General features: G+C 52.4%; 1 protein-coding gene across 1 annotated transcript; it reads left to right on the top strand.

Moving 5' to 3' along the window:
- The first annotated feature begins 64,514 nt into the window (after window positions 1-64,514).
- LOC142243793 (uncharacterized) lies at window positions 64,515-143,814 on the top strand. Its single transcript, XM_075315992.1, has 3 exons — window positions 64,515-64,614; window positions 141,983-142,096; window positions 142,270-143,814. Exons 1-3 carry the CDS (start codon window positions 64,557-64,559, stop codon window positions 143,373-143,375), a joined length of 1,278 nt encoding a protein of 425 aa, XP_075172107.1. The 5' UTR covers window positions 64,515-64,556; the 3' UTR covers window positions 143,376-143,814.
- Window positions 143,815-144,179: the final 365 nt, after the last annotated feature.

Below are 144,179 nucleotides of genomic sequence, written 5' to 3'. Positions count from 1 at the left end.
TACCTTGACACCGGATCCCCCTTTCGGTGACACCAGATTCCCCATTCGGTGACACCAGATCCCCAGTCCTCTCAGACCCGACAGTGTCCGCTCGGCCCGGTTCACACGCCACGGTTTTTCTAGGCGTTCACAATGCAATGTCTATCCATCTGCAGCCAATCAAAAGCAACTTTTCTCCTGGAATGTGTCTGCTGTTGTGGCGCCCCAGGACCTGGTCGCCACAACAGCATTGCCCTTCCAAAGGGTTAATGCTGAGCCTGGAGGTAATTGGGAGGTCCATTGGCCAGTAAGTTTAACATCCAACGCAGTTCTCCCTCCGGCCAGCAGGGGGAGCTCTGAACCTGGAATTCCAGGGAGCATTCCTTAAGTCTGACCTGAGGGAGGAAGTAGTGTTCAGTCTGTAGAGAGAAGTGATAGCAAGCAGACGCAGAGTGTGCTGTCCTGTGGATCTGGGGCCTAGAGCTGGAGCAGCTTGGCCCAGGGAAGCAGGAGTAGCAGAGAGGCAGAGAAGAGACTCGGACATCGGAGTCTGTGGCCACCAGGGCTTAAAATACTCCCTGGTAGCCGAATCCGAAGGGCAGGAGAACTGCAAGCACCTGGCCCATAGACAGCCCAAAGGTTACAGCTGCAGCATCAGGGCCCGGTGTGGACTCCAGCAGGGAAGCACCAGAGAGGGCCTGCACAGCCTACCACAGACGGAAAGGGACGTACCACCGGTCCCAGCAGCAAGAGGGCCATTGCTAGATCCAGAGAGCAGGGTCCTATAATAGTAAAGAAAAGAACAGGAGTAGGCCTCATACTCAGCTGGCCAGAAAGATCACCCCAAGTACTTCCAGGCCGACCGGATCCCCTTCACCACCTGTGACGGTCTCCCAGGACTGGACTGTTCTTAAAGTAAAAGAGGAGAAGGTAAAGAGACTGTTGTTTGTGCCTGGTTCTTTCATTGCCTGTCGGCCCTGCACCGTGTTATCCACACAACACCATAGACTTTTACGAGCACCAACAGTGTCCCCGGGGCACCGCTCCACCTGTGGGGAGCAGTACCACCATTGCTGCCGTATCATCACCCCGGAGGCCTCACACAGCAGCGGCGGCTTAATAGCCGCAAACCACAGGTGGCGTCACGAAACAAATACTTTAATTGCTCCCAAGTCACCAGCCATATTTAAACTGACACCCACCAGGGCCACAGAGTCGGGCCCCGCCACCACTGACTACCCCCGGACTAGTCCGGCCCGGCACCGGGTGTCCCATAGCCCTGGGGTGGGCGAGTCAATTTTGGCGTCACGAACAGGATTTCGTGCCCGGCGCCCACCGGGTACTGTGCGCCTTTGAAAAGACTGTGTGTTTACTGTTTGAAGACTGCCGCCGCCATTAGCTTCGCTGAGTGCAAAAAGAAGGGGGGCGTGCCCGAAAAAGAGCGCGAAGGGAGCGCGCCATCAGAGCGGAGGGTCGTTAACCCCACGCTACCCGGAAGAGATTGTAAAAAGAAAGCGGAGCCTGGTAAGGTTCACTAAGGGGGAGGAAGATGTCTGACACCGAGGGAGAGCTGGTGGCTGTAGTAGTTCAAGACGCAGCAGCGCCGGCTGATGTAATCCCAGTCGCCGTCGCTCCAGCCTCCGCGGTAGCGCCGGTAATGCCGATCACAATGCCGTACATCCCGGGAGCAGAATGGCTGCCGCAGTACTCCGGGGAGTCACATACCCTGAGCGACTTCAGAGAAAGGCTGCACAGCTTGTTCCGGGTTTATCCGCTGACTGAGAGCCAGAAGGTGGGCATATTAATTGGGCAGCTAGCCGGCGCGGCCCAGCGTGAAGCAAAGTCCTGGCCTGATACAGATAAAGGGACAGCAACCCAGATACTGGCCAAGTTAAAGAAGTATCAAAAAGAGAAACAAATTCTCAAATCCAGCTCACCAGTATGTATGAAGTCCAAAGATGGTGCAAGGAAGATGAATCACGGCCATGACACTAGGATATACAAAAAAGAAAATCCAGCACGACATCCAATGGATAAAAATCTTCTGTTTTGCTTTATTAATCCATGTTAAAAGGTGAAGTTAAAATACAGACAAGGGACGCGTTTCGGAATATACTTCCTTATTCACAATCCTATACAGACTAACATAAAACAGTTCCTTATAAAGGCAAGGTAGAATGGATCAGGAAATGACATCATATGTTAATGAACCACAAACAAAAAAAAAAAAAAGGTGCTGACAATTCAATACAAATATAATAGACTAGAAGGTGGCCCGATTCTACGCATCGGGTATTCTAGAATTTACGTATTGTGTAGTTCATGTATGATTTTTGTTATATATATATATATAGATGTTGTTGTGTGTAGTTACCAAGTGTTTGTGTAGGGCGCTGTACATGTTCTGAGTGTCGCGGGGGGTGAGAGCGGTGTTGTATGTGTGTTGCGTGTGTTGCGTTGTTTGTGGAGCGCTGTGTGTCTGTAGCGTTGTGTGTGTGTGTGTTGTGCGGTTTGTGTGGGTGTGGTGTGTTTTGGGGGGAGGTATGTTTTGAGCAATGTGTGTGTTGTGCAGTATGTGCGTATATTTGTGTGTGCAGCGTTGTCTGTGTGTGTGGGTGTCTGTGTAGGGCGTTGTTTGTGATTCCTAGTGTGTGTGTGTTGTGCAGTGCGCGTGTGTGTGTGTGTTGGGGGGAGGTGTGCACCTCCCATCATGCTCCATCCCCCATGCTGCGCACCCCCCATCGTGCTGCATCCCCCATGCTGCGCACTCCCAAACGTGCTCCATCCGCCATGCTGCGCACTCCCAAACGTGGTCCATCCGCCATGCTGCGCACTCCCAAACGTGCTCCATCCGCCATACTGCGCACTCCCCATCGTGCTGCATCCCCCATGCTGCGCACTCCCAAACGTGCTCCATCCGCCATGCTGCGCACTCCCCATCGTGCTCTATCCGCCATGCTGCACACTCCCAAACGTGCTCCATCCGCCATGCTGCGCACTCCCCATCGTGCACCATCCGGCATGCTGCGCACTCCCAAACGTGCTCCATCCGCCATGCTGCGCACCCCCTATCATGCTCCATCCGCCATGCTGCGCACTCCCAAACGTGCTCCATCCGCCATGCTGCGCACTCTCAAACGTGGTCCATCCGCCATGCTGCGCACTCCCAAATGTGCTCCACCCGCCATGCTGCGCACTCCCAAACGTGCTCCACCCGCCATGCTGCGCACTCCCAAACGTGCTCCATCCGCCATGCTGCGCACTCCCAAACGTGGTCCATCCGCCATGCTGCGCACTCCCAAACGTGCTCCATCCGCCATGCTGCGCACTCCCAAACGTGCTCCATCCGCCATACTGCGCACTCCCCATCGTGCACCATCCGGCATGCTGCGCACTCCCCATCGTGCACCATCCGGCATGCTGCGCACTCCCAAACGTGCTCCATCCGCCATGCTGCGCACTCCCAAACGTGCTCCATCCGCCATGCTGCGCACTCCCAAACGTTCTCCATCCGCCATGCTGCGCACTCCCAAACGTGGTCCATCCGCCATGCTGCGCACTCCCAAACGTGCTCCATCCGCCATGCTGCGCACTCCCAAACGTGCTCCATCCGCCATACTGCGCACTCCCAAACGTGCTCCATCCGCCATACTGCGCACTCCCCATCGTGCACCATCCGGCATGCTGCGCACTCCCAAACGTGCTCCATCCGTCATGCTGCGCACTCCCAAACGTGCTCCATCCGTCATGCTGCGCACTCCCAAACGTGCTCCATCCGCCATGCTGCGCACTCCCAAACGTGCTCCATCCGCCATGCTGCGCACCCCCCATCATGCTCCATCCGCTTGGGAGTGCGCAGCATGCCGGATGGTGCACGATGGGGAGTGCGCAGTATGGCGGATGGAGCACGTTTGGGAGTGCGCAGTATGGCGGATGGAGCACGTTTGGGAGTGCGCAGCATGGCGGATGGACCACGTTTGGGAGTGCGCAGCATGGCGGATGGACCACGTTTGGGAGTGCGCAGCATGGCGGATAAACCACGTTTGGGAGTGCGCAGCATGGGGGATGCAGCACGATGGGGAGTGCGCAGTATGGCGGATGGAGCACGTTTGCTCAGCCTCTCTCCTTCCAGCCTCCCTCAGCATCAGCCTCCCCCTCCCAGCCTTCCCCAAGATCAGCCTCTCTGCTCCCAGCCTCCTCCAGCACGCCGTGCTCCTCTGCCGACACTCACCCACACCCGATCGCATCCACTCACCCACACAACCGATCGCATCCACTCACCCACACAACCGATCGCATCCACTCACCCACACAACCGATCGCATCCACTCACACACACAACCGATCGCATCCACTCACACACACAACCGATCGCATCCACTCACACACACCCGATCGCATCCACTCACACACACCCGATCGCATCCACTCACACACACCCGATCACATACACTCACACACACAGACACTGACGATATTGCACATACGCGCTGATACTCACAACATCCGGGGATATCACATGCTTCTGGCCATGTGATCCTCCGTCAGGTCCTGGAAGCTCACAGCACAATATCGCCGCCGAGAAGCAAGCGATATCCCAGGATGTTGTGAGTATTTGGATGCGATGTGATGTGTGTGTGTGAGTGAGTGTGATCTGATTTGTGTATGTGTGTGTGTGTGTGCTGTTATGTTATGTATTTTCCGCCGCTGCAGGACCTTGATGTGTGGATGCGATGTGATGTGTGTGTGAGGTGTGTGTGAGGTGTGTGTGAGAGTGAGTGTGAGCCGGTGTACACTGGTAACTATGATACACATCGGGTAACTAAGGGACCTTAGTTACCCGATGTGTATAATGGTTACCAGCTTTCACGGCCTCCGTTAAGATCCCAGCATCGCAAGGTTATGTCTGGCGCTGCTGGGATCCTGACGGAGCCGGTGTAGAAGCAAGTGATATCCCAGCATGTTGTGATGTGTGAGGTGTGTGTGAGAGTGAGTGTGATCTGATGTGTGTGTACTCACCTGGGAATCGGGGCTCCGTGTCAGTTGGGCCACAGCGAGCGTGCATTGCGTGAGGGGGGCGGGGCCTGCAGAGAGCCGGGGCGAGAGGCCAATCCGTGTGGGGGGGCGGGGCCATGGCGAGCCCAGCGGCCAATCAGCTTTGTGTCACCGTAAGGACACAATTTCGGAGCATGACAGACAGACAGACAGACAGACAGATAGACAGACAGACAGACAGACAGACAGACAGAATAAGGCAATTATATATATAGATCATTTTTCAAATTCATACCCATTGGATATCTTGTGTGCATATAATAAATCCATTTGGCCTCTCTATAACGTAATCATTTCTTTATATCACCACCCCTTTTGGGAAGATTAACTCTTTCAATAGCATTCACTTTCAAACTACTACAACTCCCATGATGTTCCTTCAAAAAATGTTGAGAGGCCCCTGACAGGCTCCTGGTTGTACTATTTGCGGCATCATATATATGCTCTGATACACGGCGTCTCATAGTTCTTAAAGTGCTTCCAACATATTGTTTTCTACATGTGTCACATGACAAAAGATATATAACATTAGACGTTCCACAATTTATTAATGAATTTATATTGTATTTTTTTCCAGTTGTAAAAGATACAAAACTTTTTGTATTATGTATATATTTGCACAAACCACAATTTTTCTGGCCACATTTGACCGATCCTGTGGTGGGCAACCACATACATTTGTCTGAAATTTTAACACTATGAGATCTGGTGTTGTGATCACTGGGAGCCAAAACATTTCCTAGGGACATGTTGTTTCTAGAAACAAACTTCACTCCTTGTCCCAAAATTCTATTCAAGATTGGATCGACTGACAGTATTGGGAGGAACTTTTTTACAATGTGAACTACATCATAAAAATCTTTGCTAAATCTGGTGGAAAATATTACCTGTGAATCACTAAGATCACTATTTTTAGCAATATGAATTTTATCCTCCAAATATTGACTTCTCGATTTTAAATCAGTTTTATCTTTTGCTTTATCAATAATTTTTTTGGAGTAACCTCTATTTTGTAATCTCCTACTAATAGTTTCACATTCGTTTTGGTACATCTCAGAATTTGTGCAGCATCTCTTCGCACGTATAAATTCTCCTGCTGGTAAATTAGTGGTGATATGTTTGGGGTGGCAGCTCCTGGCGTGTAATAGGGAGTTGCCTGCTGATTTTTTTCGATATAAGCTACACTCCACCTTTTTGTTAAGAGAGTTACCTTCCAAAAAAATATCTAAAAACGCAATGCGGTTTTTGTGTTGTTCAAAAGTGAAAAAAATATTACACGGGTTATTATTGATATAGTTGATGAAGTAAAAAATGTGTTCTTCAGACCCACGCCAAATAATAAGCACATCATCTATAAATCTTAAAAAAAAATATGAATGTTTGTGCTAAATGGATTACAAATGTCAAAAATATATTGCTCCTCCCACCAACTCATGTAAATATTCGCCAGAGACGGGGAAAATTTCGCTCCCATAGAACAACCTTTATTTTGAATGTAAAAATCATTAGAAAACATAAAAAAATTGTTTTTTAACAAAAAGTGTGTAGCAGTCAAAATAAATTCTTGTAGGTCTGGCGAAATAGTTACTATATTTGTTCAGTTGGTGTTTGAGGGCAATCAAAGCAAGATTATGAGGAATGGATGAATACAATGATTGCACATCGCAGGTTATCCAACTAAAATCATCCTGCCAGGAGATATTATTCATTACATTTAGGACAGGTTTTGAATCCTGTAAAAAACTGGGGGAGTTTTGTGACAAAGTTTGCAATCTTGTATCCACCCATTCTGAAAAATGTTCCAGGAGAGAATCAATACCTGAAACTATAGGACGAAAAATCGGAGGAAAAATATCTTTATGAAGTTTTGGTAATGCATAAAATAAGGGGATACGTGAGTCTGAAGGACACAAATAATCAACTTGTTTTTTATTTAAAATTCCCAAATGTAATCCCTCCTGCAATAAACTCAGTAATGATTCCTTAATTTTGCTAGAGGGATCATTGGGAATTTTTTTATATGTATTTTCATCATTCAGCATGTGATTTAATTCTTGTGTATATAAGGATTTGTCTATGATAGCAATGGAACCTCCTTTATCTGAATTTCTGACAATGATGTATGGATTTTCATTTAATGATTTTAGGGCTGTTTTTTGTCTGCTAGATATATTAGAACAGAACTTGTAAGTTCAGATTCCACCATGTGTTGGAAATCCTCCATCGACTGAGTCCGTGTCTGAACAGGGTAGAAGGAAGGATTTGGAACACGGGTGGAGAAACTAGAATCTTGCAGAGACCTTAATTTACCACCATTGTCGGACAAATCTCGCAAAATCTGAATGGACATTTGCTCATTAAAGGAAGAAAAAGTTAGTTTATCAACATTATTTGCACAAATAAAAGACTCTTCTATTGGTTTATCACAGAGTGTCCGATCTAGAACAAGTGTTGTAATGCTCAAAGGTCCACTCGGTTGAGCCCCGTTCACACTAACAGAATCAGTTTCTAGGTCTCTACATTGTTCAGGATAAGATGTCAAGTTCTCAATTGCTTGGATATCAGACGCTGATGAGAGCTCTCCATTTGCAAGATTGGAAGAAGAGGAAACATTTATGTCTGCTTTTTCTATTTGATGAAAGTGTTTTTTCACTGTCAATTTCCTTATGAATTTATTTACATCCAATAAAGTATCAAAAAGGTTGAACCTAGTGTCAGGCACAAAACTTATTCCTTTCTTGAGTAAATCAAGTTGATGTTGCTTGATTGTGCAAGCTGATAAGTTCACCACTGTGAAATCCTCCTCAGTTAATAATTGTATTTCTTTTTGAAAAAACTGCGGGTTTTTCTTTGACTGGTGTTTTCTTCCGCCCCTCCTTGTTTTTTTCCCCGAAAAGTTTCTCCACCCGTGTTCCAAATCCTTCCTTCTACCCTGTTCAGACACGGACTCAGTCGATGGAGGATTTCCAACACATGGTGGAATCTGAACTTACAAGTTCTGTTCTAATATATCTAGCAGACAAAAACCAGCCCTAAAATCATTAAATGAAAATCCATACATCATTGTCAGAAATTCAGATAAAGGAGGTTCCATTGCTATCATAGACAAATCCTTATATACACAAGAATTAAATCACATGCTGAATGATGAAAATACATATAAAAAAATTCCCAATGATCCCTCTAGCAAAATTAAGGAATCATTACTGAGTTTATTGCAGGAGGGATTACATTTGGGAATTTTAAATAAAAAACAAGTTGATTATTTGTGTCCTTCAGACTCACGTATCCCCTTATTTCATGCATTACCAAAACTTCATAAAGAAATGTTTCCTCCGATTTTTCGTCCTATAGTTTCAGGTATTGATTCTCTCCTGGAACATTTTTCAGAATGGGTGGATACAAGATTGCAAACTTTGTCACAAAACTCCCCCAGTTTTTTACAGGATTCAAAACCTGTCCTAAATGTAATGAATAATATCTCCTGGCAGGATGATTTTAGTTGGATAACCTGCGATGTGCAATCATTGTATTCATCCATTCCTCATAATCTTGCTTTGATTGCCCTCAAACACCAACTGAACAAATATAGTAACTATTCGCCAGACCTACAAGAATTTATTTTGACTGCTACACACTTTTTGTTAAAAAACAATTTTTTTATGTTTTCTAATGATTTTTACATTCAAAACAAAGGTTGTTCTATGGGAGCGAAATTTTCCCCGTCTCTGGCGAATATTTACATGAGTTGGTGGGAGGAGCAATATATTTTTTACATTTGTAATCCATTTAGCACAAACATTCATATTTTTTTAAGATTTATAGATGATGTGCTTATTATTTGGCGTGGGTCTGAAGAACACATTTTTTACTTCATCAACTATATCAATAATAACCCGTGTAATATTTTTTTCACTTTTGAACAACACAAAAACCGCATTGCGGTTTTAGATATTTTTTTGGAAGGTAACTCTCTTAACAAAAAGGTGGAGTGTAGCTTATATCGAAAAAAATCAGCAGGCAACTCCCTATTACACGCCAGGAGCTGCCACCCCAAACATATCACCACTAATTTACCAGCAGGAGAATTTATACGTGCGAAGAGATGCTGCACAAATTCTGAGATGTACCAAAACGAATGTGAAACTATTAGTAGGAGATTACAAAATAGAGGTTACTCCAAAAAAATTATTGATAAAGCAAAAGATAAAACTGATTTAAAATCGAGAAGTCAATATTTGGAGGATAAAATTCATATTGCTAAAAATAGTGATCTTAGTGATTCACAGGTAATATTTTCCACCAGATTTAGCAAAGATTTTTATGATGTAGTTCACATTGTAAAAAAGTTCCTCCCAATACTGTCAGTCGATCCAATCTTGAATAGAATTTTGGGACAAGGAGTGAAGTTTGTTTCTAGAAACAACATGTCCCTAGGAAATGTTTTGGCTCCCAGTGATCACAACACCAGATCTCATAGTGTTAAAATTTCAGACAAATGTATGTGGTTGCCCACCACAGGATCAGTCAAATGTGGCCAGAAAAATTGTGGTTTGTGCAAATATATACATAATACAAAAAGTTTTGTATCTTTTACAACTGGAAAAAAATACAATATAAATTCATTAATAAATTGTGGAACGTCTAATGTTATATATCTTTTGTCATGTGACACATGTAGAAAACAATATGTTGGAAGCACTTTAAGAACTATGAGACGCCGTGTATCAGAGCATATATATGATGCCGCAAATAGTACAACCAGGAGCCTGTCAGGGGCCTCTCAACATTTTTTGAAGGAACATCATGGGAGTTGTAGTAGTTTGAAAGTGAATGCTATTGAAAGAGTTAATCTTCCCAAAAGGGGTGGTGATATAAAGAAATGATTACGTTATAGAGAGGCCAAATGGATTTATTATATGCACACAAGATATCCAATGGGTATGAATTTGAAAAATGATCTATTATATTTGTATTGAATTGTCAGCACTTTTTTTTTTTTTTTTTGTTTGTGGTTCATTAACATATGATGTCATTTCCTGATCCATTCTACCTTGCCTTTATAAGGAACTGTTTTATGTTAGTCTGTATAGGATTGTGAATAAGGAAGTATATTCCGAAACGCGTCCCTTGTCTGTATTTTAACTTCACCTTTTAACATGGATTAATAAAGCAAACAGAAGATTTTTATCCATTGGATGTCGTGCTGGATTTTCTTTTTTGTATGGCCAAGTTAAAGAGTACTTTTGACACCCGCACCGCAGCAGAGATAAAGATGAGATTCTTTGGGTGCAAACAACGGGCCACAGACAGCATAAGGGACTATGCCTTAAACTTGCAGGAGGCCCTGAAAGCAGTTAAACAGGTGGACCCAGAGAGTGTACGTGAAGAAGACAAACTCCTAACTGAGCAGTTCATAGAGGGGCTCCTGTCAGACGCCCACAGGACACAGCTGCGTATCATGGTCCTGCAGAACCCTGCTCTGGACTTTGCAAAGTTTAAGGACCAGGCCATCCGGGTACTGAGGGAATCTACACCGAATGACCCAGTACCTCTCCGGCCTCTTGCTATCACGTACCCCGGGGTGGTGCCTGCAACACGAGCCGCTGCAGGGGCTGAGGCGCAGTCCCTGGATAAGGATCCCGCTGCAGAGCTCAGACAGCAGGTCCGGGAGCTGACCAAGACTGTAGCTGCCCTTGCCAAGACCGTGCAGTCTCTACAAGTGACCCCATCACCTGCAAGAATCGAGTTGGCCTCCAGCCCAGATGACGTCCCCTGTATGCGACAGAGGAGGATTCCGCCGACCCGAGGAAAAGACACAGACCGGTATGATTCTTCTGGACAACCGATCTGCCGCCGCTGCAGCCAGGCGGGCCACATTGCAAGACACTGTCCTTTAAATGGGCCGAGCCTGGGGCCAGGAGCCGACCCCCAGGTGTAAGGAAGCCCGGCTCAACCCCCAGTCGCAGCAAGTATGTGGGAGGACGCCCGGTCCTTCCTATTGTGCTGGATGGGATCCCTTTGAATGCCCTCCTGGATACGGGGTCCCAGGTAACAACCATCCCTTATAAACTGTACAAAAGATATTGGGTTGATTCAGACATTGACCATGGCCCTGATGATGATGTAACAATTGTGGCCAGTAATGGTCAGCCCTTACCTCAAATTGGGTATAAAGAAGTAACCATTAAAGTGGGGCGGGTAGAATTGCCATGTCAGGGGATGATAATTGTAGATATTGATCACAAAGAATCTGACCCACTGCTAACCATTGGTACAAATGTGATAGAAAATTGTATTGCCGAAGTGATAATTTTGTTGCAGCAGGCGTCTGAAGGTGTCAGCTCCGGGCAGCAGCGTGCCCTACAGAGGGAGATCAGAGCCCTGATGAGGAGGCAGCAGGTAGAGCTGGCCGGAGGAGAAATTGGCAGTGTGAGGGTAAGTGACCCCCTCCCCATTGCAATACCCCCAAGAAGTGAAATGTTGATATGGTGTCGGGCAGCAATAGGCCTCAAGGGTCAGGATTACCAGGCCTTGGTAGAACCGGTGTATTCAGACAGTAGGCCTGGAGTCCTGATAGCCAGAGGGGTAGCAGACGTCCGCAAGGGAAGAGTGCCCGTCCGTGTCCTGAATTGTGGGGAGGAGGAAGCCAAATTGCCCCGGTACGCCACTGTAGCAAAACTGTACACTGTCAGCAACAATACCATCAAAGCAGTGGAACCCTTGATCCCGTCCGACCAGACGGAAGACAATGGCTCCAAGGGGCAGCTGGAAGACTGGTGCCAAAAATTACATGTGGGCACCGACTCCACCCCCTCACACCAAAAGCATGGGGTTTACCGGGTGGTACAGGAGTACGAGCGGGTCTTCAGCAAACACCCCCTAGATTTTGGGCAGGTAAAAGTGTCGCGGGCGGGGAGGAGGGTGTCAGCACACCGCGCTCACCCCTTCTGCTCGGGTCCGGCAGCTGCTCAGTGGTGGCTCGAGCTGTGGGCCGGATCCCGGGGTTTCTCGAGCGACACTCCTCGCCCGTGAGTGAAAGGGGGTTTGTTGGGTGTGGGGATTGTTATAGTTCGTGACGCCACCCACGGTTGTGGTGATTGCACCACCGCTGCTCAGTGTGGGGGTCCCGGGGATGGTGATGCGGAGCAGCCAGGTGTTGTGTTGCCCCTCCGGGGGTAGGGGTTGGTGATCCCGGGGCCCGGTGATGAGATGTAAAGTGTAGGGCCTGGAGGGCGCAGGGACGCGGGGGCAGCGCTGTGCCTTGCGGCACTATGGTACTCACTCAGCCTGACACACGGACACAGTTTGTACGGTAAACCAACGGCTGGTAGGACGGTCCCACAGACGGCTGCACCTGCACTCCCGGTAGGTGACGGTGATGTCTCTCTTCCTTGCACCTATGTTGACTGATGGTAGCGGTGGATTCCCTCCGGTTACCCGCTCCCCGACTGCAATCTGGGCCGGAGGAGCTCTACACTTTGCCCGCAGGCGCTGGCCCTGAGAAACTGGTGCCGTGGCGGTGTCTCTCCAATACGGGTTGGGCTGTTGCCTTCAATCGGGACTTGGTTGTTGGGGGATCTGCGTCCCCGTCACTGACGGATTTGGCAAATCTGGCGACTCCTAGCCTTGCCGGGGTCCGAGAGGCCCCTGCCCTGGTGCTGACTGTCCTTCGGAACACTGCTCCAGACCACCGGGCACACAGCCAACGGGGTCCTTCCAGGAACTTCCAAACGGTCCCCCTCCAGACAGTCACCGCCGTTGCTGACCTTGCTGTTCTGGCCCTCACAAAGCTGGACCCTTCAGGCTGTCTTTCTCTTCTGTCACTTTACTTTCACTTAGTTGCTTTACTTTCTCTCTTAGCTCCTCACACTTGCCCTGCCTGGGCTTCACTTCACTCCTTCCACTTCCTCCTCCTTGACAGTACTGCCTGGTTTCTTCCTGCCTCCAGTGTTGTGAGCTCCTCGGTGGGCGGAGCCAACCGCCTGGCCCACCCCCTGGTGTGCATCATCAACCTCTGGAGGAAGGCAACAAGGATTTGTGGTTAGCTGTGATGTGCCTACCTGGAGTGTGGGGTGTGGTGGTGTGTGACCTGTGTCCCCTGGCTTGCCCAGGGCGACACATTCCCCCTTAGCAAAATGCAGACCGTCCGCGGGCTGCCGTCCTACACCGGTTTTATTTTTCTGTAAATAGGGGATAACAGGGTTAAGCAAAACATAAATAACATTTTTAATCATAAACTCTTCCCAAGACGGGAGGCACATTTACTTAAACGTTGCAACGGTATACGGTCACGGTTTCCGCTCTCTCCCACCCAAGCAACCTGGCCCTGATGCTGCCCCTAAAACCCAGGCAGCACCCCTTGACCCACAGTCCAGCACAAGTTACCCGAGCGGGATCTGTCCTTGCCCTCCAGAGGGTGGCCACCGGTTCCTTTGGTGGCTGGGCCCTGGCCTGCTCTGCTCAGGGCCCTCCCTCCAACCTGCCTCTCCGGAGGCGGCATGGCGGAAACGGTAACGGTACCCAACATATTTACAAGCCACTTAACGTTTGTGGTGCCCTGCAAGTTCACGGGCTTGTCCATGGATAGTTCCCATGCATTTTAAACGGTCCCCACGGGGACAACGGTGCCGGCTCCTGCAGGTTGCTAATCACACGGTGAATCAGGTGAACTTCGGATCATTTTCACTTATCATTTACAGAACTTTCTAAACTTTTTCAAACAACAATAAACTTCAGTGATGGTCCCAACGGGGACGGTGCAACGGGCATCCGCTGCCCTACTCCGGTCTGTCAAGCGCTGGGGCTGCTGGCAAGGGGTAGAGGACTGCGCTCGCTCGGGCCTCCGGGCCCCTCCTGAGGTTAACGTCCAGCGCAAACCACCCTCGCTCCCCAAAGTGCCGGGTATAGCGCACAATATCCCCCGGCATCAGGTTACGGCCGGGATGTTCCTCGGACAGGTGAGCATGTACATCCCGCCGGGCTACAAACACCTCGGCCTCCAGGCCTGGCTCGTAGATGAACCCGTAGCCCCGGCGGACATCAAACCGCCTCACCTGTCCCTCGTGCAGCGGTCCCCGGTCACAGAATATCGCTTGCCGGAGATTCTCCTTCTCCCGGATCGCTCTGGCCACCAGCTCGGCCTTCTTCCTTTCCCTTTCGGCGATCTCCAGGCCCAGCGGTACCGGCTCCCTATCCCAGTACGGCGCTGCTGCCAGCGCCGGCGCACGGGTTGAGCCCCGCGGGACATCCAGCACGTTACCCACTGTCAGGAAGGTGGGCAGCGTATCCCGCGGTGTCATGGCCTTGGGCGCTGCCTTGCAGCAGCAACCCGGCGCTACCTCAGCCGAGGTGTGGGGGATGGGCATAGGGGCTTTCCGCTGCCGGGCCTTCGGCTCGGAACGGGTCTTCGGCTCCGGCTCGGGAAGTTCCTCAGGGGATGCCTCCGGTTCGGTCTTCGGAGTCTTCCACGGCAACACCGGTGACTGGCTGCGGGCTCCGGCTACAGGTTGACCCGCTTGGGCGGGGACGCTGGGTACTGCTACCGGTTGCGGTGGTAGCAGGCCTAGTGGCGGGGTCACGGCCTCCGGGACGGGTGGCGAGGGAGGCAGCGAAGGGAGAGGGCTTGGACCGGGCCCCACAGCCGCGATGACCGGCCCCTCAAGGGCATCGGGACGTGGGTCACTCACCCTCCCTTTCTCCGCTTCCTCCTCGCGTCTCCGCACGGTGGCTACAACGTCCGCCATGTCGGCCTCCCACTCTTCCATGAGGAGCTGCATCTTCACCTGCAGCCGTTGGTAGAGCTGCGCGGTCCGGATCTCCACCCACGCCGCGGTTCCAGGCGCGGGGGGTACGGTGTCGCGGGACGGCATCCACATGACGGCTGGTTCGTTTGCTTCCAGGAACGGGATGTTTGCAGAGTCCTGGCGTCCCTGCTTTTATAGCCGCAGCTACATGCGGCCGGCCGCCATCGCGTCCCCCTTAGCTCTTTTCGGCCCCTCCTCTCTCGGGGCGGGGTTTTGGCCTTCGCGCCTCTACTGCTCGAGAAGACGCTCGAGCGGGAACTTTTCGCGCCAAAGATGGCGGCTTCTGAAATTTTCCTGCCGGATACCTCCGGCGGTAACAAGGCGCACCTCTACCAGACGGCAGAGTGGTAAGATCCTGTTCGTGACGCCAAGTTGTCGCGGGCGGGGAGGAGGGTGTCAGCACACCGCGCTCACCCCTTCTGCTCGGGTCCGGCAGCTGCTCAGTGGTGGCTCGAGCTGTGGGCCGGATCCCGGGGTTTCTCGAGCGACACTCCTCGCCCGTGAGTGAAAGGGGGTTTGTTGGGTGTGGGGATTGTTATAGTTCGTGACGCCACCCACGGTTGTGGTGATTGCACCACCGCTGCTCAGTGTGGGGGTCCCGGGGATGGTGATGCGGAGCAGCCAGGTGTTGTGTTGCCCCTCCGTGGGTAGGGGTTGGTGATCCCGGGGCCCGGTGATGAGATGTAAAGTGTAGGGCCTGGAGGGCGCAGGGACGCGGGGGCAGCGCTGTGCCTTGCGGCACTATGGTACTCACTCAGCCTGACACACGGACACAGTTTGTACGGTAAACTAACGGCTGGTAGGACGGTCCCACAGACGGCTGCACCTGCACTCCCGGTAGGTGACGGTGATGTCTCTCTTCCTTGCACCTATGTTGACTGATGGTAGCGGTGGATTCCCTCCGGTTACCCGCTCCCCGACTGCAATCTGGGCCGGAGGAGCTCTACACTTTGCCCGCAGGCGCTGGCCCTGAGAAACTGGTGCCGTGGCGGTGGCGGTGTCTCTCCAATACGGGTTGGGCTGTTGCCTTCAATCGGGACTTGGTTGTTGGGGGATCTGCGTCCCCGTCACTGACGGATTTGGCAAATCTGGCGACTCCTAGCCTTGCCGGGGTCCGAGAGGCCCCTGCCCTGGTGCTGACTGTCCTTTGGAACACTGCTCCAGACCACCGGGCACACAGCCAACGGGGTCCTTCCAGGAACTTCCATACGGTCCCCCTCCAGACAGTCACCGCCGTTGCTGACCTTGCTGTTCTGGCCCTCACAAAGCTGGACCCTTCAGGCTGTCTTTCTCTTCTGTCACTTTACTTTCACTTAGTTGCTTTACTTTCTCTCTTAGCTCCTCACACTTGCCCTGCCTGGGCTTCACTTCACTCCTTCCACTTCCTCCTCCCTGACAGTACTGCCTGGTTTCTTCCTGCCTCCAGTGTTGTGAGCTCCTCGGTGGGCGGAGCCAACCGCCTGGCCCACCCCCTGGTGTGCATCATCAACCTCTGGAGGAAGGCAACAAGGATTTGTGGTTAGCTGTGATGTGCCTACCTGGAGTGTGGGGTGTGGTGGTGTGTGACCTGTGTCCCCTGGCTTGCCCAGGGCGACACAAAAGGGGTTAAAGATCAAATCCCCATGGGTGATCATCATCCCATTAAAGAGAGATACCGCCCTGTACCCCCAGCACAGTATCAGAGTGCCAAAGAAATGTTACGGGAAATGAAGGAGGCTGGGGTTATCAGAGATAGTTGTAGCCCCTGGGCAGCTCCACTAGTGCTCGTAAAAAAAAAAGATGGTACAATGAGAATGTGTGTAGATTACAGGCAAATTAACCGCATTACACATAAAGATGCTTATCCACTACCCAGAATAGAGGAGTCACTAACAGCCTTAAAATCAGCTAATTATTTCTCCACCCTGGATCTCACCAGTGGGTATTGGCCGGTTCCCGTGGCAGAGGCGGACAAAGAGAAGACTGCATTCACAACACCAATGGGTCTCTGTGAGTTCAATTGTATGCCGTGCGGGCTCTGCAATGCCCCAGGGACATTCCAAAGGTTGATGGAGTGCTGCTTGGGCCACCACAACTTTGAAACCGTGCTATTGTACCTGGATGACGTCATAGTCTACTCCAAGACTTATGAAGACCACCTGAGGCACTTAGCAGAAGTGTTTGAGTCTTTGTCCGAGTATGGCCTGAAGATAAAGCCGTCCAAATGTCACCTCTTGAAACCAAAGGTACAGTACCTGGGTCATGTGGTCAGCGCAGAAGGTGTGGCACCTGATCCGGAGAAAGTCACCGTAATCAAGGACTGGCCAAGACCCACCACGGTAAAGGAGGTGCGGCAGTTCCTTGGGCTGGTGGGCTACTACCGAAGGTTCATTGATGGTTTCACCAAGATAGCAGCGCCCCTTCAAGATCTCCTGGTGGGCCAGCCAAAGCAGGCTAAGAAGCAGAGCCCTCCATTTGAATGGAACAGCCAAATAGAAACATCCTTTGTCCGGCTGAAAGGGGCTCTCACGGGAGAAGAAATTCTGGCCTACCCTGACTACAGCCAGCCGTTTGTACTGTATACAGACGCCAGCAACGTGGGACTGGGAGCAGTTCTGTCCCAGGTGCAGGGAGGCAGAGAGAAGGTGATAGATTACGCCAGTAGGAAGCTTCGGCCCACAGAAAGGAATCCAGAAAACTACAGTTCCTTCAAGCTAGAGTTCCTCGCTATTGTTTGGGCAGTGACTGAACGCTTCAAGCACTATCTGGCATCGGCCAAGTTCACCATCTTCACGGACAACAATCCGTTGACACATCTGGCAACAGCCAAGTTAGGTGCGTTGGAACAGCGATGGATGGCCCGGCTGTCTAACTTTGACTTTACCATCAAGTACCGGGCTGGCAAGAAGAATAACAATGCTGATGCGCTGTCCAGAATGCCTCACTTACCCGAGTCTGGAGAAGACCTGGATGAACTCGAAGAGATAGTTACCGGCTTTCCATCACCAAGGTGTTTCCCAGTGTGAGCATGCTGTAGGAGTGAAGCGCTCGAGCCAGCACGAGGTCTCGGTCAACCCATTACTCCACCATAATTGGGAAGAGACACAGAACGGTGACCCGGCCGTGCGATTGGTCAAAGAAAAGCTAGCACAAGCTGAGACCCATCTCGGTCCAGACACTCCACAAGAAGCCCAGCAGTTGTAGAAGGAGAGGGGACGACTGTTCACCTACCAAGGCAAGCTCTGCAAGAGATATGTCAACTGGCGAACGAATGAACTCGTCTGGCAGATAGTGGTCCCACAGAGGGATGCTCCAATGGTCCTAGCAGCTTACCATGATAAAGCAGGACACTTCGGGTGGAAGAAGTTGGAGACCCTACTCCGCGATCGGTTCTACTGGGTGCACATGAGAAAGATGATCGAGAAGTGGTGCCGAGACTGTGGTCCGTGTAACCTGAGGCGGAAGGATGATGCCAGCCAGAGGTCTCCCCTACAGCCAATTGTCACGAAGCAGCCCCTGGAGTTGGTGGCCCTGGACCACGTGAAGTTAACACCAAGCCGGTCAGGCTATGTGTACGCCCTCACCATTGTGGACCATTACTCTCGTTTCCTGGTAGTAGTGCCTGTGAAGGACCAGACAGCCAGAACAGCAGCTAGCGGAAAACAGTAGAGAGGGGTTTCACACCGCGCCAATGACCGACAACTCCTGAAATTTCAGATCAATGCTTCTTTATTTCACGCACAGGTCAAGTCAACGCGTTTCAAGAGTCTTAGCTCTCTTCATCAGGACAAGCTGGCAAAGAACATCAAACCCATTTGATGTTCTTTGCCAGCTTGTCCTGATGAAGAGAGCTAAGACTCTTGAAACGCGTTGACTTGACCTGTGCGTGAAATAAAGAAGCATTGATCTGAAATTTCAGGAGTTGTCGGTCATTGGCGCGGTGTGAAACCCCTCTCTACTGTTTTCCGTTATCTGCCAACCGGGGACTGCTGCCGTGACCTGGAGTTACATGCTTGCATAGGAGTTGTGACTTTCACAACCTGATCTGGTGAGTAGGATTACTTATCTTAAGACCCCTTATATACCGGGGTAAGACCCTATTGCGCTTCTTTTTCCACAGAAATTATTTTGAGAACAGCAGCTAGAGCATTCCAGGCATACTTTTGTCGGCCTCACGGTTATCCGGAAAGGGTACTGACTGATCAAGGTCCTACATTCGAGGCCGAAGTGTTCCAAGAGTTCTGTAACATGTACGGCTGTAAGAAAATCCGAACAACACCGTACCACCCCCAAACCAATGGATTGTGCGAGAAGATGAACCATGTGGTTATTGATATGCTGAAGACTCTACCTCTGGAAGAAAGAAACCAATGGCCAGAGAAGTTACCAGATCTGGTAGACCTGTACAACCATATCCCACTAAATTCGACCAACTGCAGCCCTGCTTACCTGATGCGAGCAAGACCTGGCAAGTTACCTGTAGACTTTGAGATGGGGACTGTGTCACCTGAAGCGGTTCAGGAGATAGAAGATTGGGATACAGAGCGACAACAGCAATACCGCAAGGTCCAGGAATGCGTAGAAAGGAGCCTGTCCCAAGCAAGAACGAGACAAGAGCAGAACTACAATCAAACAGCCCCAGCAACTCCCTTAGCACCTGGAGAACATGTCCTCAAGAAAAAGCGGAGGGCGCATAAATTAGATGATCAGTGGGAGAATGAACCCTACACCATTATTCCCTCCAACTTTGACAATAGTAAGGTATGCCTCATAAGCAAAGATGAAGGCAAGACCTATCAAGCAGTTTCTCGAGACCGCTTGAAAGCGTGCCCTGAACGGTGCAGAACCCAAAAAGAAGTAGAAAAAGTACAAGAAAGTCCCCAAAGTCAAGAAAAGGAGGAAGAGATGATCCAAACAATCCTTGGAAAATTCCCCAAAACTTGGACCCGAATAAACAATGCCATAGTGGTACCAGTCTTGACGTTCCCGAAGTTGGTCGAGCCAGAAACAGAAGAGGTTCCAGATCCACCTAAAGAACCGTCCGCTCCAACACAAGATGACACGCCAGCAGTAGAACAGGAGGCTCAACCCCCTGCCAGTGGTGAACCTGCCGTACCCTTGGCGAATCTGAGACCCCGTAGGCAACCAACATGCATCCCTGTCAGGGTTAGGCCTACTAATAACACGGGGGGGGCAGACACTCCAAGTAGTCAGGAACAAACCCCAGAGCTACACTGGTCCCAACGTAGCACTCGGGGACAGCCCCCTCCAAGGTATAGAACATAGAAAGTAAAATACCTAACAGAGTGTAAATAGTTATGTGAAAATGTCTGGTATGTAATGTTTTGTTTTAGGTGATTAAGTAAATGGACAATTGGGCCACTGGACTATGGGTGGCCAACACTCTAATTGTACATAGTTAGCACCAGTGTGCTCCACACCCCTGAAGAAAAACCCGTCCGGCGTGCATAGAGTGGGGTCATCAATGCTCTGACGCACGCCCAGAGCCTACTTTGGGGGTTTGATTGCGGCGGGTCCCCCATGGAGCAGTGTAATGGACACTCGGCAGGGAGCCACACTGGACTCTTATAGTAGTGTTTAAGTTTGTAACGTTTAAGTAATGCGCCTCCCATAATGGGATGCAATGTTCTAACATGTTATGTTTTGTTCTACAGTCCGGGAGTACTGAATTTAACTAAGGGGGAGTGTGGCACCCCAGGACCTGGTCGCCACAACAGCATTGCCCTTCCAAAGGGTTAATGCTGAGCCTGGAGGTAATTGGGAGGTCCATTGACCAGTAAGTTTAACATCCAACGCAGTTCTCCCTCCGGCCAGCAGGGGGAGCTCTGAACCTGGAATTCCAGGGAGCATTCCTTAAGTCTGACCTGAGGGAGGAAGTAGTGTTCAGTCTGTAGAGAGAAGTGATAGCAAGCAGACGCAGAGTGTGCTGTCCTGTGGATCTGGGGCCTAGAGCTGGAGCAGCTTGGCCCAGGGAAGCAGGAGTAGCAGAGACGCAGAGAAGAGACTCGGACATCGGAGTCTGTGGCCACCAGGGCTTAAAATACTCCCTGGTAGCCGAATCCGAAGGGCAGGAGAGCTGCAAGCACCTGGCCCATAGACAGCCCGAAGGTACAGCTGCATCATCAGGGCCCGGTGTGGACTCCAGCAGAGAAGCACCAGAGAGGGCCTGTGCAGCCTACCACAGAGGGAAAGGGACGTACCACCGGTCCCAGCAGCAAGAGGGCCATTGCTAGATCCAGAGAGCAGGGTCCTATAATAGTAAAGAAAAGAACAGGAGTAGGCCTCATACTCAGCTGGCCAAAAAGATCACCCCAAGTACTTCCAGGCCGACCGGATCCCCTTCACCACCTGTGACGGCCTCCCAGGACTGGACTGTTCTTAAAGTAAAAGAGGAAAAGGTAAAGAGACTGTTGTTTGTGCCTGGTTCTTTCATTGCCTGTCGGCCCTGCACCGTGTTAGCCACACAACACCATAGACTTTCACGAGCACTAACAGTGTCCCCGGGGCTCCGCTCCACCTGTGGGGAGCAGTACCACCATTGCTGCCGTATCATCACCCCGGAGGCCTCACACAGCAGCGGCGGCTTAATAGCCGCAAACCACAGGTGGCGTCACGAAACAAATACTTTAATTGCTCCCAAGTCACCAGCCATATTTAAACTGATACCCACCAGGGCCACGGAGTCGGGTCCCGCCACCACTGACTACCCCCGGACTAGTCCGGCCCGGCACCGGGTGTCCCATAGCCCTGGGGTGGACGAGTCACTGTCGTCTTGATGCAGAATTTGTGAAGTGAAAATTACTGGACATGTAATAAAACATGCAATGATATTAATGATATTAATGATATTGGGGCATATTTGGGAAATGTTACCGCTTTCCTGAGTGCAGAATGCTGATGTTTCTTCCCGTCTCAGGTTATGGGGGGGATGATTGGCGCTGTTAATGCCTTCTGCCACATGAAACCTTTTTGGCTTTTGTCCATGAATATGAAGAATCTCTTATGAGTGACATATTGCAGGTTTATTTCGTGTACGCGGTGATTTTCCTTCTCATGTTTTGTTTTCTGCTCTGGTGAAATACGAGTCATGTCAGGATCATTAGAATAATTAGGAATTGATCACAGATGTGTCGGTCTCTTTGTGTATAAGGCTATGTGCGCACTAGGCGTTTTTTTCACGCTGCGTTTTTATGTGCGTTTTTGTCTAAAAAACGCACCCGCGGCTAAAAAAACGCGGCAAAAACGCATGCGTTTTTGCCGCGATTTGGTGCGTTTTTTGCTGCGTTTTTGCTCACTGCGTTTTTAATCAGTGCACAATGCCATTAAAGATTGTTGATGAAAAAAAAAAAAAAAAAAAAGGTCTGATGTCATTTCCTTCTTCAAAATGTTCATTGTATGCAGGAGAGCAGACAGCTGCAGAACTAGTGTATGCAGGAGAGCAGACAGCAGCTGCAGAACTACAAGTCTCAGCATCCTCCATTCACTAGTGTATGCAGGAGAGCAGACAGCAGCTGCAGAACTACAAGTCTCAGCATCCTCCATTCACTAGTGTATGCAGGAGAGCAGACAGCAGCTGCAGAACTACAAGTCTCAGCATCCTCCATTCACTAGTGTATGCAGGAGAGCAGACAGCAGCTGCAGAACTACAAGTCTCAGCATCCTCCATCCAGGACTGTATGCAGTTTTTTGCCCAAAAAGAAAAAAAAAAATGACATGGGCTTCGCCATATTTTTGTATGCTAGCCGGGTACAGCAGGCAGGTACGGGCTGCCCCCAACCCCCAGCTGCCTATTTGTACCCGGCTGGGAACCAAAAATATAGAGAAGCCCTTTTTTTTTTAATTATTTCATGAAATAATTAAAAAAAAAAAATGACGTGGGCTTCGCCTAATTTTTGAGTCCAGCCGGGTACAACTAGGCAGCTGGGGATTGGAATCCACAGTGCAGGGTGCCCATGCTTTCTGGGCACCCCCACTGCGAATTGCAGTCCGCAGCCACCCCAGAAAATGGCGCTTTCATAGAAGCGCCATCTTCTGGCGCTGTATCCAACTCTTCTAGCTGCCCTGGTGACGGGTGGCGAGCTAGGTAATAATGGAGTTAGGGCTAGCTGTATATTATCAGCTAGCCCTAAGCCCGAAATTCATGGTGTCACGCCAATATTAGACATGGCCACCATGAATTTCTAGTAATGATAAAAAAAAAACACAACACAGAGAAAAATATTTTTATTAGAAATAAAACACAACACAATTAGTGACTCCATCTTTATTGAAATAAACCCCCCTCCGCAGTAATCCTGGGTCAGGGTCCCGCGCCGTCCAATCAGGATCCAATATCATCTGATCGGTTTGCTGGAAGGCAAAGCGATCAGATGATGTGTCAGGATCAAGTGCCTGAATCACATCACACATCAGCTGATTGTAGAAAAGCCGGTTATACAATCAGCAGATGCATCGGTGCAAAAAAAAAAAAAAATACATACTCACTTATGTGCTGTGGTGATTACCGGCAGCTCCTGGAGCGATCGATTGGACAGGAGTCTGATCCTATACGATCGCTGCCGGAGCTGCCGGTAATCAGCTGATGAAGTCCCCTGACGGCAGGATCAGCTGATAGCCGGCCGAAAAAGCCGGCGAGACTACGATCAGCTGATGCGTCAGGTGACTGCATCAGGTGATCAGCGCCAGGTCCTGCAAGCAAGGTTCTGCCCCGGGGAGACTGCACACAGCCAGAGCGGCGGGACCGGGAGGAGCTGGGAGCGGGCATGGCACCGGGACCCTGCGGACAGGTGAGTATATGACATTTTTTTTTTCTACTGTTCACTTTGGTTTACGCCGCTGCCTCCACCTCCCGCCCAGACATGGCGCCGCACGGAGCTGACATGCACAGGACGGGAGGTGGACGCAGCGGTGACGGTAACGGGAGGATTCCTGCTTCTGTGTTTACCAACAGAAGGAATCCTCTTCCTGTACACGTCACTTTACTGCCCACCCCTTGCGTTTATAGCTGCGTTTTTAGTCATAGAAACGCGGCTATATGCGTTATTCATTGCGTTTTTAACATCTCATTGAATTCAATGAGTGAAAAACGCAGTGGAAAACGCAGAAATAATTGACATGCTGCGTTTTTGTGGTCACCACAAAAACGCAGCTAAAAAAAAACGCTGTGTGAGGACAGCACTTCTGAAAACCCATTGACATTGCTGGGGAAGCAATGTCACTGCGTTTTCAGCACAAAAACGCGGTAAAAAACGCCGCTAAAAACGCGGCAAAAACGCCTAGTGCGCACATAGCCTAAATGTTACATTTTGTCACAATGCTTGAGGCTATGACTAAGGGCAACTGCCCAAAACGTGTCAGACCTTTGCCTGCAGGCATGGAAGCCTTTTTATCATTAGACGGGTGTGCTAATTTTCCTTCTAGGGCTATGTGGCGCCCCTGACCTGGTCAGGCACCACTGAGTACTGCACCCATGCTGGGGGCAGTGCAACACAGGTAATCCAGAAGGCTGCCCGGGGTGTGACTACACAGGCGCATAGTAATCAGATCTCCCACATAGACCTTTGAAAGGACCCCTGGGAAATCCAGTAGGGGGCGTGGCCTCCATCTCCACTCAAGGGGTGTGGTAGAGAGCCTGGTTGCTAGGTGGCGTAGGCAGGCACAGAGGGGAGGGAGTAGTGAGCCAGTCAGTCAGTGAAGCTCAGGGAGAGCAGTCGCAAGGAGGAAACCTGCAGGCTGTCACTAGTCAGACACTGCAGGTGCAGTGGCTACTGATGGGGGAGAACGGTCACCTGGTAGTGTCGCCCGAAATCCAGGCAAGGCTGGAGTGCAAAGAGGTGACTGGGTACGGGGACTGCCCGGCGAGGGCCAGGCCCGCACGGGGTTGCAGGTCCCCAGAGCAGGGGCCCATTCAGTTGGCCTGCTCAACCTGAGGGTGGGGGTACTTCATACCCTCCACCATAACACCACAGAGTCAGCAGCCACGTAGCAAAGTGAGGGCCCATAGCTCACAAGAGGCAAGCAGCCAGAGTGACCTGGTCCAGGCTACAAGCAGACGGGCCGAAGAAGGGGAGAACAAGCCGCAGCAACTTCCTTGGGTGATCCCAGCAGGACTACAAGTCTGGGTCACCACAAAAACACGAGGGCTAGGAAGGCGAGTCAGCAGCCACCCCCTAAGTCAGCCTGAATAAGCCTGGTTCCCCTCTTGGAGCATCACCCGGGGTTACTCACCCTGCCACCTGACTTGAGTAAAAACCCTGAAAGACATTCCTGCCGTGCGTGTGAGTCATTCTGCGACCTGTGGTACTACACACCTTCACTGGGCCCTGGGGCTAGCTTCACTCTCGGGAGGCCACCACATCAAACTGCACCCACCATCAGCCCCAGGTGTCCCCTAAACTGCAGTGGCGGTCGCCCTGACCGCAGTACCGAGAGTGGCGTCACGAATCGTATAGAAGTCAACCTACCTGTGACCAGAAAGACCCAGGACGCGCCGTCTCCGAAGACCCTGAGACGACCTGAAGGTAATGGGGCCACGGGGTGGCACAGCTCAAGCCCCCGTTACACGTAGCGATGTCGTTAGCGAGATTGCTGAAATGTCACAGGTTTTGTGACCTCGCTAGCGATCTCACTACGTGTGACACATGGCAGTGACCGTTCCCGCTGCGATATCGTCGATCGTACCTGAATGTCCTGGTCCATTTTTTTGATGGTTGGTGTCCCGCTGGGCAGCATCCATCACTGTGTTTGACGCCATAACAAAGATGAGCGACCTCATTGGCGACTCACCTGGGTGGAAACACTACGCCTCTATCGAGGTCTGAGTCATCAGAATAGCTGCTGTGTGACGGGTCCCAACGACCACCGAGGTCGTTATACGGATCGCCGTATCGTTGCTGCTTCGCTAATTAGATCTGCCTGTTAGCCAGCTCACTAGCGACCCTGTAGCGACGTACCAGCGATCCTGAGCAGGTTGTATCAGTGTCAGGATCGCTGGAACGTCGCTACATGTAACGGGACCCTAATCATAATCACAGCCAGAAGGGAAAGAGTCCTTAACCCCTTCAGCATCAAATGATAGTAAATCCACTGCATTACTCTGTGCACTCTACAGAGGACCTGAGATCAGATAAGCGCTGATACGTCCTGATCCCAGATCCCCCGGATGTAACATGCGGCCGTAACATGCGGCCATAACAAGAGAGAACAATGAGACCCATGTTAAGTTAGTTGGATCTCGGCTAGGAAGCACTAGGATCTATAGCTGAGGCTGGATCCTAGGGCCTGTGTATGGACTGTTACAGACTGGAGATCAGTGGCCACTTGGGATTGTGTTTTATTGTTCCCCCTGTTGGACTCAAGGAACTCATATAAGGACCATTGCCATATTTTCCCTGGCATCGGAATACCAGGCGGTGCCCCTGGATCTTTTGTTTTGTTGTGGACTCCTTGCAGACTTTAAGGATTTATATTTGTTTGGTGCTTTATCTTTGTGGTTCCAATAAAGCCCTTTGGATTGTTCCTTGGCCTGGCGTCCCTCACTGCTCTGTCGCATACCACATCACAAACTGGTTGGCAGCGGTGGGATCAGAGCAGAAGAAATGGAGGACAACGGCCCATCAACGTCTGAAACCAGAACCTCAGGATACAGGAACTGGACTATGTCGAACCTCAAAACAAAGGCCCGTGAATTAGGAGTTGGCTACAAAGGACTCTCCAAGGAGCAACTAATTGAGGCATTGGAAAATGCTTGCCTACAAGATGGCACCGAGGAACAATTTCCACAACAAGGGGAGGAAAGATGGGAGCTGGAGGTAATTACCCAAAAAAGTCAATGGGTTGTGTGGTATGAGGAGGAGATGGCACTGCTTGGAGATGAGGCCACCATAGAAGATAAGAGGCAGGCTATTCGCAGAGCTCAAGAGAGGGCAGCATTGCTGGAGAGGAGGTTTACTGTGGAAGCAGCTAGAGGCTCCAGACAGACTGTAACCAACCAGCACCAACTATGAGGGAATTCTCCAGAGCGTCCCGCAAGGACTTTAAGCCATTTAATGAAGCTGCAGGCGACATTGAGGGCTTCTTCCAGGACTTTGAGCATCTGTGCCGATTAATGGAAGTCCCAGAAAGAGAGCGAGTCAGACACCTGGTGGGCCTCTTGGAGGGTGGAGCTACCGACGCCTATAGAACTATGGACCCTCAGTGGAATTGTGAGTATGGGGAGATAAAACAGACCATTATAGAACATTATGCCGTGACCCCAGATACTTATAGGACTCAGTTCCGTATGTTAGCCTGTGATGGGGAAGTGTCTTTCAAAATGTATGCCCATAAACTGAAACAAGTATGCCATCGCTGGCTGGAGGAAGAGGGGGCCTTAACTTGGGAGACGTTCATCCAGGTCATCCTAAAAGAACAGTTTTATGCCAAGTGCCCTACTGAGATCCGGGAATGGGTGCGCGAGAGGACACCAGAGACAGTGGAACAAGCTGCTGCTCTAGCTGATGAGGTGCTCACTATCAAGCCTCAGTGGAAGAAGCTGATAGCAGAGGGAGCAAAAATGACCAGCTCCCCAACACCAGAGGTTCCTTGTCCTTCAGTGCCCAATGTTCCTCGACCTCCTAGATCACCACCTCATGTGGATACCCGTGTGTATGTGCCTCCAGTTGTTTCTACCACATTTTCTGGAATGCGACGAGGAGAGAAAGTAGATGAGCGAAGATGTTATAGCTGTGGGCATCCCGGGCATCTGCGGGCCACATGCCCTTCTATCCCGTGAAGTCATCCTCCAAATCGACAACCACCTCCAGCACCTGCACCTCCCTATCAGTCACCAAGGTCTCCTACCTACTTCTCCAGAAGGCAAACTGGACGGAGTGAGACGCAGTGCAGATGTTATGAATGTGGGCAGCCTGGTCATCTGCAAGCTCACTGTCCAATGTTCAGAGGCAGAACAGCTGCAGACCACCTTTGTCTGTCCATTATCTACAGACACCCTCAGCAGGAGAAGAGCTGGATTCTGGCCCTGATGATTTGCCAAGTGACTCTGATATGTTGACTTCCCTACCAGGAGTCTATGGAGTGCGAGCCACAGCCACCCATTCTTATTATCTTCAGCATAAACATCTACAGGAGGTCGTAATGGATGGTCAAAAAGTTGTTGGCTTTCGTGACACTGGGGCTTTTCTCACTGTAGCAGATCCCCGAGTAATTCAACCAGAAGCAATGCAAAAGGGGCCAGAAATTGCAATTGAATTGGCTGGAGGTACTCAGAGATATATTCCAAGAGCGAGTGTAACCCTGGATTATGGCTTTGGGACAAAACAATGCATGATTGGTGTCATGAGCGGCCTTCCTGCAGACATACTCCTAGGCAATGATGTGGGAGATATACAATGCCGATTTGTGGGTGCAGGAAGCAGAGTTTAAGTGAAGGTGTGCTGTTCCTAATTGTTTTAGTTAAAACTGTTATTTAATGTTTTTCCTGCTCGTCTCTGCTGCCATCTACTGGTCAGACCTTTTTCTCCAGCCCATGGGAGTGTCTGCTCATCCTCTTGCATCACTTCCTGGCATATTCAGTTCCAGCCAGAGTTTTTGTGAGAATCACATCCCTTATTGGAGCTGCTAGAAGCAAAGTCTTCTGACCTTAGTGACTCCAGAAACAAGCATGACAAGAAAACCACAATGCCAGGTACTTTGACTACTGTACTCTGAATGTCCTAACCTTTGGAGAAAATAAACCACCATTGTTTCACCTCAGCATGTGCATGTTTAACTTTGGAGCGCTCTGGTCCTGTCTGCCTCACCTATAGGAAAAACGAAGGTAAGATTCTCACAACATCTCACAACTACGCGCCTTCAATCGCCTTTAAGTGGGGACAGAACAGTCAGAAGACTTAGTTCCCTAAGAGCCCTGTAACTTCCCTTGTAATCTGCCTAGCAACAAGCCTTGTGCACTAGTCTGCCTGCACAGTGCATGCCTGGACAAGCCTAAGGGGAAGCTCTCCCATCTGCCACGTCCTGTGTCACCTCTGCTTGCATTGTAAAGGGACAGTTTATGCACCTGCTGTTTCCCTCTTGCCATACCCCTTCTATAGACTTGCAGTACATTATACCTCAGTACTGCACATCGCTGGACTGCAAACCCCAAGTTTTCCTAAAGACACCTTTGGAATCTCATCAGGGAGTCTTTGCGGAGCTGCACAACAATCTTCGGACCCCTATTCAAAAGTCAAGTTTCTTAAAGAGACCGTACACCTTAAATCAAAATGGCCGAAAAAGACCTCGGACAGTTCCTCACAGCTGAAACAGAGCAAATACAATCTGATACTGTCCATTATGAAGCCCAGGAGGCAGATCCCACGCTTCTAGCAGACCAAGTTGTCTGACCGAAGCAACCACGATAAAGGCCACTGAAAACTATCACACTATGAAAGATGAGCTATGTGAACACCTGGAAGAACAGTGGGAACAAGTCACCTATTACATGTCAAGACTTGAATCCTCATCAGGTGATGCCGCATGCTTACTAGCCGCTATGGAACGGCTGAACACAGCTCATGAAAGATACAAGAGACTGTCAACAAGGTACATTACCTTTTTAAAAGACTCTAAAATTGATGAAGCTTTTTCAGACCTGAGCAAGGCAGAAGAGGTGGACAAGGAAAGAGATGCCAAGGTGCAAGATGCCACAGACTGGGCCGAACACCGTATCTCTCAACAGCAAGAAACTAGATCACACCGATCAACCTCATCTAGACGTTCCTCTCGGTCATCCGGGTTATCATCCTCAAGAAGCTCAGCCCTGCGTGACAGGATACTAGAAGCCCGCATAAGAGCAGAGGAATCCAAGGTGAGACATTCCTTCACAGAAAGAGTAGAGGAAGAAGCCAAAAAGGCAGAAGCAGAAGCCCTTGCAAGAGCAGAAGCTGCTAAAGCAGAAGCCCTTGCAAAAGCAGAAGCCGCTAAAGCAGAAGCCCTTGCAAGAGCAGAAGCCGCTAAAGCAGAAGCCCTTGCAAAAGCAGAAGCCGCTAAAGCAGAAGCCAAAAGGGCAGAAGCGAAGGCTCGGATAAAGATTCTTCGGTCACAGATGGAAGAGGAAGTTGCACTAGCTAAAGTGAGACTACTTGAGCAAGCATTGATCCAAGGTCCTGATCCAGCTTACTCGCCACCACTGGAAGCAGACAATCCAGTTGATCGCACAAGAGACTATGTACTGAATCAGTTACCTGTAGCAACCCCGGTTTGCAGTACTATCCAAGCTGACAACACTGAAACATCCAACTTACCTCTACCAGTGCCAGTGCCACCAAAAGCACCCAAGCAAATTAATAACAGTCACCAAGAGGTGCCCTCTCAAACACAGTCACCACGGCAAGATGGCAACCAAGTGTTTCCTGACCCACTTCCACAGCTCAAGCAGCGGTCATCAGAATCTACAGAGGCTAAACCACAGCTCAACCCTGCAGCAACGTCATTTTACCCGGGAACATCTCATCCATTCATGCTAGGTAGCCCATACGCCCCAGAGGCATCACGAGTCGTCGTGGCAACAAGTGGTGAGAAATCAGATATGTCTGAGTTTGCCAGGTTCATGGTGAGCAGAGAGCTAATCAACACTAGTCTCACGAAATTTGATGATCGTGCAGAGAGCTACAGAGCCTGGAAACCAACTTTCAAGGCAGCCATCGCCAATCTCAACTTCACTGCAGAACAGGAGCTCGACCTCCTGATCAAGTGGTTGGGCCCAGGCTCTACAAACCGTATCAAGAGCCTCAGAACCGTCTATGTGGGACAAGCAGAAGCAGGTCTCGCTACTGCATGGCAGAGACTGGAACGCACCTTTGGCAGCGCAGAAGCAATAGAGAAAGCCCTATTCATGAGACTGCAGGACATCCCAAAGATCAACCTTAAAGAAGTCCACAAGCTTCAAGACCTAAGTGATCTACTCATGGAGCTGGTGCTCGCCAAAAGAGATCCTCGTCTGTCTGGTCTGTGCTACCTGGATACAGCCCATGGAGTGAACCCAATCGTGGTGAAGCTGCCATACAGTCTGCAGGAAAAGTGGACAACGTCAGTCTCAAGGTACAAAAGAGTGCATGACGTCACCTTTCCCCCATTTATTCACTTCTGCAAGTTCATCGATGAGCAGGCCCAGATGAGGAACGACCCCAGCCTCAACTTCCTAGAGTTCAACACTTCGGCAGCTGCAACAACATCATCATCAAGGTATGAAGGTGCCATACACAAACGCAGAGACATTAAGAACACTGTGAGTGTCAGGAAGACTGAGCTACCATCACCTGCAACGTCCACAGATAAACAGTACATCTCATCACGAGATAAGTCTTTCAATCAAGAATGTCCCATCCATAAAAAAAACGCACTCACTGAACAAGTGCAGAGGGTTTAGATCCAAAGCCCTACAGGAGCGCAAGAAAGTCCTCACAGAGCTTGGGATCTGTTTCAAATAGAAACAGATCCCATAGCATCTCTTGAGCACATGGCCAAGGACTGTAAATCCATCGTCAAGTGTGAGAAGTGTCATAGCGAAAAACACGTTTCAGCCATGCACCCAACCCAGCTAGCTAGAGACACACCGGCCGCAGTCACCACCGCTCCCACTCCAAGTCATAGCGGGGAGTCCAAGAATCAGACTGACACCACCACAGCCGTCTCCTGCTCATGCTCAGAGGTATGTGGAGAGGGCAAAATGCAGAAATGTTGTGCCCGAATATGCCTCATCAAGGTTTATCCCGAGGGACATCCAGAAAAGGCAATGAAGGTGTATGCCATCATAGATGACCAAAGCAACTGACTCGCCCACCCCAGGGCTATGGGACACCCGGTGCTGGGCCGGACTAGTCCGGGCGGTCGTCAGTGGTTCCGGGGCCCGACTCCGTGACCCTGGTGGGTGTCAATTAATATGGCTTCAGTGTTGGGGGTGATTAAAGTTTATATTATTCGTGACGCCACCTGTGGTTTGCAGCTATTAAGCCGCCGCTGCTGTATGGGGCCTCCGGGGTGAAGGAACGGCAGCAATGGTGGTACTGCTCCCCACAGGTGGAGCCGGACCCCGGGGCAACAGTTGGTGCTTGTGAGTGTCGATTGTAGTTGCGGTGTAATGCAGGGCCGACAGGGCGGTGAAAGGACCGGACACAAACAACAGTCTCTTTATCTTCTCTTTTACTGTGCAAACGGTTAGTCCTGGGAGACCGTTACAGGTGGTAGAGGGCTCCGGCCGGCCTGGAAGTAACTGAGGTATCTTTTTGGCCAGCTGAGTATGAGGCCTACTCCCTGTTCTTTCTTTGCTTTCATAGGACCCTGCACTCTGAGTTAGCAATGGCCCTCTTGCTGCTGGGACCGGTGGTACGTCCCTCTCCCTGTGTGGTAGTCTGCGCAGGCCCTCTCTGATGCTTCTCTGCTGGAGTCCACACCGGGCCCTGGTGATGCAGCTGTACCTTCAGGTTGCTTTGGGGGGCCAGGAGACCTGCAGTCCTCCTGCCCTTCGGATTCGGCTACCAGGGAAGGGTTTTACACCCTGGCAACCACAGACTCCGATGTCTAAGTCTCTTCTGTGCCTCTCTGCCAATCCTGCTTCACTGGGTCAAGCTATTCCAGCTCCAGGCCCCAGTCCACAGGACAGCACTACTCTGCGTCTTCACTCTCCAACTTCCCTCTCAGACTGAACACTAACTTCTCCCTCAGGTCAGGCTTGAGGAATGCTCCCTGGAACTCCAGGTTCAGAGCTCCCTCTGCTGGCCTGAGGGAGAAACTGCGTTGGATGTTGGTACCTACTGGCCAATGATTTCCCCAATTACCTCCAGGCTCAGCATTAACCCTTTGGAGGGGCAATGCTGTTGTGGGGACCAGGTCCTGGGGCGCCACACAACCGGTCCCTAGCAGGAACCAAATTCTTTGAAACCTTCGGAATTAATGGACCATCAGAACCCTACACCTTGAACACCTGCTCGGGTCGCATAGAGACTAGCGGCAGAAGAGCCCAGGGATTCATTGCTTCTCCTATCAATGGGAAGACTGAAATACGTCTACCAACGCTCGTTAAATGTGACCAAATACCCAGCCACAGGAATGAAATTCCTACCCCAGAAGCTGCATTTCATCAACCACACCTGAGACACCTCGCTAGTGTTATCCCACCTCTGGACAATAACGCAGAGATTCTACTCCTGCTCGGCAGAGACAATCTAAGGGTATACAAGGTGCGACAACAGTGTAATGGGCCTGACTATGCACCATACGCCCAGAGACTGGACTTGGGGTGGGTAGTCATAGGAAATGTGTGCGTTGATCGATCAGAAATTGACTCCTTCAAGACTTACGAGGATGGAGATGGGCGCACAACCTGCCTAAAGCCATGTCCTCATCACTATGAAGTGAAAGAGAAGTCTCCAGACACAATACAGCTACCTGACATCGCTTCTTATCTGCATATAGACAACTTGGGAAGATCAGTCTTTCTCACAACCAAGGACGACGATAAAGTAGCCTTGTCAGTAGAGGACAGAGAATTCATCAAAATAATGGACTGTGAGTTCTCTAAAGACAAAACCAACCACTGGGTCTCTCCATTACTCTTCCGATCTACCAGGGTAAGACTCCCAAACAACTGAGAACAAGCTCAGACCAGATTTAACTCTCTTCAGCGTTCTATGAACAGCAAGCCTGAAATGAGAGAACATATTGTTGCCTTTATGGACAAGGAAGTCTGCAACAACCTAGCAGAACCTGTACCAACCGAACTGAATCCAGCAGATCATGCAACCAGACCTATGTCTATAAGTTCTTTTGCTAACTCTTCTTGGCTTACAGGTCCAAAGTTCCTGCTGAGACAGACAGAAGAAGGTGTCCAGGAAGCCTTCAGCATCCTAGATTCAGACAACGATCCAGATGTCCGAGCTGAAGTCAATACCCAGGCCACCAGTGCAGAAAAAACGTCCAACCTCGGTTACCAACGTTTTGAACGTTTCTCCAGCTGGATGAGGCTCGTCAGGACTGTCGCTAGGTTAGTGCACATCGCCAGATGCTATCATACGGACCTTAAAAACAAAGACTGTCACCGCTGGCATGTCTGCCACAAACCCCTTTCTGCTGAGGACATCTCCCATAGCGAGTCCCTCATAATACGCCAGCTCCAACAGAGTGAATTCGCCATAGAATGGAAGTGTTTACACAACAAACAGCAGATTCCATTAAGAAGTCCTCTCACCAATTTAAACCCAGTCATCGACAGTTTCGGCTTACTGAGAGTTGGCGGTCGTTTGAACCAGGCTCATCTTGGAGTTGCAGAACAAAATCCTCTCATCATTCCCAACAAACACCATGTTACAGTCTTGCTGATCCGACACCCCCATGAAAAGACTGAACACCAAGGCAGGCAAATTACAGAGGGCGCTTTACGGTCTGCAGGCCTCTGGATTATTGGGATGAAGAGACGTGTAGCACAAATACTACACGATTGTTACGGGGGGCTGTCTCATAATAAAACCTAAAGGAATGTCAGACAGTCAGGGTCCACCGTGCAAAGACTCTGCTGCAGACTATGGCAGAGGATAAGGGGTATATAAGTGTGCCACTGTAAAAAATAATAGCACAAGTGCAGAGTGCAATACCTCTGTTAAACTCACAGAGGAATATAATTAGAAAATAAAGCAATTCCTCCCTTACTTGGAGGGTGTGTGGAATGGTCTCTGTTAAAGATCACAGAGACAAAAGCAGTGAGTGTGAAATGGCACCTACCTAGGCCCGTTCCTCTAGTGGTGCCAGGAGACGGACAGCAGCGTAAGCCGCACAAAGCTCCTACCTGCGTTCGCTCCACTAGTGTGCGAGGACACGAACCACTAGATATGGCACCTGCCTAGGTCCACTCTTCTAGTGGTGCAAAAGAGACGGACAGCAGCATAAGCCGCACAAAGCTCCTACCTCTGTTCGCTCCCCTAGTGTGCGAGGATACGAACAACTGCCAGACGCAGTATAAGGAACGTTACCCTAGCGGCAACGTCCACCTACGAGTAGAATCACAAGGCCCAGCCGGACCATGTGCCTCAGGCACCTGCCTATGTCCGCTCCACTAAGAGGTAAGGATACGGACTGCAGCCGAAGCTATAAGGTATAAGAACGCTACCCTGCCGGTAGCGCTTACCTAACATAGACAGAGAGATGCCTAGAGGGATGTGCACAGGGCGTCTACTCTCATGCATGAACCAAGAGGACTGAGCGCCGGGCGGCGTGCGTCAGGGTCTTATATAGACTCTGTGCCTCATCCAAGATGGAGGACACCAGAGCCAATTCGCTGCCAGAATGACAGCAATGACGTCACGCTGGCCTATCACCGAGCAAAGCGTCACAAGCACATGACCAGTGACCAATCGGCATAGAAGGTGTCAGAGACATGTGACCACGTGTCACAAGCACATGACCAGTGGCCAATCAGCTTAGAAGGTGTCGGAGACATGTGACCTCGTGTCAGCGATGATGTCACCCGCACATGTGCAATAGCTCCAAGATAGGACTTAGTCTCCAGCGCTTGCACATGTGCAATGGCTCCAAGATAGGACTTAGTCTCCAGCGCTTGCACATGTGCAGTAGTAAGAAATCCGGACATAGTCTCCAGAGCCACAGCAACCATAACAGTACCTCCCCCTCAAAGGCCCTCCTCCCGGCGACGCAGGTAATCGGCAACTAAGTCGGGAGCATGGACAGCCTCCTCAGGCTCCCAAGAGCGATGTTCCGGGCCATAGCCCTCCCAATCTATCAAGAAGAACCTGCGCCCTCTAACCATCTTAGAACCAACTATGGCTCGTACCTCATAGCTAGAGCGAGAGGAATCAGAGGCAGGAGAGTGCACTTCACGAGCGTGAGGTAAAATAGCCGGCTTTAGCAGTGAAACATGGAATTTGTCATGGATCCTAAGATGGACGGGTAACTTCAATTGATAGACTACAGGATTTACCTGTCGAAGAACCTCATAAGGACCCAGGAAGCGAGGAGCAAATTTGACAGAGCTCACTCTAAGTTTCACGTGTTTTGCAGAGAGCCACACAAAATCCCCTGGAGAAAAGACAGGAGCCGGGCGACGAAACCGATCGGACACCGTCGTCATACGGTCCTTAGCTGCTTGGATCGACTCTTGAGTCTGATCCCAAACCTCTCTGGCATTAGTTGCCCAGTCGGCCACAAGAGGAGAAGGTGCAGCAGTGGGAAACGGTACCGGTACCCTAGGGTGTTGCCCATTATTGAGTACGAATGGTGTCTGCCCAGTGGCCTCAGCCAGCGAATTGTTAAGGGCAAATTTTGCCCAGGGTAGGAGGGAGGACCAGTTATCGTGGTTCTCAGCAACAAAGTGTCGAAGGTATATAATCATAGATTGATTGGTACGCTCAACCAAACCATTGGTCTCCGGATGGTATGCCGAAGAGAGATTCAACTCAATTTGCAGAAGGCTACAAAGATCTCGCCAGAAACGGGAAGCAAATTGCGGGCCTCTATCACAAATGATACGATCTGGCATCCCGTGAAGCCTAAGGACATGCTTGAGGAATAGTTTGGCTAGTACCCTGGAAGACGGGATTCTCGATAACGGTACGTGATGAACCATCCGGGAGAAATGGTCTGTAATGACCCACACAAATCTATATCCCTGTGAATACGGAAGATCACCCACAAAGTCCATGCCTACCACCTCCCATGGTCTATCTGGCACTGGTAAAGGATGCAAGAGCCCAGCCGGTCTCTGCCGTAATGGACGGTTGCGAGCACACGAGTAGCAGGAACCGACATAGCCAGCCACGTCAAGAGATAAGTGTGGCCACCAATACCACCTCTCCACTAACTCTCGTGTCCGCCTAATACCAAAATGCCCACCCACCTTTTGAGGTGTGGGCCCACGACAGTATATCATTCTGTTGATCAGGCGGCACAAAGGTCTTGCCCGGTGGGATTTGGTCTAATGTCACAGGGGAGAGCGTATGAAAAACCCTGGAGGGAAGGATAAGACGAGGTTCATCAATCTCTTCCTGGGTAGAAACCATAGAGCGAGACAGAGCATCTGCCTTGTTATTCTTACTCCCAGACAGATAGTTGATGGAGAAGTGAAAGCGGGAGAAAAACAAGGACCAGCGGGCTTGGCGAGGATTCAGACGCTGAGCGGTTTGTAAGTACGTCAGATTCTTATGGTCTGTATAGACCTGGAAAGGATGTTTCGCTCCTTCCAGCAAGTGACGCCACTCCTCCAAGGCTAATCTCAAGGCGAGCAGTTCCCTATCCCCAATGGTATAGTTTCTCTCTGCCGGTGAAAAGGTTTTAGCAATGAAGGAACACGGTCTTTTTCTACCTGCACCGTTCTTTTGATACAAGACCGCACCAGCACCCACTGAAGAGGCATCAACCTCCAAGAGGAAGGGCTTATTCTCATCGGGTCTTTGAAGAACGGGAGCAGTTGAAAAGTGTCTTTTTACTGCCTCAAAAGCCTGGGATGTCTCAGTAGACCAGGCTTTGGGATTAGCACCTTTCTTAGTCAAGGCCACCAAAGGGGCCACCAAAGTAGAAAAATGGGGTATGAACTGCCTGTAATAATTTATGAATCCTAAGAAGCGTTGCACCGCCTTCAAGGAATGAGGTTCGGACCATTGCAGGACAGCAGAGAGCTTCGCAGGATCCATAGCCAGACCCTCTTGTGAGATAATGTAGCCCAAAAAAGGCAAGGATGACTGCTCGAATACACACTTTTCGAGTTTAGCAAACAATGAGTGCTCCCTTAAACGGGAAAGGACACGAACGACATCCTGACGATGAGTCTCCAGATCAGGAGAAAAAATCAGGATGTCGTCCAGATACACCACTACTGAGGATAACAGTAAATCCCTGAACACATCGTTTACGAAGTCCTGAAATACTGCGGGTGCATTACATAACCCAAAAGGCATGACGAGGTATTCATAGTGACCGTCTCGGGTGTTAAAAGCGGTCTTCCATTCGTCACCCTCTCGAATTCGTACCAAGTTATACGCACCCCGCAGATCCAACTTCGTAAAAACCTGAGCTCCCCTCAGTCTATCAAAAAGCTCCGAAATTAAAGGTAACGGGTATTTGTTCTTTATTGTGATTGCGTTGAGACCCCTGTAATCTATGCAGGGACGCAAATCACCCTCTTTCTTCCGAACAAAGAAAAACCCAGCTCCCGCGGGAGAGACACTTACAAATGAACCCCTTCTCTAAACTCTCTCTTATATAGGTCGACATGGCCTCCGACTCAGGTATCGACAGGGGGTAAACCCTGCCCTTAGGTGGAACCGAACCTGGGATAAGGTCTATGGCACAGTCATACGGCCTATGGGGTGGAAGAACCTCAGCACCCTGTTTGGAGAACACGTTAGCGAAATCCAAATAGGGTGTAGGTATGGGAGAGAGATCAGTAGATGCAACCGCAATGACCTTAGGTGGTAAGGGAAGACATTGGGACTGACATTTCGAACCCCAACTAATAATGCTCTCAGACTCCCAGTCAATGTGAGGAGCATGAGTCCGAAGCCATGGGAGACCCAGAAAGACGTCGTCTATACCCTCAGGCAAAACAAGAAAAGAAATCTCCTCTATGTGACCCTGAGGCAGGAAAAGGCGCAAGGGAACTGTCCTCAATGTAATGGAGTCAGACAACATAGTCCCATTAACAACACGGACAGGAATAGGCGCCTCTAACATGATAGAGGGAATATTGTGTCTCTTTACAAATCCTGAGGACACAAAAGTCCCGTCAGCTCCGGAATCCACAAAAGCCATAATAGGCCATGTATTCTCAGATAACGAGAGCTGACCTGGGATACAACACTTAGAGGGTGCAGAAGACGTCTCTAGTAGAGTTGAGCGCGGTTCGTGGTTCGAGGTTCTCCAGTTCTAGGCTCGAGTGATTTTGGGGGCTGTTCTAGATCGAACTAGAACTCGAGCTTTTTTGCTAAAGCTCGATAGTTCTAGATACGTTCGAGAACGGTTCTAGCAGCAAAAAGACCAGCTAATTCCTAGCTGGCTTTCCGCTGTAATAGTGTAAGTCACTCTGTGACTCACACTATTATGAAATTTCAGTGTATAGTGTGCGGGAACAGCGCATTCAGATCACTGCTGTTTGGATAATGGCGATCGCCATTTTTTTTTTTTCTTTTCCTTGTCTTCCTTCCCTAAGCGCGCGCGTGTAGTGGGGCGGGCCAGCATGTCAGCCAATCCCAGACACACACACAGCTAAGTGGACTTTTAGCCAGAGAAGCAACGGCATGTGTGATAGGATGTCCATGTCACATGTCCCTGCATTATAAAAACGGACATTTTCCTCCAGCACGCCATTATCTCTTCTGCGTCCTTGGAGTCAGTCACCGCTGGCGCAGCTCCTAGCTCCGATACTGCTGTGTACGCTGTGAGACTGTGACCGGGGTTATCTATGACGGCCGGTATGTCTCGCCCCGGTTGTGCTCACTCCATGATAATCCACTATAGGGTTAATGCTGTTTTCCCTACAGGCTGAAGGGAGGGATAAATAGATTCAGGAACAAGGGCAGGTGTGCCGGGTGTGAGAGGGTGATCACATCTCCCTGAGTTCTCTGCCGGAAAGGCACCTATGTACTATTATGAACTTTTTCTTTGGAATAAACCGTGTGCTGTGACCCTTGGTGCCTGGATCCCGTGTCTTCTGCAGCGCAGCCGACGACGCTACCTCACATATGGTGGAGAATCGGCGGGCATGACAGCCGGTGAGGTGTAGCATCCATCCCTGGTGACCCAGCTGCGCATGTCCTGGATTCGAGCGGCTATACTACAGCCCAAACCCGGCGACGCCATGGAGGACATACTAAAGCATTTGGCTCAGGCTAATGCACAGCAGCAACAGGCTAATGCACAGCAGCTACAAACCAATGCACACCTGCTCCAATCCTTGCAAATGCAGGAAAAAAAATTCCAAGAACAGATGGATCAGGCCAATGCACGTCAGCAGCAATCCTTGCAAGTGCACCAAGAACAGATGGAGCAGGCCAATGCACGTCAGCAGCAAGCCTTGCAATTGCAGGAAAAAAGGCACCAAGAACAGATGGTTCTCCTGGCCAAGTCGATCCGTGCCAGACCGGCAGCAACAACCCCGGGACCGGATGACGACAGCAGCGTCCGGAAAGCGGTGAGACAAGCGTTGCAAAAGATGACCCCGGGTGATGATGTGGAAGCGTTCCTGGCGGTGTTTGAGCGGGTGGCCGAGCGGGAAAAGCTGCCGACCCCGCAGTGGGCTGAGGTATTGTCGCCCTATCTGACGGGGGAACCCCAAAAAGCGTACCTGGACCTCTGTACCGAGGACGCCATTGACTATGTGACCCTGAAAGCCGAAATACTGGCTCGGTTGGGGATGAATACCTATGTACGGGCTCAGCGGGTAAATCAGTGGTTCTTTGAGGAAGCCAAACCCGTACGCTCCCAGGCCTATGACTTGTTACATCTTGTAAAAAAGTGGTTGCAGCCTGACACTCTGAGCCCGGCGCAAATGGTGGAAAGAGTAGTAGTGGATCGTTTTGTGCGCACTTTACCCGTCACCATTCAACGGTGGGTCGGACAGGGTGACCCGAGTACCCTGGACCAATTAGTGTCCCTGGTAGAGCGGCATGTGGCTACGCAGGACTTGATACGGGACACTGAGACTTTGCGTGCCGCCCGTCGGTCCGGCCCCTCCAAGCCTAGGGCCAAGGACCCACCGCTGACACCGGTGCGGGAGTCCGCTACCGTCCCGTCTGAAGCCGCACCCTCCGTCCCTGAGGTCCGGAAAACTATGTACCCTAAACGACAACTCGTCAAGGGGGTGTCCTTCCCTATTAGATGTTGGCGGTGCCAGCGGGTGGGACATATGGAAGCCCAGTGTCCACTCACCACGGAGCCCATGGATTGTGGGGTTACCCGGCGGGGTTCAATGTATGCTCAGGTGGTGTGTACCGCTGACCTGGTCTACCCAGAGACTGAGCCCCACTTGTGCCAAATTCAGGTGAATGGATGTCCGGTTACAGGCTTGTTGGATTCCGGAAGCTTAGTGACCCTTGTGCGATCAACCCTAAGGGCTAAAGTAAAGGCCACAGGACGTACCGTGGGGGTGGTTTGCATACATGGGGACCGCCGAGACTATCCCACGGGGATAGTCACCATCACAGCACCTTGCGGTCAGGTGCAACATGAGGTGGGACTTATTAATACTCTTCCCTATGATGTGATCCTAGGAAGGGATCTGCCCTATTTTTGGACTTTATGGAAGGGACCTCCTAAGTCCCCTCAGATATTGGTCAGTCCGGGACCTGAGCCCTACAATCCTGAATCCGGGACGCCTGCCGTAGGGGTCCCCATGATAGGGACAGGATGTGAACCTGATAGGTCGCCCCTAGAGGTATTGGCAGGAGAGGCTGAGACGGTCGAGCCCATCCCGGAGTTGGAGGCGTCCCCGGATACGTTTGGGACAGCCCAACTCCAGGACCCTACATTAATACATGCCCGGAGTCGGGTGACAGTAGTTGACGGGGTGGCACAGCTGCCTGGTGCCCAGGTAAGATACCCCCATTTCGCTCTTAAGCAGGATTTACTCTACCGGGTAGATGAAATACGGGGCGTAGGGGTAGAGCAGTTGGTGGTGCCCCAGCCGTATCGCCGGCGGGTCCTCGACTTGGCTCATAAACACCTGATGAGTGGTCACCTAGGGGTCAAGAAAACGCAGGAGCGAATATTGCAAAGGTTCTATTGGCCCGGGGTCTTTGGGGAGGTAAAACGGTTCTGCGAAACCTGCCCGGAGTGTCAGCTTACCGCACCCCTGACCCACTTTCGCAGTCCGTTGGTACCGTTACCCATTATAGAAGTCCCTTTTGAACGGATAGGGATGGATCTGGTGGGGCCCCTCGTAAAGTCTGCTCGAGGGCACCAGCATATCCTAGTGATCGTTGACTATGCCACCCGGTATCCAGAGGCGATACCTCTCAGACATACTGCAGCCAAGCTTATAGCTCGGGAGTTGTTTGCTGTGTTCTGCCGGGTGGGGTTGCCCAAGGAGATCCTTACGGATCAGGGGACCCCATTCATGTCTAAAGTGACCAAAGAGCTATGCCGGCTACTCCAGATCAAGCAGTTGCGTACGTCTGTGTATCATCCTCAGACGGATGGTTTAGTGGAACGATTCAATAAAACCCTGAAAACCATGCTCAAAAGGGTGATTTCCAAAGACGGGAAAGACTGGGATATGATGCTTCCCTATTTGATGTTTGCCATACGAGAGGTGCCACAGGCATCCACGGGGTTTTCGCCTTTTGAATTGTTATACGGGCGACATCCCCGGGGATTGTTGGACCTGGCAAAAGAAACCTGGGAGCAGGAGCCCACCCCCCATAAAAGTGTGATTGAACATATTTTGGGTATGCAGAACCGCATAAGCGCGGTCATGCCAATTGTGAAGGAGCATTTACAGGAGGCTCAGGCCGCGCAAAGCGGCCGCTACAATAGACAAGCCACCATGCGGACCTTTAAACCCGGGGATCGGGTGTTGGTATTAATCCCCACGGCGGAGAGTAAATTCCTGGCTCAGTGGCAAGGCCCCTACGAGATAAAGGAAAGAGTCGGGGTGGTTAACTATAAAGTATTGCAGCCCGGTAGGCGGAAACCTGAACAAATATACCATGTCAACCTATTAAAACCTTGGCAGGAACGGGAAAGCCTGATGGCTGTTTTTTCCCCACCTCCCTCCTCTTCGGGTCGTTCACATCCGGCTCCAGCGACCTCCGGAGAGGACGAACCGGAAGTAAGGATTGGAGAAGCCCTCACCAAGCAACAGAGGCGAGAGGCCAGACGGTTGGTTCAGCAGAACCCCGATGTCTTCTCCGAGCTGCCCGGTAGGACCAGTCTGATACGACACGATATTGTCACCGAGCCCCACCTGAAGGTACGCCTGAAGTCATACCGGGTACCGGAGGCTCGACGACAAGCCATATCGGAGGAAGTAAAGACAATGTTACGCCTGGGGGTCATCGAAAAATCCCGGAGTGAATGGGCTAGTCCGATTGTCCTAATACCAAAACCCGATGGCTCCTTAAGGTTCTGCAATGACTTTAGGAGATTGAACGAAATATCCAAGTTCGATCTCTACCCCATGCCCCGGGTGGATGAGCTGATTGATAGGCTGGGACAGGCGCGATATTTTACCACGCTCGACCTGACCAAGGGGTACTGGCAGGTGCCACTAACGGAGTCCGCCAAGGAGAAAACCGCTTTTGTTACGCCGGAGGGTCTCTTCCACTATGTTGTCTTGCCTTTTGGGTTACATGGCGCTCCGGCCACGTTCCAGAGGTTGATGGACTTAGTGCTGGAACCCCACCAGGCGTATGCATCAGCGTACCTGGATGACATCATTATTTACAGCTCCGATTGGCAGACCCACTTGGAACAGGTACAAGCGGTGGTGGACGCGCTTCGAACAGCCGGATTGACAGCCAATCCCAAGAAATGTGCGTTGGGACTCACGGAAGCCCGCTACTTGGGCTACGTGATAGGCCAAGGAGTGATTAAGCCCCAAATTAACAAGGTTGAGGCGATCCAGAAGTGGCCTAGACCCCTGACCACGAAGCAGGTTAGGGCCTTCCTGGGTATCGTGGGGTACTACAGGAGGTTTGTAAAGGATTTTGCGGGACTATCAGCCCCCTTGACGGACCTTCTCAAAGGCAAGAAGTCCGTCATGGTGCGCTGGACTCCGCAGGCCGAGGACTCCTTCCGGGCCCTGAAGGGGGTCCTGTGCGGACAGCCCGTTCTGGTCAACCCTGATTTCCGGAAGGAGTTCATTGTACAGACTGACGCCTCGGAGGTCGGCCTAGGGGCAGTGCTGTCTCAGGTGGTTCAGGGGGAGGAACACCCCGTCACCTTCTTGAGTAGGAAGCTCACCCCTCCCGAGCGGAATTATAGCGTAGTGGAGAAGGAGTGCCTGGCGATCAAGTGGGCCTTGGAGTCCCTACGCTATTATCTGCTGGGACGGCAGTTTCGCTTGGTGACGGATCACTCTCCACTGGTCTGGATGAGGTCCGCCAAGGAACGGAATGCCCGGGTTACCCGGTGGTTCCTTTCTCTGCAGAACTTCCGGTTTACGGTTGAACACCGGGCCGGTAGGTTGCAGGGCAACGCCGATGCCTTGTCCCGCGGCCCGTGTTTGATGGCTGGAGTTCAACCCCGCACGCTTGAACTGAGGGGGGGGGTATGTGAGACTGTGACCGGGGTTATCTATGACGGCCGGTATGTCTCGCCCCGGTTGTGCTCACTCCATGATAATCCACTATAGGGTTAATGCTGTTTTCCCTACAGGCTGAAGGGAGGGATAAATAGATTCAGGAACAAGGGCAGGTGTGCCGGGTGTGAGAGGGTGATCACATCTCCCTGAGTTCTCTGCCGGAAAGGCACCTATGTACTATTATGAACTTTTTCTTTGGAATAAACCGTGTGCTGTGACCCTTGGTGCCTGGATCCCGTGTCTTCTGCAGCGCAGCCGACGACGCTACCTCACAACGCTCTATACACAGCGCTGTACAGAATAGGGATAGAAGTTTCTTTCAGCCCTTGTAAGGGGTAATACTGGCAGGGTCAGAGCCATAGGTGACAGTCAGGTCCGTGAAAACAGATTTTAACAGCTACACAAGATGACAGCGTCTGTGTAGCTAAGGTCAGGGATTTCCTCGCTGCATTTTCCCATTAGGAGGGATAGAAAGGCAGGCTTCCTTTCCTCTACACAGACCCACAACCCTGCCACTGTACCCTCCTGCCCTTTGCACACTCCAACTCATTGTTACTAAGCCATTATACTAGCAAACACTGAGTGAACTTAGAGGCATCCTAAACGTGGCTATTGGACTTCTGTATAGTCCCAGTAGTGCAAAGATATTTGCAGCACGTCTGCCTGCATTGCACACTCAAACTCATTGTTACTTACTAAGACATTATAATACCAAAAATTGAGTAAACTTAGTGGCATACAAGAAGTGGCTGTTGTACTCCATTAGTGCCCCACTGGTGCCAAGCTATTTCTAGCACCTCTACATCACACCCTCATGCACATTTTGCTACGCTAATGTTATAGCAAACTCAGGGAATTCCTTGCTGCATTTGATAATTCGGAGGGATAGAAAGTCAGGCTTCCTTTAGCTTTTCCTTCTGTTCATAGACAGCATCTCCAAGTCCACACCCGAAGAGCAATTTCTCCTCCATGTGTAAGTGTGGAGAGGCAGCTAGTGCGCATGCGTGTGCCGATGTACCCCAGCCGCAGCCTAACTACAGTGTTTCGCCTAGTGAGTATGCTCAGCCTGACTGTGTTATTCCTGACGCTAAGTCTTCAGTTCGGCCTACTGAGCATGCTCCCACACTTAGTGTGAAAAGCCTCTTTGCACAGGTACTTGCACTCCGTGCCGGGTCTAAGTCCTGTTTTGTGCCTAGACACCATGCTAAAGCTGATAGTCTTTTTTCGGAGACTGTATTTCATGCTACTGAGCATGCTCAGGCACTTACTGCATCAGAGGCTAGGTCCGGTAATGAACTCTTTGGCCCTGCCCCTGATGTGGGGGTGTGGGGGTCCCATATAGACCACAGGGCTTCAGGTGTCCTGACGATGTGGCCAGGCCACTCCCAAATGGCTTGCAGAGGCCCGCCCCTATGACTTGTCACCGCATTATTGATGGTCAGACGATGACTGGTGAGGTGTTTGTGTCGTGGCAGCCATGAGGTCATTATTGAAGTTGCGGTTCCAAATATGACGCTAGTTATGTCACTCATGACGTATCCATACCTCCCAACCGTCCCGGATACAGCGGGACTGTACCGGATTTCAGCGGGTGTCCCGGTGTCACGATCGTGAGGCTTTTTGTCCCGCCCGTGGCTCCGTCCACCCGCTCTCTCCCCGTCTGACTTTCTCCCCCTCCTAATGCACATGAGCAGAGCAGAGCCGAGCGCTGCTTCACTGCTTGGCTCTGTGCTGCCGCTGTTATGGGTGGGCGGCAGCAGCACTCTGGCTGCCGGCACTTTAAATCTGCAGCCCAGCGTGCACTCACTGCTCACTGCTGGGCTGTTTGTGTACGGAAGTGCATCTGTGGGCGGAGCTACCGAGCAACATGCTGAGCTCTGTCCACAGATAAAGAGACTGCAGGAAGAGCAGCTAACACCAAGGAATGCTGTATGTGACCACCCCCCACCTACCCAGAGCTGTATGCCCCAACCCCCTCCTGACCAGAGCTATATGCCTCCAGTCACCCCCCTCACCATTTCTGTATGGCCCCCTCACCAAATTTGTATACCCCCCCACCAGATCTATATGCCCCCCAGCACACCCCAGCTCTGTATGCCTCCAGCCCCCTCCCACCAGATATGTATGCCCCAGCAGCCCTCTCCTCACCAGAGCTATATGCCACTACAGATATTATATCCCAGCCCCCCCCCCCCCTCACCAGATATGTATGCCCCAGCAGCCCTCTCCTCACCAGAGCTATATGCCTCCAGCCACCCCCCCTCACCAGATCTGTGTGCCCCCCAGCCCCAACACCAGATTTGTATGCCCCCAGCCACCCCATCAGAGCTGTATAAGCCCCAGCACCAGAGCTATATGCCTCCAGTCACCCCCCTCACCACTTCTGTATGGCCCCCTCACCAAATTTGTATGTCTCCCCACCAGATCTATATACCCCCCCCCAGCACCCCCCAGCTCTGTATGCCTCCAGCCCCCTCCCACCAGATCTGTATGCCCCAGCAGCCCTCTCCTCACCAGAGCTATATGCCACTACAGATATTATATCCCAGCCCCCCCCCTCACCAGATCTATATGCCCCCCAGCACACCCCAGCTCTGTATGCCTCCAGCCCCCTCCCACCAGATATGTATGCCCCAGCAGCCCTCTCCTCACCAGAGCTATATGCCTCCAGCCACCCCCCTCACCAGATTTGTATGTCCCCCAGCCCCCACACCAGATTTGTATACCCCCCAGCCACCCCACCAGATCTATATGCCCCCTAGCACCCCCCAGCTCTGTATGCCTCCAGCCCCCTCCCACCAGACATTATATCCCAGCCCCCCCCCTCACCAGATATGTATGCCCCAGCAGCCCTCTCCTCACCAGAGCTATATGCCTCCAGCCACCCCCCCTCACCAGATCTGTGTGCCCCCCAGCCCCAACACCAGATTTGTATGCCCCCAGCCACCCCATCGGAGCTGTATGTGCCCCCAGATCTGTATAAGCCCCAGCACCAGAGCTATATGCCCCTTAGGCTACTTTCACACATCCGGTTTTTGCTCTGCGGCACAATACGGCACTCTGCAGAAAAACCGCAACCGTTTTTTTTGCCGCCGGTTGCGTTTTTTTTTAATAGACTTACATTAGTGCCGTATTGTGCCGCATGGGCTTGCGTTCGGTCCGGTTTTTGCCGCATGCGGCAGATTTAGCCGATGCCGCGGCCGGATGGAACGTTGCCTGCAACGTTTTTTGCTCCGGCAAAAAAAACCGCATTGCGCTGCATCCGGCCACTGCGGCGCATTTTCAATGCATGCCTATGGACGCCGGATGCGGCGCGATGGGGAAAAAAACGCATCCGGCCGCCGCATGCAGTTTCTTCCACTGCGCATGCTCAGTAGCGTGCCGCAACCGGAAAAAACCGGACCGGACGCATGTAAAGGATGCGGTGTTTTCGCCGCATCCGTTGCATAGGTTTCACAGCCGGATTGACCGCAGTGCTCAAACCGGATGTGTGAAAGTAGCCTTAGTAATATCTATGCTACCAGGATTTTGTATGCCCCACAGTAAAGTGTATTTCCCCCAGTAATGTGTGTACCCCTTAGTAACGTGTATGCCCCTCAGTGAAAAACAGACGTTCTTCACTGACGTGTTAAACACGCATATGTCCCTTCATACTCCGTGATTCACGGCACACAGTGGTTGTCCATGTGCAATCCATGATACGTGATCCGTACTCCGTGATTGCACATGGACATATACTCACCTGCCCCCGCTCCTGCTCTCCGTGGTGCTGAAGAGTCCCGCGATTCAGCATCCAGCCACCGCTCTCTCACCTCTGCAGCTACTTCCAGGTCGGCTCTGGCTGCATAAATGAATATGCATGCCATAATGAGCCAGGCAGGAAGAAGCAGAGGGCAGCTGCCGAACTCAGCATCGCTGGAGAAGGTGAGTTGAAAAAGATTTTTATTTTAAATGTCCGTGTTTTTCTGGTACGTGTTTCACGGATCACACCATAGTGTGGTCCGTGGGACATCAGTGATGCCAGAAAAAAAGCAGACATGTTTCTGTGCAGCAATCACGGATACGCATGTACGCCGCACAGAGACACGGTCAGTGAAAAATCACTGATGTGTGTGCAGACCCATTGATTATGATTGGTCTGCATAGGTCAGTGATTCTGGTACGTATAAAAAGTAGCACATACATACCAGAATCACTGACATCTGAAACAGGCCTAATATGTATGCCCCCTCAAGTACTGTCTATTCCCCAAGACCCTCCTGTGCTGTATATACTGTAGCCCCAGCCCCTCCTGTGCTGTATATACTGTAGCCCCCAGCCCCTCCTGTGCTGTATATACTGTAGCCCCCAGCCCCTCCTGTGCTGTATATACTGTAGCCCCCAGCCCCTCCTGTGCTGTATATACTGTAGCCCCCAGCCGCTCTTCTGCTGTATATACTGTAGCCCCCAGCCCCTCCTGTGCTGTATATACTGTAACCCACAGCCCCTCCTGTGCTGTATATACTGTAGCCCCCAGCCCCTCCTGTGCTGTGCTGTATGTACTGTAGCCCCCAGCCCCTCCTGTGCTGTATATACTGTATATATACAGTGTGTGTGTGTGTGTGTGTGTGTGTGTGTGTGTGTATATATATATATATATATATATATATATATATATATATATATATATATATATTATAGTATATAAAACCCCCATCCTCCCTTGTGATACATACACAGCGGTGTCAGTGTGTGCTGTGCGTGGCTAGGTCTGTTAAAGTGTTGCCAAGTGATCACATGCCGAGGAGGAGCTGGATAGAGACAAGCGGGGTAGGTGAGTGCGGCTGCTGCCGGCTTCCCCATATTATTACCTCCAATGTGTGTATATGTATGATGTATATATCTATGTATGTCAGTGCAGATGACTGTGTATAGATTTGTCTGTTTATATTTATTTTAGGGAATTTGTCTTCAAATATGTACCGTATATGTGCGTATGCCTGTGCCCACGATCAGGACTCGCTGTGTCCTGGAGGCAGCGCGTCCTGATCTGCGGGGCTGCACGTCTCCTCCGCAGGAGACCACAGCTGCCTGTGCCCACGATCAGGACTCGCTGTATCCTGGAGGCAGCGCGTCCTGATCTGCGGGACTGCACGTCTCCTCCGCAGGAGACCACAGCTGCCTGTGCCCACGATCAGGACTCGCTGTATCCTGGAGGCAGCGGGTCCTGACCTGCGGGGCTGCATGTCTCCTCCGCAGGAGAACGCAGCTGCCTCTGCCCACGATCAGGGTTCAGTGCGCTGCGGTCTCCTGCTGTGTTCTCCCTACGGAGGACGCATGCAACTGCAGCAAACAATTGATATCCTGCAGTCTGGAAAGACGCTCCGCAGGTCAGTGTTTGCTGCAGAAAAAACAAGCACAGTGGGCACGGGGTTTCTAGAAATCCCTCCACTGTGCTTGTACTGTACAATGCGGACACAGCAAAAACACGCTACATCCAAAATGCTGAAAATACTGATCGTGGGCGCGCAGCCTTATACAATGTGATCAGCAGTGCTGAAAAGGATTGGATGTGGGCGTGACAGATTGCAAAATGGGTGTGGTTAGGGGCGTGGCTTAAATACTTTGTCCCTCTTTCTCATCTTTGAATGTTGGGAGGTATGGACGTATCACTCTGCTTTTGTCTCCAGGAGGTGCATTGTGGTCCACCCTGGTTTGGGGCGGACCCAAGTTATAAAAGGGGCTGGAGCCAACAAGGAGGTGCGCAGTCTTCTATTATGCTCCGAAAGAGCACACCTCCATGTGTTGAACCCATTGCGGCTTTAGGCCAGAGGTAGGCAGGGATAGGGCGTCGATGCAGGCCGCCACCACAGTTGGTAACGCAGAACGGTTAAGACCAGCTCCTGTCCTACCAGTCCTGCTTGTGCAGCCCAGTGGCATTAACAGGCCTGCTGCTGCTGATGCGCCTGCTGTCCACAGGTGTGCCCCTATGCACACGGTCAGCGTACTCAATGGCCCCTGTGTTGTTAACAGGGAGTTCCTGGGCTGGGTGGGCATGTGGACCCTGTGACGCTAACAGGGCTCACAGTCTCCAGATTCGAGTGGCGTCTAACTCCGTTCAGGCTACTATTAGTTTCATAGCCACACAGCTCTGTATCCTCCACCAAACCTTCCAGTTGCCAACCTCTCCTTTTCCATCTGGGAGCACGGTGGACACTGACTGCTGATGGGGATATATACCTTTCTCTTTCTTTTCTTATTAATTTACGTTATATAGTGGTAACATAGTATATACCACTTTATCCAAATCTGCCAGTCCCACCGTAACAGATGGTGTTTCTTCAGCAAATGTTACAGTTGCTTAACCACCAAACCCACGGACCAAAACTTTTTTCCCCTTTCCAACACACCTGTTCCCCTTTCCACCAGCATCTGTCCTTTTTCAACTCATTTTGTATATGACCAAAAGTGCAACTCTGCAGGGACACCGTACTCAACGCCATCTCAGCCCAGCAGCCATCCCTCGGTCCCTCCGATGTGGACAAGTAAAAGCCCATTTCCTCCTATCCATGACAAAGCGTTGAGATTCACTCTGTGCAGCACTGGTGTTTAGTGGAAAAGCAGATGTAAGATTGCGTACCACCTTCTGCAGATACTCCTGTATACGTGCGTCCATTCCTATGGCAGGAATTATTTCGCCAAATTTTGTGTTGTACCGGGGATCTAACAGTGTGGCAACCCAGTAGTCAGGATTACTTCGAATTCGTACAATCCGAGGGTCATGTAGGTAGTGCAGCAAGAAGGCGCTCATATGTCTTGTGCATCCAGGAGGACCAAGTCCTTGGTTTGTTGGTGGCGGAGAGGTGAGAATCGTGCCTCCTTCCTCTGCCCTCTCCCCCGAACCTCGCACAACCGAAATGTGAGCAAGCTCTCACTCATCTGCTGAGACTTCCATGCCCATCGCCAGTTCCTCCTCCATTTCTTCATGGACTCCTGCACCTTCCTCAACAGTTTTGCTGATACTATGCGCCCTTGTTAATCCCTCTCCCCCACCATGACTGTCGCATAGGTGCCGCTGACCATCTGGACCTTGTAGATCTTGTTATCCCTTCCGCATATGACTCCTCCTGTACTTCCTCCCCTTCCTCTTGGACCAACACCTGACTCCGAATAATAATTACAGTGTGCTCCATCATGTAGATGACCAGAATTGTCACGCTGAGAATGACATTGCCAGTGCTAAACATCTTCGTCGACATTTGTGAACTGTGTAGAAGGGTGCATAGGTCCTTGATCTGACACCACTCCAGCAGCGTGATCTGCACCACTTCTGGATCAAGTTATCCCAGGCTATATGTCATAACATATTGCAGCAGGGTTCGGCGGTGCTGCCACAGACGCTGCAACATGTGCAGATTCAAATTCCTGCGTGTCGGAACATCGCATTTCAGACGTTTAACCGCCAGACCGAAAGACTTCCGGAGTGATGAAAGTTGTTGAGCTGCTGGGTGCGAAGGATGAAAGTGAGCACATAGCGAGCGTGCCCGCTGCACAAGGCCATGTAGGCCGGGATGGTGTTTTAAAAATTGCTGGAGAATCAGATTAGACACGTGAGCCATACAAGGCCCGTGTGTCACATTGCCCTGACGATGGCCCGCAGCCAGGTTTGCATCATTGCCGCAAACGGCTGTTAAGTCACCAACGTAGTCCGCTCCGTCAATTTGTACTCCAGTCGCCAGGTGACAACGTGTTCCTTTCTTGCATAGTGCTGATGATGGGAAAGAAGTCGATGCCAGCGGCGCAGGTGGACGCAGGTTATGGTCACCCACTGGGCTGCATTACCTTGACAGATGCAGAATCTCTGGCTGAATGTAGCTGGTGGGTATCTCACAGATGAAGTACCATCATTCAGCTACAACCAATGGGAAGACACCACACCCTTTTTTAGGCCCCTCCTGTCTGCAGACCACTGCCAGACATAGCTATGACCTCTGGTTACTGTTACCCCCAGTTCAGTTTTATGATTTTGTGTGCTTGTTACCTGTGACTACTTTTCCTGCTTGCTGTTTATGTACCTCGTTGGCCGATCCGCATTTCACCTCTGCTTGATTCCTGATTAAGTCCTGGCCGTCCCATTCTGTTCCTCTTCCTCAATTAATGTTTTGACCCTGCCTGACTACTATTCTCTGGAACTGCAGCCTTCCACAGGTATTGATCACCTTGGGCCCTGTGTAATTCCTAATCCCTGTATAGGGGTTAAAGGGTTTCAGGGTTCTGGGTGTCCAGCTTGGTGAGTGGCTTGCCTCTAGCCTATCCTTTACAGCCCATCTGAGTGTGTCGATCCAGGCAGGCGTTACACCGTGCCCTCTGCAGAAGGCCATGTAGGCCGGGATAGTGTTTTAAAAATTGCTGGACAACCAGGTTCAACACGTGAGCCATACAAGGCACGTGTGTCACATTGTCACAGCGAAGGGCCGCACCCATGTTTGCATCATTGTCGCACCCGGCCTTCCCTGGCTGCTGGTTGAGTGGAGACAACCATTGATGAAACTCGGTCTCACTCTCCAGAGCTAACCGTCCACAATTCCTCAGCGGTATCTCACATTTCCCCTACATTTCAAAGTAAACATTTGACCGCCTGATGGCCTTGAGCTCTGCTGCCAGCATAGTAAGGAGGTGTGTGGGATTGGGCGGCACGGTGGCTTAGTGGTTAGCACTGCAGTTTTGCATCGCTGGGGTCCAGGGTTCAAATCCCACCAAGGACACCATCTGCAAGGAGTTTGTATGTTCTCCCCGTGTTTGCGTGGGTTTCCTCCGGGTTCTCCGGTTTCCTCCCACACTCCAAAAGACATACAGATAGGGACTCTAGATTGTGAGCCCCAATGGGGACAGCGTTCCTGATGTATGTAAAGCGCTGCGGAATATGTTAGCGCTATATAAAAATAAAGATTTGATTTTTTTTTTTTTCCTTGGGCGCAGTTACAACGCGGGTGGCCTGACCACACAGGGTTTGGGCCGAGGTGGAGGACCCACACGAGGTTGAGGAGGCAGAAGCAGTGGAGGAACTTGTACATACAGATGAAGGATTGACACACAAGTCGTGGGGACGGCAAGACTTGTACAGCAAACCCTTCTCCATCTCTCACCATAGTTACCCAGTGCCCAGTCAGCAACATGTAACTCTCCTGTCCATGCTTACTGGTCCAAGTATCTGTGGTGAAATGCACCCTGTCACACACAGAGTTTCTCAAGGAATCGGTGAGGTTGTGTGCGACCTGCTGTGGTAGCGCGGGCACGCCTTTCTTGGAGAAGGAGTGACGACTGGCCATCGGCTCTTGGGGCACTGCAATGGGCATAAGGTCTCGAAAATCCTCGATCTCAAAAGGGTGTAAAGGCAGCCTTTCTGTTGCCAACAAGTTGCAGATGATGAAACTCAACCTCTTAGGCATGTCATGCCCTTCGAAAATCATGTAAAACATAGCGAGGGGACTCCATCCACAGTCTCCCTCGTTGCTACTAATTGGGCCACACACACCCCACTTGACTGGCATCAGTTGACCCCCCTTTTGAAAAAGAAAAAGATGCTTTGCATGAAGCACTCTCAAAAATACGCGTGCCTTTCCCGTCCCCTGGCTGACCCAGGGGAAGAAAAGTCCTCTGAGAGCCATGTCCACATTGTCAGTGGACAGACACGTGTGCTTATCTGCCAGCAGACCCCCAGCAGCACTGAAGACAGGTTCCGAGAGAAGGCTGGCTCCAGGACACGACAAGATCCCCAAGGTGTACGTGGCAAGCTCAGGCAATTTATCCAGATTGGAAGCCTAAAATGAGCAGGGCTCAAGTTGCACAATAATGGCATCGACGTTTCCTTGCATATACTCATATATCTGTGTGTCCTCCTCTTTTTCCTTGTCCAGCTCTTTTGTTTTCGCATGAGTATATGTCCTTGTCACTTTCCCATGTGTTTGTGTTGTGTTGTGAGTTGTTTATCACCTTTTGGACACCTTTGAGGGTGTTTTCTAGGTGTTTTTATGTGTTTGTGATTGCCTGCCATTGTTTCCTATGCAGTTCGAGTTCGGTTCGTCGAACGTTCGACGAACTGAACTCGAACGGGAGCTCCGTTCGGCGAACCGACCTCGAGCCGAACCGCGACCGGTTTGCTCATCTCTAGTCTCTAGTAACCCCCCTCTAATGGTTACTAGGCCTGGGAGTTTCCCTGACGACTAGGACACTTGTTGGCATAGTGCCCAGCCTGACGACATACGTAACATATAGGAGGACCAGACTTGCGTAGTCTAGAAGACGTATGACCTAACTCCATAGGAGTGGGAGATGTTTCAAATGCTGAGGAAGATGGTAGTGGACCCTCAACAACTGGAATAGCCCGATGCTTAGGGCGTGAGGAAGAGACCTCGAGTCTACGTTCCCTATGGCGTACGTCGATCCTCGTTGCTACTGTGATCAAGTCCTCCAGAGAAGCAGGGACCTCACCAGTAGCAAGGGCATCCTTGACATAGCCTGCCAACCCTCTCCAGAAGATAGGAATCAACACCTTCTCTGGCCAATCTAGTTCTGCCACCAGAGTTCTAAAAGCAATGGCATAAGAACTAGTGGATAACAAACCCTGAGATAGATCTAACAGTCTCAGGGCCGCATCATGGGTAACCTGCGGACCCATGAATACCGCTTTAAGAGCATCAAGAAAGTCTTGATGTCTCAGAGTAACGACATCAGAGCGCTCCCATAGAGGAGTCGCCCATTCTAATGCTTTGTCCTGAAGTAAGGAGATGATAAAGCCTACTCTGGACCTCTCCGTAGAGAAGCGAGAAGAGTTGACCTCTAGGTGTATCTGACACTGACTAATGAAACCACGACATGATCTGGCATCGCCAGAATATCTATTTGGCAGAGCAAGTCGGGGATCATGTGCAGATATCACCATGGTCTGAGGTTTATCCTCTATACTCTTGAGCCGCGACTCAAGTACTTGTATGTAAAGGTGTAACTGCTGATATTCTGCCATAACTGCCAGACCCTTGACTCAGTCCTAATGTTACGGGGGGCTGTCTGATAATAAAACCTAAAGGAATGTCAGACAGTCAGGGTCCACCGTGCAAAGACTCTGCTGCAGACTATGGCAGAGGATAAGGGGTATATAAGTATGCCACTGTAAAAAATAATAGCACAAGTGCAGAGTGCAATACCTCTGTTAAACTCACAGAGGAATATAATTAGAAAATAAAGCAATTCCTCCCTTGCTTGGAGGGTGTGTGGAATGGTCTCTGTTAAAGATCACAGAGACAAAAGCAGTGAGTGGGAAATGGCACCTACCTAGGCCCGTTCCTCTAGTGGTGCCAGGAGACGGACAGCAGCGTAAGCCGAACAAAGCTCCTACCTGCGTTCGCTCCACTAGTGTGCGAGGACACGAACCACTAGATATGGCACCTGCCTAGGTCCGCTCTTCTAGTGGTGCAAAAGAGACGGACAGCAGCATAAGCCGCACAAAGCTCCTACCTCTGTTCGCTCCCCTAGTGTGCGAGGATATGAACAACTGCCAGACGCAGTATAAGGAACGTTACCCTAGCGGCAACGTCCACCTACGAGTAGAATCACAAGGCTCAGCCGGACCATGTGCCTCAGGCACCTGCCTATGTCCGCTCCACTAAGAGGTAAGGATACGGACTGCAGCCGAAGCTGTAAGGTATAAGAACGCTACCCTGCCGGTAGCGCTCACCTAACATAGACAGAGAGATGCCTAGAGGGACGTGCACAGGGTGTCTACCCTCATGCATGAACCAAGAGGACTGAGCGCCGGGCGGCGTGCGTCAGGGTCTTATATAGACTCTGTGCCTCATCCAAGATGGAGGACACCAGAGCCAATCCGCTGCCAGAATGACAGCAATGACGTCACGCTGGCCTATCACCGAGCAAAGCGTCACAAGCACATGACCAGCGACCAATCGGCATAGAAGGTGTCAGAGACATGTGACCACGTGTCACAAGCACATGACCAGTGGCCAATCAGCTTAGAAGGTGTCAGAGACATGTGACCTCGTGTCAGCGATGATGTCACCCGCACATGTGCAATGGCTCAAAGATAGGACTTAGTCTCCAGCGCTTGCACATGTGCAGTAGCAAGAAATCCGGACATAGTCTCCAGAGCCACAGCAGCCGTAACAACGATTGTGTGCACTGTCATAAAGCGAGAGGAAAACAACTGTACCAACAAATGGCTGACTTGCCTACAAACAGACTTTCTACAGAACCACCTTTCAACTACGTGAGCCTAGACGTTTTCGGACCATGGATGGTGTCCACACGCAGAACTCGCAGCGGCCAAGCAAACAGTAAGCGGTGGGCTGTGTTATTCACCTGCATGAGTGTTCGAGCCGTTCACATTGAGGTGTTAGAGTCCATGGATACCTCCAGCCTAATCAACGCCTTGAGAAGGTTCCTTGCCATCAGAGGACCAGTGAAACAGCTGAGGTCTGACCGTGGAAGCAACTTCGTCGGTGCATGTAGAGAACTGAACATCGACACCAAACCTGTCCAAGATCAGCTGGCAGAGAAAGGTTGCACCTGGATCTTCAATCCCCCTCACAGTTCTCACATGGGAGGCTCCTGGGAGAGGATGATCGGGATTTCACGCAACATCTTGAACTCCATGCTAATGGACGTCAATTCTTCAAGACTCACACATGAGACTCTAGTCACTTTTTTAGCTGAAGTCTCAGCCATTATCAATTCAAGAGACCCCTTGTGGCGGTGACCATGGATCCAGAAACACCAACCATATTGACTCCTACTATTCTTATTACCCAAAAAACTGACAACGCGGTAATGCCCAGCAGAGAGTTCACCCACGCGAACACTTATCAAAAACACTGGAAACGTGTTCAATACTTAGCTGACTACTTCTGGAACCGATGGAGGAAGGAATACCTCACCATTCTTCAAGGAAGAAAGAAGTGGCGACATCCCAAGCCGAACCTCAAAGAAGGAGACCTAGTCCTCATGAAAGACCAGACCACAGAAAGGACTGACTGGCCTATGGGACTGATTACTAGGATACTGCCTAGTCAGGACGGCAATGTTCGGAAGGTGGAGCTAAAGGTCATCAGGAAAGGTGAGACGAAGACCTTTGCAAGGCCAATCCACGAACTTGTTCTGCTGTTGCCCATAGAGAGCGTCCCTACGGGATGAACGCTATCGGACCTGAACTTTGAGCCATCCTTCTTGTTTTGGACTCAATTGAGCTTGTTTTTGCATTTAACATGCCTTTCCTTTCAGGTTGTATTATGGACTCAATCGTGAAATCCCCAAAGTGAATTTCAGACGGGGAGTGTGCTGTTTCTATTTGTTTTAGTTAAAACTGTTATTTAATGTTTTTCATGCTTGTCTCTGCTGCCATCTACTGGTCAGACCTTTCGGCTCCTCTGTTTCTTTTGTCCAGCCCATGGGAGTGTCTGATGACCCTCTTGCATCACATCCTGGTATGTTCATTCCAAACCAGAGTTTGTGAGAACAACATCCCTTATTGGAGCTGCTAGAAGCAAAGTCTTCTGACCGTAGTAGCTTCAGAGACAAACATCACAGGAGAACCACAATGCCAAGTACTTGGACCGCTGTACTTCTGCATGTCCTTAACCTTTGGAGAAAATAAACCACCATTGTTTCATCTCAGCATGTGCATGTTTAACTTTGGAGCGCTCTGGTCCTGTCTGCCTCACCTATAGGAAAAACAAAGGTAAGATTCTCACAACATCTCACAACTACGCACCTTCAATCGCCTTTAAATGGGGACAGAACAGAAGGAGGATACAAACTGGAGCCAAACATTCAACCCTACATCTTCATCATACACTAAAGAACCTGGAGCCATCACCCAAAATGCAGACTGATTGTCCAGACAGGAGGAGCCCTGAGTCAGGTCCACCATGTTTACGTCTACTTGACAAGTGACCTGTTGAAGTCAATAGTCCGTACACAAATTGAAAGGGGAAGGGATTGTAACTGTGTGTCCCTCCCCCGCCTTTGCTCGTGGTTTTATAGTCTGTCTCTCCTTGACTGTATCTACTACAGGTGGGGGATTGTTTGTTCTTCTCAGCATGGGACTTCTCCAACCACAACTTGGTAAACAAGAAAGAGCCAGGAGTCTAAAGTCCATTCATGTATCAGTTGTCTAGGGGGAGGTGTGCCCACCTAAGGGGCTGATCCCAAGAGAGAAGAACAATGAGACCCATGTTAGGTCAGTTAGTTGGATCTTGGCTGGAGAAGAACTAGGATCTATAGCTGAGGCTGGATCCTAGAGCCTGTGTATGGACTGTCACAGACTGGAGATCAGTGGCCACGAGGGATTGTGTTTTATTGTTCACCCTATTGGACTCAAGGAACTCATATAAGGACCATTGCCATATTTTCCCTTGCATTGGAATACCGGGCGGTGCCCCTGGATCTTTTGTTTTGTTGTGGACTCCGTGCAGACTTTAAGGATTTATATTTGTTTGGTGCTTTACCTTTGTGGTTCCAATAAAGACCTTTGGATTGTTCCTTGGCCTGGCGTCCCTCACTGCTCTGTTGCATACCCCGTCACAGCCGTAACCTGCGGCCGTAACCTGCGGCCGTAACATGCGGCCGTAACATGCGGCCGTAACATGAGGCCGTAACATGCGGCCGTAACATGCGGCCGTAACATGCGGATGCAGCGCACTCATGACAGTGGGACAGTAAATCATATCCTTAGAGGTCTAATGTTCGCTTTGGTGATGGATTGAGTTAAATGTTAATACTTGTTTTCTAGTATGTTAGCAAGTCCTATCCCTGGTGGTCTAGTGGTTATTTTGGTGGTGGACTCGTTTTCTAGTAGGTTAGCAAGTCTTATCCCTGGTGGTCTAGTGGTTACTTTGGTGGTGGACTCATCTTCTAGTATGTTAGCAAGTCCTATCCCTGGTGGTCTAGTGGTTACTTTGGTGGTGGACTCGTTTTCTAGTAGGTTAGCAAGTCTTATCCCTGGTGGTCTAGTGGTTACTTTGGTGGTGGACTCGTCTTCTAGTAGGTTAGCAAGTCCTATCCCTGGTGGTCTAGTGGTTACTTTGGTGGTGGACTCGTCTTCTAGTAGGTTAGCAAGTCCTATCCCTGGTGGTCTAGTGGTTACTTTGGTGGTGGACTCGTCTTCTAGTTGGTTAGCAAGTCCTATCCCTGGTGGTCTAGTGGTTACTTTGGTGGTGGACTCGTCTTCTAGTTGGTTAGCAAGTCCTATCCCTGGTGGTCTAGTGGTTACTTTGGTGGTGGACTCGTTTTCTAGTAGGTTAGCAAGTCCTATCCCTGGTGGTCTAGTGGTTACTTTGGTGGTGGACTCGTCTTCTAGTTGGTTAGCAAGTCCTATCCCTGGTGGTCTAGTGGTTACTTTGGTGGTGGACTCATCTTCTAGTATGTTAGCAAGTCCTATCCCTGGTGGTCTAGTGGTTACTTTGGTGGTGGACTCGTTTTCTAGTAGGTTAGCAAGTCTTATCCCTGGTGGTCTAGTGGTTACTTTTGTGGTGGACTCGTCTTCTAGTAGGTTAGCAAGTCCTATCCCTGGTGGTCTAGTGGTTACTTTGGTGGTGGACTCGTCTTCTAGTAGGTTAGCAAGTCCTATCCCTGGTGGTCTAGTGGTTACTTTGGTGGTGGACTCGTCTTCTAGTTGGTTAGCAAGTCCTATCCCTGGTGGTCTAGTGGTTACTTTGGTGGTGGACTCGTTTTCTAGTAGGTTAGCAAGTCCTATCCCTGGTGGTCTAGTGGTTACTTTGGTGGTGGACTCGTCTTCTAGTAGGTTAGCAAGTCCTATCCCTGGTGGTCTAGTGGTTACTTTCTGTTGTGTTTCCAGTCTTTGGTCTGCTGCTAGTTACATTGAGTCTTTACAGGAATGTTTTAGGAAGACAAGTGAAAGTTGATGGCACCTGCTGTTGCTAGACATAGTTACATAGTTACATAGTTACTAAGGTTGAAAAAAGACCTAGGTCCATCTAGTTCAACCTTCCTCCACCAGTTCTACATTTAGTCACTAAGTCATTTATAACCAACAATGTTTTGTGTACTGAGGAAATCATCCAGCCCTTTTTTAAAAGCTGTTATAGTATCTGCCATTACTACCTCTTGTGGTAGTGTATTCCACAGTCTGACTGCTCTAACTGTAAAGAACCCTTTCCTATTTAGCTGCCGGAATCGCTTTTCTTCCCCCGCAGTGAGTGCCCCCTGGTCCTTAGTACTGTCTTTGGAAGCAATAAGTCATGTGCCAGTCCTTTATATTGACCACACATGTATTTATACATATAAATGAGATCTCCTCTGAGACGTCTTTTTTTCTAAGCTAAACATATCTAACTTTTTCAACCTGTCATCATACGGGCGGCCTCCATTACCCATCATACGGGAGGCCTCCATTACTCATCATACGGGCGGCCTCCATTACTCATCATACGGGCGGCCTCCATTACTCATCATACGGGCGGCCTCCATTCCTCATCATACGGGCGGCCTCCATTCCTCATCATACGGGAGGCCTCCATTCCTCATCATACTGGTGGCCTCCATTCCTCATCATATGGGAGGCCTCCATTACTCATCATACGGGCGGCCTCCATTCCTCATCATACGGGCGGCCTCCATTCCTCATCATATGGGAGGCCTTCCATTCCTTGTAATAGTCTAGTTGCCCGCCTTTGAACTGACTCTAACTTCTGAATGTCCTTTTTAAAATGTGGAGCCCAAAACTGGATCCCGTATTCCAGATGTGGCCTTACAAGTGATTTATAGAGGGGTAACAATACGTTGGGATCACGGAATCTAATCTCTCTTTTTATACACCCTAAAATCTTGTTTGCTTTAGCAGCTGCTGCTTGACATTGAGTGCTGCTGCTCAGCTTATTTGTAATGAGAATACCCAAGTCCTTCTCCTGTTCTGTAGTCCCGAGTTTACTTCCATTTAATGTATACGCAGCTATAGGATTACTCCGTCCTAGGTGCATTACTTTACATTTATCAACATTAAATCTCATTTGCCAAGTATCTGCCCATTCTGACATCTTATCCAGATCTTTTTGTAATATTGTACTATCCAGGTCAGTTTTTAATATCCTACATAGTTTGGTGTCATCAGCAAAGACTGACACTGTACTATCAATCCCATCCACAAGGTCATTAATAAAGAGATTAAAAAGAATCGGTCCAAGCACAGATCCCTGCGGCCCCCACTGCTCCCAGTACAGATCCCTGCGGTCCCCACTGCTCCCAGTACAGATCCCTGCGGTCCCCACTGCTCCCAGTACAGATCCCTGCGGTCCCCACTACTCCCAGTACAGATCCCTGCGGCCCCCACTGCTCCCAGTACAGATCCCTGCGGTCCTCACTGCTCCCAGTACAGATCCCTGCGGCCCCCACTGCTCCCAGTACAGATCCCTGCGGTCCCCACTGCTCCCAGTACAGATCCCTGCGGCCCCCACTGCTCCCAGTACAGATCCCTGCGGTCCCCACTGCTCCCAGTACAGATCCCTGCGGCCCCCACTGCTCCCAGTACAGATCCCTGCGGCCCCCACTGCTCCCAGTACAGATCCCTGCGGTCCCCACTGCTCCCAGTACAGATCCCTGCGGTCCTCACTGCTCCCAGTACAGATCCCTGCGGCCCCCACTGCTCCCAGTACAGATCCCTGCGGCCCCCACTGCTCCCAGTACAGATCCCTGCGGTCCCCACTGCTCCCAGTACAGATCCCTGCGGCCCCCACTGCTCCCAGTACAGATCCCCGCGGCCCCCACTGCTTACAGTACAGATCCCTGCGGCCCCCACTGCTCCCAGCACAGATCCCTGCAGCCCCCCACTGCTCCCAGTACAGATCCCTGCGGTCCCCACTGCTGACTATAGCCCATTTAGAGAATGTACCCTTTATGACTACTCTTTGTTTCCTATCTTTTAGCCAATTCCTTACCCAGTTGCATATAGTTTCCCCTAGTCCTTGCTTCTGGAGCTTTAGTATAAGGCTATTATGTGGTACAGGAGCAAATGCCTTTGCAAAGTCCAAATAAATCACATCAGCTGCATTACCAATATCCAGATCTGCACTTACCCCCTCATAGAACCCCAACAGGTTGGTTAGACACGACTTATCTTTCATGAATCCATGCTGTCTGTCAGTTATTATACTATTTTCTGCAATATATTTTTGCATGTCATCCCTTAAAATGCCCTCAAAAACTTTGCATACTACTGATGTCAGGCTTACTGGACGGTAGTTGCCTGGATCTACCCTCTTACCTTTCTTAAATATCGGTAGCACATCAGCAATCCTCCAATCCTGAGGCACCAACCCTGTTACAAGTGAGTCTAAAAAGATGAGATACAGCGGTCTGTCGATTACGGAGCTCAATTCCCTCAATATTCGTGGATGAATGCCATCTGGCCCTGGGGATTTGTCAATGTTTAATTTACTCAGACGTAGGCGTACTTCATCTTGTGTTAAATTAATTATATCGGGTGGTGAACTTTGATTTTTCACTTGTTGAATGATCCCTGGTACAGTCAGTTCCTTGGTGAATACAGATGAGAAATGCCTATTTAATATCTCAGTCTTTTGTTTGTCCTCTATAACTAACTTGTTATTATATTTTAAGGGGCCGATACTATCCTTTGTTTTCCTTTTGGCATTAATGTATTTATAAAAGATTTTGGGATTTATTTTAATGTCATTGGCGATTTTTGTTTCAGTAGCTAATTTTGCTTGTTTGATTTCTTTTTTACATTTCCTATTGATATCTTTATACTCCTGCAATGCTATTTCTGTATTCTCAGCCTTTAAGATTTTAAACGCCCTTTGTTTTTGTTTTATTATACTTTGTACAGTCTTATTTATCCATAGTGGTTTCTTTTTATTCCTGGACATTTTATTACCAGAGGGTATACGTTTTTTACAGGACTCTAGTAGTATATCCTTAAACTTGCCCCATTTATGTTCGGTATCCCCAGTTACCATGACTTTGTCCCAATCTACACATTTAAGCTCTTCCCTTAATTTGTTGAAATCAGCTTTCCTAAAATTCCAGGTTTTAGCATTTTCCCTTTGAAATGTTCTATTGAATATTACGTTGAAGCTTACCATATTATGATCGCTGGTGCCCAAGTGCTCCCGGACCTGTCAAGTGCTCCCGGACCTGTAGATCTGAAATTGTATCCGGTCTATTTGACAGGACCAGATCCGGCAGATTATCTCCCCTGGTCGGTTCATCTACCATCTGAGAGAGGAAATGGTCTTGAATGGTAGATAAGAACTTACAGCTTTTAGCAGAACCAGAAGATTCTATGTCCCACTGTATGTCTGGATAGTTGAAATCCCCCATAATAAGAACCCGATTATTATTATTAGCTGCCTTTTCAATTTGTTCCAGCATTTCACCCTCTATTTGTTCAGGTATGTTAGGAGGCTTATAGCAAACGCCAATTAGCATTTTTCCATTATTCCCCTCCCCATGTACATTTACCCATACTGACTCCACATTGTTGCTGTTCCCCTCAATGTCATCATACAACACAGGTTTTAGGTTAGATTTGATAAATATACACACCCCACCACCTTTTTTGTCTTTCCTGTCCTTCCTAAATGTACTATAACCCTGTACGTTTGTCACCCAGTCATGGCTTTCATCCAGCCAGGTTTCCGTAATGCCCACCACATCATAATCCATGGTTGACATAAGAGTCTCCAATTCATTCATTTTGTTTGTAGACTTCTTGCATTTGTCAGTAGACATTTAATCCTATTAACACCTTTATTACTCCTAGCCTCCCTACGTTCCTTGTATGTCCCATCCCCCCCTAATCCTTCATTGACCCCTACCGTCTCCCTGTCTCTATCTGCTCTATCTCTCCCCTTTTTTGCTCCACTACCCTCCCTCCCCCCAGATCCTAAAAGGACTACAGGACAACTGTAACAACTGTAGGACACCCTACATGTTGTAGTCTTGTCCAGCCAGGGTTCATCTGTGCCTTCTTTCCATGGTTATTTGGGGTGAAGCCCCCCATTATCGCCCCATACGTCCCCCATAGCACCGCCTGTGCTGATGTCAGAGCCGCGGTCACGTGACGTCTGTTCTTCTTCTCGTGTTTTGTGACCGCAGGAGGAAATTGCAGCATAATAAATGAGGTATAAACATAGTATCACATAAATGTGTATAAACATAGTGTATAAAGTATGGTATAAAGGTCCCACCCGCGGCCGCTCGCAGCCAGGGAGGCTCCACGACCAGGACAAAGCCTTCACTGACACCACCACTTATAATAATATTGTGTAGAGACGATAAATCTGAGCAGCGCCCTCTAATTACCGCAAATTACAGCCGTGAACCGCTCCATAAATATCGCTCTAGATACATCTGTGATAATAAAGGTGGAAGCGACGGCTATATATACGGGGACCTCCGCGCCTCCCTGACACATGAAGATGAAGGCTCTGCTGATCTGTCTGGTGGCCGCCGCCGTCTGCGTGGACTCGGGTAAGAGCTTTACATACAATGGTCATTGCCAGACATCTCCACACATGATCCCTGTGATTGTCACATCCGGAGCTGCAATCATAGTTCTGCTTCTTGCCACTTGTGCTCAGCCTGCAGTTTATTTGCATCTGGCTGTGAGGCCGGAGTCACATGTGCGAGTGCCTCGCGTGTAAGCGGCACGAGTCTCTCATTGAATCCCCCCCCCCGGCATGGCCGCACATTCTCCGGACAGGAGCGTCTCAGCTGCATAGAGATACATGCCGGAGAGTGTGCGGCCATGCCGGAGAGTGTGCGGCCGTGCCGGAGAGTGTGCGGCTCCTGCCGGGGAGTGTGCGGCTCCTGCCGGAGAGTGTGCGGCTCCTGCCGGAGAGTGTGCTGCCATGCCGGAGAGTGCGCGGCCCCTGCCGGAGAGTGCGCGGCCGTGCCGGAGAGTGGGCGGCCGTGCCAGAGAGAGCGCGGCCATGCCGGAGAGTGCGCGGCCATGCCGGAGAGTGCGCGGCCATGCCGGAGAGTGCGCGGCCATGCCGGAGAGTGCGCGGCCATGCCGGAGAGAGCGTGGCCATGCCGGAGAGTGCGCGGCCATGCCGGGGAGTGTGCGGCTCCTGCCGGAGAGTGTGCGGCTCCTGCCGGAGAGTGTGCGGCTCCTGCCGGGGAGTGTGCGGCTCCTGCCGGGGAGTGCGCGGCCATGCCGGAGAGTGCGCGGCCATGCCGGAGAGTGTGCGGCTCCTGTCGGAGAGTGTGCGGCCGTGCCGGGGAGTGTGCGGCCATGCCGGAGAGTGCGCGGCCATGCCGGAGAGTGCACGGCCATGCCGGAGAGTGTGCGGCTCCTGCCGGGGAGTGTGCGGCCATGCCGGGGAGTGTTCGGCCATGCCAGAGAGTGTGCGGCCATGCCGGAGAGTGTGCGGCTCCTGCCGGGGAATGTGCGGCCGTGCCGGGGAGTGTTCGGCCATGCCAGAGAGTGTGCGGCCGTGCCGGGGAATGTGCGGCCGTGCCGGGGAATGTGCGGCCGTGCCGGGGAGTGTGCGGCCGTGCTGGGGAGTGGGCGGCCGTGCCAGAGAGAGCGCGGCCATGCCGGAGAGTGCGCGGCCATGCCGGAGAGTGCGCGGCCATGCCGGAGAGTGCGCGGCCATGCCGGAGAGTGCGCGGCCATGCCGGAGAGAGCGTGGCCATGCCGGAGAGTGCGCGGCCATGCCGGGGAGTGTGCGGCTCCTGCCGGAGAGTGTGCGGCTCCTGCCGGAGAGTGTGCGGCTCCTGCCGGGGAGTGTGCGGCTCCTGCCGGGGAGTGTGCGGCTCCTGCCGGAGAGTGTGCGGCTCCTGCCGGAGAGTGTGCGGCTCCTGCCGGGGAGTGTGCGGCTCCTGCCGGGGAGTGCGCGGCCATGCCGGAGAGTGCGCGGCCATGCCGGAGAGTGTGCGGCTCCTGTCGGAGAGTGTGCGGCCGTGCCGGGGAGTGTGCGGCCATGCCGGAGAGTGCGCGGCCATGCCGGAGAGTGCACGGCCATGCCGGAGAGTGTGCGGCTCCTGCCGGGGAGTGTGCGGCCATGCCGGGGAGTGTTCGGCCATGCCAGAGAGTGTGCGGCCATGCCAGAGAGTGTGCGGCCATGCCGGAGAGTGTGCGGCTCCTGCCGGGGAATGTGCGGCCGTGCCGGGAAGTGTTCGGCCGTGCCAGAGAGTGTGCGGCCGTGCCGGGGAATGTGCGGCCGTGCCGGGGAATGTGCGGCCGTGCCGGGGAGTGTGCGGCCGTGCTGGGGAGTGTGCGGCCCCTGTCGGAGAGTGCACGGCTCCTGCCGGAGAGTGCGCGGCCGTGCCGGAGAGTGCGCGGCCGTGCCGGAGAGTGCGCGGCCGTGCCGGAGAGTGCGCGGCCGTGCCGGAGAGTGCGCGGCCGTGCCGGGGAGTGTGCGGCCTTGCCGGAGAGTGTGCAGGTCGTGCCGGAGAGTGTGCGGCCCCTGTCGGAGAGTGTGCGGCCCCTGTCGGAGAGTGTGCGGCCGTGCCGGAGAGTGTGCGGCCGTGCCGGAGAGTGTGCGGCCGTGCCGGAGAGTGTGCGGCCGTGCCGGAGAGTGTGCGGCCGTGCCGGAGAGTGCGCGGCCATGCCGGAGAGTGTGCGGCCATGCCGGGGAGTGTGCGGCCCCTGCCGGAGAGTGTGCGGCCGTGCCGGGGAGTGTGCGGCCATGCCGGGGAGTGTGCGGCCCCTGCCGGGGAGTGTGCGGCCCCTGCCGGAGAGTGCGCGGCCATGCCGGAGAGTGTGCGGCCATGCCGGGGAGTGTGCGGCCATGCCGGAGAGTGCGCGGCCATGCCGGAGAGTGCGCGGCCATGCCGGGGAGTGTGCGGCCCCTGCCGGAGAGTGTGCGGCCGTGCCGGGGAGTGTGCGGCCATGCCGGGTGATTCAATGACTCACAAGTGCGACTCCGGCCTAAATCACACCCTGCTCACCCAGTGGTCATACAGTGCAGTTAGGATGTGATTGGCGTATACAGTGCATATGTCTACACACCCCTGGTAAAATATCAGGTTTTTTCATTAGAAAATAATCTTACCAAGAAGAATGGTTTCAGACTTTCCACCCTTAATGACCCTGTATAAATCCATTCAGAAAAAACTGAAATCTTTTCAAATGGAAAAAGCAAAATAGTAAAATGTAGTTGCATAATTCTTCACACCCTTACACAATTACACTGCGGTCTCCTGTAAATTTCTGATTCATTCAGTAATTTTGGGCTGGAGTCTATCACACGGCAGATCTACAATTGGCAGGAGCATCTCCTGTGTACAGCGCCCTCTTCAGGTCACCACAGATTGCACTCGGGGCCAATCCAAAACTTTCACCTTCTGGTGAGGCGTTCTAGCACTTTCATCTTCTGGTGAGGCGTTCTAGCACTGTCATCTTCTGGTGAGGCGTTCTAGCACTGTCATCTTCTGGTGAGGCGTTCTAGCACTGTCCTCTTCTGGTGAGGCGTTCTTGCACTGTCATCTTCTGGTGAGGCGTTCTAGCACTGTCATCTTCTGGTGAGGTGTTCTAGCACAGTCATCTTCTGGTGAGGCGTTCTAGCACATTCATCTTCTGGTGAGGCGTTCTAGCACTTTTATCTTCTGGTGAGGCGTTCTAGCACTGTCATCTTCTGGTGAGGCGTTCTAGCACTGTCATCTTCTGGTGAGGCGTTCTAGCACTGTCATCTTCTGGTGAGGCGTTCTAGCACAGGTGTTCTAGCACTGTCATCTTCTGGTGAGGTGTTCTAGCACTGTCGTCTTCTGGTGAGGTGTTCTAGCACTGTCGTCTTCTGGTGAGGCGTTCTAGCACTGTCGTCTTCTGGTGAGGTGTTCTAGCACTGTCGTCTTCTGGTGAGGCGTTCTAGCACTGTCGTCTTCTGGTGAGGCGTTCTAGCACTGTCGTCTTCTGGTGAGGCGTTCTAGCACTGTCGTCTTCTGGTGAGGCGTTCTAGCACTGTCGTCTTCTGGTGAGGCGTTCTAGCACTGTCGTCTTCTGGTGAGGCGTTCTAGCACTGTCGTCTTCTGGTGAGGCGTTCTAGCACTGTCGTCTTCTGGTGAGGCGTTCTAGCACTGTCGTCTTCTGGTGAGGCGTTCTAGCACTGTCGTCTTCTGGTGAGGCGTTCTAGCACTGTCGTCTTCTGGTGAGGCGTTCTAGCACTGTCATCTTCTGGTGAGGCGCTCTAGCACTGTCATCTTCTGGTGAGGCGCTCTAGCACTGTCATCTTCTGGTGAGGCGTTCTAGCACTGTCATCTTCTGGTGAGGCGTTCTAGCACTGTCATCTTCTGGTGAGGCGTTCTAGCACTGTCATCTTCTGGTGAGGAGTTCTAGCACTGTCATCTTCTGGTGAGGCGTTCTAGCACTGTCATCTTCTGGTGAGGCGTTCTAGCACTGTCGTCTTCTGGTGAGGCGTTCTAGCACTGTCGTCTTCTGGTGAGGCGTTCTAGCACTGTCATCTTCTGGTGAGGCTTCTAGCACTTTCATCTTCTGGTGAGGCGTTCTAGCACTTTCATCTTCTGGTGAGGCGTTCTAGCACTGTCATCTTCTGGTGAGGCTTCTAGCACTGTCATCTTCTGGTGAGGCTTCTAGCACTTTCATCTTCTGGTGAGGCGTTCTAGCACTTTCATCTTCTGGTGAGGCGTTCTAGCACTGTCATCTTCTGGTGAGGCGTTCTAGCACTGTCATCTTCTGGTGAGGCTTTCTAGCACTGTCATCTTCTGGTGAGGCGTTCTAGCACTGTCATCTTCTGGTGAGGCGTTCTTGCACTGTCATCTTCTGGTGAGGGGTTCTAGCACTGTCATCTTCTGGTGAGGCGTTCTAGCACTGTCCTCTTCTGGTGAGGCGTTCTAGCACTGTCATCTTCTGGTGAGGCGTTCTTGCACTGTCATCTTCTGGTGAGGCGCTCTAGCACTGTCATCTTCTGGTGAGGCGCTCTAGCACTGTCCTCTTCTGGTGAGGCGTTCTAGCACTGTCATCTTCTGGTGAGGCGTTCTAGCACTGTCATCTTCTGGTGAGGCGCTCTAGTACTGTCATCTTCTGGTGAGGCGCTCTAGCACTGTCCTCTTCTGGTGAGGCGTTCTTGCACTGTCATCTTCATTTGTTGATTTGGGGTCACTTAGGATAGTAGTGCTGGAAGGTGAAATTCCTCTTCATCTTCAGCTTTTTTTCTAAGGCCTGAAGCTTTCATTTAAAAAGTGATTGATAGTTGAAATGTTTCCTAAGTTTCTCTAGCTTAACTAAAGCCCCAGTTCAAGCTGCCAAAAACCTGTCCAAAAGCACAATTCTGCTCCCACCATGCCTCACTATGGGGATGATGTGCATTGATGGTTTTCCACAGTTTGCCCCTTGGTCTCATCAGACATAACATGTTTTGTTTTTATAAAGACTAGATTTAGGTTTCAGTAATACATGTCCGGGCTTGGATGCTTGTCTTTGTAAGAGAAGGTTTCCATCTTGCCCCTGACCCCACAAGCCGGACATATGAGTAACACAGGAGATTGTAGTCACACGCATGACACCACCAGGACCTGCCAGAAATTGCTGCAGCTCCTTTACTGTTGCTGTTGGCCTCTTTTGAGCCTCCTGGACCAGTCTTCTTGTCTTTTCATACATTTTTCAGGGTTGTCAGGTCTCGGTAATGTCAGGGCTTCTTGATGACGTCTTTTCACTGTCCCTGGTAGATCTAATGTCTGGGAAATGTTGTGTCTTCCCCCGTCTGATCACTTTCCACTATGAGATCCTTTGCTGTGTTGTCAGCTGTTTACAGTTCAGGACAATCCTAGAGCAGCGACCGTTCATGTGAGGTCAATCAGAAGCGCTGTAAATAATGGCGGCTGAGCACTGACTAGTATGTAACATAAGGGTAAGGCTCTGTGCCCACGGGACTACGTACCTGCGGATATATCGCAGGATTCCCGCAGCAGCTCCCCGGAATCCACAGCTGCGGGATTCCAGCGAAATATCTGCGGAAAACCTGCGGACATTCATGCAACTTCCCTGCAGAAGTCCCGGACGCTATCTCCATAGTAGAGGGGCGGGAATTCCGCAGGAATAATTGACATGCAGTCACGTGCGGCTGCGGGACACCCGCCGCATATTCCACAGCCGCACATACCGCAGCATGGACACAGCCGCACATTCCGCAGCATGGACACAGCCGCACATACCGCAGCATGGATGCAGCCGCACATACCGCAGCATATTCCACAGCCACACATACCGCAGCGTGGACACAGCCGCACATACCGCAGCATATTCCACAGCCACACATACCGCAGCATGGACACAGCCGCACATACCGCAGCATATTCCACAGCCGCACATACTGCAGCATAGACACAGCCGCACATACCGCAGCGAGGACACAGCCGCACATACCGCAGCATATTCCACAGCCGCACATACCGCAGCATGGACTCAGCCGCACATACCGCAGCATGGACTCAGCCGCACATACCGCAGCGAGGACACAGCCGCACATACCGCAGCATGGACACAGCCGCACATACCGCAGCATATTCCACAGCCGCAGATACCGCAGCATATTCCACAGCCGCACATACCGCAGCATGGACACAGCCGCACATACCGCAGCATAGACACAGCCGCACATACCGCAGCATATTCCACAGCCGCACATACCGCAGCATAGACACAGCCGCACATACCGCAGCATGGACACAGCCGCACATACCGCAGCGTGGACACAGCCGCACATACCGCAGCATATTCCATGGCCGCACATACCGCAGCATGGACACAGCTGCACATACCGCAGCATATTCCACAGCCGCAGATACCGCAGCATATTCCACAGCCGCACATACCGCAGCATGGACACAGCCGCACATACCGCAGCATATTCCATGGCCGCACATTCCACAGCATATTCCACAGAGGCACATACCGCAGCGTGGACACAGCCGCACATTCCACAGCATATTCCACAGCCGCACATACCGCAGCGTGGACACAGCCGCACATACCTCAGCATGGACACAGCCGCAAATACCGCAGCATGGACACAGCCGCACATACCGCAGCATGGACACAGCCGCATATACCGCAGCATGGGCACAGCCGCACATACCGCAGCATATTCCACAGCCGCACATACCACAGCATATTCCACAGCCGCACATACCGCAGCATGGACACAGCCGCACATACTACAGCATATTCCACAGCCGCACATACCGCAGCGTGAACACAGCCGCACATACCGCAGCGTGGACACAACCGCACATTCCACAGCATATTCCACAGCCGCACATACCGCAGCATGGACACAGCCGCACATACCGCAGCATGGACACAGCCGCACATAGTGCAGCATGGACACAGCCGCACATACCGCAGCATATTCCACAGCCGCACATACCGCAGCATGGACACAGCCGCACATAACGCAGCATATTACATGGCCGCACATTCCACAACATATTCCACAGCCGCACATACCGCAGCGTGGACACAGCCGCACATACCGCAGCATGGACACAGCCGCACATACCGCAGCATGGACTCAGCCGCACATACCGCAGCGTGGACACAGCCGCACATACCGCAGCATGGACACAGCCGCATATACCGCAGCATATTCCACAGCCGCAGATACCGCAGCATGGACACAGCCGCACATACCGCAGCATGGACACAGCCGCACATTCCACAGCATATTCTACAGCCGCACATACCGCAGCATATTCCACAGCCGCACATACCGCAGCATGGACACAGCCGCACATACCGCAGCATATTCCACAGCCGCACATACCGCAGCATATTCCACAGCCGCACATACCGCAGCATGGACACAGCCGCACATACCGCAGCATATTCCACAGCCGCACATACTGCAGCATATTCCACAGCCGCACATACCGCAGCATATTCCACAGCCGCACATACCGCAGCATATTCCACAGCCGCACATACCGCAGCATGGACACAGCCGCACATACCGCAGCATATTCCATGGCCGCACATTCCACAGCATATTCCACAGCCGCACATACCGCAGCGTGGACGCAGCCGCACATACCACAGCATGGACACAACCGCACATTACACAGCATATTCCACAGCGGCACATACCGCAGCATGGACACAGCGGCACATACCGCAGCATGGACAGAGCCGCACATACCGCAGCATGGACACAGCCGCACATACCGCAGCATGGACACAGCCGCACATACTGCAGCATGGACACAGCCGCACATACTGCAGCATATTCCACAGCCGCACATACCGCAGCATATTCCACAGCCGCACATACCGCAGCATATTCCACAGCCGCACATACCGCAGCATGGACACAGCTGTACATACCGCAGCATATTCCACAGCCGCACATACCGCAGCATGGACACAGCCGCACATACCGCAGCATGTTCCACAGCCGCACATACCGCAGCATGTTCCACAGCCGCATATACCGCAGCATGGACACAACCGTATATACCGCAGCATGGACACAGCCGCACATACCGCAGCATGGACACAGCCGCACATACCGCAGAGTGGACTCAGCCGCACATACCGCAGCGTGGACACAGCCGCACATACCGCAGCATGGACACAGCCGCACATACCGCAGCATATTCCATAGCCGCACATACCGCAGCATGGACACAGCCGCACATACCGCAGCATGGACACAGCCACACATACCGCAGCATGGACACAGCTGCACATACCGCAGCATATTCCACAGCCGCACATACCGCAGCATATTCCACAGCCGCACATACCGCAGCATGGACACAGCCGCACATACCGCAGCATATTCCACAGCCGCACATACCGCAGCATGGACACAGCCGCACATACCGCAGCATATTCCACAGCCGCACATACCGCAGCATGGACACAGCCGCACATACCGCAGCATGGACACAGCCGCACATACCGCAGCATGGACACAGCCGCATATACCGCAGCATAGGCACAGCCGCACATACCGCAGCATATTCCACAGCCGCACATACCGCAGCGTGGACACAGCCGCACATACCGCAGCGTGGACACAACCGCACATTCCACAGCATATTCCACAGCCGCACATACCGCAGCATGGACACAGCCGCACATACCGCAGCATGGACACAGCCGCACATAGTGCAGCATGGACACAGCCGCACATACCGCAGCATATTCCACAGCCGCACATACCGCAGCGTGGACACAGCCGCACATACCGCAGCGTGGACACAGCCGCACATACCGCAGCATGGACACAGCCGCACATACCGCAGCATGGACTCAGCCGCACATACCGCAGCGTGGACACAGCCGCACATACCGCAGCATGGACACAGCCGCATATACCGCAGCATATTCCACAGCCGCAGATACCGCAGCATGGACACAGCCGCACATACCGCAGCATGGACACAGCCGCACATTCCACAGCCGCACATACCGCAGCATATTCCACAGCCGCACATACCGCAGCATGGACACAGCCGCACATACCGCAGCATATTCCACAGCCGCACATACCGCAGCATATTCCACAGCCGCACATACCGCAGCATGGACACAGCCGCACATACCGCAGCATATTCCACAGCCGCACATACTGCAGCATATTCCACAGCCGCACATACCGCAGCATATTCCACAGCCGCACATACCGCAGCATATTCCACAGCCGCACATACCGCAGCATGGACACAGCCGCACATACCGCAGCATATTCCATGGCCGCACATTCCACAGCATATTCCACAGCCGCACATACCGCAGCGTGGACGCAGCCGCACATACCACAGCATGGACACAACCGCACATTACACAGCATATTCCACAGCGGCACATACCGCAGCATGGACACAGCGGCACATACCGCAGCATGGACACAGCCGCACATACCGCAGCATGGACACAGCCGCACATACCGCAGCATGGACACAGCCGCACATACCGTAGCATGGACACAGCCACACATACTGCAGCATATTCCACAGCCGCACATACCGCAGCATATTCCACAGCCGCACATACCGCAGCATGGACACAGCTGTACATACCGCAGCATGGACACAGCCGCACATACCGCAGCATATTCCACAGCCGCACATACCGCAGCATGGACACAGCCGCACATACCGCAGCATGTTCCACAGCCGCACATACCGCAGCATGTTCCACAGCCGCATATACCGCAGCATGGACACAGCCGCACATACCGCAGCATGGACACAGCCGCACATACCGCAGCATGGACACAGCCGCACATACCGCAGAATGGACTCAGCTGCACATACCGCAGCGTGGACACAGCCGCACATACCGCAGCATGGACACAGCCGCACATACCGCAGCATATTCCATAGCCGCACTTACCGCAGCATGGATGTGACGGGGGTGTACAACAGAGCAAAGGATGGACGAGGCCGAGGGACGATCCAACAGGTTTATTAACAGGAATGCAAGAACAGCACACGATAAGTCCACGTAAAACAGATTCGGGGGCCCTTCCCGACAATCCTCGGACCGGATTACAAAGCAATCGTCCTTACAGTAGTCCAAAGAGTTCCACACAATCCCACGGGCCGCCACACAGGCCTAGCTCCGTCCGTGTCCACAGCCACACAGGCTGGAGCTCCTGCTCCCTTCAAGTTTCAGCTCACTCTGCCTGAATCTCCCAGGTAAGCAGAGTTTACACTAGTTGGACTCTAGGCCCACCTCCCCCTACTCCCAGGGATGGAAGTGCCTCAAGAGGATATAACCTTGCATTTTAGGGGGGTGATTACCTACAACAATAGAAATGTACACAGAAGTAGTTCAAATAAGACAATGAACCCAGCTTGAAATAGGAATCTGTACAGCATATACAGTGAGAGGGTAAATTACATCTTCACAATCCCTCCCCCTCCCAACTTGTGTACGTACTAGGGACCTCTACAGGTCACTGGTTAAGTACACACAGGCAGAGCGTTACTTACATGTGGCTTCATGCAGCCACGAATTGGCATCGTAGCTCTTCCACATCATTGCCCAGGAGAACAGCTGCAGGCAGACCACCCATCACCCCAACCACATATCGCCTGACCCCAAAACCAAAGCTCAGATCCACAGTGGCTGTGGGAATAGTCCTCCATTGTCCACCAGCCAGTTCAATGACAATCCCAGGTCCTCTATGGATTGCCTCAGGCCGAACCACTCGGGGATCAGCCAGTGTGAGGAAAGCACCCGAGTCACAAAATCCAACAAGTCTCTGTCCATCCAGCACAACCTCCTGCAAGTGCTTACCTCGATGAGCAGAAGTCGTCATAACTGCAGGTCGCACCCCGTAAACTCCTGGTGGTGCAACATGGGCTGAGTCACTAGGCCAGTCCTCACATAGCGGTGCCACATCTTCCTCCATGGCGCTGGGCTGTAAATAATTAACAATCCGATTGGGCGCAGGATCAGTCCTCATTTGAACAGCTGGGCAGGAGACTTGCCGATGCCCTGGCTGTCCACATTGATAGCATCTGAGCTGGGTCTCCCTCCATCCAAGGCGTCCTCTTGGGTAAGGGGTAGGGGAACTTGGAGGCCGGCTCCCACCTGAAGGTGCTGTAGGGGTTTGAGGATGATTCCTCCATGGCCTGGCTGGGCATGAGGCCTGCAAATGCCCGGGATGCCTACAAACATAACACCTGCGCTCTGTTACTTCCTCTCCCCGGCGTATTCCAGAAAGTGCAGTAGAAGCAACTGGAGGCACATTAACACGGGTATCAACATGTGGTGGCTTAGAGGAACGGGGAACAATGGGGACAGAATAACTGGGGGCATCCGGTGTTGTGGAGCTGTTAGGCGTCTCTCCATCCTCCAACAGAACCCTCCACTGAGGCTTGATGGTGAGCACCTCATCAGCTAGAGCAGCAGCTTCCTCCACTGTCGCTGGTTTTCTCTCACGCACCCATTCCCGGATCTCAGCGGGGCACTTGAAGTAAAACTGCTCTTTTAGGAGGACCTGGAGGACGGTCTCCAAGGTTAAGGCCTCCTCTGCCTCCAACCAACGATGCCACAGATGTTTGAGTTTGTGGGCATACATCTTGAAGGACACTTCCTCATCACATGCTAGAGTACGGAACTGAGTCCTGTAAGTGTCTGGCGTTACAGCATAATGTTCTAGAATAGTCTGTTTAATATCCGCATACTCACAGTTCCACCGATGGTCCATAGCTCTATAGGCTGCAGCAGCTCCACCCTCTAGAGCCCAACCAGATGCCGGACGCGCTCCCTTTCTGGGACTTCCATTAATGGACACTGATGCTCAAAGTCCTGGAAGAAGCCCTCAATGTCACCAGCAGCCTCATTAAACTGCTTGAAGTCTTTGCGGGACACTCTGGGAAGTTCCCTCATGATGGGTGCTGGGGTTACAGTCTGTCTGGAACCTCTCGCGGCTTCCACAGCGAGCTGCTTATCCAGCAATGCCATCTCCTCCATCCTGCGCTCCTTCTCTTCAGCTCCACGCATGGCCTCCCTCTTATCTTCTATGGTGGCCTCATCTCCAAGCAGTGCCATCTTTTCCTTGTACCACACAACCCATTGACTTTTTTGGGTATTCACCTCCGGCTCCCGTCTTTGCTCCCCTTGCTGTGGAAATTGTTCCTCGGTGCCATCTTGCAGGCAAGCGTGTTCCAATGCCTCAATTAGTTGCTCCTTAGAGAGTCCTTTGTAGCCGACACCTAATTCACGGGCCTTTGTTTGTAGACTCGCCACAGTCCAGTTCCTGTATCCTGAGGTTCTGGTTTCAGACGTCGATTGGCTGTTGTCCTCCATTTCTTCTGCTCTGATCCCGCCGCTGCCAACCAGTTTGTGACGGGGGTGTACAACAGAGCAAAGGATGGACGAGGCCGAGGGACGATCCAACAGGTTTATTAACAGGAATGCAAGAACAGCACACGATAAGTCCACGTAAAACAGATTCGGGGGCCCTTCCCGACAATCCTCGGACCGGATTACAAAGCAATCGTCCTTACAGTAGTCCAAAGAGTTCCACACAATCCCACGGGCCGCCACACAGGCCTAGCTCCGTCCGTGTCCACAGCCACACAGGCTGGAGCTCCTGCTCCCTTCAAGTTTCAGCTCACTCTGCCTGAATCTCCGAGGTAAGCAGAGTTTACACTAGTTGGACTCTAGGCCCACCTCCCCCTACTCCCAGGGATGGAAGTGCCTCAAGAGGATATAACCTTGCATTTTAGGGGGGTGATTACCTACAACAATAGAAATGTACACAGAAGTAGTTCAAATAAGACAATGAACCCAGCTTGAAATAGGAATCTGTACAGCATATACAGTGAGAGGGTAAATTACATCTTCACAATGGACACAGCCGCACATACCGCAGCATGGACACAGCCACACATACCGCAGCATGGACACAGCTGCACATACCGCAGCATATTCCACAGCCGCACATACCGCAGCATATTCCACAGCCGCACATACCGCAGCATGGACACAGCCGCACATACCGCAGCATATTCCACAGCCGCACATACCGCAGTATGGACACAGCCGCACATACCGCAGGATATTCCACAGCCGCACATACCGCAGCATGGACACAGCCGCACATACCGCAGCATGGACACAGCCGCACATACCGCAGCATGGACACAGCCGCATATACCGCAGCATGGGCACAGCCGCACATACCGCAGCATATTCCACAACCGCACATGCCACAGCATATTCCACAGCCGCACATACCGCAGCATGGACACAGCCGCACATACTGCAGCATATTCCACAGCCGCACATACCGCAGCGTGGACACAGCCGCACATACCGCAGCGTGGACACAACCGCACATTCCACAGCATATTCCACAGCCGCACATACCGCAGCATGGACACAGCCGCACATACCGCAGCATGGACACAGCCGCACATACCGCAGCATGGACACAGCCGCACATACCGCAGCATGGACACAGCCGCACATACCGCAGCATATTCCACAGCCGCACATACCGCAGCATGGACACAGCCGCACATACCGCAGCGTGGATACAGCCGCACATACCGCAGCATGGACACAGCCGCACATACCGCAGCATGGACTCAGCCGCACATACCGCAGCGTGGACACAGCCGCACATACCGCAGCATGGACACAGCCGCACATACCGCAGCATGGACACAGCCGCACATAGTGCAGCATGGACACAGCCGCACATACCGCAGCATATTCCACAGCCGCACATACCGCAGCATGGACACAGCCGCACATAACGCAGCATATTACATGGCCGCACATTCCACAACATATTCCACAGCCGCACATACCGCAGCATGGACACAGCCGCACATACCGCAGCGTGGACACAGCCGCACATACCGCAGCATGGACACAGCCGCACATACCGCAGCATGGACTCAGCCGCACATACCGCAGCGTGGACACAGCCGCACATACCGCAGCATGGACACAGCCGCATATACCGCAGCATATTCCACAGCCGCAGATACCGCAGCATGGACACAGCCGCACATACCGCAGCATGGACACAGCCGCACATTCCACAGCATATTCCACAGCCGCACATACCGCAGCATATTGCACAGCCGCACATACCGCAGCATGGACACAGCCGCACATACCGCAACATATTCCACAGCCGCACATACCGCAGCATATTCCACAGCCGCACATACCGCAGCATGGACACAGCCGCACATACCGCAGCATATTCCATGGCCGCACATTCCACAGCATATTCCACAGCCGCACATACCGCAGCGTGGACACAGCCGCACATACCACAGCATGGAAACAACCGCACATTACACAGCATATTCCACAGCGGCACATACCGCAGCATGGACACAGCGGCACATACCGCAGCATGGACACAGCCGCACATACCGCAGCATGGACACAGCCGCACATACCGCAGCATGGACACAGCCGCACATACCGTAGCATGGACACAGCCGCACATACTGCAGCATATTCCACAGCCGCACATACCGCAGCATATTCCACAGCCGCACATACCGCAGCATGGACACAGCTGTACATACCGCAGCATGGACACAGCCGCACATACCGCAGCATATTCCACAGCCGCACATACCGCAGCATGGACACAGCCGCACATACCGCAGCATGTTCCACAGCCGCACATACCGCAGCATGTTCCACAGCCGCATATACCGCAGCATGGACACAGCCGTATATACCGCAGCATGGACACAGCCGCACATACCGCAGCATGGACACAGCCGCACATACCGCAGAATGGACTCAGCCGCACATACCGCAGCGTGGACACAGCCGCACATACCGCAGCATGGACACAGCCGCACATACCGCAGCATATTCCATAGCCGCACATACCGCAGCATGGACACAGCCGCACATATCGCAGCATGGACACAGCCACACATACCGCAGCATGGACACAGCTGCACATACCGCAGCATATTCCACAGCCGCACATACCGCAGCATATTCCACAGCCGCACATACCGCAGCATGGACACAGCCGCACATACCGCAGCATATTCCACAGCCGCACATACCGCAGCATGGACACAGCCGCACATACCGCAGCATATTCCACAGCCGCACATACCGCAGCGTGGACGCAGCCGCACATACCACAGCATGGACACAACCGCACATTACACAGCATATTCCACAGCGGCACATACCGCAGCATGGACACAGAGGCACATACCGCAGCATGGACACAGCCGCACATACCGCAGCATGGACACAGCCGCACATACCGCAGCATGGACACAGCCGCACATACCGTAGCATGGACACAGCCACACATACTGCAGCATATTCCACAGCCGCACATACCGCAGCATATTCCACAGCCGCACATACCGCAGCATGGACACAGCTGTACATACCGCAGCATGGACACAGCCGCACATACCGTAGCATATTCCACAGCCGCACATACCGCAGCATGGACACAGCCGCACATACCGCAGCATGTTCCACAGCCGCACATACCGCAGCATGTTCCACAGCCGCATATACCGCAGCATGGACACAGCCGCACATACCGCAGCATGGACACAGCCGCACATACCGCAGCATGGACTCAGCCGCACATACCGCAGAATGGACTCAGCCGCACATACCGCAGCGTGGACACAGCCGCACATACCGCAGCATGGACACAGCCGCACATACCGCAGCATATTCCATAGCCGCACATACCGCAGCATGGATGTGACGGGGGTGTACAACAGAGCAAAGGATGGACGAGGCCGAGGGACGATCCAACAGGTTTATTAACAGGAATGCAAGAACAGCACACGATAAGTCCACGTAAAACAGATTCGGGGGCCCTTCCCGACAATCCTCGGACCGGATTACAAAGCAATCGTCCTTACAGTAGTCCAAAGAGTTCCACACAATCCCACGGGCCGCCACACAGGCCTAGCTCCGTCCGTGTCCACAGCCACACAGGCTGGAGCTCCTGCTCCCTTCAAGTTTCAGCTCACTCTGCCTGAATCTCCCAGGTAAGCAGAGTTTACACTAGTTGGACTCTAGGCCCACCTCCCCCTACTCCCAGGGATGGAAGTGCCTCAAGAGGATATAACCTTGCATTTTAGGGGGGTGATTACCTACAACAATAGAAATGTACACAGAAGTAGTTCAAATAAGACAATGAACCCAGCTTGAAATAGGAATCTGTACAGCATATACAGTGAGAGGGTAAATTACATCTTCACAATCCCTCCCCCTCCCAACTTGTGTACGTACTAGGGACCTCTACAGGTCACTGGTTAAGTACACACAGGCAGAGCGTTACTTACATGTGGCTTCATGCAGCCACGAATTGGCATCGTAGCTCTTCCACATCATTGCCCAGGAGAACAGCTGCAGGCAGACCACCCATCACCCCAACCACACATCGCCTGACCCCAAAACCAAAGCTCAGATCCACAGTGGCTGTGGGAATAGTCCTCCATTGTCCACCAGCCAGTTCAATGACAATCCCAGGTCCTCTATGGATTGCCTCAGGCCGAACCACTCGGGGATCAGCCAGTGTGAGGAAAGCACCCGAGTCACAAAATCCAACAAGTCTCTGTCCATCCAGCACAACCTCCTGCAAGTGCTTACCTCGATGAGCAGAAGTCGTCATAACTGCAGGTCGCACCCCGTAAACTCCTGGTGGTGCAACATGGGCTGAGTCACTAGGCCAGTCCTCACATAGCGGTGCCACATCTTCCTCCATGGCGCTGGGCTGTAAATAATTAACAATCCGATTGGGCGCAGGATCAGTCCTCATTTGAACAGCTGGGCAGGAGACTTGCCGATGCCCTGGCTGTCCACATTGATAGCATCTGAGCAGGGTCTCCCTCCATCCAAGGCGTCCTCTTGGGTAAGGGGTAGGGGAACTTGGAGGCCGGCTCCCACCTGAAGGTGCTGTAGGGGTTTGAGGATGATTCCTCCATGGCCTGGCTGGGCATGAGGCCTGCAAATGCCCGGGATGCCTACAAACATAACACCTGCGCTCTGTTACTTCCTCTCCCCGGCGTATTCCAGAAAGTGCAGTAGAAGCAACTGGAGGCACATTAACACGGGTATCAACATGTGGTGGCTTAGAGGAACGGGGAACAATGGGGACAGAATAACTGGGGGCATCCGGTGTTGTGGAGCTGTTAGGCGTCTCTCCATCCTCCAACAGAACCCTCCACTGAGGCTTGATGGTGAGCACCTCATCAGCTAGAGCAGCAGCTTCCTCCACTGTCGCTGGTTTTCTCTCACGCACCCATTCCCGGATCTCAGCGGGGCACTTGAAGTAAAACTGCTCTTTTAGGAGGACCTGGAGGACGGTCTCCAAGGTTAAGGCCTCCTCTGCCTCCAACCAACGATGCCACAGATGTTTGAGTTTGTGGGCATACATCTTGAAGGACACTTCCTCATCACATGCTAGAGTACGGAACTGAGTCCTGTAAGTGTCTGGCGTTACAGCATAATGTTCTAGAATAGTCTGTTTAATATCCGCATACTCACAGTTCCACCGATGGTCCATAGCTCTATAGGCTGCAGCAGCTCCACCCTCTAGAGCCCAACCAGATGCCGGACGCGCTCCCTTTCTGGGACTTCCATTAATGGACACTGATGCTCAAAGTCCTGGAAGAAGCCCTCAATGTCACCAGCAGCCTCATTAAACTGCTTGAAGTCTTTGCGGGACACTCTGGGAAGTTCCCTCATGATGGGTGCTGGGGTTACAGTCTGTCTGGAACCTCTCGCGGCTTCCACAGCGAGCTGCTTATCCAGCAATGCCATCTCCTCCATCCTGCGCTCCTTCTCTTCAGCTCCACGCATGGCCTCCCTCTTATCTTCTATGGTGGCCTCATCTCCAAGCAGTGCCATCTTTTCCTTGTACCACACAACCCATTGACTTTTTTGGGTATTCACCTCCGGCTCCCGTCTTTGCTCCCCTTGCTGTGGAAATTGTTCCTCGGTGCCAACTTGCAGGCAAGCGTGTTCCAATGCCTCAATTAGTTGCTCCTTAGAGAGTCCTTTGTAGCCGACACCTAATTCACGGGCCTTTGTTTGTAGACTCGCCACAGTCCAGTTCCTGTATCCTGAGGTTCTGGTTTCAGACGTCGATTGGCTGTTGTCCTCCATTTCTTGTGCTCTGATCCCGCCGCTGCCAACCAGTTTGTGACGGGGGTGTACAACAGAGCAAAGGATGGACGAGGCCGAGGGACGATCCAACAGGTTTATTAACAGGAATGCAAGAACAGCACACGATAAGTCCACGTAAAACAGATTCGGGGGCCCTTCCCGACAATCCTCGGACCGGATTACAAAGCAATCGTCCTTACAGTAGTCCAAAGAGTTCCACACAATCCCACGGGCCGCCACACAGGCCTAGCTCCGTCCGTGTCCACAGCCACACAGGCTGGAGCTCCTGCTCCCTTCAAGTTTCAGCTCACTCTGCCTGAATCTCCCAGGTAAGCAGAGTTTACACTAGTTGGACTCTAGGCCCACCTCCCCCTACTCCCAGGGATGGAAGTGCCTCAAGAGGATATAACCTTGCATTTTAGGGGGGTGATTACCTACAACAATAGAAATGTACACAGAAGTAGTTCAAATAAGACAATGAACCCAGCTTGAAATAGGAATCTGTACAGCATATACAGTGAGAGGGTAAATTACATCTTCACAATGGACACAGCCGCACATACCGCAGCATGGACACAGCCACACATACCGCAGCATGGACACAGCTGCACATACCGCAGCATATTCCACAGCCGCACATACCGCAGCATATTCCACAGCCGCACATACCGCAGCATGGACACAGCCGCACATACCGCAGCATATTCCACAGCCGCACATACCGCAGTATGGACACAGCCGCACATACCGCAGGATATTCCACAGCCGCACATACCGCAGCATGGACACAGCCGCACATACCGCAGCATGGACACAGCCGCACATACCGCAGCATGGACACAGCCGCATATACCGCAGCATGGGCACAGCCGCACATACCGCAGCATATTCCACAGCCGCACATGCCACAGCATATTCCACAGCCGCACATACCGCAGCGTGGACACAGCCGCACATACCGCAGCGTGGACACAACCACACATTCCACAGCATATTCCACAGCCGCACATACCGCAGCATGGACACAGCCGCACATACCGCAGCATGGACACAGCCGCACATACCGCAGCATGGACACAGCCGCACATACCGCAGCATGGACACAGCCGCACATACCGCAGCATATTCCACAGCCGCACATACCGCAGCATGGACACAGCCGCACATACCGCAGCGTGGACACAGCCGCACATACCGCAGCATGGACACAACCGCACATACCGCAGCATGGACTCAGCCGCACATACCGCAGCGTGGACACAGCCGCACATACCGCAGCATGGACACAGCCGCACATACCGCAGCATGGACACAGCCGCACATACCGCAGCATGGACACAGCCGCACATACCGCAGCATATTCCACAGCCGCACATACCGCAGCATGGACACAGCCGCACATACCGCAGCGTGGACACAGCCGCACATACCGCAGCATGGACACAGCCGCACATACCGCAGCATGGACTCAGCCGCACATACCGCAGCGTGGACACAGCCGCACATACCGCAGCATGGACACAGCCGCACATACCGCAGCATGGACACAGCCGCACATAGTGCAGCATGGACACAGCCGCACATACCGCAGCATATTCCACAGCCGCACATACCGCAGCATGGACACAGCCGCACATAACGCAGCATATTACATGGCCGCACATTCCACAACATATTCCACAGCCGCACATACCGCAGCATGGACACAGCCGCACATACCGCAGCGTGGACACAGCCGCACATACCGCAGCATGGACACAGCCGCACATACCGCAGCATGGACTCAGCCGCACATACCGCAGCGTGGACACAGCCGCACATACCGCAGCATGGACACAGCCGCATATACCGCAGCATATTCCACAGCCGCAGATACCGCAGCATGGACACAGCCGCACATACCGCAGCATGGACACAGCCGCACATTCCACAGCATATTCCACAGCCGCACATACCGCAGCATATTCCACAGCCGCACATACCGCAGCATGGACACAGCCGCACATACCGCAGCATATTCCACAGCCGCACATACCGCAGCATATTCCACAGCCGCACATACCACAGCATGGACACAGCCGCACATACCGCAGCATATTCCATGGCCGCACATTCCACAGCATATTCCACAGCCGCACATACCGCAGCGTGGACGCAGCCGCACATACCACAGCATGGAAACAACCGCACATTACACAGCATATTCCACAGCGGCACATACCGCAGCATGGACACAGCGGCACATACCGCAGCATGGACACAGCCGCACATACCGCAGCATGGACACAGCCGCACATACCGCAGCATGGACACAGCCGCACATACCGTAGCATGGACACAGCCGCACATACTGCAGCATATTCCACAGCCGCACATACCGCAGCATATTCCACAGCCGCACATACCGCAGCATGGACACAGCTGTACATACCGCAGCATGGACACAGCCGCACATACCGCAGCATATTCCACAGCCGCACATACCGCAGCATGGACACAGCCGCACATACCGCAGCATGTTCCACAGCCGCACATACCGCAGCATGTTCCACAGCCGCATATACCGCAGCATGGACACAGCCGTATATACCGCAGCATGGACACAGCCGCACATACCGCAGCATGGACACAGCCGCACATACCGCAGAATGGACTCAGCCGCACATACCGCAGCGTGGACACAGCCGCACATACCGCAGCATGGACACAGCCGCACATACCGCAGCATATTCCATAGCCGCACATACCGCAGCATGGACACAGCCGCACATATCGCAGCATGGACACAGCCACACATACCGCAGCATGGACACAGCTGCACATACCGCAGCATATTCCACAGCCGCACATACCGCAGCATATTCCACAGCCGCACATACCGCAGCATGGACACAGCCGCACATACCGCAGCATATTCCACAGCCGCACATACCGCAGCATGGACACAGCCGCACATACCGCAGCATATTCCACAGCCGCACATACCGCAACATGGACACAGCCGCACATACCGCAGCATGGACACAGCCGCACATACCGCAGCATGGACACAGCCGCATATACCGCAGCATGGGCACAGCCGCACATACCGCAGCATATTCCACAGCCGCACATACCGCAGCGTGGGCACAGCCGCACATACCGCAGCGTGGACACAACCGCACATTCCACAGCATATTCCACAGCCGCACATACCGCAGCATGGACACAGCCGCACATACCGCAGCATGGACACAGCCGCACATACCGCAGCATGGACACAGCCGCACATACCGCAGCATATTCCACAGCCGCACATACCGCAGCATGGACACAGCCGCACATAACGCAGCATATTACATGGCCGCACATTCCACAACATATTCCACAGCCGCACATACCGCAGCATGGACACAGCCGCACATACCGCAGCGTGGACACAGCCGCACATACCGCAGCATGGACTCAGCCGCACATACCGCAGCGTGGACACAGCCGCACATACCGCAGCATGGACACAGCCACATATACCGCAGCATATTCCACAGCCGCAGATACCGCAGCATGGACACAGCCGCACATACCGCAGCATGGACACAGCCGCACATTCCACAGCATATTTCACAGCCGCACATACCGCAGCATATTCCACAGCCGCACATACCGCAGCATGGACACAGCCGCACATACCGCAGCATATTCCACAGCCGCACATACCGCAGCATATTCCACAGCCGCACATACCGCAGCATGGACACAGCCGCACATACCGCAGCATATTCCACAGCCGCACATACTGCAGCATATTCCACAGCCGCACATACCGCAGCATATTCCACAGCCGCACATACCGCAGCATATTCCACAGCCGCACATACTGCAGCATGGACACAGCCGCACATACCGCAGCATATTCCATGGCCGCACATTCCACAGCATATTCCACAGCCGCACATACCGCAGCGTGGACGCAGCCGCACATACCACAGCATGGACACAACCGCACATTACACAGCATATTCCACAGCGGCACATACCGCAGCATGGACACAGCGGCACATACCGCAGCATGGACACAGCCGCACATACCGCAGCATGGACACAGCCGCACATACCGCAGCATGGACACAGCCGCACATACCGTAGCATGGACACAGCCGCACATACTGCAGCATATTCCACAGCCGCACATACCGCAGCATGGACACAGCTGTACATACCGCAGCATGGACACAGCCGCACATACCGCAGCATATTCCACAGCCGCACATACCGCAGCATGGACACAGCCGCACATACCGCAGCATGTTCCACAGCCGCACATACCGCAGCATGTTCCACAGCCGCATATACTGCAGCATGGACACAGCCGTATATACCGCAGCATGGACACAGCCGCACATACCGCAGTATGGACACAGCCGCACATACCGCAGAATGGACTCAGCCGCACATACCGCAGCGTGGACACAGCCGCACATACCGCAGCATGGACACAGCCGCACATACCGCAGCATATTCCATAGCCGCACATACCGCAGCATGGACACAGCCGCACATACCGCAGCATGGACACAGCCACACATACCGCAGCATGGACACAGCTGCACATACCGCAGCATATTCCACAGCCGGACATACCGCAGCATATTCCACAGCCGCACATACCGCAGCATGGACACAGCCGCACATACCGCAGCATATTCCACAGCCGCACATACCGCAGCATGGACACAGCCGCACATACCGCAGCATATTCCACAGCCGCACATACCGCAGCATGGACACAGCCGCACATACCGCAGCATGGACGCAGCCGCACATACCGCAGCATGGACACAGCCGCATATACCGCAGCATGGGCACAGCCGCACATACCGCAGCATATTCCACAGCCGCACATACCACAGCATATTCCACAGCCGCACATACCGCAGCATGGACACAGCCGCACATACTGCAGCATATTCCACAGCCGCACATACCGCAGCGTGGACACAGCCGCACATACCGCAGCGTGGACACAACCGCACATTCCACAGCATATTCCACAGCCGCACATACCGCAGCGTGGACGCAGCCGCACATACCACAGCATGGACACAACCGCACATTACACAGCATATTCCACAGCGGCACATACCGCAGCATGGACACAGCGGCACATACCGCAGCATGGACACAGCCGCACATACCGCAGCATGGACACAGCCGCACATACCGCAGCATGGACACAGCCGCACATACCGTAGCATGGACACAGCCGCACATACTGCAGCATATTCCACAGCCGCACATACCGCAGCATGGACACAGCTGTACATACCGCAGCATGGACACAGCCGCACATACCGCAGCATATTCCACAGCCGCACATACCGCAGCATGGACACAGCCGCACATACCGCAGCATGTTCCACAGCCGCACATACCGCAGCATGTTCCACAGCCGCATATACTGCAGCATGGACACAGCCGTATATACCGCAGCATGGACACAGCCGCACATACCGCAGCATGGACACAGCCGCACATACCGCAGAATGGACTCAGCCGCACATACCGCAGCGTGGACACAGCCGCACATACCGCAGCATGGACACAGCCGCACATACCGCAGCATATTCCATAGCCGCACATACCGCAGCATGGACACAGCCGCACATACCGCAGCATGGACACAGCCACACATACCGCAGCATGGACACAGCTGCACATACCGCAGCATATTCCACAGCCGGACATACCGCAGCATGGACACAGCCGCACATACCGCAGCATATTCCACAGCCGCACATACCGCAGCATGGACACAGCCGCACATACCGCAGCATATTCCACAGCTGCACATACCGCAGCATGGACACAGCCGCACATACCGCAGCATGGACACAGCCGCACATACCGCAGCATGGACACAGCCGCATATACCGCAGCATGGGCACAGCCGCACATACCGCAGCATATTCCACAGCCGCACATACCACAGCATATTCCACAGCCGCACATACCGCAGCATGGACACAGCCGCACATACTGCAGCATATTCCACAGCCGCACATACCGCAGCGTGGACACAGCCGCACATACCGCAGCGTGGACACAACCGCACATTCCACAGCATATTCCACAGCCGCACATACCGCAGCATGGACACAGCCGCACATACCGCAGCATGGACACAGCCGCACATACCGCAGCATGGACACAGCCGCACATACCGCAGCATGGACACAGCCGCACATACCGCAGCATATTCCACAGCCGCACATACCGCAGCATGGACACAGCCGCACATAACACAGCATATTACATGGTCGCACATTCCACAACATATTCCACAGCCGCACATACCGCAGCATGGACACAGCCGCACATACCGCAGCGTGGACACAGCCGCACATACCGCAGCATGGACACAGCCGCACATACCGCAGCATGGACTCAGCCGCACATACCGCAGCGTGGACAAAGCCGCACATACCGCAGCATGGACACAGCCGCACATACCGCAGCATGGACACAGCCGCACATACCGCAGCATGGACACAGCCGCATATACCGCAGCATATTCCACAGCCGCAGATACCGCAGCATGGACACAGCCGCACATACCGCAGCATGGACACAGCCGCACATACCGCAGCATGGACACAGCCGCACATTCCACAGCATATTCCACAGCAGCACATACCGCAGCATATTCCACAGCCGCACATACCGCAGCATGGACACAGCCGCACATACCGCAGCATATTCCACAGCCGCACATACCGCAGCATATTCCACAGCCGCACATACCGCAGCATGGACACAGCCGCACATACCGCAGCATATTCCATGGCCGCACATACTGCAGCATATTCCACAGCCGCACATACCGCAGCATATTCCACAGCCGCACATACCGCAGCATATTCCACAGCCGCACATACCGCAGCATGGACACAGCCGCACATACCGCAGCATATTCCATGGCCGCACATTCCACAGCATATTCCACAGCCGCACATACCACAGCATGGACACAACCGCACATTACACAGCATATTCCACAGCCGCACATACCGCAGCATGGACACAGCGGCACATACCGCAGCATGGACACAGCCGCACATACCGCAGCATGGACACAGACGCACATACCGCAGCATGGACACAGCCGCACATACCGTAGCATGGACACAGCCGCACATACTGCAGCATATTCCACAGCCGCACATACCGCAGCATATTCCACAGCCGCACATACCGCAGCATGGACACAGCCGCACATACCGCAGCATGTTCCACAGCCGCACATACCGCAGCATGTTCCACAGCCGCATGTACCGCAGCATGGACACAGCCGTACATACCGCAGCATGGACACAGCCGCACATACCGCAGCATGGACACAGCCGCACATACCGCAGCATGGACTCAGCCGCACATACCGCAGCGTGGACACAGCCGCACATACCGCAGCATGGACACAGCCGCACATACCGCAGCATATTCCATAGCCGCACATACCGCAGAATGGACACAGCCGCACATACCGCAGTATGGACACAGCCACACATACCACAGCATGGACACAGCCACACATACCGCAGCATGGACACAGCTGCACATACTGCAGCATATTCCACAGCCGCACATACCGCAGCATATTCCACAGCCGCACATACCGCAGCATGGACACAGCCGCACATACCGCAGCATATTCCACAGCCGCACATACCGCAGCATGGACACAGCCGCACATACCGCAGCATATTCCACAGCCGCACATACCGCAGCATGGACACAGCCGCACATACCGCAGCGTGGACACAGCCGCACATACCGCAGCATATTCCATGGCCGCACATACCGCAGCATGGACACAGCCGCACATACCGCAGCATATTCCACAGCCGCACATACCGCAGCATATTCCACAGCCGCACATACCGCAGCATGGACACAGCCGCACATTCCGCAGCATGGACACAGCCGCACATTCCGCAGCATATTCCACAGCCGCACATACCGCAGCATATTCCACAGCCGCACATACGGCAGCATGGACACAGCCGCACATACCGCAGCATATTCCACAGCCGCACATACCGCAGCGTGGACACAGCCGCACGCACCGCAGCATATTCCACAGCCGCACATTCCACAGCATATTCCACAACCGCACATACCGCAGCATGGACACAGCCGCACATACCGCAGCATAGACACAGCCGCACATACCGCAGCATGGACACAGCCGCACATACCGCAGCATGGGCACAGCCGCACATACCGCAGCATATTCCACAGCCGCACATACCACAGCATATTCCACAGCCGCACATACCGCAGCATGGACACAGCCGCACATACCGCAGCATATTCCACAGCCGCACATACCGCAGCGTGGACACAGCCGCACATACCGCAGCGTGGACACAACCGCACATTCCACAGCATATTCCACAGCCGCACATACCGCAGCATGGACACAGCCGCACATACCGCAGCATGGACACAGCCGCACATACCGCAGCATGGACACAGCCGCACATAGCATGGACACAGCCGCACATACCGCAGCATGGACACAGCCGCACATACCGCAGCATATTCCACAGCCGCACATGCCGCAGCATGGACACAGCCGCACATTCCACAACATATTCCACAGCCGCATATACCGCAGCGTGGACACAGCCGCACATACCGCAGCGTGGACACAGCCGCACATACCGCAGCATGGACACAGCCGCACATACCGCAGCATGGACTCAGCCGCACATACCGCAGCGTGGACACAGCCGCACATACCGCAGCATGGACTCAGCCGCACATACCGCAGCATGGACTCAGCCGCACATACCGCAGCGTGGACACAGCCACAGATACCGCAGCATGGACACAGCCGCACATACCGCAGCATGGACACAGCCACACGTACCGCAGCATGGACACAGCCGCACATTCCACAGCATATTCCACAGCCGCATATTCCACAGCCGCACATACCGCAGCATGGACACAGCCGCACATACCGCAGCATATTCCACAGCCGCACATACCGCAGCATATTCCACAGCCGCACATACAGCAGCATATTCCAGAGCCGCACATACCGCAGCATATTTCACAGCCGCACATACCGCAGCGTGGACGCAGCCGCACATACCGCAGCATGGACACAACCGCACATTACACAGCATATTCCACAGCCGCACATACCGCAGCATGGACACAGCCGCACATACCGCAGCATGGACACAGCCGCACATACCGCAGCATGGACACAGCCGCACATACCGCAGCATATTCCATGGCCGCACATACCGCAGCATATTCCACAGCCGCACATACAGCAGCATATTCCAGAGCCGCACATACCGCAGCATATTCCACAGCCGCACATACCGCAGCGTGGACGCAGCCGCACATACCGCAGCATGGACACAGCCGCACATACCACAGCGTGGAAACAGCCGCACATACCGCAGCATGGACACAGCCGCACATACCGCAGCATGGACACAGCCGCACATACCGCAGCGTGGACACAGCCGCACATACCGCAGCGTGGACACAGCCGCACATACCGCAGCATGGACACAGCCGCACATACTGCAGCATGGACACAGCCGCACATACCGTAGCGTGGACACAGCACTCCCCATGTCCCATAGGATAACATGGGGAGTGTCTGTACATGCTGAAACCTGCGGATCCAGATAAATCTGCAGGTTTTCCATGGCAAAATCCACGGCTGCAGAGTCCCGTGGGCACATAGCTTAAAGGTGTTTGGCTGATTCTGAACACAACCACATACCCAATTATAAGGGGTGTGAACACTTATGCAACCACATTATTGTAGTTTTGTTATTTTTATTTTCTCCCTCAAAATGATTTCAATCTGTTTCTACACAGAACACAGGTGTAAACACAACATTTTGTTTTTGCTCCCATTTTTCAGGAGCTGAACACAAAAATCGAAGACTTTTTCTATGTACAAAAGGCCTTTATCCCTCTAATATTATTCACTAATCTGTGTAAATCTTTTAGTGATCAGTTCTCCTGTGCGGAGATCATCCTCCACCTCACAGGTGCGGCAGACCTAGATAGCAGGATTATTGCACAGGTGTGCCTTAGGTTGGCCAGCATGATTATTTCAAAGGTGCGCCTTAGGCTGGCCACAATAAAAGGCCACTCTAAAATGTGCAGTCTTACAGAAATGTGCGGATCTGGGGGGGGGGTGTGACCACCATTTGTCTCACGCAGTGTCGCATATCTCCTGCACAGAGAGTTGGTCAGGTTGGTGATTGTGGCCTGTGGATCGTTGCTTTACTCCTCTTCAATGGCTGTGAAGCTGTTAGATATTGGCAGCAACTTGATCCAGAGCTCCAAACATGCTCAGTGGTGACATGTCCAGTAAGGATGCCGGCCCTGCAAGAACTGGGGTGTTTTCAGCTTCCAGGAATTGTGTACAGGTCCTCCAACACGGGACCATGCACTATCAGCTGCACCATGAGGTGGTGGTCATGGATGAGGCACCACAATGGCCTCAGGATCTCATCACGGGATCCCTGTGCATTCAAAATGCATAACACAAATGCACCCGTGTTCACTGTCTATAACATATACCTCCCCATACCATAGCCCACCACCACTATGCGCCACTCCAGTCACAACACTGACATCTGCAAACCGCTCACCCACACAACGCCATAGTCTGTGATCTGCCCTGTGCAGTGAATACCGGGGTCTATCAGTGACGAGAAACCTCTCCAATGTGCCAGACCCCATCGAATGAGAGCACTCAAGGCAGTTATGACAAGGAGCTCTAATCAGGTGGAGACACCATACCTCCCAACCGTCCCGGATTCTGTGGTACTGCCCCATAGTCCCGTGGCTCACAGCTGATGTCCCGGCTCCTCCCCTCAGTGCAGTGAATAAATTAAAGAGCTGATGTCCCGGCTCCTCCCCTCAGTGCAGTGAATAAATTAAAGAGCTGATGTCCCGGCTCCTCCGCTCAGTGCAGTGAATAAATTAAATTAAGTTCTTATTGGGGTGGCCGGGACCCCGTGAACCGTGAGCTCATTGTCCATAGGCAGCAGCTCTACCACTGAGCCACTGCCTGTACTGAAAAAGCATAGGAAGATTGGTAATCTTAACCCGTGTTAATGGATGGATGGGAGGTATGGAGGGAGGGATATATAGATATACTAGAAGGTGGCCGGATTCTACGCATCGGGTATTCTAGAATTTACGTATTGTGTAGTTCATGTATGATTTTTGTTATATATATATATAGATGTTGTTGTGTGTAGTTACCAAGTGTTTGTGTAGGGCGCTGTACATGTTCTGAGTGTCGCGGGGGGTGAGAGCGGTGTTGTATGTGTGTTGCGTGTGTTGCGTTGTTTGTGGAGCGCTGTGTGTCTGTAGCGTTGTGTGTGTGTGTTGTGCGGTTTGTGTGGGTGTGGTGTGTTTTGAGCAATGTGTGTGTTGTGCAGTATGTGCGTATATTTGTGTGTGCAGCGTTGTCTGTGTGTGTGGGTGTCTGTGTAGGGCGTTGTTTGTGATTCCTAGTGTGTGTGTGTTGTGCAGTGCGCGTGTGTGTGTGTGTTGGGGGGAGGTGTGCACCTCCCATCGTGCTCCATCCCCCATGCTGCGCACCCCCCATCGTGCTGCATCCCCCATGCTGCGCACTCCCAAACGTGCTCCATCCGCCATGCTGCGCACTCCCAAACGTGGTCCATCCGCCATGCTGCGCACTCCCAAACGTGCTCCATCCGCCATACTGCGCACTCCCCATCGTGCTGCATCCCCCATGCTGCGCACTCCCAAACGTGCTCCATCCGCCATGCTGCGCACTCCCCATCGTGCTCTATCCGCCATGCTGCACACTCCCAAACGTGCTCCATCCGCCATGCTGCGCACTCCCAAACGTGCTCCATCCGCCATGCTGCGCACCCCCTATCATGCTCCATCCGCCATGCTGCGCACTCCCAAACGTGCTCCATCCGCCATGCTGCGCACTCTCAAACGTGGTCCATCCGCCATGCTGCACACTCCCAAACGTGCTCCATCCGCCATGCTGCGCACTCCCAAACGTGCTCCACCCGCCATGCTGCGCACTCCCAAACGTGCTCCATCCGCCATGCTGCGCACTCCCAAACGTGCTCCATCCGCCATGCTGCGCACTCCCAAACGTGGTCCATCCGCCATGCTGCGCACTCCCAAACGTGCTCCATCCGCCATGCTGCGCACTCCCAAACGTGCTCCATCCGCCATACTGCGCACTCCCCATCGTGCACCATCCGGCATGCTGCGCACTCCCAAACGTGCTCCATCCGTCATGCTGCGCACTCCCAAACGTGCTCCATCCGTCATGCTGCGCACTCCCAAACGTGCTCCATCCGCCATGCTGCGCACTCCCAAACGTGCTCCATCCGCCATGCTGCGCACCCCCCATCATGCTCCATCCGCTTGGGAGTGCGCAGCATGCCGGATGGTGCACGATGGGGAGTGCGCAGTATGGCGGATGGAGCACGTTTGGGAGTGCGCAGTATGGCGGATGGAGCACGTTTGGGAGTGCGCAGCATGGCGGATGGACCACGTTTGGGAGTGCGCAGCATGGCGGATGGACCACGTTTGGGAGTGCGCAGCATGGCGGATGGACCACGTTTGGGAGTGCGCAGCATGGGGGATGCAGCACGATGGGGAGTGCGCAGTATGGCGGATGGAGCACGTTTGCTCAGCCTCTCTCCTTCCAGCCTCCCTCAGCATCAGCCTCCCCCTCCCAGCCTTCCCCAAGATCAGCCTCTTTGCTCCCAGCCTCCTCCAGCACGCCGTGCTCCTCTGCCGACACTCACCCACACCCGATCGCATCCACTCACCCACACAACCGATCGCATCCACTCACCCACACAACTGATCGCATCCACTCACACACACAACCGATCGCATCCACTCACACACACCCGATCGCATCCACTCACACACACCCGATCGCATCCACTCACACACACCCGATCGCATACACTCACACACACCCGATCGCATCCACTCACACACACCCGATCGCATACACTCACGCACACACACATTGACGATATTGCACATACTCACAACATCCGGGGATATCACATGCTTCTGGCCATGTGATCCTCCCGCAGGTCCTGGAAGCTCACAGCACAGTATCGCCGCCGAGAAGCAAGCGATATCCCAGGATGTTGTGAGTATGTGGATGCGATGTGATGTGTGTGTGAGAGTGAGTGTGATCTGATTTGTGTGTGTGTGTATGTGTGTGCTGTTATGTGTGTGCTGTTATGTGTGTGTGCTGTTATGTGTCTGTATTTTCCGCCGCTGCAGGACCTTGATGTGTGGATGCGATGTGATGTGTGTGTGAGGTGTGTATGAGAGTGAGTGTGAGCCGGTGTACACTGGTAACTATGATACACATCGGGTAACTAAGGGACCTTAGTTACCCGATGTGTATAATGGTTACCAGCTTTCACGGCCTCCGTTAAGATCCCAGCATCGCAAGGTTATGTGTGGCGCTGCTGGGATCCTGACGGAGCCGGTGTAGAAGCAAGTGATATCCCAGCATGTTGTGATGTGTGAGGTGTGTGTGAGAGTGAGTGTGATCTGATGTGTGTGTACTCACCTGGGAATCGGAGCCCCGTGTCAGTTGGGCCACAGCGAGCGTGCATTGCGTGAGGAGGGCGGGGCCTGCAGAGAGCCGGGGCGAGAGGCCAATCCGTGTGGGGGGGCGGGGCCATGGCGAGCCCAGCGGCCAATCAGCTTTGTGTCACCGTAAGGACACAATTTCGGAGCATGACAGACAGACAGACAGACAGACAGACAGATAGACAGACAGACAGAATAAGGCAATTATATATATAGATGATAGATAATTGATAGATGTAGGTGAAGGAAAGAGTCAGATTCATTTCTTCCATTAAAACTACTATAAAGAAATGAGGAAAAAAAAATTCTAGATAATTTTTTTTTATTTTCACCACCTTGGATTCAACCCAGCAACTTTCAAACATGTCCAGCAGCCTCCTGGCTGTGCTAAGCTGTGCTAAGCTGTGCTAAGCTGTTCTAGCTGCTCTAAGCTGTTCTAGCTGTTCTAAGCTGTTCTAGCTGCTCTAAGCTGTTCTAGCTGTTCTAAGCTGTTCTAGCTGTTCTAAGCTGTTCTAAGCTGTTCTAGCTGTTCTAAGCTGTTCTAAGCTGTTCTAGCTGTTCTAAGCTGTTCTAGCTGTTCTAGCTGTTCTAAGCTGTTCTAAGCTGTTCTAGCTGTTCTAAGCTGTTCTAGCTGTTCTAGCTGTTCTAAGCTGTTCTAAGCTGTTCTAAGCTGTTCTAGCTGTTCTAAGCTGATCTAGCTGTTCTAGCTGTTCTAAGCTGTTCTAGCTGTTCTAAGCTGTTCTAGCTGTTCTAAGCTGTTCTAAGCTGTTCTAGCTGTTCTAGCTGTTCTAGCTGTTCTAAGCTGTTCTAAGCTGTTCTAGCTGTTCTAGCTGTTCTAGCTGTTCTAGCTGTTCTAAGCTGTTCTAGCTGTTCTAAGCTGTTCTAGCTGTTCTAGCTGTTCTAGCTGTTCTAAGCTGTTCTAGCTGTTCTAAGCTGTTCTAGCTGTTCTAAGCTGTTCTAAGCTGTTCTAGCTGTTCTAGCTGTTCTAGCTGTTCTAAGCTGTTCTAAGCTGTTCTAGCTGTTCTAAGCTGTTCTAGCTGTTCTAGCTGTTCTAGCTGTTCTAAGCTGTTCTAAGCTGTTCTAGCTGCTCTAAGCTGTTCTAGCTGCTCTAAGCTGTTCTAAGCTGTTCTAAGCTGTTCTAGCTGTTCTAAGCTGTTCTAGCTGTTCTAAGCTGTTCTAGCTGTTGAGCCACTAGGAATGTCTTCTACAGGGAGAGGAAAAGAGATTTTTTTCTTCTAATAAAATTACTAAAAAATAATTTAAAAAAAATAGAAATATGTACCGTAATTTTATTGCACTTTTTTATAAAATAATAAACATCACAAATCAGCAAATAACATGGACATATTTGGTGTCCCTGTAATCGTAACGACACAAACAACGCAGCGATCAGATTATTGATGGGGATTGGTAAATGGCGTAAAAAAATGGCGCAATTTATTATTTTTCTTTATTAAAACCCATAAAAAAATGTAATAAAAATGTATCACTGAGGCCGTGTTCACATATAGTGTAAATGCTGCATTTTTTTTCTGGAGGATCCGCGCCACGAGCGCAATAACAATCCTCTCTGATTATTGCGTGTTTGCGGTGTTTTTTATGCATTGTCCCCTTATTTGATACATGTTTGGTGCAGATGTGAATCCTGAAGATTATAAAGAAAAAAAACACCAAATCCGCGCAGTTCAGCGGCGTCTTTAGACCGAGGGTGGAAATCTCAGGACGTCTCATCCACTTTGCTTGGACAATTAGTCCGTGTTCACATGTGGTGTAAATGCTGTGTTTTTTTTCCTATTTTTTTTTGCACATTTATTCTCCTGTGTTTAATTATCCAAGTAAAGTGGATTCCACGAGAAGACACCGCTGGACTCTGCGGTTTTGATGCTTTTTTTTCTCTGGAGGTTTCTATGTGGAGCTTAAAAAAACGCAGGAAAAAGCTTCTCAGTACAATAAAAACACTAAAAAACACAGATTCACATCTGAACCAAAAACACATTAAATAATGGAGAAAAGGCAGAAAAAAATGCAGCAAAAATGGAAAAAACAGAGAAGATTGTTATTGTGTAGTATAACACAGACAGCGGCAGAAACAAAAAAACCCTGAAATTATGCAGCGTGTGAACACGGCTTTATAGACACAAATAAGCAACATGTCATTGTACCGCCCCGCGCTCGGCTGCAGCCGAGCCGCTCGGATCCGGGCTCGTTGGTGGGTGCCTCGAGCGCCTCCGGACCCGGGGTCACTTCACTCTGAAAGGGGATGCTGGCGCTTTTGGACGGGGGAGTAGGTAGGTGTACAGCCGGAGCCGTGTTTGAGTTTGTAACGCCACCCACGGGTTGTGGTGAAGTTGGTCACCACCGCTGCAATTACTGGGCGCCCCGGGGGAGATAGTAGTGCAGCAAGATGTTAACCCCTCCGTGGGTAGGGATGATGGCCCCGGGACCCCTTGTGGATAGCTGGGCGGTGCAGGGCAGTGCGCGGCCAGATGGCACTGTTGTACTCACGGTTATTGACACACACAAGTCTCTGGTAAACCAAGTTTATGGTGGTCGGTGCCCGCAGCCAGCTGCGTCTGGTCCCCCACCCGGTTCGGTGGTCTTGGCCTGTCTCCTGCACCGTGTTGTGTACTTTGGCTGCCTGCGCTTCAGCATCAGGAGTCCGCTCCCTGGCTTGGTAGATGTCGGGAGAGCCCTTTTGCCTGCAGACGCTGGCCCGTTGGATCTCTCTCTGCCTGTGCGGTTGCTTTCTATCCCCCCTCGGTGGGCTGTTGTCTTCAGTCGGGACTTGGGTGGGAAAGGACCTATAGTCCAGACCGCAATCAGTCAATTAACTCAGTCCAGTGGATTCTGGACCTCCTTTCAGGGTCTGAGTACCTCCCTTTGTGCTCCGATTTTCGAGTCGGTTCCCCGGGTCGGTACCGGCGGGCCACTACCCTGTCCCGGTCCACCACGGTTCCACCGAGTCGTCTTCTCGGCTCCTGCAGGCTAAGGACACTGTTTGCCTCCTAGCCAAGATACCAGCGCTCCAACCCAGGGACCTGTCAGACTGCTGCAGACCTGGGCACAGGCCTGCTTCCACTCCTACAACTCAACTCCAACTACTACTCAACTGACTGTTTTCCTGTCTCAGACCCTCTGAACTCCTCGGTGGGCGTGCCAACCGCCTGGCTCTGATCCCTGGTGTGTCCATCCAGCACTGAGAGAGGTGACTAGGTTTTAAAGTTTGGCTGATGACACCTTATTGGGGGACAGGTGTAGTGCGGGGGTCTATCTGTGACTACCTGGCTAGTCCAGGGCGTCACATCATTAAGTGACACATAAATATAAGAACATTCTGGCTGCTATGACTATTAACAAACAGTCCGGGACATCTGCTGAATGACCCTTACTGCCAAATGGGTGTGGCTAGGGGTGTGGCTAGGGGCATGGTCAAAATTTGAGCTGCAGTCAGGCAGAGACCCCAATGAAGACAATGAGCTATAGTGAGGCGGAGACCCCAATGAGGATGATAAGCTGCAGTCAGGTGGAGACCCTGATGAGGATGACGAACTGCAGTCAGGCAGAGACCCCGATGAGGACAACGAGCTACAGTGAGAAGGAGACCCCAATGATGATGACGAGCTGCAGTCAGGTGGAGACCTCAATGAGGATGACTAGCTGCAGTCAGGTGGAGTCCCCGATGAAGATGACAATCTGCAGTCAGATGGAGACCTTGATGAGGAGGATGAGCTACCGGCAGGGGGAGACCCCGACGAGGAGGACGAGCTGCAGTCAGATGGAGACCCTGATGAGGAGGTCGTGCTACAGTCAGGTGTAGACCCAGATGAGGAGGACAAACTGTGCCACTTTCTGGGGGAACAGTCTCAGATGATCTTGGAAGTGAAGATGCCGGATGTAGAGGTCCTGGGCTGGTGTGGTTACACATGGTCTGCGGTTGTGAGGTTGACTGAATGTGGAGGTCCTGGGCTGGTGTGGTTACACGTGGTTTGCGGTTGTGAGGTTGGTTGGATGTGAAGGTCCTGGGCTGGTGTGGTTACACATGATCTGCGGTTGTGAGGTTTGCTGCATGTGGAGGTCCTGGGTTGGTATGGTTACACGTGGTCTGTGGTTATGAGGTCTTTTTGATGTGGAGGTCCTGGGCTGGTATGGTTACACGTGGTCTGTGGTTGTGAGGTCTTTTTGATGTGGAGGTCCTGGGCTGGTATGGTTACACGTGGTTTGCGGTTGTGAGGTCTTTTGGATGTGGAGATCCTGGCCTGGTGTGGTTATACGTGGTTTGTGGTTGTGAGGTCTTTTGGATGTGGAGGCCCTGGCCTGGTGTGGTTATACATGGTTTTCAGTTGTGAGGTTGGTTGGATGTGGAGGTCCTGGGTTGGTGTGGTTATACGTGGTTTGCGGTTGTGAGGTTGGTTGGATGTGGAGGTACTGGGCTGGTGTTGTTACACATGGTCTGTGGTTGTGAGGTTGGTTGGATGTGGAGGTCCTGGGTTGGTGTGGTTACACGTGGTTTGCGGTTGTGAGGTTGCTTGGATGTGGAGGTCCTGGGTTGGTGTGGTTCCATGTGGTTTGCGGTTGTGAGGTTGGTTGGATGTGGAGGTCCTGGGTTGGTGTGGTTACATGTGGTTTGCGGTTGTGAGGTTGGTTGGATGTGGAGGTCCTGGGTTGGTGTGGTTACACGTGGTCTGCAGTTGTGAAGTTGGTTGGATGTGGAGGTCCTGGGTTGGTGTGGTTACGTGGGGTCTGCGGTTGTGAGGTTGGTTGGATGTGGAAGTCCTGGGTTGGTGTGGTTATACGTGGTTTGCGGTTGTGAGGTTGGTTGGATGTGGAGGTCCTGGGTTGGTGTGGTTATACGTGGTTTGCGATTGTGAGGTTGGTTGGATGTGGAGGTACTGGGCTGGTGTTATTACACATGGTCTGTGGTTGTGAGGTTGGTTAGATGTGGAGGTCCTGGGTTGGTGTGGTTACGTGTGGTCTGCGGTTGTGAGGTTGGTTGGATGTGGAGGTCCTGGGTTGGTGTGGTTATACGTGGTTTGCGGTTGTGAGGTTGGTTGGATGTGGAGGTCCTGGGCTGGTGTGGTTACATGTGGTTTGCGGTTGTGAGGTTGGTTGGATGTGGAGGTCCTGGGTTGGTGTGGTTACACGTGGTCTGCAGTTGTGAAGTTGGTTGGATGTGGAGGTCCTGGGTTGGTGTGGTTACGTGGGGTCTGCGGTTGTGAGGTTGGTTGGATGTGGAGGTCCTGGGTCGGTGTGGTTATACGTGGTTTGCGATTGTGAGGTTGGTTGGATGTGGAGGTACTGGGCTGGTGTTATTACACATGGTCTGTGGTTGTGAGGTTGGTTAGATGTGGAGGTCCTGGGTTGGTGTGGTTCCGTGTGGTCTGCGGTTGTGAGGTTGGTTGGATGTGGAGGTCCTGGGTCGGTGTGGTTATACGTGGTTTGCGATTGTGAGGTTGGTTGGATGTGGAGGTACTGGGCTGGTGTTATTACACATGGTCTGTGGTTGTGAGGTTGGTTAGATGTGGAGGTCCTGGGTTGGTGTGGTTCCGTGTGGTCTGCGGTTGTGAGGTTGGTTGGATGTGGAGGTCCTGGGTCGGTGTGGTTATACGTGGTTTCGATTGTGAGGTTGGTTGGATGTGGAGGTACTGGGCTGGTGTTATTACACATGGTCTGTGGTTGTGAGGTTGGTTAGATGTGGAGGTCCTGGGTTGGTGTGGTTCCGTGTGGTCTGCGGTTGTGAGGTTGGTTGGATGTGGAGGTCCTGGGTTGGTGTGGTTATACGTGGTTTGCGGTTGTGAGGTTGGTTGGATGTGGAGGTCCTGGGTTGGTGTGGTTACACGTGGTCTGCGGTTGTGAGGTTGGTTGGATGTGGAGGTCCTGGGATTGGTGTGGTTACATGTGGTCTGCGGTTGTGAGGTTGGTTGGATGTGGAGGTCCTGGGTTGGCTTTTGTTACACGTGGTTTGCGGTTGTGAGGTTCGTTGGATGTGGAGGTCCTGGATTGGTGTGGTTACATGTGGTTTGCGGTTGGTTGGATGTGGAGGTCCTGGGTTGGTGTGGTTCCGTGTGGTCTGCGGTTGTGAGGTTGGTTGGATGTGGAGGTCCTGGGTTGGTGTGGTTATACGTGGTTTGCGGTTGTGAGGTTCGTTGGATGTGGAGGTCCTGGATTGGTGTGGTTACATGTGGTTTGCGGTTGGTTGGATGTGGAGGTCCTGGGTTGGTGTGGTTCCGTGTGGTCTGCGGTTGTGAGGTTGGTTGGATGTGGAGGTCCTGGGTTGGTGTGGTTATACGTGGTTTGCGGTTGTGAGGTTGGTTGGATGTGGAGGTCCTGGGTTGGTGTGGTTACACGTGGTTTGCGGTTGTGAGGTTGGTTGGATGTGGAGGTCCTGGCTGGTATGGTTACACGTGGTTTGCGGTTGTGAGGCTGGTTGGATATTTTGTCATATTCTCTTATAGTAGACAAATGAACATTCAATTCACGGGTGACAGCTCTGGTCGACATTCCTGCCGTCAGCATGACAATTACACGCTCCGTCAAAACCTGTGACATCTGTGGCATTGTGCCGTGTGATAAAACTACACATTTTAGAATGGCCTCTTATTGTGGCCAGTCTAAGGTGCGGTGCACCTGTGCAATAATCCTCCTGGCCAGCCTAAGGTGCACCTGTGTAATCATCCTACTGGCCAGCCTAAGGCGCACCTGTGCAATAATCCTCCTGGCCAGCCTAAGGCGCACCTGTGCAATAATCCTCCTGGCCAGCCTAAGGCGCACCTGTGCAATAATCCTCCTGGCCAGCCTAAGGTGCACCTGTGCAATAATCCTCCTGGCCAGCCTAAGGCGCACCTGTGCAATAATCCTCCTGGCCAGCCTAAGGCGCACCTGTGCAATAATCCTGCTGTATAATCAGGATCTTTCTTGGAGGATTATCTCTGCAGAGGAGAACTGATCACTAACAGATTTACATAAATTAGTGATCAATATTTGAGAGATATCGGCATTCTGTACAGAGAAAAAGTCTGAGATCTTAGAGTTCAGCTCCTGAAAAATGTGTTCAGTGTAAACAGGTTTGAACACATTATGGGCGACATTAAAGGGGGAAAAGTTCTGAAATGATTCCTATTGGTGGGATTTTTTTTCATGACAGGATCCTGGAATTTTTTCAGGGGTGTGCAGACTTTTTATATCCCTCGTGTCTCTCAGTGTATGTTCTGTCGTCATTGCTGCATTACAAAGGTATCTTCTGTATAAATCGGCAAAATTGTATCAGCTACAAATATTTGCTACATTTTTAACCCTTTATCACAGCTCACGCCTTTCATGTGACATCAGTGGCAGCTGCTGAGGCCCCAGCAGACAGCCCACGCCATTGGCTTCTCATTAGCTTGGTAGTGACCTCTACAGGCGATGAGCAGTATTACATAGGTCCATGTAAATGAATGCAGTGCGAGTGCGAGCTGCTGCTTACGCTAGAGTAAGGCGTAGCACTGGAATGAAGACGCTTCTTGTATAACGTCTGATGTAGGACGCATTGTGCAACCTGAGAGCAGAGGAAATGTGAGGTTACACAACGTTGTGTCCTTTGTGCTCGTATTGGTGTCAGGCGATGCCCTCTGGGCAAGGAGGGGTTAACTATGTGTCAAACTCCCTTATATAACTTCTAATTGTTTTCTCATTTAATGTTACAAAACATGGAAATCTTGTGCGGCGCCTGCGCTTTTCTGATTCTTTATGGGAAGCTTCTCAGGTGCTTGTGCCGCACGCACGAGAATATAAGGCACCACATTGGCCGCACGTGATCGCACAGACATGGGGTCGCATTAGTGATGAGCGGATGTATTCGTTACGCTTCGATATTTGCAGAATAGTACGGGACTCAGAGTATTCGTGATATAGCGAGTAATGGTGTATTCTCCTCGCTATAGTCGGATTTCCCGCCCAGCCATTTTGGTGCCTGATTTGCAGCCAATAAAGATGCTGGGCTTCTTAACCAATCACAGTAATGCTGCAGCCATATTGGTTGTGGCGTTACTGTGATTGGCTGGCCGCTCAGCGTAATAGGGTTTATAAAAGACCTGCCATCACCATTTTGCGCACGTTACGTCTGGAGCCTGCTCTCTGTATTAGTGTAGGGACAGAGCGAGCAGCTGCAGGGGAGAGTGTAGGCCTCTTAATAACACAAAAAGCCCTTTTCAGGGCTGCCTGCAGCACAGGTCAGTGTAGCATTCAGAAGGACACATTTCCGAGCAGGGACAGTGTATAAAGCAGTGTGTGTGTCACTACCTCCACAGTACCGTCCAGAAAACAGAATAAAATAGCTCTTATAAGAGCTGATAGCACTGGACAGTCACAGCAGGGAGGGAAGATTGTGGATTAGGTAGGGGAATCGGGACCTGTTTCCACAATATTTAGGGGTTCACAGCCCTGACTTGTGCCGTCCGCCCACGTAAGTCACATTCAGACGTTACCTAGTGGCTTTTACAAATACAAAGCAGGACTCTACCATTTTGTGCTGCCTGGTACAAAGTACTCACTTATACTTTCTCCACAATATTTGTGGGGTCAAAGCAGTCTTGGGTTGGGCCATCGACATCTGCAAATATGTCAGCAAAACCCAAAATGACAAAAAAGGCAGTTGTTAAGGAACATGGACATGGGCGTGGTGTTGTCAGTGGTGAATGACAAGGCACTGAGCCTGTGTCAGGTCAGAAGGTGCTTTATGCATCCACTATGTTTCTTGCCAAATTTCACGGTCTGGAACGTAATCGTAGTGGGGGAAACCAGAAGAGTGAGAGCAGGTTCTGTCTTGGATGGTAGACAAGGCCTCTTCACATTTGTCAGCAGCAACCAATCTTCTATGACCACACAGTCTACTGTGGATACACAGAAGGCTGGCCCATCCAATGCTCAACCTGGTCCTCCTTCCTTGCCCCTTCATCAGTCGCAGGAGACATATGACCCCCAGTCTCGGCCACTCTGAGGATCTGTTTTGTATGTACCCCATTGGTTGGCTCTGGCCTCTCATTGCTCGTTGACACGTCGGTTCATTTCCTTAATATCGTTGTTGCTGCAGGTCCGATGTTGTTGCTCGTTCCTGCAGCTCCACACATCGCTGTGTATGACACCGACCCGCGGGGAACGGCGAACATCTCCTTACCTGCGGTCCACCGGCAATGCGGAAGAAAGGAGGTGGGTGGCATGTTCCGGGCCGCTCATCTCCGCCCCTCCGCTTCTATTGGACGGCTGTGTGTGACGTCGCTGTGACGCTGACCGCACCTCCCCCTTGAAGGAGGGATTGTTCCGGTGTCTCCAGCGACGGTCGCAGACCAGGTATGTGCGATAATGTTTGCTACGGCAGCGATCACCACATATCGCACCAACGATGGGGCGGGTGCTATCGCTCGCGACATCGCTAGCAATTGCTAGCGAGTCACAGCATGTAAAGCACCCCTTTATACTCCAGTCCTCATCCGGAGCTGCATTCACAATTCTACCATTATTTATTACTTATACTCCAGTCTCATCCGGAGCTGCATTCACAATTCTACCATTATTTATTACTTATACTCCAGTCTCATCCAGAGCTGCATTTACAATTCTACCATTATTTTATTACTTATACTCCAGTCTCATCCAGAGCTGCATTTACAATTCTACCATTATTTTATTACTTATACTCCAGTCTCATCCAGAGCTGCATTCACAATTCTACCATTATTTTATTACTTATACTCCAGTCTCATCCGGAGCTGCATTCACAATTCTACCATTATTTTATTACTTATACTCCAGTCTCATCCAGAGCTGCATTCACAATTCTACCATTATTTTATTACTTATACTCCAGTCTCATCCAGAGCTGCATTTACAATTCTACCATTATTTTATTACTTATACTCCAGTCTCATCCAGAGCTGCATTCACAATTCTACCATTATTTTATTACTTATACTCCAGTCTCATCCAGAGCTGCATTTACAATTCTACCATTATTTTATTACTTATACTCCAGTCTCATCCAGAGCTGCATTTACAATTCTACCATTATTTTATTACTTATACTCCAGTCTCATCCAGAGCTGCATTTACAATTCTACCATTATTTTATTACTTATACTCCAGTCTCATCCAGAGCTGCATTTACAATTCTACCATTATTTTATTACTTATACTCCAGTCTCATCCAGAGCTGCATTTACAATTCTACCATTATTTTATTACTTATACTCCAGTCTCATCCAGAGCTGCATTTACAATTCTACCATTATTTTATTACTTATACTCCAGTCTCATCCAGAGCTGCATTTACAATTCTACCATTATTTTATTACTTATACTCCAGTCTCATCCAGAGCTGCATTTACAATTCTACCATTATTTTATTACTTATACTCCAGTCTCATCCAGAGCTGCATTTACAATTCTACCATTATTTTATTACTTATACTCCAGTCTCATCCAGAGCTGCATTTACAATTCTACCATTATTTTATTACTTATACTCCAGTCTCATCCAGAGCTGCATTTACAATTCTACCATTATTTTATTACTTATACTCCAGTCTCATCCAGAGCTGCATTTACAATTCTACCATTATTTTATTACTTATACTCCAGTCTCATCCAGAGCTGCATTTACTATACTCCAGTCTCATCCAGAGCTGCATTTACAATTCTACCATTATTTTATTACTTATACTCCAGTCTCATCCAGAGCTGCATTCACAATTCTACCATTGTTTTTAGTGATGAGTGAGCTATACCATGCTCGGGTGTGCAGTACTCATTAAGGCTAGCTGATGCTCGGATGGGCACGACTTCAGCACCTGAGTATAATAGAAGTCAATGAGGGAGTTGAGCATTTATTGCCCGGTGTGCTGTTGATTATTCATAGTGAAGGTTTTATCACCTGGGATTATCATTGCTGGAATGCACTGGTCTGACCACACTCCCTCTGGTTAGCAGCTCACTGTCTACAGATATTGTACATACAGAGCCTGGTATAGGCAGAGTTAACTTTACGAGCTCTGCTGTATTGCTAAATCTAAAAACTCTGACGTGTCAGAATGGCTGCAGCCTGTAATGTAAGTGATACATCATTGGATTCAGGGACTCTTTGTCTACATCATGGTGCTCTCAGATGAGAAAAAGAAAATTCTTGCTAACAGTTTCCCTTTAACCATTTAGGTCATATGTACACCTCTCACCAGCTACCATAAGACAGTATGCTTTAGATCTGCGAGAACCTGCAGCCTGGGTGTTCAGCAGCTCTGGGTGTGACTGGAGTGTAAGATATGATATAACACTAGGTCAGGAGGAGACACTCAGACCGGGATTGATGTGATGTTGCCGGTGACTCGCCTTTCTCTTGGCTCAGTGATCTGGATAATATCGGCCTCGCCCCGCACTCCTGGGCGTTCATCTCTGGGAGGAGCTGGGAGTGCGGAGCGCTCGGCGATATAATGTAGGAATGTGCTGCCAATGTGCTGCGGTGTCACCGCCACCTCCACTGTCAGAAAACATTAGCCACAGGCACAATGCAGCCGGTCTGATGCCAACCATGGCTCACCACCATGAACATACAAACTGGAGGCTCTGCATGTGATGATGGTGCCAGGGTGTGGGCATCACAGGGGACACCTGGGCCATAATGTCCCACATGAGCAATGCAAAGGCCCAGAGCACGGGAGACCTCTGCCCAAACGTGACCACTCCACGATCTCCAGGAAGTCAATGAGAAATCCATGTACAGTAATGGTCCCAAAAATGTCCCAACCCTCGGCGGTCCATCAGACCAGTCCATGTCCGTCTAATCCGGCAATGGATCCAGTCTCTAGACCTGAACACAACCGCGGGTGGGAGACTGATAAAAGCAGGGCAACATGGCGCCTGGCGTCTGTCTCTCAACTCCAATTCTCACTTTTTTTCCTTGGTTCTCGTAGATTACACACAGAGTTGGGAACTTTTTTAAACATTTTTTATATTTAGCCTCATGTAACAGACTTAGGCTATGTGCGCACGTGTGCGTAATTCATGCAGTTACGCTGCGCTTTGTAGCGCAGCGTAACTGCATGCGTCCTGCGTCCCCTGCATAATCTATGGAGATTGTGCAGGGGCCGTGCGCACGTGGCGTCTTAGAGCGCAGCGCTTCGGCTGCTGCCCGAAACGCTGCGTTCAAGAAGTGACATGTCACTTCTTCCATGTGCTTTGCCGGCAGCCCCTGCTCTGTCTATGGGAGGAGCTGCAGGCAGAGCGCATGGAATCGGCTTTTTTTTTTTATTTCTACGGACATTTTCTGCAGCGATTTGAAGCGCACATGTGCTCTTCAGATCGCTGCAGAAATTTCTGCAGGGCTAGTACGCAACGTGCGCACATAGCCTAATGGCTGACGCATCCTCATATTCTCAAGGTGTTGGCTCATTGGCACCAAGATATCAAGTTGTCTGGATACCAGGGCCAGTATCATCCTGCAGGGGGCGTACCAGTCACTATAGATTTCTGGCCCTAATCATCATTAAACATGAGCGAACCTTTCAAAGTTCGGTTTACCGAGCCTTACCGAACAAACGCTACGCTTGCCAAACTAATCATCGAACCTTATTGAACCCCATTGGATTAAATGGTAGGCCAAACCTAAGACAGAGAAAACTCTTTTAGGGGGGGGTTGAAAAGTTTCTAAAACAGTAAAAATACATTTTACAGTACAGTCCCACTGTGTTGGCATAGCGATTAGCTTCCTAGGCTATTGTCATTAGCAATATAGAGGTGGATGAGAGACAGGTGTAGGGCTGATGCTCCCATACCCCAGCCAAGACAAATGTGGGAGACCCATCTTGGAGTCTTGACATTTAAAAACATTTCAGGCAGACAGCAGCACAGAGGCATCAATTACCCCCCCCCCCACCCTCCCCATTTCTCCATAGTGTGTTAGTGGACCCACTGGACCACAGGGGGGACCCGGACTTACCCTTTAGTGGGAGGGGCTTAGCTTAGTGCCCACCATGAGGGTGATGCTAGTTTCCACTCCCAGGGCAGTGACCAGGACTGTGGCATCTGACCACCATAGCAGGTGACAGACACAGAAATAGATGGGTACAGGTAGGGTCACTGAGGCAGGCTGGCCAGGTGGGTATGGACAGTAATGGTGGGCACGGCAGGGATAGACAGGTATGGGAAAGCAGGTACTGAAGATGGACACAGTGATAATAGGGCAAGAGCACAGTGTGTCGCCCGGGGACCAGGGGGTACTCAGATCCGGGCCACAGGGTCACTTCTGTGGGTATCACGGTGGCGTGACCCGGTCTGTGATCCCAGGCTCCACAGTAAAAGGGGATTTGTTAAGGGAGATTGTCCGTGACGCCACCCACGGTTGTGGTGATTGTGGACACCACCGCTGCTCTTTATGGGGATCCTGGGAGCGATGGTATGGAGCAGCTAGATGTTATATCTCCCCTCCGTGGGTAGGGGGTTGGTTGTCCCGGGGCCCGGTGATGGGGTAAGCAGGGAGCAGGGCGCAGTGCTGCGGTGCGGTGCCCGAGGGCACGGGCGTACTCACAAGTATTTCACACAGAGTCACTGGTAACTAGGAATTGCCGGTGTCCGCAGCCTTCAGTACGGGGTGTTAGTGTCCCACACACGGTGCAGCAGCTCCTGTTGTTCTTTCCCTGCAGCCAGGTGCCTTTCTCTCCACTCTCTTCCTCTTTCTGCTCAGCCGGGAACGGGGAATACACTCCCCTGCAGTGATCCGGGTCACCCAGGTACCGGGGGGCCACTACCCTGCCCGGCTACCTCTGGCCCCTTCCTCACTCACAGCCTGTCCCGGCCCTCTCGGAGCACGCTTCACTTTCAGCCTGGGAGCTACAACTCCAGACTCCTCTTCTGTCTGCCTCTCCAAACACTCTGCTCCAGCTCCTCCCCTCTGCTCTGCTTTTCTCTTACACTGGGGGCTGTGGTTTGTCCTGCTGCACCGGTGTGAGATCAGATTACCAAGGAGGATTAACTCTTTCTGTGACAACCTGGCTTTGCCAGGGCGTCACACACCCCCTTGGTAAAACACGGCCCGTCCTCGGGCCGTCTAGGCACCAACATTTATTAAAACTGGAAAAAGGAAAAATAAACACATTACAATCATACATCTTCCCACATCGGGAGGTACGTTTTCTTAACTCTAAACTGTTCTGCCGCCCCCACCTGCTGTGCAGATGGCCTCCTCCTGAACTTGAGGGCGCTCAACAGGGGTGACAGTCCATAAAACAGTCAACTTTTTAACTTGTGGGTAGCCGTCCATGCTCCACTACCACTGCCGCCACTCCCAGTACGGGGCACGGGTTCCGTGCTCTGCCTCCTGCTCGGAAGCCAGGCCCACTTGGATGCCCTCGGCGCTGGCTACAACCGGCCTCGCTAACTGCCGAGGGCTCCATCTCTCACTGGCCTGCTCCTCCTCTCTGCAGGTGCACTCCGGCTGCTCCACAGCCGTGACGGGGTACCTGGGAGCGGCTGGCGCCACATCTGGGGCAGACTTCCAATCGGGTGCCACCTCCGTTGCGGCCGGGCGGACTGCCGGAGCCGACGTTATCACCGTGGCGGCTGGGCGGACTGCCGGAGCCAGGTAAGATGTCATCGGGGTCGCGGCTACTGCTTGTCCAGGAACGGAATTAGGCAAAGTCCTGGCGTCCCTGCCTTTACAGTCCCGGTCACATGAACTGCAGTTCCTTCCTACTGCTCCCCCTTGGTACTCAGGAGCAGTCCTTCTAGCAACTTTTAAAGTTTCTCTTTCGCTTACGGTCCTCCGGAGCTTCACTTCCGCCCGCGTTCTTTTTCGCGCCCACCGCTTGGGGAAGAAGGCGCTGGGCGGGAGATTTTCGCGCCCAAAATGGCGGCAAAGATGGCGACTTTCAACATTTTTGCAGCGGATCACCGCTGACAGTCCCGAATAAGGCGCACTTCCTCCAGGTAACTGGATGGGTTCGATCCTGTTCGTGACACCAAATGTGTCGCCCGGGGACCAGGGGGTACTCAGATCCGGGCCACAGGGTCACTTCTGTGGGTATCACGGTGGCGTGACCCGGTCTGTGATCCCAGGCTCCACAGTAAAAGGGGATTTGTTAAGGGAGATTGTCCGTGACACCACCCACGGTTGTGGTGATTGTGGACACCACCGCTGCTCTTTATGGGGATCCCGGGAGCGATGGTATGGAGCAGCTAGATGTTATATCTCCCCTCCGTGGGTAGGGGGTTGGTTGTCCCGGGGCCCGGTGATGGGGTAAGCAGGGCGCAGTGCTGCGGTGTGGTGCCCCTCCCCTCTGCTCTGCTTTTCTCTTACACTGGGGGCTGTGGTTTGTCCTGCTGCACCGGTGTGAGATCAGATTACCAAGGAGGATTAACTCTTTCTGTGACAACCTGGCTTTGCCAGGGCGTCACAACAGGACCTGACAACTAGCTAGGTAGCAAACTAGATCACTGACTAACTAGAGACAATGCACAGGCACCTCCCCTAATAGGAGGATGCCTTAAATACACAGTGCCTCTCAGCCATAGGCCACCAGGTTTACACCGTTATCGCACATGGCCTTCCCTGGCTCTAGGTTCATTGGTGACAGCCATCAAACAAACTTGACCTGGATAGTGGTCCAGAACTCTGTAGCTGTGTGACTGCGTTCTCTGATGCAGATTAATTTCAGCACTGCCTGATTGTGGTGAGCCCTGGCCGAGCTGTAGGGAGGTGGAGGCCCTAGAGCAGGCGGAGGAAACAGAAGCAGTGCAGGAAGCCGTAGATCCAGAGATTTGTACAGCAAACCTTGGGGATTTAAAGATGTGGTAACAGCCCCTTCCCCGCCTGCCCCCACAGTCACCAGAGTCACCCAGTGCCCAGTCAGTGAGATGTGACGCCCCTGGCCATTCTTCTGTAGCACCCCACGGGGCAGGTGGTTAACCTACTTGTTGCCGGGCCGTTGCGGTTCGTCAGGAGATGTCACGGGTGGCCTTGCCCGGTTCAGTTGCCCTGAGGTTCAGTTGCCCTGAGGCATACAGTAAAAGGAAGGGGAAGTGGGCTGATTGGTAAAATTTGTCATGACGCCACCTGTGATATGCGGCCAGGGAGTAGCTGCTGCTGCAGAATTCCTCACCGGGGCAGGTGTTATGGCAGCCAGGATGGTGTCGCTCCCCACAGGTGGAGTGTGCCCCGGGTGGGATGACGGGGGTTGGCAGTCCCTTGGAAGCACCGAAGCGCTGGGCGACGGTGTCGCTAAACAGAGTCTGAGTCAGCAACTGCGGTTCCAGGTTCTTTTACTCACTGCTTTAAAGCGCACCCAGGGCTGGTCTCTGCCGTCGTGGGCTCCGGTCAATCCCAAGCAAGTAAGAGGCCACCACCGGTGTTTGAAGAGAGAGAGAGAATCTCCTTTTCCTAGGATGTGCCCCTCAGCAGTTAGGAACCCGGGATGAGCTCCCGCTCCAAGCCCCAGGCCTAGTGAAGTCCAAGAGTTCCCGAATTGTCTTGTCAGAACTATGGTCCTGACTTTGTCTGTATGAGTGTGTTGCACCTACCTGTACCCTCAAATGAAACCCGCCCCCCAGGTGGCTGGCTTCAATGACCGGGGAAGTCCCATGCCTCGTGATAGCCAACCCTCTATCTATCCTGAGCCATTCCCCTTGTGAGAAGGCTCCTAAGTTGTATGTGAGATGAAATGTGGTGACACCGATGGTTAATCCCCCTTTACCTGAGATGGGCACCACACCTTAACTGAGGTGCAGTACCCTGTGGAGAGCAGAGTCTTAGGGGCGCTACATTTGCTCGTCCAGGTGTCAGTGGTGAAATACACCCTGGAAGACACTGGGTTATTCAAGGAAAAGGTAATGTTTTCTGCAACATGCTTGGGTAGGAAGTAGCATAGTTTGCAAGGCGGAAGGAAGACCTTACGTCCATCTAGTTCAGCCTATTTTTAGTGCCGCTGTTCTCCAGTGTTGAACCAGGGGAAGGTAAAACCCACAGAGTACGAGCCGATTTTCTTCATAGGAAAAAATATTCTTTCCCGACTCCTAATCTGGGTCACCTATCTACCTGTAATATTATGCTATTCATAACCTTCTATACTGTTACTAACAAGAAAAGCCTCCATTCCTCTCTTACATTCATTCAGTGAGTTGCCATCACCACTTCCTCAGGAAGAGAGTTCCAGAGACTCACTGCTCTTACCGTGAAGAACCCTCTTCTATGCTGATGTAGGAATTTTCTTTCCTCCAATCGAAGAGAATGCCCCCTTGCTCTTGTCATAGTCCTTGGTATAAACAGATCATGGGAGAGATCTCTATATGGCCCTCTGATATATTTGTACATATTTATTAGGTCTCCCCTAAGTCTTCTCTTTTCTAGAGTAAATAGACCTAATTTTGATAACCTTTCCGTGTATTGTAATGCACCCACTCCATTTATTATTTTAGTAGCCCGCCTCTGAACCCTTTCAAGTTCAGTAATGTCTTTCTTGAGCACCGGTGCTCAAAATTGCACACAATACTCCAAGTGTGGTGTGACAAGTGATTTGTACAGAGGGAGAATGATGTTTTCATCTCGTGCCCCCAGACCTCTTCTAATGCATCCCATCACCCTATTTGTTTTGGTGGCTGCTGCCTGACACTGGGCACTCCAATTTAGATTCTTATTCACTAAGATGCCTAAGTCTTTTTCCATGTCTGATTTCCCCAGCAGTTTCCCATTTAGTAAGTAATCGTAGCATCTGTTTCTCCTTCCCATGTGCAGAACCTTACACTTATCTGTGTTACACCTCATTTGCCATTTTTCAGCCCAATTCTCCAATTTACTCAAATCCATCTGTAGTTGAAAACTGTCCTCCTTTGTGTTAACTACCTTACATAGTTTTGTATCATCTGCAAATACTGATATTTTACTCTGTAAACCATCCACCAGATCATTAATAAATATATTAAATAGTAGCGGGCCCAGTACAGACCCCACTAGTAACCCTGGCCCAATCTGAGTACGCGCCATTAATAACCACTCTTTGTGTTCTACCACTAAGCCAGCTACCTACCCATCTACACACATTTTCCCCGAGCCCAAGCTTTCTCATTTTACTTAGCAGTCTTTTATGTGGGACAGTGTCAAATGCTTTACCGAAGTCGAGATAAATGACATCCAATGATTCTCCTCGGTCCATGTGAGAGCTTACATCCTCATAGAAGCTGATCAGGTTAGTTTGACAGCAGCGATCCTTCATAAATCCATGCTGATATGGAGTTAAACAGTTATTAACATTGAGACATTCCATAATAGTATCCCTTAAAAACGCTTCAAACATTTTACCCACAACAGATGTTAAGCTTACCGGCCTATAGTTTCCAGGTTGCCTTTTAGATCCCTTTTTGAATATTGGTACCACATTTGCCGCCAATCCAGTGGAACAGACCCAGTTTCTATAGAGTCTTTAAATATAAGGAATAGAGGCCTGTCTATCACATTACTTAACTCCCTTAATACCCGAGGGTGAATGCCATCAGGGCCTGGTGATTTGTCAATTTTAATGTTACTAAGTCGGTTCTGCACTTCTTCCTGGGTTAGGCAGGTCATACTTAATGAAGCGTTTACATGATCACTCTGCATTTCCCCTGGCATATGCTTTTCCTGTGTGAACACAGTGGAGAAAAAAGTATTTAAAACATTTGCTTTTCCCACATCGCTTTCTATGATTTTACCCTCATTATTCTTATTCTTTAAAGGGCCAACACCAACAATTTTAATCGTTTTGCTTTTAAATATAATAAAGAATAGTTTGGGATTTGCTTTGCTTTCCTTAGCAATGAGTCTCTCAGTTTCTACTTTTCCTAAATATATTTGTTTTTTACACATTTTATTTTTTTCTCTATATATTTTTAATGCTTCTTCGCTGCCTTCTTGTTTTAGCTTTTTAAATGCCTTTTTCTTATTATTCATTGCCCCTTTTACATCCTTATTAAGCCACATTGGTTTTCTCCTGTTCCTAGCCCTTTTATTTCTGTATGGTATGGCTCGCTCGCAGTGGGTGTTTAATACCGATTTAAACATTTCCCACTTATTTTCTGTGCTCCCATTTTTGAGGACATTGTCCCAATCAATTTGGCGAAGGTCTTCTCTAAGCTGATCACACTTTGCTTTCCTGAAATTCAGCGTTTTTGTAACCCCCCTCCAAGGCACCTTACTGAAGGACAAGTGGAATTGTATTATATTGTGGTCACTGTTCCCGAGGTGCCCATCCACTCGTACGTCTGTTATTCTATCTGGCCTGTTGCTTAAAATTAAGTCCAGAAGGGCTGCCCCTCTATCCGGCCTCCAGAAGGGCTGCCCCTCTATCCGGCCTCCAGAAGGGCTGCCCCTCTATCCGGCCTCCAGAAGGGCTGTCCTTCTATCCGGCCTCCAGAAGGGCTGCCCCTCTATCCGGCCTCCAGAAGGGCTGCCCCTCTATCCGGCCTCCAGAAGGGCTGCCTCTCTATCCGGCCTCCAGAAGGGCTGCCCCTCTATCCGGCCTCCAGAAGGGTTGTCCCTCTATCCGGCCTCCAAAAGGGTTGTCCCTCTAGTTGGGCCTGGAGAGCTGTCCCTCTATCCGGCCTCCAGAAGGGTTGTCCCTCTAGTTGGGCCTGGAGGGCTGTCCCTCTATCCGGCCTCCAGAAGGGCTGTCCCTCTAGTTGGGCCTGGAGGGCTGTCCCTCTATCCGGCCTCCAGAAGGGTTGTCCCTCTAGTTGGGCCTGGAGGGCTGTCCCTCTATCCGGCCTCCAGAAGGGTTGTCCCTCTAGTTGGGCCTGGAGGGCTGTCCCTCTATCCGGCCTCCAGAAGGGCTGTCCCTCTAGTTGGGCCTGGAGAGCTGTCCCTCTATCCGGCCTCCAGAAGGGCTGTCCCTCTAGTTGGGCCTGGAGGGCTGTCCCTCTATCCGGCCTCCAGAAGGGCTGTCCCTCTAGTTGGGCCTGAAGGGCTGTCCCTCTAGTTGGGCCTGAAGGGCTGTCCCTCTAGTTGGGCCTGAAGGGCTGTCCCTCTAGTTGGGCCTGAAGGGTTGTCCCTCTAGTTGGGCCTGGAGGGCTGTCCCTCTATCCGGCCTCCAGAAGGGTTGTCCCTCTAGTTGGGCCTGAAGGGCTGTCCCTCTAGTTGGGCCTGAAGGGCTGTCCCTCTAGTTGGGCCTGAAGGGCTGTCCCTCTAGTTGGGCCTGAAGGGTTGTCCCTCTAGTTGGGCCTGGAGGACTGTCCCTCTATCCGGCCTCCAGAAGGGTTGTCCCTCTAGTTGGTCCTGGAGGGCTGTCCCTCTATCCGGCCTCCAGAAGGGCTGCCCCTCTATCCGGCCTCCAGAAGGGCTGTCCTTCTATCCGGCCTCCAGAAGGGCTGCCCCTCTATCCGGCCTCCAGAAGGGCTGCCCCTCTATCCGGCCTCCAGAAGGGCTGCCTCTCTATCCGGCCTCCAGAAGGGCTGCCCCTCTATCCGGCCTCCAGAAGGGTTGTCCCTCTATCCGGCCTCCAAAAGGGTTGTCCCTCTAGTTGGGCCTGGAGAGCTGTCCCTCTATCCGGCCTCCAGAAGGGTTGTCCCTCTAGTTGGGCCTGGAGGGCTGTCCCTCTATCCGGCCTCCAGAAGGGCTGTCCCTCTAGTTGGGCCTGGAGAGCTGTCCCTCTATCCGGCCTCCAGAAGGGCTGTCCCTCTAGTTGGGCCTGGAGGGCTGTCCCTCTATCCGGCCTCCAGAAGGGCTGTCCCTCTAGTTGGGCCTGAAGGGCTGTCCCTCTAGTTGGGCCTGAAGGGCTGTCCCTCTAGTTGGGCCTGAAGGGCTGTCCCTCTAGTTGGGCCTGAAGGGTTGTCCCTCTAGTTGGGCCTGGAGGGCTGTCCCTCTATCCGGCCTCCAGAAGGGTTGTCCCTCTAGTTGGGCCTGAAGGGCTGTCCCTCTAGTTGGGCCTGAAGGGCTGTCCCTCTAGTTGGGCCTGAAGGGCTGTCCCTCTAGTTGGGCCTGAAGGGTTGTCCCTCTAGTTGGGCCTGGAGGACTGTCCCTCTATCCGGCCTCCAGAAGGGTTGTCCCTCTAGTTGGTCCTGGAGGGCTGTCCCTCTATCCGGCCTCCAGGAGGGCTGTCCCTCTAGTTGGGCCTGGAGGGCTGTCCCTCTATCCGGCCTCCAGAAGGGCTGTCCCTCTAGTTGGGCCTGAAGGGCTGTCCCTCTAGTTGGGCCTGAAGGGCTGTCCCTCTAGTTGGGCCTGAAGGGCTGTCCCTCTAGTTGGGCCTGAAGGGCTGTCCCTCTAGTTGGGCCTGGAGGGCTGTCCCTCTAGTTGGGCCTGGAGGGCTGTCCCTCTATCCGGCCTCCAGAAGGGCTGTCCCTCTAGTTGGGCCTGGAGGGCTGTCCCTCTATCCGGCCTCCAGAAGGGTTGTCCCTCTAGTTGGGCCTGGAGGGCTGTCCCTCTATCCGGCCTCCAGAAGGGCTGTCCCTCTAGTTGGGCCTGGAGAGCTGTCCCTCTATCCGGCCTCCAGAAGGGCTGTCCCTCTAGTTGGGCCTGGAGGGCTGTCCCTCTATCCGGCCTCCAGAAGGGCTGTCCCTCTAGTTGGGCCTGAAGGGCTGTCCCTCTAGTTGGGCCTGAAGGGCTGTCCCTCTAGTTGGGCCTGAAGGGCTGTCCCTCTAGTTGGGCCTGAAGGGTTGTCCCTCTAGTTGGGCCTGGAGGGCTGTCCCTCTATCCGGCCTCCAGAAGGGTTGTCCCTCTAGTTGGGCCTGAAGGGCTGTCCCTCTAGTTGGGCCTGAAGGGCTGTCCCTCTAGTTGGGCCTGAAGGGCTGTCCCTCTAGTTGGGCCTGAAGGGTTGTCCCTCTAGTTGGGCCTGGAGGACTGTCCCTCTATCCGGCCTCCAGAAGGGTTGTCCCTCTAGTTGGTCCTGGAGGGCTGTCCCTCTATCCGGCCTCCAGGAGGGCTGTCCCTCTAGTTGGGCCTGGAGGGCTGTCCCTCTATCCGGCCTCCAGAAGGGCTGTCCCTCTAGTTGGGCCTGAAGGGCTGTCCCTCTAGTTGGGCCTGAAGGGCTGTCCCTCTAGTTGGGCCTGAAGGGCTGTCCCTCTAGTTGGGCCTGAAGGGCTGTCCCTCTAGTTGGGCCTGAAGGGCTGTCCCTCTAGTTGGGCCTGAAGGGCTGTCCCTCTAGTTGGGCCTGAAGGGCTGTCCCTCTAGTTGGGCCTGAAGGGCTGTCCCTCTAGTTGGGCCTGAAGGGCTGTCCCTCTAGTTGGGCCCGGCACAAGTTGGGACAGATAATTATCCTTAGTTACTGACAGAAGCCGGTTTCCTTTCTGAGATACACAGGTTTCAGTTTCCCAGTCTATATCGGGGGAGTTGAAGTCCCCCATAATAATCACCTCATTGTGATTTGCTGCTTTGTCTATTAGTTTCTGTAAAAGGGAACATAGTTAGAAGGGGAATAAAACACCAACACCCCAACTATTGTTGTGCAAAAAGGTGTAATAGACCTTCGTCTCTTGACTATCACAAAGGATCTATTCCCAATATCACAAATATACTTTATATATTCCCAAGGGTAATAATTTCTCTGTTACTATTGCCTTATTCTGCTTTGCCCTTAAGCCCTGGTGCATCCCAATCAAGCATATACTCAGAGTCACTTTGTTATAATAATAAAATATAACAAGTTTATTATTAACTAACAAGACTACAAGAATACACTATATAATTCAAGCACATGTAATCACTATGAAAAGCATATACTAATATATACACATAAAATACAATAAAACACCAGTAAATACTTTACTATAAAAGCCACAGTTACATACCACCCACTATGGCACTCACACAGTTACAGCCCACCCAACAATATACTATCTATCCCTATATGAGGAGTACTCAGCCATCCTTTTGTGTGACCATCCAGGAAGCAAGAGAGAAGAAGAAGAGAGAGGTCAGCTTAATATAGGGCTTATGACCAAGATTCATTTAGCCCTATGATTGGCTGTAACCTGTGATGTCATGGGGGCGTGTGTATAGCCAGGTGTTGGAGAACGCCTCCCAACCTGGCGGAGGGTAAAAGACATGATCTTCCGTGTGTGTTACCCTCCCCATCTAGCACAAGAGAAATTATATTATTATATATTATTTCACAATTAACTTCCCTGCTACAGTTTCAATAATACATTTTCAGTGGTTTCTGTTATATTTGGTGGCTTATAACAAACCCCTATGAGGATTTTATTAGTTTTCCCTCCTTGTATCTCCCCCCATAGAGACTCCACCTCTTCATTTCCCTCTTGTATATCTTAGTCTGGGCTTTAAACTGGACTTTATATATAGACAGACTCCACCCCCTGGACTTTATATATAGACAGACTCCACCCCCTGGACTTTATATATAGACAGACTCCACCCCCTGGACTTTATATATAGACAGACTCCACCCCCTAAACTTTATATAAATGTGACGCCCTGGGCAAGCCAGGGGTCACAGGTCACAACACCACACGCACCCCACATTCCCTGCAGGTACACCAGCTAACCTACAAATCCTTGTTGCCTTCCTCCAGGGGCTGGTGTCCACACCAGGGGGTGGAGCCAGGCAGTTGGTGTCCGCCCACCAAGGAGTTCATAGCCCTGGAGGCAGGAAGAACCAGGCAGTTCAGTTTAGGAGGAGGAAGTGAAAGGAGTAACAACAGAGTGTAGCTCAGGAGGGAGCTAGAGTGAAGTGAAACATCAGTGGAAGTGACAGCCTGAAGCTGGTCTGTGGCTGTGTGCCCGGACGGAGTCAGCAAGGTCAGCAGACGGCGGTGAAGGTCTGCAGTGGGACTGTCTGGAGGTTGCTGGAAGGGCCACGGAGGCTGTGTGTATCCGGGGGTCTGGAGCAGTATACAAAGGGCAGTCAGCACCAAGGCAGGGGCCTTTCGGATCCCGGCAAGGCTTGGAGTCGCCGTAAATTGCCAAATCCGTTAGTGAAGGGGACGTCTGTCTCCTAACAAGCAAGTCCTGATTGACGGCAAAGGTCCAACCATAACGGGGAAACACCGCCACCGCCAAGGCACCAGTTTCCCAGGGCCGGCGCCTGCGGGCAAGAGAGTGGCTCCTCCGGTCCAGATTGTAGCCGGGGAGCGAGTAATTGGTGGGAACCCATCGCTACCAAATAGACATTTCAAAGGTGCAGGGAAGAGACCGTCACCGCTAACTGCAGGGAACCGCAGCACTGTGAACCGTCCGAGGGACCCGTCCAAGCAGCCATTTGTTTACCGAGAACTGTGTCGTGTTTACTGGCTGAGTGAGTACCTCTGTGCCGCAAGGCACAGCGCTGCCCCTGCGCCCCTGCGTCTCACTGGGCCCCGGGATCACCAACCCCTACCCACGGAGGGACAACATAACAACTGGCTGCTCCACCTCACCATCCCCGGGATCCCCATGTAGAGCAGCGGTGGTGGCGTCACGGACAATAGACTTTATTCCCAAAACACCAACCCCTTTTCACTCACGGGCGAGGAGTGCCGCTCGAGAACCCCCGGGATCCGGCCCATCGCTCGAGCCACCACTGAGCAGCAGCAGCCGGACTCGAGCAGAGGGGTGAGCGCAGTGCTGACACCCTCCTCCCCGCCCGCGACATATACACAGACTCCACCCCCTGGACTTTATATATAGACAGACTCCACCCCCTGGACTTTATATATAGACAGACTCCACCCCCTGGACTTTATATATAGACAGACTCTACCAACCGGACTTTATATATAGACAGACTCCACCCCCTGGACTTTATATTAAGACAGACTCCACCCCCTTTACTGTTTTTACGATCCCTCCTAAACAATTCATATCCTTGCAGGTTAGCCGCCCAGTCATAACTATCATCTAACCATGTCTCAGTTATTCCTACTATGTGGTATTTTTCCTCGTACATTACCAGCTCCACAGCTTTATTAGAGAATGGCGACTGTTCATCTGGTTCTGGGGGACTGCGACGGCCATCAGGTGTCAGAAACCGTCTGTATCCACCAGCCAGAAAGGCAGCATTTCCATGGCCAACCGTTTCGATATGGAGAAGTTCAAGCTCTTTGCCTTGGCATCCATGGAAGGAAATGGTCTTTTACGTGCCCAAAGCTGCGTGACCGAGGGCTGGCTGCTGTCAACCTCGTCGTGATTCACCCCTCATGGTTGATGTACCCTTCCCCTTTCAAACAGGTGTTTCCCAACCCTACACCCACACACATGGCAATATTGTGAAGGCCCTAAGAAGTACCAATAACTAGAAATGTGGTTCACTGTGTAATTTGGAGCAGACACGGTAAAGTGCCAAGACATTTTACCTAGTTCACTAGCAAATTTACAGCAAGCAGCACTAATTGAGAGCAGCAGTAATACGTAGCAATGGATATTTAGATCCTTCCCTGATAACTCTTTAGCAGCACTGACAAGTACCAATCCCTATATCTACCATTAGATGCTGATTTGTGGCACACAGCTACCCCTGCACTGCACGCCCCTATTCCCCACTATCGCTCCCCTATCATTACACCCCTAGCTGAGCTCACTGTCCAGCAGCCCCGGAGGCAGCAGCTTCCCCTGCACTGCACGCCCCTATTCTCCACTATGGCTCTCCTATCATTACACCCCTAGCTGAGCTCACTGTCCAGCAGCCCCGGAGGCAGCAGCTTTCCCTGCACTGCACGCCCCTATTCCCCACTATCGCTCCCCTATCATTACACCCCTAGCTGAGCTCACTGTCCAGCAGCCCCGGAGGCAGCAGCTACCCCTGAACTGCACGCCCCTATTCCCCACTATCGCTCCCCTATCATTACACCCCTAGCTGAGCTCACTGTCCAGCAGCCCCGGAGGCAGCAGCTACCCCTGCACTGCACGTCCCTATTCTCCACTATCGCTCCCCTATCATTACACTCCTAGCTGAGCTCACTGTCCAGCAACCCCGGAGGCAGCAGCTTCCCCTGCACTGCACGCCCCTATTCTCCACTATGGCTCTCCTATCATTACACCCCTAGCTGAGCTCACTGTCCAGCAGCCCCGGAGGCAGTAGCTACCCCTGCACTGCACGTCCCTATTCTCCACTATGGCTCTCCTATCATTACACCCCTAGCTGAGCTCACTGTCTAGCAGCCCCGGAGGCAGCAGCTTCCCCTGCACTGCACGCCCCTATTCTCCACTATGGCTCTCCTATCATTACACCCCTAGCTGAGCTCACTGTCCAGCAGCCCCGGAGGCAGTAGCTACCCCTGCACTGCACGTCCCTATTCTCCACTATCGCTCCCCTATCATTACACCCCTAGCTGAGCTCACTGTCCAGCAGCCCCGGAGGCAGCAGCTTTCCCTGCACTGCATGCCCCTATTCTCCACTATGGCTCTCCTATCATTACACCCCTAGCTGAGCTCACTGTCCAGCAGCCCCGGAGGCAGCAGCTTCCCCTGCACTGCACGCCCCTATTCTCCACTATGGCTCTCCTATCATTACACCCCTAGCTGAGCTCACTGTCCAGCAGCCCCGGAGGCAGCAGCTTCCCCTGCACTGCACGCCCCTATTCTCCACTATGGCTCTCCTATCATTACACCCCTAGCTGAGCTCACTGTCCAGCAGCCCCGGAGGCAGCAGCTTCCCCTGCACTGCACGCCCCTATTCTCCACTATGGCTCTCCTATCATTACACCCCTAGCTGAGCTCACTGTCCAGCAGCCCCGGAGGCAGTAGCTACCCCTGCACTGCACGCCCCTATTCTCCACTATGGCTCTCCTATCATTACACCCCTAGCTGAGCTCACTGTCCAGCAGCCCCGGAGGCAGCAGCTTTCCCTGCACTGCACGCCCCTATTCTCCACTATGGCTCTCCTATCATTACACCCCTAGCTGAGCTCACTGTCCAGCAGCCCCGGAGGCAGCAGCTACCCCTGCACTGCATGTCCCTATACTCCACTATGGCTCTCCTATCATTACACCCCTAGCTGAGCCCACTGTCCAGCAGCCCCGGAGGCAGCAGCTTTCCCTGCACTGCACGTCCCTATTCTACACTATCGCTCTCCTATCATTACACTCCTAGCTGAGCTCACTGTCCAGCAGCCCCGGAGGCAGCAGCTTCTCCTGCACTGCACGTCCCTATTCTCCACTATGGCTCTCCTATCATTACACCCCTAGCTGAGCTCACTGTCCAGCAGCCCCGGAGGCAGTAGCTACCCCTGCACTGCACGCCCCTATTCTCCACTATGGCTCTCCTATCATTACACCCCTAGCTGAGCTCACTGTCCAGCAGCCCCGGAGGCAGCAGCTTTCCCTGCACTGCACGCCCCTATTCTCCACTATGGCTCTCCTATCATTACACCCCTAGCTGAGCTCACTGTCCAGCAGCCCCGGAGGCAGCAGCTACCCCTGCACTGCATGTCCCTATACTCCACTATGGCTCTCCTATCATTACACCCCTAGCTGAGCCCACTGTCCAGCAGCCCCGGAGGCAGCAGCTTTCCCTGCACTGCACGTCCCTATTCTACACTATCGCTCTCCTATCATTACACCCCTAGCTAAGCTCACTGTCCAGCAGCCCCGGAGGCAGCAGCTTTCCCTGCACTGCACGTCCCTATTCTCCACTATCGCTCCCCTATCATTACACCCCTAGCTGAGCCCACTGTCCAGCAGCCCCGGAGGCAGCAGCTTCCCCTGCACTGCTCACCCCTATTCTACACTATCGCTCTCCTATCATTACACCCCTAGCTTAGTTCACTGTCCAGCAACCCCGGAGGCAGCAGCTTTCCCTGCACTGCACGTCCCTATTCTACACTATCGCTCTCCTATCATTACACCCCTAGCTGAGCTCACTGTCCAGCAGCCCCGGAGGCAGCAGCTTCCCCTGCACTGCTCACCCCTATTCTACACTATCGCTCTCCTATCATTACACCCCTAGCTTAGTTCACTGTCCAGCAGCCCCGGAGGCAGCAGCTTTCCCTGCACTGCACGTCCCTATTCTACACTATCGCTCTCCTATCATTACACCCCTAGCTGAGCTCACTGTCCAGCAGCCCCGGAGGCAGCAGCTTTCCCTGCACTGCACGCCCCTATTCTCCACTATCGCTCTTCTATCATTACACCCCTAGCTGAGCTCACTCTCCAGCAGCCCCGGAGGCAGCAGCTTTCCCTGCACTGCACGTCCCTATTCTCCACTATCACTCTCTCCTATCATTACACCCCTAGCTGAGCTCACTGTCCAGCAGCCCCGGAGGCAGCAGCTTCCCCTGCACTGCACGCCCCTATTCTACACTATCGCTCTCCTATCATTACACCCCTAGCTTAGTTCACTGTCCAGCAACCCCGGAGGCAGCAGCTTTCCCTGCACTGCACGTCCCTATTCTACACTATCGCTCTCCTATCATTACACCCCTAGCTGAGCTCACTGTCCAGCAGCCCCGGAGGCAGCAGCTTCCCCTGCACTGCTCACCCCTATTCTACACTATCGCTCTCCTATCATTACACCCCTAGCTTAGTTCACTGTCCAGCAGCCCCGGAGGCAGCAGCTTTCCCTGCACTGCACGTCCCTATTCTACACTATCGCTCTCCTATCATTACACCCCTACCTGAGCTCACTGTCCAGCAGCCCCGGAGGCAGCAGCTTTCCCTGCACTGCACGCCCCTATTCTCCACTATCGCTCTTCTATCATTACACCCCTAGCTGAGCTCACTCTCCAGCAGCCCCGGAGGCAGCAGCTTTCCCTGCACTGCACGTCCCTATTCTCCACTATCACTCTCTCCTATCATTACACCCCTAGCTGAGCTCACTGTCCAGCAGCCCCGGAGGCAGCAGCTTCCCCTGCACTGCACGCCCCTATTCTACACTATCGCTCTCCTATCATTACACCCCTAGCTTAGTTCACTGTCCAGCAACCCCGGAGGCAGCAGCTTTCCCTGCACTGCACGCCCCTATTCTCCACTATCGCTCTTCTATCATTACACCCCTAGCTGAGCTCACTGTCCAGCAGCCCCGGAGGCAGCAGCTTTCCCTGCACTGCACGTCCCTATTCTCCACTATCACTCTCTCCTATAATTACACCCCTAGCTGAGCTCACTGTCCAGCAGCCCCGGAGGCAGCAGCTTCCCCTGCACTGCACGCCCCTATTCTCCACTATGGCTCTCCTATCATTACACCCCTAGCTTAGTTCACTGTCCAGCAGCCCCAGAGGCAGCAGCTTTCCCTGCACTGCACGCCCCTATTCTCCACTATCGCTCCCCTATCATTACACCCCTAGCTGAGCTCACTGTCCAGCAGCCCCGGAGGCAGCAGCTACCCCAGCACTGCACGCCCCTATTCTACACTATCGCTCCCCTATCATTACACCCCTAGCTGAGCTCACTGTCCAGCAGCCCCGGAGGCAGCAGCTTTCCCTGCACTGCATGCCCCTATTCTCCACTAAGGCTCTCCTATCATTACACCCCTAGCTGAGCTCACTGTCCAGCAGCCCCGGAGGCAGCAGCTTTACCTGCACTGCATGCCCCTATTCTCCACTAAGGCTCTCCTATCATTACACCCCTAGCTGAGCTCACTGTCCAGCAGCCCCGGAGGCAGCAGCTTTCCCTGCACTGCACGTCCCTATTCTCCACTATCACTCTCTCCTATCATTACACCCCTAGCTGAGCTCACTGTCCAGCAGCCCCGGAGGCAGCAGCTTCCCCTGCACTGCACGCCCCTATTCTACACTATCGCTCTCCTATCATTACACCCCTAGCTTAGTTCACTGTCCAGCAACCCCGGAGGCAGCAGCTTTCCCTGCACTGCACGCCCCTATTCTCCACTATCGCTCTTCTATCATTACACCCCTAGCTGAGCTCACTGTCCAGCAGCCCCGGAGGCAGCAGCTTTCCCTGCACTGCACGTCCCTATTCTCCACTATCACTCTCTCCTATAATTACACCCCTAGCTGAGCTCACTGTCCAGCAGCCCCGGAGGCAGCAGCTTCCCCTGCACTGCACGCCCCTATTCTCCACTATGGCTCTCCTATCATTACACCCCTAGCTTAGTTCACTGTCCAGCAGCCCCAGAGGCAGCAGCTTTCCCTGCACTGCACGCCCCTATTCTCCACTATCGCTCCCCTATCATTACACCCCTAGCTGAGCTCACTGTCCAGCAGCCCCGGAGGCAGCAGCTACCCCAGCACTGCACGCCCCTATTCTACACTATCGCTCCCCTATCATTACACCCCTGGCTGAGCTCACTGTCCAGCAGCCCCGGAGGCAGCAGCTTTCCCTGCACTGCATGCCCCTATTCTCCACTAAGGCTCTCCTATCATTACACCCCTAGCTGAGCTCACTGTCCAGCAGCCCCAGAGGCAGCAGCTTTCCCTGCACTGCACGCCCCTATTCTCCACTATCACTCCCCTATCATTACACCCCTAGCTGAGCTCACTGTCCAGCAGCCCCGGAGGCAGCAGCTACCCCTGCACTGCATGCCCCTATTCTCCACTATGGCTCGCCTATCATTACACCCCTAGCTGAGCTCACTGTCCAGCAGCCCCGGAGGCAGCAGCTACCCCTGCACTGCATGCCCCTATTCTCCACTATGGTTCTCCTATCATTACACCCCTAGCTGAGCTCACTGTCCAGCAGCCCCGGAGGCAGCAGCTTCCCCTGCACTGCACGTCACTATTCTCCACTATCGCTCTCCTATCATTACACCCCTAGCTGAGCTCACTGTCCAGCAGCCCCGGAGGCAGCAGCTTTCCCTGCCCTGCACGCCCCTATTCTCCACTATCGCTCTCCTAACATTACACCCCGAGCTGAGCTCACTGTCCAGCAGCCCCGGAGGCAGCAGCTTTCCTTGCACTGCACGTCCCTATTCTACACTATCGCTCTCCTATCATTACACCCCTAGCTGAGCTCACTGTCCAGCAGCCCCGGAGGCAGCAGCTACCCCTGCACTGCATGCCCCTATTCTCCACTATGGCTCTCCTATCATTACACCCCTAGCTGAGCTCACTGTCCAGCAGCCCCGGAGGCAGCAGCTTTCCCTGCACTGCACGTCCCTATTTTACATTATTACTCTCCTATCATTACACCCCTAGCTGAGCTCCCTGTCCAGCAGCCCCGGAGGCAGCAGCTTCCCCTGCACTGCACGTCACTATTCTCCACTATCGCTCTCCTATCATTACACCCCTAGCTGAGCTCACTGTCCAGCAGCCCCGGAGGCAGCAGCTTCCCCTGCACTGCACGTCCCTATTCTCCACTATCACTCTCCTATCATTACACCCCTAGCTGAGCTCACTGTCCAGCAGCCCCGGAGGCAGCAGCTTTCCCTGCACTGCATGCCCCTATTCTCCACTATCGCTCTCCTAACATTACACCCCTAGCTGAGCTCACTGTCCAGCAGCCCCGGAGGCAGCAGCTTTCCTTGCACTGCACGTCCCTATTCTACATTATTACTCTCCTATCATTACACCCCTAGCTGAGCTCACTGTCCAGCAGCCCCGGAGGCAGCAGCTTTCCCTGCACTGCACGCCCCTATTCTCCACTATGGCTCTCCTATCATTACACCCCTAGCTGAGCTCACTGTCCAGCAGCCCCGGAGGCAGCAGCTTCCCCTGCACTGCACGCCCCTATTCTCCACTATCGCTCTCCTAACATTACACCCCTAGCTGAGCTCACTGTCCAGCAGCCCCGGAGGCAGCAGCTTTCCCTGCACTGCACGCCCCTATTTTCCACTATCGCTCTCCTATCATTACAACCCTAGCTGAGCTCACTGTCCAGCAGCCCCGGAGGCAGCAGCTTTCCCTGCACTGCACGTCCCTATTCTACTTTATGGCTCGCCTATCATTACACCCCTAGCTGAGCTCACTGTCCAGCAGCCCCGGAGGCAGCAGCTTTCCCTGCACTGCACGCCCCTATTCTCCACTATGGCTCTCCTATCATTACACCCCTAGCTGAGCTCACTGTCCAGCAGCCCCGGAGGCAGCAGCTTTCCCTGCACTGCACGCCCGTATTCTCCACTATCGCTCTCCTATCATTACACCCCTAGCTGAGCTCACTGTCCAGCAGCCCCGGAGGCAGCAGCTTCCCCTGCACTGCACGCCCCTATTCTCCACTATCGCTCTCCTAACATTACACCCCTAGCTGAGCTCACTGTCCAGCAGCCCCGGAGGCAGCAGCTTTCCCTGCACTGCACGCCCCTATTTTCCACTATCGCTCTCCTATCATTACAACCCTAGCTGAGCTCACTGTCCAGCAGCCCCGGAGGCAGCAGCTTTCGCTGCACTGCACGTCCCTATTCTACACTATGGCTCGCCTATCATTACACCCCTAGCTGAGCTCACTGTCCAGCAGCCCCAGAGGCAGCAGCTTTCCTGCACTGCAGGTCCCTATTCTCCACTATGGCTCTCCTATCATTACACCCCTAGCTGAGCTCACTGTCCAGCAGCCCCGGAGGCAGCAGCTTTCCCTACACTGCACGTCCCTATTCTCCACTATCACTCTCTCCTATCATTACACCCCTAGCTGAAGCTGAGCTCACTGTCCAGCAGCCCCGGAGGCAGCAGCTTTCCCTGCACTGCACGTCCCTATTCTACACTATGGCTCGCTTATCATTACACCCCTAGCTGAGCTCACTGTCCAGCAGCCCCGGAGGCAGCAGCTTTCCCTGCACTGCACGCCCCTATTCTCCACTATGGCTCTCCTATCATTACACCCCTAGCTGAGCTCACTGTCCAGCAGCCCCGGAGGCAGCAGCTTTCCCTGCACTGCACGTCCCTATTCTACACTATCACTCTCCTATCATTACTCCCCTAGCTGAGCTCACTGTCCAGCAGCCCCGGAGGCAGCAGCTTTCCCTGCACTGCATGCCCCTATTCTCCACTATCGCTCTCCTAACATTACACCCCTGGCTGAGCTTACTGTCCAGCAGCCCCGGAGGCAGCAGCTTCCCCTGCACTGCCCGCCGCTATTCTCCACTATGGCTCTCCTATCATTACACCCCTAGCTGAGCTCACTATCCAGCAGCCCCGGAGGCAGCAGCTTCCCCTGCACTGCCTGCCCCTATTCTACACTATGGCTCTCCTATCATTACACCCCTAGCTGAGCTCACTGTCCAGCAGCCCCGGAGGCAGCAGCTTTCCCTACACTGCATGCCCCTATTCTCCACTATCGCTCTCCTATCATTACACCCCTAGCTGAGCTCACAGTCCAGCAGCCCCGGAGGCAGCAGCTTTCCCTGCACTGCACGTCCCTATTCTCTACTATCGCTCTCCTATCATTACACCCCTAGCTGAGCTCACAGTCCAGCAGCCCTGGAGGCAGCAGCATTCCCTGCACTGCACGTCCCTATTCTCCACTATCGCTCTCCTATCATTACACCCCTAGCTGAGCTCACTGTCCAGCAGCCCCGGAGGCAGCAGCTTTCCCTGCACTGCACGCCCCTATTCTACACTATTGCTCTCCTATCATTACACCTCTAGCTGAGCTCACTGTCCAGCAGCCCCGGAGGCAGCAGCTTTCCCTGCACTGCACGTCCCTATTCTCCACTATCGCTCTCCTATCATTACACCCCTAGCTAAGCTCACTGTCCAGCAGCCCCGGAGGCAGCAGCTTTCCCTGCACTGCACGTCCCTATTCTACACTATGGCTCGCCTATCATTACACCCTTAGCTGAGCTCACTGTCCAGCAGCCCCGGAGGCAGCAGCTTTCCCTGCACTGCACGTCCCTATTCTACACTATGGCTCGCCTATCATTACACCCTTAGCTGAGCTCACTGTCCAGCAGCCCCGGAGGCAGCAGCTTTCCCTGCACTGCACGTCCCTATTCTCCACTAACGCTCTCCTATCATTACACCCCTAGCTGAGCTCACTGTCCAGCAGCCCCGGAGGCAGCAGCTTTCCCTGCACTGCACGCCCCTATTCTCCACTATCACTCTCCTATCATTACACCCCTAGCTGAGCTCACTGTCCAGCAGCCCCGGAGGCAGCAGCTTTCCCTGCACTGCATGCCCCTGTTCTCCACGATCGCTCCCCTATCATTACACCCCTATATAAGCTCACTGTCCAGCAGCCCCGGAGGCAGCAGCTTTCCCTGCACTGCACGCCCCTATTCTCCACTGTGGCTCTCCTATCATTACACCCCTAGCTGAGCTCACTGTCCAGCAGCCCCGGAGGCAGCAGCTTTCCCTGCACTGCACGCCCCTATTCTCCACTATCGCTCTCCTAACATTACACCCCTAGCTGAGCTCACTGTCCTGCAGCCCCGGAGGCAGCAGCTTTCCCTGCACTGCCCGCCCCTAATCTACACTATGGCTCTCCTATCATTACACCCCTAGCTGAGCTCACTGTCCAGCAGCCCCGGAGGCAGCAGCTTCCCCTGCACTGCCCGCCCCTAATCTACACTATGGCTCTCCTATCATTACACCCCTAGCTGAGCTCACTGTCCAGCAGCCCCGGAGGCAGCAGCTTCCCCTGCACTGCCCGCCCCTATTCTACACTATGGCTCTCCTATCATTACACCCCTAGCTGAGCTCACTGTACAGCAGCCCCGGAGGCAGCAGCTTTCCCTGCACTGCACATCCCTATTCTACACTGTCACTCTCCTATCATTACACCCCTAGCTGAGCTCACTGTCCAGCAGCCCCGGAGGCAGCTGCTTTCCCTGCACTGCACGTCCTTATTCTCCACTATCACTCTCTCCTATCATTACACCCCTAGCTGAGCTCACGGTCCAGCAGCCCCAGAGGCAGCAGCTTTCCCTGCACTGCACGCCCCTATTCTACACTATTGCTCTCCTATCATTACACCCCTAGCTGAGCTCACTGTCCAGCAGCCCCGGAGGCAGCAGCTTTCCCTGCACTGCATGCCCCTATTCTCCACTATCACTCTCCTATCACTACACCCCTAGATAAGCTCACTGTCCAGCAGCCCCGGAGGCAGCAGCTTTCCCTGCACTGCACGTTCCTATTCTCCACTATCACTCTCCTATCATTACACCCCTAGCTGAGCTCACTGTCCAGCAGCCCCGGAGGCAGCAGCTTCCCCTGCACTGCTCACCCCTATTCTCCACTATCACTCTCCTATCATTACACTCCTAGCTGAGCTCACTGTCCAGCAGCCCCGGAGGCAGCAGCTTCCCCTGCACTGCTCACCCCTATTCTCCACTATCGCTCTCCTAACATTACACCCCTATCTGAGCTCAATGTCCAGCAGCCCCGGAGGCAGCAGCTTCCCCTGCACTTCCCGCCCCTAATCTCCACTATGGCTCTCCTATCATTACACCCCTAGCTGAGCTCACTGTCCAGCAGCCCCGGAGGCAGCAGCTTTCCCTGCACTGCTCACCCCTATTCTACACTATCACTCTCCTATCATTACACCCCTAGCTAAGCTCACTGTCCAGCAGCCCCGGAGGCAGCAGCTTTCCCTGCACTGCACGTCCCTATTCTACACTATCACTCTCCTATCATTACACCCCTAGCTGAGCTCAGTGTCCAGCAGCCCCGGAGGCAGCAGCTTTCCCTGCACTGCACGTCCCTGTTCTCCACTATCGCTCTCCTATTATTACACCCCTAGCTGAGCTCACTGTCCAGCAGCCCCGGAGGCCGCAGCTTTCCCTGCACTGCACGTCCCTATTCTCCACTATCGCTCTCCTATCATTACACCCCTAGCTGAGCTCACTGTCCAGCAGCCCCGGAGGCAGCAGCTTTCCCTGCACAGCACGCCCCTATTCTACACTATGGCTCGCCTATCATTACACCCTTAGCTGAGCTCACTGTCCAGCAGCCCCGGAGGCAGCAGCTTTCCCTGCACTGCACGTCCCTATTCTCCACTAACGCTCTCCTATCATTACACCCCTAGCTGAGCTAACTGTCCAGCAGCCCCGGAGGCAGCAGCTTTCCCTGCACTGCACGCCCCTATTCTCCACTATCACTCTCCTATCATTACACCCCTAGCTGAGCTCACTGTCCAGCAGCCCCGGAGGCAGCAGCTTTCCCTGCACTGTATGCCCCTGTTCTCCACGATCGCTCCCCTATCATTACACCCCTATATAAGCTCACTGTCCAGCAGCCCCGGAGGCAGCAGCTTTCCCTGCACTGCACGCCCCTATTCTCCACTGTGGCTCTCCTATCATTACACCCCTAGCTGAGCTCACTGTCCAGCAGCCCCGGAGGCAGCAGCTTTCCCTGCACTGCACGCCCCTATTCTCCACTATCGCTCTCCTAACATTACACCCCTAGCTGAGCTCACTGTCCTGCAGCCCCGGAGGCAGCAGCTTTCCCTGCACTGCCCGCCCCTAATCTACACTATGGCTCTCCTATCATTACACCCCTAGCTGAGCTCACTGTCCAGCAGCCCCGGAGGCAGCAGCTTCCCCTGCACTGCCCGCCCCTAATCTACACTATGGCTCTCCTATCATTACACCCCTAGCTGAGCTCACTGTCCAGCAGCCCCGGAGGCAGCAGCTTCCCCTGCACTGCCCGCCCCTATTCTACACTATGGCTCTCCTATCATTACACCCCTAGCTGAGCTCACTGTACAGCAGCCCCGGAGGCAGCAGCTTTCCCTGCACTGCACATCCCTATTCTACACTGTCACTCTCCTATCATTACACCCCTAGCTGAGCTCACTGTCCAGCAGCCCCGGAGGCAGCTGCTTTCCCTGCACTGCACGTCCTTATTCTCCACTATCACTCTCTCCTATCATTACACCCCTAGCTGAGCTCACGGTCCAGCAGCCCCAGAGGCAGCAGCTTTCCCTGCACTGCACGCCCCTATTCTACACTATTGCTCTCCTATCATTACACCCCTAGCTGAGCTCACTGTCCAGCAGCCCCGGAGGCAGCAGCTTTCCCTGCACTGCATGCCCCTATTCTCCACTATCGCTCTCCTAACATTACACCCCTATCTGAGCCCAATGTCCAGCAGCCCCGGAGGCAGCAGCTTCCCCTGCACTTCCCGCCCCTAATCTCCACTATGGCTCTCCTATCATTACACCCCTAGCTGAGCTCACTGTCCAGCAGCCCCGGAGGCAGCAGCTTTCCCTGCACTGCACGTCCCTATTCTACACTATCACTCTCCTATCATTACACCCCTAGCTGAGCTCAGTGTCCAGCAGCCCCGGAGGCAGCAGCTTTCCCTGCACTGCACGTCCCTGTTCTCCACTATCGCTCTCCTATTATTACACCCCTAGCTGAGCTCACTGTCCAGCAGCCCCGGAGGCCGCAGCTTTCCCTGCACTGCACGTCCCTATTCTCCACTATCGCTCTCCTATCATTACACCCCTAGCTGAGCTCACTGTCCAGCAGCCCCGGAGGCAGCAGCTTTCCCTGCACAGCACGCCCCTATTCTACACTATCGCTCTTCTATCATTACACCCCTAGATAAGCTCACTGTCCAGCAGCCCCGGAGGCAGCAGCTTTTCCTACACTGCACGTCCCCATTCTCCACTATCGCTCTCCTATCATTACACCCCTAGCTGAGCTCACTGTCCAGCAGCCCCGGAGGCAGCAGCTTTCCCTGCACTGCACGTCCCTATTCTCCACTATGGCTCTCCTATCATTACACCGCTAGCTGAGCTCACTATCCAGCAGCCCCGGAGGCAGCAGCTTCCCCTGCACTGCACGCCCCTATTCTCCACTATGGCTCTCCTATCATTACACCCCTAGCTGAGCTCACTGTCCAGCAGCCCCGGAGGCAGCAGCTTTCCCTGCACTGCACGTCCCTATTCTCCACTATGGCTCTCCTATCATTACACCCCTAGCTGAGCTCACTGTCCAGCAGCCCCAGAGGCAGCAGCTTCCCCTGCACTGCACATTCCTATTCTACACTATGGCTCTCCTATCATTACACCCCTAGCTGAGCTCACTGTCCAGCAGCCCCGGAGGCAGCAGCTTCCCCTGCACTGCACGTCCCTATTCTCCACTATCACTCTCCTATCATTACACCCCTAGCTGAGCTCACTGTCCAGCAGCCCCGGAAGCAGCAGCTTTCCCTGCACTGCACGCCCGTATTCTCCACTATCGCTCTCCTATCATTACACCCCTAGCTGAGCTCACTGTCCAGCAGCCCCGGAGGCAGCAGCTTCCCCTGCACTGCACGCCCCTATTCTCCACTATCGCTCTCCTATTATTACACCCCTAGCTGAGCTCACTGTCCAGCAGCCCCGGAGGCAGCAGCTTTCCCTGCACTGCACGCCCCTATTCTCCACTATCACTCTCCTATCATTACACCCCTAGCTTAGCTCACTGTCCAGCAGCCCCGGAGGCAGCAGCTTTCCCTGCACTGCACGTCCCTATTCTACACTATGGCTCGCCTATCATTACACCCTTAGCTGAGCTCACTGTCCAGCAGCCCCGGAGGCAGCAGCTTCCCCTGCACTGCACGCCCCTATTCTCCACTATGGCTCTCCTATCATTACACCCCTAGCTGAGGTCACTGTCCAGCAGCCCCGGAGGCAGCAGCTTCCCCTGCACTGCACGTCCCTATTCTCCACTATGGCTCTCCTATTATTACAGCCCTAGCTGAGCTCACTGTCCAGCAGCCCCGGAGGCAGCAGCTTCCCCTGCACTGCACGCCCCTATTCTCCACTATGGCTCTCCTATCATTACACCCCTAGCTTAACTCACTGTCCAGCAGCCCCGGAGGCAGCAGCTTCCCCTGCACTGCCCGCCCCTATTCTACACTATCATTACACCCCTAGCTGAGCTCACTGTCCAGCAGCCCCGGAGGCAGCAGCTACCCCAGCACTGCACGTCCCTATTCTACACTATCATTACACCCCTAGCTGAGCTCACTGTCCAGCAGCCCCGGAGGCAGCAGCTTTCCCTGCACTGCACGCCCCTATTCTATACTATTGCTCTCCTATCATTACACCCCTAGCTGAGCTCACTGTCCAGCAGCCCCGGAGGCTGCAGCTTTCCCTGCACTGCACGTCCCTATTCTCCACTATGGCTCTCCTATCATTACACCCCTGGCTGAGCTCACTGTCCAGCAGCCCCGGAGGCAGCAGCTTCCCCTGCACTGCCCGTCCCTATTCTACACTATGGCTCTCCTATCATTACACCCCTAGCTGAGCTCACTGTCCAGCAGCCCCGGAGGCAGCAGCTTTCCCTGTACTGCACGTCCCTTTTCTACACTATGGCTCTCCTATCATTACACCCCTAACTGAGCTCACTGTCCAGCAGCCCCGGAGGCAGCAGCTTCCCCTGCACTGCACGCCCCTATTCTGCACTATCACTCTCCTATCATTACACCCCTAGCTGAGCTCACTGTCCAGCAGCCCCGGAGGCAGCAGCTTTCCCTGCACTGCACGTCCCTATTCTACACTATCACTCTCCTATCATTACACCCCTAGCTGAGCTCACTGTCCAGCAGCCCCCGGAGGCAGCAGCTTTCCCTGCACTGCACGTCCCTATTCTCCACTATGGCTCTCCTATCATTACACCCCTAGCTGAGCTCACTGTCCAGCAGCCCCGGAGGCAGCAGCTTTCCCTACACTGCACGTCCCTATTCTCCACTATCACTCTCTCCTATCATTACATCCCTAGCTGAGCTCACTGTCCAGCAGCCCCGGAGGCAGCAGCTTCCCCTGCACTGCACGCCCCTATTCTACACTATCACTCTCCTATCATTACACCCCTAGCTGAGCTCACTGTCCAGCAGCCCCCGGAGGCAGCAGCTTTCCCTGCACTGCACGTCCCTATTCTCCACTATGGCTCTCCTATCATTACACCCCTAGCTGAGCTCACTGTCCAGCAGCCCCGGAGGCAGCAGCTTTCCCTGCACTGCACGCCCCTATTTTCCACTATCGCTCTCCTATCATTACACCCCTAGCTGAGCTCACTGTCCAGCAGCCCCCGGATGCAGCAGCTTTCCCTGCACTGCACGCCCCTATTCTCCACTATGGCTCTCCTATCATTTCACCCCTAGCTGAGCTCACTGTCCAGCAGCCCCGGAGGCAGCAGCTTCCCCTGCACTGCACGCCCCTATTCTACACTATCACTCTCCTATCATTACACCCCTAGCTGAGCTCACTGTCCAGCAGCCCCGGAGGCAGCAGCTTTCCCTGCACTGCACGCCCCTATTTTCCACTATCGCTCTCCTATCATTACACCCCTAGCTGAGCTCACTGTCCAGCAGCCCCGGAGGCAGCAGCTTTCCCTGCACTGCACGCCCCTATTCTACACTATTGCTCTCCTATCATTACACCCCTAGCTGAGCTCACTGTCCAGCAGCCCCGGAGGCAGCAGCTTTCCCTACACTGCACGCCCCTATTCTACACTATGGCTCTCCTATCATTACACCCCTAGCTGAGCTCACTGTCCAGCAGCCCCGGAGGCAGCATCTTCCCCTGCACTGCACGTCCCTATTCTACACTATCGCTCTCCTATCATTACACCCCTAGCTGAGCTCACTGTCCAGCAGCCCCGGAGGAAGCAGCTTTCCCTACACTGCACACCCCTATTCTACACTATTGCTCTCCTATCATTACACCCCTAGCTGAGCGCACTGTCCAGCAGCCCCGGAGGCAGCATCTTCCCCTGCACTGCACGTCCCTATTCTACACTATCGCTCTCCTATCATTACACCCCTAGCTGAGCTCACTGTCCAGCAGCCCCGGAGGCAGCAGGTTTCCCTGCACTGCTCACCCCTATTCTCCACTATGGCTCTCCTATCATTACACCCCTAGCTGAGCTCACTGTCCAGCAGCCCCGGAGGCAGCAGCTTTCCCTGCACTGCACGCCCCTATTCTCCACTATGACTCTCCTATCATTACACCCCTAGCTGAGCTCACTGTCCAGCAGCCCCGGAGGCAGCAGCTTTCCCTGCACTGCACGTCCCTATTCTACACTATGGCTCTCCTATCATTACACCCCTAGCTGAGCTCACTGTCCAGCAGCCCCGGAGGCAGCAGCTACCCCTGCACTGCACGCCCCTATTCTCCACTATCGCTCTCCTATCATTACACCCCTAGCTGAGCTCACTGTCCAGCAGCCCCGGAGGCAGCAGCTTTCCCTACACTGCACGCCCCTATTCTACACTATCGCTCTCCTATCATTACACCCCTAGCTGAGCTCACTGTCCAGCAGCCCCGGAGGCAGCAGCTTCCCCTGCACTGCACGCCCCTATTCTACACTATTGCTCTCCTATCATTACACCCCTAGCTGAGCTCACTGTCCAGCAGCCCCGGAGGCAGCATCTTCCCCTGCACTGCACGTCCCTATTCTACACTATCGCTCTCCTATCATTACACCCCTAGCTGAGCTCACTGTCCAGCAGCCCCGGAGGCAGCAGCTTTCCCTGCACTGCACGTCCCTATTCTACACTATCGCTCTCCTATCATTACACCCCTAGCTGAGCTCACTGTCCAGCAGCCCCGGAGGCAGCAGCTTTCCCTGCACTGCACGTCCCTATTCTCCACTATCGCTCTCCTATCATTACACCCCTAGCTGAGCTCACTGTCCAGCAGCCCCGGAGGCAGCAGCTTTCCCTGCACTGCACGTCCCTATTCTCCACTATCGCTCTCCTATCATTACACCCCTAGCTGAGCTCACTGTCCAGCAGCCCCGGAGGCAGCAGCTTTCCCTGCACTGCACGTCCCTATTCTCCACTATCGCTCTCCTATCATTACACCCCTAGCTGAGCTCACTGTCCAGCAGCCCCGGAGGCAGCAGCTTCCCCTGCACTGCATGCCCCTATTCTCCACTAACGCTCTCCTATCATTACACCCCTAGCTGAGCTCACTGTCCAGCAGCCCCGGAGGCAGCAGCTTTCCCTACACTGCACGCCCCTATTCTACACTATTACTCTCTCCTATCATTACACCCCTAGCTGAGCTCACTGTCCAGCAGCCCCGGAGGCAGCAGCTTTCCCTGCACTGCATGTCTCTATACTCCACTATGGCTCTCCTATCATTACACCCCTAGCTGAGCTCACTGTCCAGCAGCCCCAGAGGCAGCATCTTCCCCTGCACTGCACGTCCCTATTCTACACTATCGCTCTCCTATCATTACACCCCTAGCTGAGCTCACTGTCCAGCAGCCCCGGAGGCAGCAGCTTTCCCTGCACTGCACGCCCCTATTCTCCACTATCGCTCTCCTATCATTACACCCCTAGCTGAGCTCACTGTCCAGCAGCCCCGGAGGCAGCAGCTTCCCCTGCACTGCACGTCCCTATTCTCCACTATGGCTCTCCTATCATTACACCCCTAGCTGAGCTCACTGTCCAGCAGCCCCGGAGGCAGCATCTTCCCCTGCACTGCACGTCCCTATTCTACACTATCGCTCTCCTATCATTACACCCCTAGCTGAGCTCACTGTCCAGCAGCCCCGGAGGCAGCAGCTTCCCCTGCACTGCACGCCCCTATTCTCCACTATCGCTCCCCTATCATTACACTCCTAGCTGAGCTCACTGTCCAGCAGCCCCGGAGGCAGCAGCTCCCCCTGCACTGCACGTCCCTATTCTCCACTATCGCTCTCCTATCATTACACCCCTAGCTGAGCTCACTGTCCAGCAGCCCCGGAGGCAGCAGCTTTCCCTGCACTGCACGTCCCTATTCTCCACTATGGCTCTCCTATCATTACACCCCTAGCTGAGCTCACTGTCCAGCAGCCCCGGAGGCAGCAGTGTCCCTAACAATTCACATTCACAATATGGCGCCAAAGCCACAAATCCGTAATTTATATGCAGACGGACATGTGCCAATGACACAAGCCCTTGTGTGTGAACCTTGTGGATGTTTGCTGCACCGTGATTGGCTGCAGGAACATCCGCAAATTAACATAAGAAGAAAAAAATGGCGCAGCGCGCGTCTGTCTTCTCCCTCCCCCCTCTCCCTCTCGTTACACACAACCCCCATTCAACATACAGCACCGCAATCCTATACAAAAGCCAAATGTTATTAGAAAACGCCATCAGTGACCAAACAAAACCGACATTTGGGGAAAGACCCCGGGTCCCCGACCCCCGAACTGAGCAGGGTAAGGCTCGTACCGAATGTGAGATTGGCGAATCTTTATCCAACAGGTTCCCTCATCTCTAATCATCATTCAGCTCTCAAAAATAATTACTTATTGACTAAATCAGGTTTTTGTGCTACGTATAATTTTTCACATTATTTTGTTATTTTCATATCACAATCTTAATAAAAATAAATAAAAAATAGTCATGCAAAGACTGATTGCTATATACACAGCTGATAACACAAGATCAACCAATCACAAAAGGTGATGTCACAGCTCACCTACTTCTCCTGTACAATGACTGATAACACCTTTATATACAATAGATAAACCAGGATCAATCAATCACAATAGGGGATGTCACAGCTCACTTCCTCTCCTCCTGTACAATGACTGATAACACCTCTATATACAATAGATAAACCAGGATCAACCAATCACAATAGGGGATGTCACAGCTCACTTCCTTCTCCTCCTGTACAATGACTGATAACAGCTCTATGTACAGCTGATTACACAAGATCAACCAATTACAATAGATGTCACAGCTCACCTCCTCCTCGTCCTCCTGTACAGTGATTGATAACACCTCTATATACAGGAGATAATACAGGATCCACCATTCACAATAGATGTCACAGCTCACCTCCTCCTCGTCCTCCTGTACAGTGACTGATAACACCTCTATATACAGGAGATAATACAGGATCCACCATTCACAATAGGTGATGTCACAGCTCACCTCCTCCTCCTTTACAGTGACTGATAACACTTCTGTATACAGGAGATAATACAGGATCCACCATTCACAATAGATGTCACAGCTCACCTCCTCCTCGTCCTCCTGTACAGTGATTGATAACACCTCTATATACAGGAGATAATACAGGATCCACCATTCACAATAGGTGATGTCACAGCTCACCTCCTCCTCCTTTACAGTGATTGATAACACCTCTATATACAGGAGATAATACAGGATCCACCATTCACAATAGATGTCACAGCTCACCTCCTCCTCGTCCTCCTGTACAGTGATTGATAACACTTCTGTATACAGGAGATAATACATGATCCACCATATAGGTGATGTTGTGGAGCCCGGCTGGCAGGCAGTAGTGGCCGTGCTGTCAGGGGTTACCAGGCCGCAGCGTGGCCGGCAGTTAACCCCATGCCTCCCAGTGTCAGCTCCAGTGAGAAGGGAATTGCTGCGTACTCCTCATACTGCCGCCACATATTGCTGAGGCAGGAACAGACACGCACAGGGATTTCTTTTAACTCAACGTTCTTTACTTGGTAACAACAGGTACGTTGCTTTTAATCCAACACCATAATGTTCAACATTCAGGGCACCAGTTTCGGTCCCACAGGGGTTCCTCTCAACAGGATACAGAATAATTTGGTGGCCGGCCACTTCCCTGACACCTGGGTACTTTTGGGCACTCCTAGGCCCCTCATCCCCCTGGCTAGCGTCACAGAGTCCAGATCATCCCACCCACAGGGACTTGCGTTAAAGGGGCCCACAGCGTGTTTCTCCTCGGACGACTGTTTCTGGCCAGGACCAGACCTACCCTACTCCGGAGGGCGCAACTGGCCATCAGCTACCAGGAGGGTTCTTCGGGTAACTGCGACAGGGGAACGGTTGTCTTCTCGACCGGCTGGACAAAACCCACAGCAGGGGACGTGGTTAGACCAATCCCACAGTTCCAGGATCCCACGTTCCACCAGTCCAGGATTGACCCTAAGGGTCCAATAATTCACTAGGTCAGGCCTCTACTCCACACCTCCCACATATGGGGTCACATACTCCTCTCGGGGACTCTCCTGGCTTTTCTTGTCTTCCTACCCTTTTTGTCCCTCGTGCTCCACCCCCCACTAACCTTGTCCTCACTCACAGGACCAGGGAAGCGGCCGAGCACACCAGAGCCACCTTGTGACCATACAATAACATTACACCGTAAATGCCGTAGAACCACAGGTCACAGCCAGTCTGCAGGTCCCACAGGGGTTCTTCTCAACAGGATACAGAATAATTTGGTGGCCGGCCACTTCCTTGGCACCCGGGTAACTTTGGGCACTCCTAGGCCCCTCATCCCTGGCTAGCGTCACACGTACAGAGTCAGGGACTTGCGTTACGCCTGAAAGGAGCCCACAGCGTGTTTCTCCTCCGACGACTATTTCTGGCCAGGACTAGACCTACCCTACTCCGAAGGGCGCAACTAGCCATCAGCTGCCAGGAGGGTTCTTCGAGTAAAGCGGGCTTTACAGGCTACGATTTTGCTACAGCGATCTCGTAGGGGGTCACGGATTTCCACCTAGATAGCTTCCGAGGAGCCCTGCTCCTGACCTCCTCTCTCCTTCACTTCCAACACACTTCTCCCTCTCCTGACACTCCTCACCTCCCCTAACCACCCCCCATGTGGGCGACCCTATTCCACTCAGGCCGTCCACTGGTGTGTCTGGTGGGTGTGGTGCAGAGTGTACCTAGGATTTAATTAGCTGATGTAGGCAACACCATGTAGTTGGGGACCCATAACCAAGAAGGAGGTGGATATTGCACGGGAGGGCAGATTTTACAATACCCTGTGACCACCTGATAGTCCAGGAGCGTCACAAGTAGGTCTATGCTCAGCGGACGTCCATATGTGTAGATCAACAAGTGAGTAGGTCTATGCTTAGCGGACGTCCATATGTGTCCACTCATATAGGTGTGTATACGGCTTATTCTCATCCATGACAACCTGTCCTCTCTCTCTCTACAGCTCGGTCAATGCAATGCTATTACTGTAAGGAGGAAAGTGAGCTCGGAAACTGCAACGGGGTAAAAGACTGTGCACAGGAGGAGGGAGCATGCAAGATCTCCGTGACCCATGCAGGTGGGTGATGAGGTTCCTCGTACTCACATAATTAAAAATCATAGAAAAGGGACGAGATCCATGATCAGGAGCAATTATAGTTTCAGGTAGCCAAAACATTCTTAGACATTAACACACAGCTCATTTACAAAAAGTTCCAAAAATTCTCATCTCATTGTTCTTTTGTGTTTCAGATGGAAAAGTGAAGTATTCCAGAGACTGCGCCATCAACTGTGCGCTCCCTGACTCAACTGGCATCTACTGCTGCAATACCGACCGGTGCAACAAGCTAGGGCTCCGGTCAAATGCAGACGTTCCCAGTAATAGCACAGGTCCTATTGGGATTGTTTCTGGAAGTGTCCCTAATAACTCCTCCGTTAGTAATAACACGGCTAGTTCTACAACCTCCTCAACTAGTAACGCAACCAGTAACTCTAGTTACAACAATACTGTTCCTGGCACCACTAACAATTCTACTGGCACCATCTATGGTCCAGGATCTGAAAACAACTCTTCCAACTCTACGACTGGTCATAGCAATAATACGAGTTCGACCTTAGGCTCATCCACACCCATGAACTCTACTGACACCTTCTATGGTTCAGGATCTTCCAACAACTCTTCCAACTCTATGACTGATCATAGCAATAATACGGGTTCGCCCTTAGGCTCATCCACACCCATGAACTCTACTGGCATCTCCCATGGTCCAGAATCTGGCAACAACTCCTCCAACTCTACGTCTAGTAATAGCAATAACACAAGTTCGACCTTAGGCTCATCCACACCCATGAACTCTACTGACACTTTTTATGGTCCAGAATCTTCCAATAACCCTTCCAACTCTACGACTGGTCATAACAATAATACGAGTTCGACATTAGGCTCATCCACACCTATGAACTCTACTGGCATCTCCCATGATCCAGGATCTGGCAACAACTCCTCCAACTCTGCAAGTAGTCATAGCAATAACACAAGTTCGACCTTAGGCTCATCCACACCCATGAACTCTACTGACACCTTCTATGGTCCAGGATCGGGTAACAACTCTTCCAACTCTCATAGCAATAATACGAGTTCGACCTTAGGCTCCTCTGTCCCCATGAACTCTACCGGCATCTCCCATGGACCAGGATCTGCCAACAACTCTTCCAACTCTACAACTGATATTAAAAACAATATCCATTCTACATCCAATGTGTCCTCCACCATGGTGTCTACCAGTGGGTCATCCCCTAATAAACAAGACTCCTCTCCAATAAAAACGAAAAACCATTCAGTCAAGGCAAGGAGATAATCATGAATATATTCAGAGCATGAGAAACCCAGTAGATCAAGCTGCAGCGGTGAGGTCCCAGAACTCGGCTCTCATGTGATTGGGAAAGGACATCTCCTGTTCCTGACAACAGGCACGGCTGCAATTACAAGTTTTTATCTCTCCTTTTTTAATTTTTCACTCTGCTTTACTTGAAATATTTATTTTTGCAGTCAGTGACATCATTTGCCCAGATGGGCTTGTGGGAAAACCCAGATTAAGCATCATAGGCACAAGTGCAACTCTTTCCACATCACTGACAGTGGAACCTAACATTGGTGGTTTGGATCATGCATGGCCCTGACCTTCCTTCCATTTGGGCGTACATTCCCTTTACTAGTCATTGCTGAGTGTACTAATTATTGCTGCAGTGTAAAATTAAAAAATTACTATCAAATGTGATTTTTTCCTTGCACTTTGTAAGTTATTAAATAGTAATTTGGGGACTAAAAATCACACAAAAAATTACATAATTTAATACAAAGAAACATTTTTGTTCTGTGCGATAATTTGGCTTGTTTGACTATGACATTTCCAAAATGAGAAGAAAAAAGACGGTTGTCTCCTTTAAGCGAGGGTGGTGCTCTGCTAGAAGAATATGAATGTGATTGGTGGTTTGCTGAGCAGGGGTGTGGTTTATTCTGCCATGTAACTTCCTTCTTTTTCTCCTCCTGCAGCACAAATCACGGTAGACAGTACAGTATTGTAGAGGACACACCTCTTGATGACATCATATAGAACCCTCCAGTGACATCATCAGCAAATGTTTTCTATGGGAGCCTACAG

Source organism: Anomaloglossus baeobatrachus, chromosome 6 (assembly GCF_048569485.1).
Source record: "Anomaloglossus baeobatrachus isolate aAnoBae1 chromosome 6, aAnoBae1.hap1, whole genome shotgun sequence".
Classification (NCBI taxonomy): Eukaryota; Metazoa; Chordata; class Amphibia; order Anura; family Aromobatidae; genus Anomaloglossus; species Anomaloglossus baeobatrachus.
Note: the sequence above shows the minus strand (reverse complement) of the source record. Positions and strands in the feature narration are given on the sequence as shown.

Excerpts from the sequence above, each read along its gene's own strand:
- LOC142243793 (XM_075315992.1), top strand. The coding sequence starts at position 64,557 with ATGAAGATGAAGGCTCTGCTGATCTGTCTGGTGGCCGCCGCCGTCTGC. Across the intron at positions 64,615-141,982 it reads CGCCGTCTGCGTGGACTCGG|CTCGGTCAATGCAATGCTAT; the intron begins GTAAGAGCTTTA and ends CTCTCTCTACAG. Across the intron at positions 142,097-142,269 it reads GATCTCCGTGACCCATGCAG|ATGGAAAAGTGAAGTATTCC; the intron begins GTGGGTGATGAG and ends TTTGTGTTTCAG.